This window comes from Tiliqua scincoides, chromosome 6 (genome assembly GCF_035046505.1).
Source record: "Tiliqua scincoides isolate rTilSci1 chromosome 6, rTilSci1.hap2, whole genome shotgun sequence".
Classification (NCBI taxonomy): domain Eukaryota; kingdom Metazoa; phylum Chordata; class Lepidosauria; order Squamata; family Scincidae; genus Tiliqua; species Tiliqua scincoides.
Window position 1 is genome coordinate 86,267,330 of NC_089826.1, and position 144,179 is coordinate 86,411,508.

General features: G+C 46.5%; 1 protein-coding gene across 2 annotated transcripts; it reads right to left on the reverse strand.

The window, feature by feature from the left end:
- Window positions 1-5,236: 5,236 nt before the first annotated feature.
- WNT7B (Wnt family member 7B) lies at window positions 5,237-95,446 on the reverse strand. Of its 2 annotated transcripts, none has more exons than XM_066631652.1 (4): window positions 95,376-95,446; window positions 26,327-26,553; window positions 12,996-13,267; window positions 5,237-5,716 (listed from the first exon to the last, which is right to left on the reverse strand). In XM_066631652.1, the coding sequence occupies exons 1-4, from the start codon at window positions 95,444-95,446 to the stop codon at window positions 5,237-5,239; spliced, it is 1,050 nt and encodes a 349-aa protein (XP_066487749.1). The 2 variants fall into 2 exon arrangements, with proteins under 2 accessions (XP_066487749.1, XP_066487747.1); XM_066631650.1 differs by lacking the exon at window positions 95,376-95,446 and adding an exon at window positions 83,000-83,082.
- Window positions 95,447-144,179: the final 48,733 nt, after the last annotated feature.

The following is a 144,179-nucleotide window of genomic DNA, read 5'->3' on the forward strand; positions in this document are numbered from 1 at the left end:
CATGCAGTAAAATGGTGGCTATTTAAGAGGTTGCTGTGAATGCAGACCAGGTTTTTGATGGCCAAATGTCCTCACCTAGTCTACGACCTGATCACATCTTGTTGTGATGCCCCATCATCCAGGTATTATGATACAGAACTACAGACTGGTTCACACGTGCGCCTCCATCACTTGATTCCTCAGCTCTTGGTAACAGGCAGCAGAATGTAAAGAGATGTAATTGAAAAATAGCGCATTTGAGGTAACACTGGATGATAATACAAGATTTCAAACTGTGGCTGCTAGATATGTGATTCTCACACGTACAAGTTGTACTCCTCAAGAAATGAATAAGCACACGTGAACCCAATCCCCACACATGACTTTAGTTTCAAACACATCTGAAAGGAAAGCTGGCAAGGAGCCCAGATGGCCGTGAAAATGTTGCTCACATTTACACCTTAGAGCAGTGGTTCTCACACATTTAGCACCGGGACCCACTTTTTAGAATGAGAATCTGTCAGGACCCACCAGAAGTGATGTCATGACCGGAAGTGACATCATCAGGCAGATAAAATTATCAATCCTAGGCTGCAATCCTAGCCACACTTACCCAGGAGTAAGTCCCACTTACTGTCATTGTTAAAAGAATATACATAGTAGCTTGTTCAAAGTTCAGGTCTGTAACTTTTCCCCAAATGCAGTCACATAGCATGGGAGCATCAAGTCTAATATATTAAAAATAAAATACTGAAATGAATGGGGACCCACCTGAAATTGGTTTGCGACCCACCTAGTGAGTCCCGACCCACAGTTTGAGAAACACTGCCTTAGAGATGTACTAAACACTGTTGCACACCTCTGCTGTAAGAAATCTGGATTTGCCACTGAGTGTATACTGAATGCCAGTTCCCTGTCAAGTGCTCGAGTTATAATATTAGTATTAGTATTCTAGTATCATCAGTGGCATAGTGCACTCAGTTTTGCAGGGAGCCACACCGCAGCGTGCAAAACGCCCTCCGTCTCCCCTTTGGAGCCATTCCAAGTGGACATACACCTCTGTTTTGCACCCACCACCCGGAATGGCTCTGAAGGGGAGAGGGTGCTTACACACCATGCTGAGGCTTCCTGCAAAACTTAGTGCTTTGCACCCCCCCTGGCTACGCCACTGATTATGTGTGTGTCCTAGTACATGTTTGTTGCATGTACAATTTTTTTAGATGTATACGTAAATGTGTAATGAGAGTCTTGTGGAAAAGGAGAGGATAGTTTAATGCTGTCAAGCTAATGGTGTCATTTTAAAATACTGCAAACTAATAAATCAGCTACAGTAAGCGAAAGCAATTGCACTGGTAGGGCTACCACTTAAGTTAAACCTTTCACACCCTTCGAAGTGGACTTATGACCAATGGACACTTGCACACACGTCATGTGTGAGCGCCACAATCGACAGCTTGTGTGAAGAGTCTCCACTGAAAAGCAGGGGATTTGAGGGAATCCATGACAAGAGGGCTGGCTCTTCTCACTTGCTGTCTGCAGCACTGTGGTGAATGACTTGTGAGAATAAAGGTTGCCACTCAGTGTTATATTGGCCATTGGAACTGGCACCCCTGGGGCAAATTTTTCCTCCATCTCACAGCCTTCCAGTGCAAGCCTGCGCATGTCTACTAAGAAGCTGGCCTCAATGAGCTGAAGGGTGCTTTTCCCCAAGCAAGTGTGAGTCGGATTGCAGCCTTACCACACAATCCCACCTGCAGACTCGGACCAAGTAGTAAGCCCCGTTGCGGCTTACTCCCAGGAAAGTGTGCAGAGGATTGCCGTTACGACCACCGTGATGAGCCAGGTCCATCATGTAGTGAGCCTCTCTGCACCAAATCCACATTAATGGTGATTTTGGGAGGGGATGTGAAACATCATTACATAATGGCCCCAACTCAGAGAAGGAAGGCCCAATTCGACCTGGGCCTTGTGCTGCCAGAACTTGCATTCTGGCAGTGCAAGGCCTTCATAGCTGTGTGAAAGCCAGGTCACCACTGCATGCTTCTGAGCCACTGCTACAAATGGGCTGCAGCGTGGCACCCACAGCAGCAGCTCCTGAATGCTCTGCACTCCTGGTAAGGTGGTGGTGGGGGCGTGTCATGGGTGGGGAGGAGGGAGGGTAAGGAGCATTTCAGGACAAAGATTGAGGGCAGTTCAGGGGTGGGAGGGGGTGAACCCCAATGGCAGCGACTTGCACCAGGATCCTATCCACTTGTTTTGAACCCACCCCACCCGAGACGTATGCCAGCTATACACCAGGCGTAGGTCTGAGGAGACCACAGACCACTAGGAGGCCTTTGGAGATAGGAGGGACAAATATTTTTCCTTATTCTCCCAGGCCTCCTGATTGGATGCAGTGTGCACCCCATTGGTGCAGCCACATCACCGTTAATGGTGGAGGATAGAAGGGGGGCAGTGAGTTGGTGGAAGGTCATCCACAGGGATCGGTAACATCATAGACCAGCTGCTCATCAGAAACCACAGACAGAACCTGTGATCTTCACTGCAAACAAAGTGCTTTCCATTCAGTTGAGAGTTCAAATGCTCAGCAATGGCTCAGGCAGTTACCTGGGCTGAAGATACTGTCCCCCTGGTGGTTTCATGTCCTCCAACATGCCCATAATGTAATGTGTGGTGCAGACCAGGGATTTTCAACTGGTGTGCCATGAAAGGTCTGCAGTTTTTCCATGGGAGTTTGGAGCATAGTGGTTGAAAATCACTGAAAAACCCTTCTGTGTTCTGTGGCTCTGCTTCTAGAGCAACTCTCTGTAGTAACAAATGGTCTGTCCCTCTTCCTCCACCAGCTTGTCCTCTGCTCTGCCAGTGATGGAAGAACAGACCATTTGTTACTACAGACATTTGCCCTAGAAACAGAGCTGTAGAAACCACAAGAGCCTCCCAGACACCACAAGTTACATCACAAGAGGCTAAGAGCATAGAGGTGAGTGTGCCACGAGAATAAAAACATCAAACGCCCCTGTTGTAGATGCTTTACATGACTGTCCAAATCTTCAGAGGCCTGAATTGTGTGCTTCATTCCCCTCCAAAGAGGTTTTGGCCACCTGCACATGGTTGGGCATCTGTGGGACATGCATGTGTCATAAGTTACATTATGAGGGTGGAAGATGGAGGGGGGCATGTGTCCTATTTCTCCCCTTTTGAATCAGGATTTTCAGCCCAGGTCAACACCTGAACCAAGCCTAAGAGTTGTCACGTGTTGCACGATTGAGCAAAACCTTCTAAGCATTACAGGTGTGCCATGAGAGGTGCTTTTCCACAGGTTCATCTCATAACAGGCTATAAAGTTTAAAGATTTGCAACCATGTGAACCGTACCCAATACTGTGGGTCTTTCACATATATTGGGCAACCCCTCATCCTGTTGGGAGAAGAACGCCATGGTATTGAGTAGGTCTTTTACATGAACTCATCACTTAGCTAAATTCCTGTGAGGGACCTGTCTGGTTGGCCACATGTAGATTCAGTCACATAGCCAGAGGGGAGGTGACACAGTATGTACTGTAGGTGTCACAACATGCCATGTAAGTGACTCCTCCTACTTGCCACTAGACCCGTTCCGGGCAGCAATAGTAATGTGCAGGAGATGCCATTTGGTTTGGCAAGTGCCAGCACATTGCCTTTGCTGCCTGGAATGGCTCTGATGGCAACTGGGGGACCACTTATGTGGCACATTGTGATGCCTGCAGTCCTTACTGCACACTGCGCCCCTCTGGCTATGCTACTGCCTAGACTGTGGCAGGTTTTAAGCATTACAGCCAGTTTATAAGATAAGCCCAGGGAGCGACTACAATATATAACTGGATATCCAAGGGATAAGAAATCATTAGTAATGAACATGAGTGAACCAGCCCTTCACCTGTCCATTACAGACATGAAAACAGCTAACACGCTGAACGGACTACCTAGAGCAGGGGTGCTCACACTTTTTTGGCTCGAGAGCTACTTTGAAACCCAGCAAGGCCCGGAGATCTACCAGAGTTTTTCTTACAATGTTCGCACCATCATAACATATAACATTTATACGTACAATGTATGTTGGTGTACCTTGAGCCCCACTGAGTATAACAGGACTTACTCCTGAGTAGACATGCCTAGGATTAGGCTGTGAGGCTGCAATCCTAGCCACACTTACCTGGGAGTAAGCCCCATTGAGTACCATGGGCCTTACTCCCGGCGTTTCCTCCCAGAGGCACCTGAAGGGGGGGTCAGCACTCCGCGATCTACTCATTTTGCCTCGCGATCGACCGGTAGATCGCGATCCACCTATTGAGCACCCCTGACCTAGAGCTTGCAGAAAGCCTTGCTGTTGGCATTTTTAACCACAGTTTGCTATGATCGTATGCTCGTGCCTGGGCCATGCTGGAGGGGAACAGCTACAGAACAGTGCCATGAAATCAGTAGCATTGAAACATAGGGGAGAACCAAATACAAAATAAAATAAAATCAGAAAGTCAAGAGTCCCAATAAGTTTACATTTAGTACCGAATAAAGACATAGCTACCCGTTAGTGCTTAGAAATTTTGTTTTGATGCTATTAAAAACATAAATAAAATAATTCTTTCCCCCCCCCCCCCCAAGTCTCTGTTGAAAAGGTTCCAGTGTCGCTGGCAGCCATCAGAATTTTCTGACCTTTGTTATACAAATGGATCATCAGCATTCCCCCATCCCTTTTTACATCTTTATGTCACCAGCTGCCCTTTGTACCTGCTTTCATTTTTAATGGGAAGTAACAGTTTTTTAGCAACTGCTGGGATTTTAGTTTGCGAAGTTTCCTGTCTTCCTCTCTCCCCCACGCGCACAGGCGCAATCTTTCTCTCTTTAAAGTCTGATTTCAGTGATTTTTGTGTGTGTGAAAAACATCTAAAAATAACCACCTGGAGCCAGCATCTCCGGTACGTATAACTTAACCTAAGAGCAAACACCTACAACACCCAGATTGCAGTTGGGGAAAAAAACACAAAGAGAAAGTTGTTGTTGAGGAAAGTCACCATAATCCATCCCATCGTTTCCAACACAGTTTGAAGCAGCCAGCTAGCAAGTTCTGTATCGTTCTTAGTGTGTCAGTAAGTAGCAAGGAGGAGGTTGGTCCTCTCCCGAAGGAAAGTTAAATGTGCAAAATGATGCTATGTTTATTTTGTTCCACTCTCTCTTTCTTCACATGTGGCGGCTGTGTCCTTTTTCAGTGATGACAGCAGCTATTATTTACAGGTGAACACCTCTGTCCGCTCGCTGCACGTGTTGCATTTCACAAAGCAGCACCAGTGGAATTTGCAGTTACACTGCCAAACTTTGGTGTACTGGTGGGTGTTGTAGCCCCTCCCACAGCACATCATGTCGCACCCGTCGGTGCTGGGGGAGGTGCGGTTGCAGAGCCGTCCCTGCGTGCCCACGCTCCCAGTGGAAGCATCTTCTTCGCAGTAGTTGGGTGACTTATCTATATATACCAAATCCGTTTCCATTGGTTTCTGGTAACTACGGATCTGTTTGATCTTCAGAAAGGTGGGTTGCCTCAGCCGGCTTGCCCGGACCACTTCCACCTGCACAGCAACGTTGTATTTTTCTTTCAAAATATAGCCGATCTCTCTGAATTTAGGGAGTGTGGTCCAGCAAGTCTTGGTTGTACAGGAGCCAGACACTCCATGGCATTTGCATTCCAGTTTCATTCTCTCTTCAAGTACCTGTGTATGCAAACACAAACATAATACAAGCAAATAGCAAATGTATTAGTTTCCATAGGTTTATTAAATGGAAAGAAATTCCTTAGAGCTGGTTAAAGTATTCCCTAAAGTGATTTTTCGGTGATTTTCTCGTCCCAGCACACTGACCTTTATGGTCTTATCTATGGTATTGGCCTTTTGTGATGTCACTTTTGGCTTCCAGGAGACTCTTCTGGGTCCTGCACCTTTGTTTTTAGGGCAATTGTCTATAGTAACATAGGGCTGTTGTCTACAGTTGTATGTAGGGCAATTGCCTGGCTCCGCCAGGAAAGGAAAAGGAGCAGACAATTCGTTACTCCAGACCAGGGGTGCCCAAACCCCGGCCCTGGGGCCACTTGCGGCCCTCGAGGCCTCTCAAAGCGGCCCTCAGGGAGCCCCTAGTCTCCAATGAGTCTCTGGCCCTCCAGAGATTTGTTGGAGCCCACACTGGCCTGACGCAACTGCTCTCAGTGTGAGGGCGACTGTTTGACCACTTGCGTGAGCTGTGGGACAAGGGCTCCCTCCACTGCTTATGGTTTCACAACTGTGATGCAGTAGCAACAGCAAAGGAAAGGCCAACCTTGCTTTGTACAAGGCCTTTTATAGGCCTTGAGCTATTGCAAGACCTTCATTCATTCATGTAAGTTCATCTTTAATATATTAATTTATGTAAACATATGTAAATTTATTCAAATTTTAAATGTAAATTAATTCTTTTTTTCCCTGGCCCCCGACACAGTGTCAGAGAGACGATGTGGCCCTCCTGCCAAAAACTTTGGACACCCCTGCTCCAGATAGTTCCCCATGGAACATGGAACAGTTTTTCATCAATTTTCAACTCTGTGCTCCAAACTCCCACCAGTGTGTCAGGCCACAGCGGTTAAATATTGCTGCTCTATATGGTCCAATAAAGTAACAACCCAAGATATCATTTTTACCTTCCTTCTTCCTAAGATGACTCCTAGCTCCATGAGGTCTAAACATTATTACACGCTCCTGTTTCAAGAAGGCTGAAGTACTGAGCTAGAGTACTTATTTAATGATTAAAATAATATGTAATTTAATCCTGCATGCTTGTGTTTTCTAAGATAAATAGCAGAAGTGAGGGGCAATGTAGATTGTAGGAACTTTATTCATTTTCCCCACCATGAGCTTGATCTGAATTGATCTTCCCCTTGCAGCTGCTGTTCACGTGGGAGAGTCTTTCACTGGCACTAATGGAATCTCCCTTTCTGAGGGACAAAAGCAGCCATGGAGCCTCCAGATCAAGGCAGTGACGGAGAAAGGGGTAAACATCCTCCCCCCTTGACATGGATCTGATCCTGACTGCACTTCTCCTATAGTTGCTTTTTATACTAGAAAAAGCAGAGATGCAAAGTAAATTTATGAATTTAATGTATGTATGTAATATATGTAATGTATGTATGTAATGTATGTAATGCATTTAATGAATGCATTTAATGCATTTAATGTATGACCTTTGGCCCTTGGGGCTAGTGATATAAGAACATAAGAACAGCCCCACTGGATCAGGCCATAGGCCCATCTAGTCCAGCTTCCTGTATCTCACAGCGGCCCACCAAATGCCCCAGGGAGCACACCAGATGACAAGAGACCTGCATCCTGGTGCCATCCCTTGCATCTGATTTAGCCCATTTCTAAAATCAGGAGGTTGCACATACATATCATGGCTTGTAACCCATAATGGATTTTCCCTCCAGAAACTTGTCCAATCCCCTTTTAAAGGCATCCAGGCCAGATGCCATCACCACATCCTGTGGCAAGGAGTTCCACAGACCAACCACATGCTGAGTAAAGAAATGTTTTCTTTTGTCTGTCCTAACCCTCCCAACACTCAATTTAGTGGCTGTCCCCTGGTTCTGGTGTTATGTGAGAGTGTAAAGAGCATCTCTCTATCCACTCTGTCCATCCCCTGCATAATTTTGTATGTCTCAATCATGTCCCCCTTCAGGCGCCTCTTTTCTAGGCTGAAGAGGCCCAAATGCCTTAGCCTTTCCTCATAAGGAAGGTGCCCCAGCCCAGTAATAATCTTAGTCGCTCTCTTTTGCATTTTTCCATTTCCACTATGTCCTTTTTGAAGTTTTGATTTTTTGCCCCAATGTGCATGACTTTACACTTACTGACATTGAAATGCATCTGCCATTTTCCTGCCCATTCTGCCAGACTGGAGAGATCCTTCTGGAGCTCCTCACAATCATTTATTTATTTTTTTATCTAAGTCCTATGCACACTTACCCAGGAGAAAATCCTATTGAACAGAATATGATTTACTTCTGAGTAAACCTGTGTAGGATTGGACTGCAACTTATTTAAAACATTTAGACCCCACCTTTCCCAAAGCTCAATATGGCTTGAGTATTGAGTTGCAAGCCCCACTTATCTGTCCTGTTAAGGAACTGAGGACCCAATCCTATCCAATGTTCCAGGGCTGTTGCAGCCATACCACCGGGGCTTGCACTACATCCTGTGGTGGGGAGTTAGTCACCGAGGCCTCCTCAAGGTAAAGGAACATTTGTTCCCTTACCATGGGGCTGCATTGTGGCTGCACCGGTACTGGAAAGTTGGATAGGATTGGGCCCCGAGTTCTGTGAAATATTTGATGTTGTACTGAAGCCTGTTTTACACTGACAGTGCAATCCTATGCCTGTCTACTCAGAAGTAAGTTCTTATTGAGTTCAGTGGGGCTTACTCCTAGGAAAGTGTGTATAGGCTTGCAACTTTACTTAAAAACAAACATGAAACTAGAAGGACAAAATGAAATAATGCATTTGTTTTAATGTAGTAGTCATTATGGAGTCATTATGCAGTACAGAATCAAGTGAATCTTTACTCAGCGTGTGGTTGGTCTGTGGAATTCCTTGCCACAGGATGTGGTGACGGCATCTGGCCTGGGCGCCTTTAAAAGGGAATTGGACAAGTTTCTGGAGGAAAAATCCATTACCGGTTACAAGCCATGATGTGCATGTACAACCGCCTGATTTTAGAAATGGGTTATGTCAGAATGCCAGATGCAAGGGAGGGCACCAGGATGAGGTCTCTTGTTATCTGGTGTGCTTCCTCAGGTCTCTTGTTATCTGGTGTGCTTTGGTGGGCCGCTGTGAGATACAGGAAGTTGGACTAGATGGGCCTATGGCCTGATCCAGCAGGGCTGTTCTTATGTTCTTAAGTGGAAGTTTTGGACAAATTGGAACAGAAACATATGGCAGGTTTCAGAACATCCCCCATGGATACCGAAGTCCTACCTGTATTGTAATTCCCCAGAATTGAAATAGCCTCAAGAAACAAACCCTTTGCTTGCCAGTTCCTCCAATTCAGATTTCCCTACATTGAGTAAAAGTTGATTAATTAATTGAATCAATTAAATAATCGATTAAATAATTAATTTAATCAATTTAATAATTTAATCGTGTTAATCTGATTAAATTTGCAGCGCTACTGATTAGGCCTGCAGCATCTGATGTCTGATTTTATGACTAAAAATCTAAATTAAAATTAGCTGACTTGATGTACTTCATCATATATTTGTGCCAACTGTTTACATTTAACCTTTCCCCTGGTCGCCAAAGCAAATTCCCATTATTTGACTTGCTTTCTATTTCAGAGATACGTTACAAGCATTTCTCTTTCCCTAACAGATTCTCTCCAGCTCTACAACAATTTTCCCAAGTAAAATTATATGTATGGCTACAGCTTTATAAATTGAGTGCTGAAACACAATGACATAAAACTATTTCTTCCATATTCCAAACCATTTATTTAATGCATCATTTCTTTGAAACTGCATTTGCAGGAATTTTCCCCCAGCTAGAATTTCTTAACAAGAAAAGCAATCAAAATCAACTGTTTAAAAATTTCATCGTTTTCAAACTGAGCATGGACCATCCGCTACAGTACTGGAACACAGAGGGGTACCACTGGCACATTGTGCCCCCACAGGTGGTTCCCCTTATGCTTTTGGTGGGAGTGGGGTGGGGGGCTGCAGACCTCAACATCATACTCCATGCGGTTGTGAAAGATCCTGAAAGTGACTGCTGCAAAAATATATCAGGCAAGTTCCTCTGATGAGAGGTAGTTCTTCTCCTAAGTAAACTAATTGAAAATAAATGTCCTCTTCAACCAGTTCTTTAATCAACTCCACCTTCCTTGACAAAGCTCAGTTTTGTGGCTACTGGTAGCCTAATTTGAGGCATTTTGAGGTTGTCTGCGCTGCTCATCCATGTCAACAACCCCAAACTGTTATACTGCTAAATTTGACCTCTCGCTCTACTAATCTGACGTCACTGCCCCAGGTGCAAGGGTGAGACATTATGCCTCTTCCTGAGACTCCAGTTTTGAAGAAGCAGCTGGGGTGGTGGAGGAAGAGGTGGAGGGCACGCCTGCACTAGTATACAGACTTGAAAAAGGGAGATGGAAAATGTGGGAGCCACCTCAGGCATCTACAAGATGTCCTGGACCCTTCACGCCCTTAGAGAGAGTCCTGCTCAACAATCTAGGAAAGTTTGCTGCTAATTACTCATGGTAAAGGAAGTACATTCTTGTATTCTTCCTTCGTGTGTTCCAGAACCTTGACATTTGAATTGGATGTTGGGACTGAACCCTGCCACAGCTGATGTCCGTCCCCCACATGTCATAGGTGTAAAACTGTACTGGTGTGGGACAGTGGTGCCTTGCCCTAAATTGAGCAAACACATTTAGATCCTTACTCCTGCAGGGTTGGAGAAAAAGGAGGATCACATATGTGGCCACAAACCTGCTCATTCCCCCAGGGTGCAATGCAGCAGTCTCCCTTTTCCTCTCCATGTGCCATGAGTGTTGCGCATGGCTTCCATTTCCTCTCCATGCTCCACCATATGCCAGGCCCACCATTGTTCTGCTAAGTGTACTGCATTGTGACCAGAGCATTCACTTCCTGACCTTCTCCACAGGTCGCCTTGATACATCAATGACCTGTTCTTTGCCAGGTTCCAAAGAGTCACCTGCAGGTGGGAGGAAGCCTAGGGGAGGCGTGGATCAGGTAAAGCTTCATGCAGAGATGCAGGACAGTATGCAAAGAGGATGCTCCGGTCACAACTGAGTGCATCAGGCAGCACAATGGTGTGTCAGAAGGCAGCAAGGAAAGGAGAGGAAAACCACTAGGTTCGTGGTCTTCAGTGTCTTGCATGCTGACCTCCATGGGCTTCTCTATGGTCTTCGCCTCTTGTGATGTCACTTCCAGGAGACTTTTTTTGGATTCTGTGGCTCTGTTTCTAGGACAACTGTCTGTAGTAATGAATTGTCTGTCCCTCTTCCTCCTTCAGCAGAGCTTGTGTTACTATAAACCACTACAATTTATTACTACATACTGTTGCCCAAGAAATAGAGCTGAAGAACCCGGAAGAGTCTCCCAGAAGCACTAGATTCTAGAGCTGCTGTTGTACCCCCATCGGTTCATGGTCCAAGTGAGTACAACTGGGCCCTTTACTGTCAGAGGACTCCATTATATTTATTTATATATTACTCTGCCACATTTTTCCTCACCAAGGAACTCAAGGCAGCCCACAAATTCACCATGAAACAATAAGGACCAATCAATAAGTTCTTTGATTTGCTCTGTAAACCATTTGGTAAACTTATTGTTGAAAAAAAGCTTTTTTTAAAATATTTTAAATGCTTTTCGTTTTTGAATTTTATACTGTATTTTATTTACCCATTTGGGTCTGTCAGTTTACCCATTTACCCATTGGGCCTGGGGGGCAAAGAGGGCAAATACCCCAGGCGCTGCGCCCGCCATGCCCCCACTACCACTGCCCGCCACCGCTGCCTCTACGGGCAGGCAAAGCCCTGCGTGTTGCTCTGACACCCTTGGAAAGCCTTCTGAGGCTTCTGGCGTTATCTTAAAGAGCACTTCCGGTTTCATCAGGAAACCAGAACTCTTTAAGATCATGCCAGAAGCCTCAGAAGGCTTTCAGAGTGCATCGGGAGTGTATCTGTTGGGGGGGGGGGCGGTGACATGATGCGGGCCTGGCCCCAGGGTGGCAAGGGGCCAGGTCTGTTACTGGGGTCTGAAAGCTGCCTTAGCCTTCTGGAGAGGCGAGATATAAATGCATTACTAAATAAATGAAAGCGGTATATAAGTATTCTTAATAAAAATAATAAGGCATAGTTAAAAACAGAACACAGAATACAACCTAAATAAAACAGCGGGCATATTTAATTTAAACCAAATGCCTTGTTCAACCAGGAAAGTGTTCAACGCTCCTGCAGAAAGCTGGCAAGGCCATACAGACCTGCTCCAGCCAGGATTTCCACAAGGCGGGCACCACAATTGTGTTTCAATGAATGACAGCACTTGTAGAAGCCTCTATAGAAGATCTCAGGGGACAGGCAGATTCATGTGGGGTATCTTTGATCCTTTGGGCACCTATAGATCAGGGGTGTCAAATTCTTTTCATACAGAGGGCCGAATAGCATTCATGATGCCTTCTAAAGGCCAGAGGTGATGTCATTACACCGGAAGTGATGTCATTAAACAGGTCAAAACCAGAAATAAACACTCTGTTCTAGTGTAGGAACTCATTGGCTACTAATTTAGGATGAGAAAATACCGAAATCTTGATCATATTTCAAGATATGGGAGAGCCCAATTATCATGCTGGCCACCCTTTCAGCGGTATCACCTCAGCATTGCTCAGAAGCTGAGAGTCCAAGGGCCAGATAAAAAGCTTCTGGGGGACGCATCCGGCCCCTGGGCCTTATGTTTGACACCCCTGCTATAGATGATAAAATTTGGCTGTACAATAATAATGGAGACCATGTTTAGCTGATCAGTTGACTACCATCCCATCTCAAATAAACAAATATGAGCGTTAAAGATCTCCTGATAAATATTTGGTAGGACTGAAGAAAATAACTGGTGAAGCAGAAGCAGTTGAAATGCTTATAGTCTCCTTCCTATACTATGTCCATTCCCTAAATCTCATTTAGGTGGTAACCCTGCATCTGAGCGATACGACTTCAGATTGCAGGCTGGCGCTCACATGACTGAATGCTTCTCCATACACACAGAAATCAGGTTAGAACTCTTCCCCCTGACATGTTAGTTTTCTACATGCAGGGCTGCAGTCATCTGAATGAATGCATGCCACCTGAAATGGCAGAACTCGGAGACAGATGCCCATCCTCCGTGAGAACTAGGTTGCACTGCTAACGGAAAGGAAACCCCTCCCTCTGCATTAGGCCCACCCCTCCTATTCTAGAATACCTTTCTTCCAGCCTCATTGTTGTGTAAGTTCATCAGCCTCCGAGCACTCTTTCTGATTTCTCGGGCATCAACAAACCTCCTGGAGAATTCGATGCCATATCTGATATCCGCGGAGCAGCCTCCCCATTTCCACCCTTCCTCTTGGTTGTAGTAACCTTGTTTCTCTCTGTCACAGCCACAGTTGCTCAGGTTTCCCTGGCTGCAGGCGGCGGTCACAGCATGAGCGACTCCGGCAGCGGTGATGGCGTAGGTGAACGCGGCTTCCCTGCTTCCTGTGGATAATGTTTTCAAAAAGCCACCATCAGTTGGGGGGAAGGAGAGAAGGAAGCCAAAGTTCTTTAAAATCCTTAAATAATACATTGAAAAATTGATGTCGTTGGTTGAAAAGCGGTATACAAATACTGTTGTTGTTTGCCTGCAATTTTCAGCATTTTTCTTATCACAGCACATTGACCACTACGGTCTTCTCTATGGTCTTCGCCTCTTGTAATGTCACTTCTGGTGATCAGGAGACTCTTCCAGGTTCTGTGGCTCTGTTTCTACTGCAACTGTCTGTAGTAACTAATTGCACGTCTCTCTTCCTCTGCTGGCAGAGCAAAGGAAGCAAATTCGTTACAACAGACAATTGCCCAAGAAACAGAGCTGCAGAATCTGGAAGAGTTTTTCAGCAATTTTCAACTGCTGTGTTCCAAATTCCTGTGGCACACCTGTGGGCCTTTCAAGCATACCAATGTGCTGTGGCATGCTGGTTGAAAATGGCTGTAAGCTTTCCTAAGCTTCCCAGTCTGCCAGTATTGTACTCATTTGATTGCTTAAATGGCGTATTATTACTACTGGGATACAGTAGTAGCTCACAAGGACAAAGAGCTTCTGCTGCTGACCAGTGATCGAGAAGGCAGAAACCCAATGGGCATCTTGAGATTTAAGAGGCATTGCATCATGACATTCATCCATACCCATGATATCCTGCCCTGACTATGTTCTTGATCTTCCAGGTTTAATGGTGACTTCATTCCTAAATGTTCAGAGTGATTAGAGGAGAGACCATATTTTTGTGCTACATGGCAAGATGGACCAGGACTCACTCTAAGGTGGTTTCTCATTAACGCCTGTCATGCATATGTTCACTCCCCTCAATGCCTCAGCCCAGTGGCAAAGCTGTGAGGAGGGGGTGGTGGTGTGGTAAGTACTAATATGCACAAGGTAGCTAACAATATCAGTTCAAACCTACAGCAATAAAAAACGCAGTAAAAACAGAATAAAACAGCAAGCTCCTGTCTCCCCCCTCCCTGTTTCTGCACATGGAGGGCTCTGTCACATATGAATGGAAGGTCTTGGGTCCACCTTTTCAATTCAAAGTGAATCTAAAACGGCAAGAACACTTTCAGCTCAGCTCTGTTGCTTCTCAGAGCTTAATTTCTGACTTCATTTTGTAAATCTGGAATGTAACCTGGGGTTAAATATATACGTATAGTACAATTCTGTCTCAACATGTCTGTCAACACAATGGAGATGAAATAATCTGTTTCTGTCAGGGTGTATAAATGGGAATGCCTGTGGAATCTTGCAAGAAATAAACAAGGGGTGAAATGAAGCTGCTCCCCAAAATTTTCTTCCACAAATTTTGATGCCATGGTTACCGGAAAACAGTGGTTCTGGGTTGCTGCATATTTGCCAGATCTTCATGGAGTACTTGATATTAGTGCTTGAAAACCAACAGGTCTGGGCTGCAGATCCTAATTTGTGCTGGAAGAGGCAGGCCAACCAACCTGAGCTGAATCCAGTACAAGGTTGGTACAGGCTAGGACGCAACTCAAAGTAAGGGGATTTTATTCCCCTTATCCCGGTCTCATGCGCTAGCCAGCCCTAAAGGGCTACTCAGATCTGTGCCCGTGATTTTGTGGATGCAAATCTGTGCTGCCTGTGTAATGCTAGTTGGGCTGTGTACAGTGGTTAGGGCAGAATGGGGGGGGATGAGTGGATTGGGTCTGGGATGGGACAGGGTCAGCATGTGCTGAATCCAAATCCCCTTCCCAGGTCTCATCTTCCTAAAAGGATCGACTCAGACTTGTGTCAGTGATATTGCTGTGGTAGTTGCTGGGACTTACCAGCTCACCCTTACCCCAAGGAAACCTCCAGCAGCCCAAAATTCCTTGCAGGATGCACTTTAGCCCAGGGGTGTCAAACTCATTTCATACAGAGGGCCAAATAGCATCCATCGTTCCTGCTGAGGGCCAGAAGTGATGTCATTAGGCAGGAAGTGATGTCATTCAACAGTCATAACCAAAAATAAGCACTTTTTCTCACTTAGTAACTCATTGGCTGCAAATGGTAGAAGAGAAAATATGCAAATCTTGATCATATTTCCAGATATCGGACAGCCTAATTTTCATCTGGCCTGACCTTTCAGCAGTAATATCTCAGCACTACTCAGCAGCTGAGATCCTGAGGGCCGGATAAAAAGCTTCCGTGGGCCACATCCGGCCCCTGGGCCTTATGTTTGACATCCCTGCTCTAGCCCATGCTGATGCCACTGCATCACCGAATGGTTGTTTAGGTAGGACTAGTCTGCCCGTAAACATCTGTATTAGTGATACACACCACTACGGATGACTTTTTGTTTTGCCCCAGATAGAGCACATTATAGTAGTCCAAAATAGATGTTAGTAAGGCATGTATGGCAATGGCAGGGTCCTTAACACACAGGAGGGCACATAACTGGCAAACCAGATGCTGCTGCTGCACTGAAGCGTCAGCTGAAACTTCAGTGTCCAGGAGGAGCATCAGAGCCAAATGCACACTCAAACTCTGTACAAATGCCTTACAGCCCAATCCTATGTAGCATGGGGGCAGTGGGGCCACCAGACTCGTGGGGTATCCAGCACTGCAGCTGAGCAGACAGGAGGTTTCTTCGGGGTAAGGGAACATTTGTTTCCTTACCCTGTGCATAGTTCCCCCACCTGCTGAATGGAGCTACTTGGATCTGCACCCGATATTTAGCGGGTGCAGAACTGAGTAGCCTTGTAACACTGGCAAGGGTTAGGATGTGGAGGAGGCCTGATCATCCATCCAGGAATCCTCCACTCCAGCCCCCCTCCTGGGCCTGATCTATTCCCTGTTCCATCACCCTTCCCCACCCTTCTGCTGCCTGGTGCAAACGTTACCTTTGCCAGTGGCTGTCAGGCGGGATGTGCCACTGCTTACTCACTGGGTCTCTAAAAGTGTTTTACAACATAAGAACAGCCCCACTGGATCAGGCCAGAGGCCCATCTAGTCCAGCTTCCTGTATCTCACAGCGGCCCACCAAATGCCCCAGGGAGCACACCAGATAACAAGAGACCTGCAAGGCCTCCTGGGAATTGTAGTTAAGAACATAAGAACAGCCCCACTGGATCAGGCCATAGGCCCATCTAGTCCAGCTTCCTGTATCTCACAGCGGCCCAGGGAGCACACCAGATAACAAGAGACCTGCAAGGCTTCCTGGGAATTGTAGTTAAGAACATAAGAACAGCCCCACTGGATCAGGCCATAGGCCCATCTAGTCCAGCTTCCTGTATCTCACAGCGGCCCACCAAATGCCCCAGGGAGCACACCAGATAACAAGAGACCTGCAAGGCTTCCTGGGAATTGTAGTTAAGAACATAAGAACAGCCCCACTGGATCAGGCCACAGGCCCATCTAGTCCAGCTTCCTGTATCTCACAGCGGCCCACCAAATGCCCCAGGGAGCACACCAGATAACAAGAGACCTGCAAGGCTTCCTGGGAATTGTAGTTAAGAACATAAGAACAGCCCCACTGGATCAGGCCACAGGCCCATCTAGTCCAGCTTCCTGTATCTCACAGCGGCCCACCAAATGCCCCAGGGAGCACACCAGATAACAAGAGACCTCATCCTGGTGCCCTCCCTTGCATCTGGCATTCTGACATAGCCAACTGACAGCCCAATCCTATGCACAATTTCCTGGGAGTAAGCCCCACTGACTCTAATTAGACTTACTTTGGAGGAGACATGCATAGGATTGGGCTGTGACATAGCCAACACTTTTATGACACCCAGCACCGGCGCTGCATCCACGGCACCAGAGCTCAGGGCCCATAGGATTGGGCTCTTAATTTCATAAACAAAAACCTACATTCATTGTACTAGCTAGGCTAACTCTGGAAAAGCAATCTTTAATATTTCCTTTCTCATTCCCTACTACAGTAACCCAAATAGCCACCTCAAAAATAAACAAGTGTGCCCTTAATTCTCAGCCATACTGATTAAAATTGGCCCATCTTATTAAACATAGTAATAAATGGATGTCATGCTGTTTCATTATCATGCTCAAAACAGCTTAAAAAAATGAAGTGAATGAAAAAATTACAATAAACTTGGCACAAAATTTTAAAAATGGGAGGCTGGCAATTGGCTCTGTAGGAGAGATAAACTGAGGCAGACCTCCCTCTACTACTAGTAGCTGATGTTTCTATTCTTCTCCTTTGGTACTGGATTTTGAAAATGTTGACATTGATCCCTTTCAATCATCTCTACCCAGGTATGTCTAATAACTGAAGAAGTTTTCATGATGATAGACTTTTGTGGGGGTGGGGGAGTAAGAAACCTATGTTTCATTGTGTCAGTAGAATGTGGAATACTGCCACTAAGCCCCGAAAAACAAACACAAGCGTGTTGTTGCAGAAAATCCTGTTGGGTGATAGGTCAGAAAAATCCCAGCAAACTTCCTTACTAAGAGCTTCTGTTTGAACAGTAGTTAATATTCCAGCACCCGAAGCAAAGCAATGCAATTGATCGATGGATAAGTGGAAAGCAAAACACTGGCAAGAGTGGGAGAAAGCATGATTACAGCCTTCCTGAATTGTCAAAGTAAATGGGAGTCGGCAGAGGCGAGGGAAAGAATATGTTCAGGCCTCACTGCTTATGTTTGGATGTCATGGAGCATGAAAGCCCTAGAAAAAAACAGCATGAGTTCCTCAGAGAATGTTCGAGCAGATTCAGAACAGAGACTGGGGAAGACGTAATCTATTGGGAAGGTCTCCTGTGCAAGGATTTGTGATGTCATTTTCCCAACTCTTAGAGAGTTCCTATTCTCTTTAAAAGCATGTGTCACTGGTTACTTTGTGCTTCTGATGTGGAGGAATCCAGAGTGCCCATGGTGTGTGTGCAGCAATGTTCAATGTTTTTCATCTCACAGCACTCTGGCTTCTATGTGATGTCACTTCCAGCTTCTGGAAGATTCTTCCCAGTTCTTTGGTTCTGTTTTTAGGGCAACTGTCTGTAGTTACAAATGGTTGGAGGAGAAAGAGAGACAGATAATTCGTTACTACAGACAGTTGCCCTAAAAGCTGCAGAGCCCAGAAGAGTTTTTTTTAGCATTTTTCAACTGCTGTGCTCCAAACTCCTGTGGCACAAGTGAAGACCATTTTTGGCACACCAGTGTGCAGCAGTGCACTGGTTGAACACTGCTGCTCTAGATAGTAGACCCCTTGGACAGGACCCATCCTTTCAATTTTGTGTAAAGCACCACATACACTGCTAGTGGTGAATTGGGACTTTAGATCATTACTTTCTAGAGCCTGGAGAAAGAAACTGAATATAAAATAACTTTTTAAAATAAAGTTTTCACACTATGAATTTTTAAAAAATCATTCCTAGCATCATCAAATCCCCCATGAAAAAACCAGTAACTAATTCGAGTCTGTAATTTACCATGAACACGTTAAGTAAGACAAACTTTCCATTGTGAACAGGGGCAAGGAAAGTGAATTGAGTTTACTCCAATGCTTGTCGGTTTCCTATATACTGTATTCATTTTTTTAAAGTTTTAAATTTAAATTGATATACCACATATAACTTCATCATAGTTATCCATTAATGTTATTATTTTGCAAAACCCCTAACATACGTTTAGGAACAATCTATCTGTCCATCCAACCATCCAACCATCCATCCATCTATCCATCTATTCATCCATCCAATCTCATTTTTATACTACCCTTCTGACCTGCTTGAATGCAACTAGTTGTGTAAGCTGCTCAGGCAACTGTTAAGTTCTATGCCTAATAAAGGTCGGTTGCGATTGATGGTACTACCCTTCCTCCAAGGAGCTCCAGATTATTTACATAGTTCCTTCCCTCCTTTCATTCTCACAACAATCCTTTGAGGTCGGTGAGGCAGAGAGAGTGACTAACTCAAGGTCACCTGGGAATCTTCATGGCGGAGCAGGGATCTGAACCTAGCTCTTCCAGGTCTGTCCAACTCCCAAACCACTGCATCTCAGGTGGCTCTCATATTATCAACAGTATTTCAGGCAATTACAGTTTTCAGTTCCATTTACTCTACTGAGAGCCTGCATCACTTGTGGCCTATCAGCCTATACAACCTCTCAGTAGCACTCCTGCTTTTGCAGTCCCAGTAGGTGACAGAAAACAGGTTTCTACGCTCCTGGTAAGTCACCATCAGAGGACTGCATTCTGCTTCGTGAGACAGATGCCTTGCTGGTCTGCCCAACTGGAAGCAGGATAATAATTTAACATCAGTGACCTTGTAAGACTGTCCTAGGGAATGCTCAAGATAATTGAAGCAGTAAATAGTTCCTCTAAGCTAGTTGAAGTTATGCCATGTTTGTCTCTAGTCTCCTATGGTTAATTATTTTAACTACTAATTGCATCCAAAGCCAATCCAGGCTTGTTCTGTGCATTTCCATAGATGCCCGTTCTTCTCTCCTCATCTTCCTGTTGGTTATAGGAGCAGAATTGGATTGCTTCAAAAATCTCTCTCCATTGCAAATACATCAAACAGTGCAATCCAGACTCATTGTTGCTCCAGCCCAGGAGTGTGGCAAATATGCTGTAAAGCACATTCACAGCTAATCAAGAGCTGGTGGCCCCAGGTGAAGTATGAGCACTGGCCAGAGCAGGCTGGTGGAGGGAGTGGGACAGGGTGGCAGGAGGATAGAACGGAGGTGGGTAGGGGGTGTTTTGGGGTGGGGGAGAGCGGATCAGGAGGTGGTTTGGACCGGGGGGGGGGCGAGATCAGCTGAGGCAGTGCAGGCCAAATCCCAACCCGCACTTCTGGCCCAGATGGCCCTACACAGGCTGCTAGGATTTGCATCAGCGAAATCACACCATAGGGTTGGCTGGGGTTTGACATGGGCTAAGGGGAAAAATATTCCCTTACCCTGAGTTTACCTCCAGTCAGCACCTAACCTGTGCTGGATACAGCACAGGCCACTTGGCCTGGCTGTTCTAGCACAAGTTAGGATTGCGCTCCTAATTATACTTGCCAATAATGTTACTCTCAAGTGAAATTTCAAGATGCAAAAAATCTGTGTAATTTCAGTGAAAACAACAACAACAACAAAAACAGTTTTGATAGGACTAGAGATTTCTGAGAGGGTTCTGCTCATCCCAACCAAATACATACAGAACACATTGATGACCTGCGTTGGCTCGGTCATGTCGTGAGAATGGATGATGGCCGGATCCCAAAGGATCTCCTCTATGGAGAACTCGTGCAAGGAAAGCGCCCTACAGGTAGACCACAGCTGCGATACAAGGACATCTGCAAGAGGGATCTGAAGGCCTTAGGAGTGGACCTCAACAGGTGGGAAACCCTGGCCTCTGAGCGGCCCGCTTGGAGGCAGGCTGTGCAGCATGGCCTTTCCCAGTTTGAAGAGACACTTGGCCAACAGTCTGAGGCAAAGAGGCAAAGAAGGAAGGCCCATAGCCAGGGAGACAGGCCAGGGACAGACTACACTTGCTCCCAGTGTGGAAGGGATTGTCACTCCCGAATCGGCCTTTTCAGCCACACTAGACGCTGTTCCAGAACCACCATTCAGAGCGCGATACCAGAGTCTTTCGAGACTGAAGGTTGCCAACAACATTGATGGAGATTGTTAGTTTACCATATAATTTAAAGCACTTAACTTTTAGGCCCCAATTTTTATAAACATCCATATTCAAAAATTCATTTAGGATGGGCAACTGCCGCTTAGATCCATCCCCTCCCACCCTCAAACAGCCCCCTGCCTGCCCTGCTTCCCATCCTAATGCTCTCCTGAACCACGCATGACCCACCCCCACTGCCACCCTGCCCACTGTGAAGCAGCCTGGGTGAGCCATTGGCACATTTGTGGCGACCCCAGCCATTTGAGCAGGTGCACAACAGTGGCATACCTTTCGTAGCACCACAATGGGATATAAGGCAGTGAATAGCAAGAACTGCTGTCATAAGTCCCCAGTAGGATTGGGGCAAAAGTATATTTTGGTCTGTGTAAAATAATGTTCATAGCGTATGTTTCTGTATAAGGAGATCTTTTTGTGTTACAGAATGTTGCGTGTTGCTTCCCCCCCCCCCCCAAAAAAAGTTCACATAGCATGTTACATAGTACAAGAAATGAAAACACAAATGGTTCCCTGTCTCAAAGTGGCTCACTAAAACAGAAAGATAAGATACATCAGCAAAGTGCCACTGGAATAGACTGGGAGGAACTGCATCCCCCCTGCTAAATATAAGGGAACCACCACTGAAAAGATGCTCCTTTTCTCAGTTAGCAGGACTTCAACGGAAATTGTAGGCTTCTTGTGGCAGGGACTTGTCATGTTCTTAGGTTAATCTGGAACTAACCATGCACACTTATGGTGCCATATAAACGATAGCAATAAGAATGAATGAATCAACAAGAAGGCAACCAGACCTGAACAATAGCATCCCAAACTGGCCTTGACACCAGAAATCAGTATTTTGCTTGTTTTGATTGGGTTCCTTTTGCAGCTTCAATTCAAGTCCGAACACAGTAAAGTGCTGAAGGCGAACATTCTTTGTCTCGCAGAGTTCAGAGGGTTTGTCCTAATTAGCTGCCAAAAGGGCTGAACAAGGTATTTGAGGAAATGTGCCGTCTATTTGGCATGTGAGCGACAAGACTAAAGCGACGGATTCTGTTTTCATTCTTATATTTTGTAACAAAAAGAAAAGAACAGGAAAGGAAAACCCTGTCTATGTTTTCGAGTCCAGGGATTTATTCATTCATTGATTGATTGTTTTCCTTCTGGGCTGACTGAACAAAATGGTCAGTGTTTGACAAAACTGAGGACCAAACTATATGTACAGATGAAGTCTATTTATCTGCAGATTTTACAACCACGGGTCTGACCCAATGCAAGTTCCCGGGACCCGTAATGGGCCAGATTCGGCCTCACCTGAACCCTCTGAAGGGGTTCTGCGCTCCAGTCACCTCCAGAGGCCTTTCTGAAGCCCACTGAGGCCGCATGCATCTGGCTGCTGCCTCTGCAGGCTTCAGAATAGGCTGTGGAGGCAAAAAAAAGCCACTTCTCGTTTCCTAAGGAAAACCAGAAGTGACATTTTAATGCCCTTTAAGGTATTCTGAGGCCCTAGGCTGAAGATCACAGATTCGCTTATCCGTGATTTTTTTATGTGCCGGGGGGTGGGTGGCTGAGAACGATCCTGTGTGGATACCAAGGTCCCACCTGTAATGCTAATTCTATCATTCGAGCCAACATGCTCTAAAGTTTAGAGTAAATTTTCTTTACTAAAGAGGAGTTGCAATTCAGGGTACCAATCCAGATCAGACACCAATATGAAGCAGGGAGAGGGCTTTAACCCTTTGGCGACAGTCATTACAGGCGTCCCCCTGTATCTGCAGGGGATGAGTTGTCCCCCCCGCAGATATGGAAGCCACGGATAAAAGGGGATCGATACAGGGAAGCGCAATACTCTCTGAATAAACAGCAGCATACAACACAGAGAGAAAACAGTAAAATACCAAAATAGGAACAAAAAGATGAAGTCTAAAAGTAATCATAAAAACAGACTCCAGTTTAGTAAAGAACAATTAAGTACATCTGCTCTAATATAAAAAGAGGACTTGCTTCTTGTTTGCCTGCTAACTGGGTGGAGAGACACTTTTTCAAAAGATGCTTCTCTGGCATTTAGCAAGTGGAGAGTAACTGTCCTTTTTCACCCCAGCACAGTGTCTTTTCTAGTGTTTTTTTTGCTGGTGTTCTTCTTCTACATCTTTTTAGATTACCAGCCCTTTTGGGACAGGGAGCCATTTAATTATTTGATTTTGTCTGTAAACAGCTTTCAGAACTTTTTGGTTGAAAAGTGGTATATACATATTCTCATTAAATAATAACTAATGTGCTGCTGCCGTGGAAGAGCTTTGCTTCTCCCAGTTTAGTAACTGGCATTATAGATACAGAGTCCAGAAAACGGAGCACTGGTGCATGTGCCAGCCTTGTCCTCCCTGTCCACTTTAGACAGTTTGCTTGCCTTTTTAAAAAGCGCCCACAGGAATTTTATTTTCATGTTCATCTTTCGCCTGATTTTTAAAAATGGAAACATTTTTGAAAATATTTTAAAATTGCTCTCGGGATTGGGGTGGGGTGAGTTCAAGACGTCACAGGTGCCGGGCAATCAGAGCTGACCACAGCCAGCATTCTGCTGCAACACAGGCAGGGCATTTTATTCCAGAGTTTGAGCTTGGAGAGAAAAAACGTATGTTTGAATAGAACGCATGGAGGTTACTTCCAAAATGACCCTGCTGCTCTATAATTGATGAGTTAAAATTCATATGCAGAGCTATTGCTTGGACCCCTACAAAGCAGTTCACATAGCAAAAACCAAAATCCCAAGGGACACACAGTAGGGCCTTTGGGGAATGTTACCCCTGTTTGCCCTGTTACCTCAGTAGGGCAAAGAGGCAAAGTGGTGTCCTCTATTATATTTAGCAGGGGAGAGCTACCATCTCACTGCCCCTTTATAGCATCTTTTCCAGTGGCTGTTTCTGGTGTCTCTTCTGCCATTTTTTTAGATTGCGCGACCCTTGGGGCCAGGAAACCATTTATTGATTTATTTTACTATGTAAACCACTTTGTGAACTACTCTGGTTGAAAAACAGCATATAAGTGTTCTTAATAATAATGACAAGCCCCCAGCGAGCAGTTCTGTACGCTTTCTCAATTATCAAAACATGGATGGTGTGCCTGGACAATTTTAGCACCTTCTCAGTGTGCCATGAGATGAAGATGGTTGAGAATCGCTGCTGTACGCCATCTTGAGCATATCATAATATAGAACAGCAGAGTATGCATTACATAAATAAATAAAATGATCTGGAGCTCAGATTTCTCTCTCTCTTAAATTATTTGGATAGACAAAGAATAGTTTTTCTCTGCCTCCAACCTACCTAATAATAAAACGAGAATCTACAGCCTGAATGACTTCCTGCTGATTTACTGCTTCCAGGACGATTCACAAGGAGTAGACTTGCCGTTTTCAGGCAAGTATCTCGGTGCTGCCCCAACTTGCTGGATACAGTATCTGCTTGACACAGTGTGGCTGAGATAATTCAGTGACTTTTCTTCCTTCCTCATGCACATATTTGGATAATTGGTATCTTTAGACATGGTCTCGTTCAGAAGTTGAAAAGAGCACTTTTGTTCTACCTTTACAGTATTTCCACACCAGTATTTTTAAGAATGGCCATTACGTTCTTTTGTTCGAAAAACACAGGTGACTGATTTACAATGAGTTAGAGCACAGGTCCATCTAGCTACATGATTTTCAACTGGTGTGCCGTGAAAGTCCGCAGGTGCGCCACAGGATTTTGGAGCACATGAGATTTTGCAAGATCCAAGATGAAGTTACCCAGGGGATCAGCTAGGAGGTATCCTGTGGCACTCCTGTGAGTGTACTGTGACACCCTCAGGCATTGCAACACAAACTTTAGGAACATCTGCCTTAAAGCAATTATTTGCTCTGCAGGGGAAAACATACAGATATTATACTTGTGATGGTTCATTCACACATTCACTTGACATCTCAGCCCTCAAGTGATGGACATCGTGCATGGATCAGGTCCTAATCCTCTACTAAATATGATTGCTTCTTTCTTATGATGTATGGCTTGGCACCCTGCCACACTACATCAAAACATTATCTAATTTCTTTATTCTCTTCCAAATTGTTTCCAGCTTCCTGTCTTCTTTGCTGTTACCCTCCCCCCCTCCACAATATTCTCATTGGATTAACTGCAAATGCATCAAGAGAAATTTTCTCATAATAAATACACAGATGTTTTTAATAGCAACCATACCATCCATCCAACATAACATTATTCATTAACAAACAGCTAAATGACAGTGTCAACTATAAAGAATGACAGCGTGAGAGAAAAGATCAGACGTTAAAAATAAATTAGCTGTTTTTTAAAGTAGCGTTTCACTTACATGAAAACTACATCTGAATCTGTTTAGGATCTCTCGTTCTCTAATAATTAATTAATTCTGTGGCATAGCTAGAGGGGTTGCAAAGCACAATGTTTTGTAGGGAGCCTCCCCTTTGGAGCCATTCCAGGTGGTGGGAGCACAGACTTTGGTAACTGCTTGTGGCAAAAGGAAAAATCAGCGCATGGTAAGCTTATATACACTTACCTGAAAGTAACCTTCGCTAAACTCAGTAGGACTTACTTTCAAGTAGGCATGGATAGGATTGCACGGTAAGTCATGGAAAAAGTATCTTTGATATCGGCGGTGTTTAGTCATTACTAACAGTCTTAGGGTACAAACCCATGGTTTGTGAACTGAACCTAGAACTTCCTGCAGGAAGCACATTGCTGTGCTCCTGAGTGATGGCCATTCTGTTCCACTGTCCATTTGGCAAGGCAGCCCGTTACAAAGCTACGCTCTCTTTTACTGCAGCGATTTTCAACCAGTGTGCCACATCACATAGGTGCGCCACGAAAGGTCTGCAGGTGCGCTGCAGGAGTTTGGAACACCGCGTTGAAAATTGCTGAGAGACTCTTCTGGGTTCTGTGGCTCTGTTTCTAGGGGAACTGTCTGTAGTTACAAATTGTTGTCCCTCTTCCTCTATGGGGGACCAGACAATTCATTACTATGGACAGTTGCCCTATAAACAGAGCTGCAGAACTTAGAAGTCTCCTAGAAGCCAGGAGTGACCTCACAAGAGGTGAAGACCATAGAGAAGACCATCAAGGTAAGTGTGCCATGGGAAGAAAAACAGTGAAAATTGCTTTTATTGTAATGCTGCTGTGGGTTGTTTTTTTTTAAATTTATCTGTACCTTTCTTCTGCTTGTATGCTTTTATGTATTTTAGGTTATTTTATCCTTTTCCAGCTGCATTCTTCTATTGTGTTTTTGGAATGTAATAGCCAGTGGGAAGATGATTGGAGAGCCACTGGAACTAGCTCAATGGGCAGTGGGCCAGAAGAAGCTGGTTGGTGGTGCAAAAGAAAGCCTGAAGTCTAGGATTCGGCTTTTTCATTGCAGACGTGACTTTAAGCCTTACCTACTCGAAGCTCTTGACCGAAGACGGTTTTCTCCCCCAGCGCCGAGCAGTTCCACCTGCCATGCCGGAACTGGTACTGACATTCATTGATTCCCATCTGGGCCCCTTCTCCGATTACGATGATGGCATCGGGTCGGCTCTGACAGATTGCTCGTTGCCGAGGGGCCAAGCCTGGGATTTTGTTGCAGATTATGTTTGCTCCTAAAGCCACCACAGACGACAGCGCTCTGAGAAAAGCAGAGAAGGCGCATTAGAGCTAATGGAGGCCATTAATTCCATTTCCTTGATAGCGTAACATGCTGGACATGGAAACGGGTTATGAGCACAAAGCCTGGAAGATGGCCTGTAATTACACACACTTATCCCAACCTCTTTGGTCTGGCAACGGGGCTGGAAACCTTGCATGACTTTCGGTAATGCCTGGTTTCTCTTGGACCAGAGTTACCACATGTGCAATCTGTCTTGCAGAATCTTGGCACTGCCCAACTGCCTGTGATCAAACCAGGAAGTGAGGAGATGTGAGAAACATATTAAAAATCTGATTCGGATTTTTGGACATCTTGAGCGCAAAGCGCATGTCGCGTTTAATGGGAATCGGCTCTCCTTTGCTTTCCAGCAAGGACATCCCCTTCTAATTTGGAAACCACAACATACAAAGCAGGGAATGACTTTATGCGACCAACGCTCACATTCGTTGCTATCAACCGATTAATAAGTGTGCTTGCGCACATAAATTTCAGAGTCAGAGTTGCAGACCTGGAAAATGGTTGGGACGTTTTCACACACAAAAATATTGAACAAGAGTAAAAGAAACATTTTACAATAATAGTAGGAGGCATATTTATAATTTTCATTAAGGTTTTTGTCTGTTGCAGTATTCTTTCGCAACCATTAACAGCCACTTTGGGGAATGGGAAGAAGATAGACACACAGAGCATCTCATTTGAGACCTATGACTTGAGTTGCTGGGAGTGCCCACTTCCCAGACTCCCAAAGGGAAGATTTTTGGGTTTGTGGAAGAGGAGGTGGTGGAAGAAGAGGCAGCAACAGGGACTGACGTAAGTGCACAGATGCTTCTGCTTCCCACTAGAGATTCTGGGACTTCTTTCCATCCTAGAATAGTGGGAACTCCTGCCATGGCTCCCTTGTACTTATTCCAGCTTCCCCAAGGGAGGGGGAAACTGCAAGCAGGGATATTAACAGGATCAAGGCAAGGGCCTGCTCAAGATTGGTTCACTTGAATCCAGTGGCATACCTCAGGGATTGGACACGCAGGGTGGGCCATTTGAAGCCACGAGTAGGCCTGGCCTCTGCTTTGAGATCTACCTTTTCATTCAAGTGATTGGTGGACCTGACCTCCATCAGGGAATTTTGAGGCAGTGGCCAGGTCTACCCATGAACTCACAGTCATGGGTAGACCTGGTGTCCACTTTGAGATCCCAGGGTAAGGTCAGGTCTGCTGGACACTCAGTGGCACATTTGACATTCTGGGTGTAGTTGGCACCTGAGGAAGACTGTTCCCTCTGCCCCACTCTTGGCACACTACTGCTTGAGCCCACTTCATGGAGCACCCCTGCTTCAAAGGTTTGCCTTTTCCCTAATTTCATATTTCCAAAGTGCAAAAACTGTTCAATCAGGTAATGCTAACATTGGACAGGCATCACCTCTCTGATTTGAATGGAATATCAGCCAAAGATCAGCCCCCCCCCCCAGCCTAGGGACTGGATGACTTCTTGAGTGCCTGGCACTTTGGATCTAACAGATATGGTGTGACTTTTTTAACCAGGAAAATCCCTTCAATAACTTCAATTATGGAATTGCCACATCACAACAAGTGTGCCTTCTACCATATCAGTGGTAGCTTTCTGACGCATATAACACTTCTAGTTTTCATTCTTGTGCCCAATTTCATGCTCAGCAGGATAATAAATGTTGTGCCTCTTTTACAGGCAATCAGATCATATTCCACTGCGTTCCAGCCCCTGTACAAAAGCACGATTGCGATGCCATTCTCAGTGACTAACATAATACAAAAATAATATTTGCTGATCAACTCACTTAACAACGAATGCCAAGACAGTGCACTTCATGACGGCTCATGCACAAAACCACAATGGAATGCAGAGTTTCAGGCAAGACGTAGCCTTGAAGGTGCTGCTATAGAGAATGGAGGCCGCTGCCTACTAGAGAACGAGGTATGCTTCTTATCTGGTCTGCTCCCTGGGGCATTTGGTGGGCCGCTGAGAGATACAGGAAGCTGGACTAGATGGGCCTATGGCCTGATCCAGTGGGGCTGTTCTTATGTTCTTATGAGTTTGGGTTTCCTATCATCCAGTGGTTCCATGTCTAGTTACTCAATGCAAGTGACAAGTCTCAAACACAAACTCTTCCACTCATTCTCAGGATGCAGAAGTAAAGCAACTGCTCTTAAACACCGACACCTAATTAGTTTTGAGGCACAATTTAAGGTGCTAGTTTTGACCTTTCAAGCCCTGTGGGCTTGCAGTCAGGGTGTCTTATATACTGCCTGGTATATAAGTATTCTTGCTAATGATGATGGTGGTGCTGATGTGTTCTATAAATAATGCAGTATTGCCAAGCGTCAAAATACTCATCAAGCTTCTCCACCTGGCTTGCAGACCAGCTGCGCATACAGTTTCCATTTTTTTTTTTTACCAAAGCAGTTAATTTCAACAAAATCAGGTACATAGTTTGCAATGATTTTGTCTTCACCAGCGGCACAACAATGTCTGCAGTGAAAATTTAACCTGGCGGGTTACCACGGCCTCCCAAATTATTGTAGGATGCATTCTCTTGGTTTTTGGTCTATTCCAGGGATACATGGTTTGGTTGGCAACCTTCAGTCTCGAAAGACTATGGTATAAGCCTACAGCACCCGGTATTCCCAGGTGGTCTCCCATCCAAGTACTAACCAGGCCTGACCCTGCTTAGCTTCCGAGATCATGGTATAAGCCTACAGCACCCGGTATTCCCAGGCGGTCTCCCATCCCAGTACTAACCAGGCCTGACCCTGCTTAGCTTCCGAGATCAGACGAGATCGGGCATGTGTAGTTTTTGAAAAAGCCCCTCCCATCTGCAAGGAGAGATCCTTACAACATAATAGATGTACCTTATTATGAAGAATCCCGTTTCACACAATGCTATAGGCAAAATATACAAGACTATCCAAAATGTTCTCAATAGTACCATTCTATAACGTTTACTCACTGTGTTCAGTTGGACAGACAGCCCAATCCTACCAAAATTGGTGGCATTGGAGCAGGCTACACTGCATCCCACAGCGAATTTTTGGGCAGCTGGAGGTTTCCTCAGAGTAAGGGGACATTTGTACCCTTGCCCTGCGGTAAGTCCCAGCAGCTGCTATTGGTCAACTCAGACCAATACCAATATCACTAACTCAAGTCTGCATTGATCTGTGCAAGCAGATCAGGACCAGGAACAGGGATAGGATTTGGCATCCTCTGTTGTGTGTAGGAAGCCCTGAACTTCCTGCCAACACTCCAGCTCCCTGCAATTCTGCAAAGTGCACTTTTTGCAGCAGCCTGCACCAATGGAACATGCGTTCCACTGGCGCAGGCCTTCACTAAGATTGGGCCATTGCTCTCAGATACTTCTGTATAGAACTGCAGCCTTAATTTGGAAACAGAACTTGTGGATCATCTAGTGTGGGTGTCTTATCAAGACGTTTTTGGCTTCCCTCAGAATTCTTCACCTGTTTTGCCTGAAGGGGAAAAAAATTGTATTTCTTCCAAGTTTTGCATCAGGGGAAATCCAGTAACAACCTCGAAGCATGCAAAACCTGCTGGATCATTTTTACCGGTTATAGCTAGGCAGGCTGGCTGATCTATGGACGTGTTTCTCATCCTGGGGAAGGTAAGGTAGGCTATTTTCATACTGATTTTTACTTTTTTAATGTTTTTGAAAGGGGACCCCCCTCCACATTTGCGGATAATGAAATCTGCAGTTGTCGGACCTGCAAATATGGTGGGTCCACTGTACAATTAAAACAACTAATAAAAACATATGAATAAAAACCTTATTTTTACTTTCAAAAATTCTTGTTACTATAGGATTGACATACTGTGTCATAGTATATGCCTAATGATATTTACAGTACACACAAAATGTCATGTACATTTTCATGCAGGGCTTTGAGCTCAGGCAAGCTCTTACATAGCGCTAAATAGAAAGCTCTGATCCAGATCATAAGCTGTTGATCAATTGGCAATATTAAAACAATTTAACTATAATTATCCATTAATATTTGAGGAATATTGAGGAATAATATGTGGAAGAGGGAGCAGATTTGTTCTCGGTTCCAGCAGGCACAATGAGAACAAATGGGTTTAAATTTCAACGGAGATTTTTAGTAATTGGCAGGAACATTTTCCTGATGATGCAAAATCTTTGCCAGTAGAAAAGACTGTCCATCATTGGAGGATGTTTTTACTGGACAGTCTGATACATGTTGCTAGTTTATTAAAATTAAACTTCCTTAGACTTTAACAAATTAATATTAAATGGTGCTTTAGGTACTCTTCCAGTGAACTCCAGTCTTGTAGTGCCATGATTCCCAATAGCCGGGATTTTCAACCAATGTGCCACGGGAGTTTGAAGAATAGCCGTTGAAAATAGCTGAAAAACTCTTCTATGTTTTAGGACAACTGTCGGTAGTGACAAATTGCCGGTCCTTCTATCTCTGCTGGCAGAACCCTAGAAACAGAACCACAGAACCTGGAAGAGTCTCCTGGAAGCCAGAAATGACCTCACAAAAGGCAAAGACTGTAGAGAAGACCACAGAGGTCTGTGTGCCAAGAAGAGAAAAACGTTGAAAATTGCTATCAGTTCCACAAAATTCCAGGGAAGAGATATATATATATATATATATTTATTTATTTTTTTTCTCATGAACAACCTGTTCATTTCCTCCAGCCACTCTTACAACAACAGGGTTGTGCTGAGAGTCTCCTCAGGCATGCTTTGGGGAAGCATCACCAGTGGTGGACTTCCCCCTCTCCGTTCCCAAGGCAAAGTCCGCAAAACCGCCCCCCCCCGACCTCTGCAGCACGACAGAGCCTCATGCTACCTTAGCATGGACGGGGGAAGCCTTTGGAGTCTTCCCCACAGTCTTAAAACCGCACTTCCAGAAAACCGGAAGTGCAGTTTCTGACCGCGTCAGGAGCCTCAAGGAGGCTTCCCGCCCGGTCCTTGAGGCGTGCTGGCTCAGTACGCAGGGCATTTGCCCCGTTTGCCCAGCACTAGGTCCGCTGCTGAACATGACATCACCATTGCATGCCTTTCCTGCAATGGTCCTGAAAGAACTGTTCATCGCTTCGGATTCTTCTAGAGATGAAAAACACCAACGAAATATTTTCACGTGCAAGCCATTCCATGCCTTTTCATAAGAAAGAAAACAAAACCAATTACTAATTTAAAGGGGGAGGGGAAAGAATCTTCCCCCTTTCAACACCATCTTGCCAACATATCCTTCAGCTCCGTTTTTAGCTGACTCCTAAATGGTTGCCATAATTTAATGCCAGCAGAAGTGCTGAGTCATGAGACTGAGGTTTGGATACTTCTTTATTTATATTAAATAAATGTGCCTGACAGAATTCCAGGCTTCCTCTTAAGCTGTTCCTTGTGGGCTTCCTCATGTTGTTTGTCACACTTTCTAATGGGATGTGTTGCACATTTGGGTCTTGGCAGATGGTGAGCTACATCTGTAGCTGGATTTGAGAGTCTTTTGCTTCATAATGGCTGGAAAACAGATTAACATGCTGTATTTTGGCATTGCCACCCATTTAATCTTTCCTCATGGTGCAATATCCTCCTTTTATCACAGGAAATCCTGAATGCTGTGTTTTTTCATGGTTTCTGGTGTGATGAACTGTATCCATACTACAGTGTGATGATGCACTGGCTGATCTCGACAAGGTTAAGTGTACATGGTGTTGCGTGTCCCTCAGCAGCAGAAAAGCACAATATGCACAGCAAACAACACTTTTCACTTAACATGTAGTTTGGCCCTTACTCCATACCAGTGATTTTCAATAATTTTCACAGCACACTGTCAAGGTGCTAAAATATTCAGAAAACACCATCAGTTTTTTGAAGATTGACAAGGCACACCTCATTGCCAGCAAGGGGGGGACGGCTTCACATCCCCAAAGGGGTAATGTTAATAATTACCCTCCCCCAAACTCCCATAACACACCTGTGGACCATTCGTAGCACATCAATGTGCTGCAGAACACCAGCTGAAAATCAGACTGCCTTGAGGGCCCAACTTGAGTTTGAATATTGGACTGAAAAGGGGAACAAGTACACAAATTGTGTTATATCTTACTGTAGGAACATTAGACTAATACAAAACAAAAATTCAGATTCATTAGGAGTGTTCATGGGGGGCAGCTTGAAAGAGAGAATGAGAGAGTTAGAAAAGATTCCAGGGCACTGATATAATGAATATCTTCTCCATATTCAAAGACCCACCCACTGCAAACTAGTGATGAGCATAGAGAGGTCCAAAGGGCTTGACCAGGCAGTGATGAATGGATCATATCCACCAACAAACACTACCAGCATTCTCAGAAGTCTCTTTTGTTTCCCTTACAATTTGGGGGCTGCTTCAGCTAAGAAGGACCTCCAAAACTGTAGCAATTCTAGCCCTAAAATGCAGTCACTGTGAGGGGAGGAAGTTCCCTTTTGGGACTTGAAGTTATTGGAGACATGATGATGAGTGTCAGAGAAATTAGGAAGAGACAGAAGAAGACAAACATCCCCATTTCCCCCCTCTGTTGCCACCACTGCCATCTGTCTCATCGCTACCTCGGACTTGTAAGTAGAGGGGAGAGATCCAATGAATTTCGCTGAGTGGAGAAGAAATCTGGAAGGCCTAAGAGTGTGCGAATCCTTTGAAGTGGACTTTACAAACCCCTGAGTATAGCAAAATCCACAGTGTCCCTTATACTCTCCCTGCACGCCTTTTTCATGCTGAAAATAACCTCCCTGAAGCAGCAATTTGCTCCAGAATTGTTTGATCACTGCTTTTGGAGCTGCCCCAAGGGGTAGTTTTCCACATGAAATTGGTGTGCAAGGAGAGACGCATAAGCCAGGGTTGAACAGGTTCGCCATCCCTATGGCATAGCTAGACGGGAGTTTTTCAGGGAGCATCACCGTGGGTGCAAGGGCCCCCCTTCCCTTTCAGAGCCATTCTGGGTGGGGGGAGCAAAATGGAGGTGAATGCCTGGCTCTGAAGAGAGGGGTGGAGCCCACTTGCACGCTGTGGTGAAGCTCCCTGCAAAACTTAGTGCTTTGCACCCCATCTAGCTATGCCACTGGCCATCCCTCCCCTTTTGCAACCTGTTGGCATCCTTCAGTCTCTGAAGACTATGGTATTCTCTGAATGGTGGTTCTGGAACAGAGTGTCCTCTCCAGTGCGTGAAGCCTGGGTAAAGTAGGTATGGAGGATAGACTGTTTCCCATGCAGCAAATCCCCCTTCTCCACCTTGCTGAAATGGTCCAATGGAAAGGCAGAGGCCAATACGGTTGGTTCCAGCAGCATCGCAGGAGTTGCCAGAACGTGACTGTGTTCAGCCATGAACTGCCTCAGGGACTCCGGCTCCGGATTTTGCCTCGAGGTTGACTCCTGAAGCCTTTTCCATAACTGAATGTAGCCGCAAGGCAGCAGAGCAGTTTGGGATCAGAGTTTTCCTGCTCTCAGATGAGCTGCCTTCCCAGGCTAACGAGTCCCACCTACCCAGTGGCTGTTTAGTTGCCTCTTAGGACAAGTACAGCCAAACCGAGGGCCTATTCTTATCCCCAGCCCTCAGGGGTTTTGCAACTATTTTCAAGGGAAAAGAGGGCTAGTTGAAAGCACACCTCCAGCATACAAGTATTCTGCACATGTCTAGTTTAGCCCTTGGTCACACACAAGTCCACTTAAGGGAAGGAGAGATTCTCAGCTCAAATCCCTTCACACCACATTGCAAACCTACTTTACAATGACCCATTAAAAGAAAACAAAAAAACCCTTTATAATGGAATCTTTGTCAAAAAGAACCACTGACATATTTTGCGGCGACACTGTGACACATCTGAAACAGAATCTCACTACTGGATGGTTTATTTAATTAAGAATTCCTAAGTAAATATTTTTGAGCATACATAAATTGTCAAGAGTTGGCAGAAGCATCCCTGACTCTAGATTTCATCTGCATATGTTTTTATGCTTTCAATTTTGTTTTCCATTTCAGGCTTCAAGAAATCATTGTTGGCACACGTCACGATGAAATGGAAATCAAATAAGCCTGTTTCATAATGCGCTGTGGTGGGGCGATCCCAGTTGTGGCTCTGACTCTGAGCCGAATCTCCAAGCCCATGCGCCTTCCGCAGTGAGTAGCATTGCCGAGATACCTTGGAAGGAGAAAGGCTCTTTTAGGAGAGCTTTTCCATGAGATGTAAACAAAACTGGACAGCAATAGAAGGGAATAGAAATTCAAAGTCAATTCACACAACCACTTCAACTGGCGGTTGAATTTTTAAACAGCCTGTACTGCTTTAAAGTGCTGCTGAGGCATCTGTGAGGAGTTGTGGAAGCAATCAAGTGAGCAGCAATCAAGCATTTGCATAAACTTTGGAGTCAGCGGCATTCCGATCAAAAGTCACATGCAGGTAAGGCTTCAGACTCAGAAATACACACCTCTCCTATTCTCACATCCTTCTGGTAAGAGGGAGAACAAGGAGTGAGAAGAGGGCTCTGTTAAGAAGCCTGGATTCATGGCAGTCTCAGCCCCCTTTGTCACTTCTCACCTTAGAACAGGAGTTCCCAAAGTGTGCATCAAAATGAATTACGGTATCACGGCACACAAACAAGGGCTCTGTGGGCTATCCCTGGTGGCCCCTCCTATCTTTTCCTCGGTTGCTGCTGTCTTACAAGATCCAAGATGGCAGCACCCAAATCTCATGACATCTCTGCAGTCTTGGTGCCGCAGTCTTGGATTTTGTGAGATCCACCTGCCTGGCACCCGCTGAGAAGAAGTGGCTGAGGGAGGGGGGCATCGTGACCCAGGTAAATTTGGGAACCACTGCCTTAGAAGATAGCGTCAATTATTATGACAATACATGGAACCCTTAATATGAACCGGGCCTCCACACATGCATTCCATTGGGAGAATATCTCCTTATATAACCTATCCAGCTCTGCATGCATGTTTTCACACACACACACACACACACACACACACACACTCAGCCCTCCCAAAAAAGGCCTGCTTATTTGACCCAGCTTCAGGAAAAACTTCATGCTGTGCCAAGAAGAAAACTAGGACAATGGAAAAGGTGTTCTTTCCTAATAGACCAGTTGTGAATGCATCCAGCCCTGCGAGGATGTCAAGTTGTTAAATAATTAGTCATAACATGAATAATTAGATTTCTTATTCCTCTAGTCCCTCTAGTTCCTCTAGTCCCTCAACACAATTAAGGTGTATTCTACAAATTACTATCTCCTTACACTTCTGACTCAGAGCACATTCAGACCTTAGAAACCTTTCACGGCAGGGTCAGCCTAGATATCAACCAAGAGCCTCCTGCTGGTAAACCGATGCCCGCGTAGCAGGCTGCAAAGTGGAATAAGTCAAAGCTGTATTGCTGTCTCAGGTTCCACCATGGCCAGAAACTGGACATGACGTCACAAAAGGTGAAGACCACAGAGAAGACCAGAGAGGTCAGTGAGCCATGAGAAGAAAAAGATTCAAAATCACTGCTTTGGTGCCCAGGCTCAGTATGGATACTGGGAGCCTGTTGAGTAGAGCAGAACTTGCTGTCATCTGTTATAATTTTTTAAAAAGAGTTATTAGTGAGGCCTAAGTCAGAAGGACAGAGTCAAGAGTAAGTCCAGGGGTAGAGACAAGGAGCAGAGACCAGTGGTGGGACCAGACTGTGGGAAGAGCACCATGCACAGTCAAAAGTACATAAGAACATAAGAACAGCCCCACTGGATCAGGCCATAGGCCCATCTAGTCCAGCTTCCTGTATCTCACAGCGGCCCACCAAATGCCCCAGGGAGCACACCAGATAACAAGAGACCTGCAAGGCTTCCTGGGAATTGTAGTTAAGAACATAAGAACAGCCCCCACTGGAGCAGGCCATAGGCCCATCTAGTCCAGCTTCCTGTATCTCACAGCAGCCCACCAAATGCCCCAGGGAGCACACCAGATAACAAGAGACCTGCAAGGCTTCCTGGGAATTGTAGTTAAGAACATAAGAACAGCCCCACTGGATCAGGCCAGAGGCCCATCTAGTCCAGCTTCCTGTATCTCACAGCGGCCCACCAAATGCCCCAGGGAGCACACCAGATAACAAGAAGACCTGCAAGGCCTCCTGGGAATTGTAGTTTAAGAACATAAGAAGAGCCCCACTGGATCAGGCCAGAGGCCCATCTAGTCCAGCTTCCTGTATCTCACAGCAGCCCACCAAATGCCCCAGGGAGCACACCAAATAACAAGAGACCTGCAAGGCTTCCTGGGAATTGTAGTTAAGAACATAAGAACAGCCCCACTGGATCAGGCCATAGGCCCACCTAGTCCAGCTTCCTGTATCTCACAGCGGCCCACCAAATGCCCCAGGGAGCACACCAGATAACAAGAGACCTCATCCTGGTGCCCTCCCTTGCATCTGGCCTTCTGACATAACCCATTTCTAAAATCAGGAGGTTGTGCATACACATCATGGCTTGTACCCCGTAATGGATTTTTCCTCCAGAAACTTGCCCAATCCCCTTTTAAAGGCGTCCAGGCTAGACGCCATCACCATGAAACCAGACTTGTGCTTTAATGAGCCTGAGCAACAGAAGTACTCTACAGAAGTCTTAATGCAGGATACTCTGATGAGCACATCCTGGCCAACAGTGTCGCAGCCCCAGCTGCAAAACCAAGCTTGACCATTGACCATGGTGGTTTGCTTGAAGGCAATAGGTCCACCCACATAAAGCCAGCTGCAAGGTTTGGAGCCAAAAAATGTTCTCTTGGTGAAGGCAGGCACAGGCCTTTGTCCCGACATGCACCCAAAAGGCATCCCACCACTTTGAAACTGACTTTGTACTTTGTTTCTCTGTGTGTTCGCCCACAAAAATCTTCAGAAGTCAACACTGCATGTTACACATTACCGAATGTTGCTCATCATAGCTTTGGTTTTTGAAAAGCAGTTTGGGAGTTGGGGAATCTACAGCTTGACACTTGAGAACGGGACTGCGGTCCATACGCCTGCTATCTTGGCCTGTGGGATTTGCTACATTATGTGACATTTAATTTTATTTATTTTTTAAGCAGCAACATGCCTGTAACACGCAACCTTGAGAAAAAGGCACTGCAGCAAGAAATTGACATTGATACCCATTTTAAAAATGACTCGAGGAAACCCCTTTTTGTTAAAAGCTATTTTTAATGTTTAAACATCTCACTTTGTAAAAATAATCCCCCTTTAAATATAATTCCTTTCAGGCCTTGTCATACGGCGGCTCACGGATCTAGGCTGCAATTGGCAACCTCCAGAATTTGCCTGAAGACTCTTTCAATCAGCATCAATCTCCAGGTGATTACAGAAGGCAATCCTGGAGATTTTAACAGGGCCTCCCTGGATTAATGGCATTACAGCATGCTGGGAAAAAGAAATCTCCAGGAATAGCTTCAGTTAGTGTTGATCAGCCTATAGACCAGTCATATTTCTGGGAAAGGTGTAAGGTGAAAGCATTTTGGAGAAAATAGTGGCAACCAGGTGATTCGCATTCAAAAGTGTGCTTGGATTTTGGATTTTATAGCCCATGATGTGACCATAGTTTATGGTAGCAACAAGGCAAACATTCCCATTTTAAAAATGGCTTTAAAATGCTTAAATCTTTAACACTAACAGCCAAATCCAAACTGCCACTTGAGCCGGCGAAGGTACCCTGTGCTGGCTCTCAAGTGCAGCATATGTGCCATAAGGAGTCAGCTGGGGAGTTGGCTGGGCCAGCACGGAGGCTTGTGCCACCTCAGCTGGGCAAGATCCCGATCCTGTTCCAGTTGGAGCAAATAAATTTGTGCCCACAGGGGTGGGAGAGGGTGGCAGGAGGGCGTCTGGGGGGTGGGGAGGGGTGAGGATCTGCTTCTGGGGAGGGCGGACTAGGCAGTGGACTGAGCCCGTGAAGGAGGTGGGATCACTGGCAGCAACACACACTATATCCTAATCCCCGCTCCCAGGCCTCGGAGCCGTACACGGGCTACTGGGATTTGTGCCAGCTAAATAGCTGGCACAGATCCAAGGAGCCCCATAGCGCAGGCTGAGGTGTTACATGGATTAAAGGGGAAAATATCCGCTTACCTTGAGCTGACCTCCAGCCTGTTCCTAACCTGCATCGGATATAGCACAGGCCACTGCAGCTTGGCCGGCGCAGGTTAGGATTGCGCTCAAAACTTATTTTTGTACAAAATTGCTTGGTTGATGGGCTGTCAGGACAACGCTCCTCAATCGCTGGCCGCCTTCTTGTCTTACTAGAGCATTTATTTTTCTGTGAACTTATTCCATATGAAATTTGGAAAGGGTTTTCCTACCAAATACAGTTTATCCTAAACATAAAATGTATTAAACATGAGAAACACACACACAAGTCTGCAGCTTGGAGTAGACACAATTTCTGAAACTGTACTGCTGTGCTCCGATCTGGGGTCTTTCGCTTGATGCAATTTGGTTGCCCTTTTTATAGAAAGCACTGTTGTCTTTAAAGAAATTCAGCCAGGAGCAACAACGGTTTAAGCCTATTCCAGCCTATCTGCCTTACAAATCCATAGCGGATATCAGCCATGGAATAAATTTCCCCCAAAGTAAATGCACATGAAAATAAATGTACTAAGAAGGCAAGAAAACCTCTTCTTGGACAAGAAGCCACCCCCTGCCCCAAATACACACAGATCATCACCTTCCATAGCAAATCTATGAAAAAGGGCAGCCGTTTTCCAGGATAGAAGTTACACCAGAGGATATAAACATTGTCAACCTAGAATTTTAAATTCACCATTTTTTCCCCCACTAAAGACCACTAGGCTGCCACTAATTCCAACCCCCCCCCCCCAAATGCCTTTGGTAAGTTTTCTACAGGTTTCCTAGATTTATGACTGATCTGACCCACCCCTGACCAACCACACTCCCCCCCCCCAAAAAAAAAATCCATAAAAAAGAAAAATGCAGCCACTTACCTAGCTCCTCCCTGCACGATCCTTTTTGCCAAATGGGATGTGTGGTTATGCTGGGAACATCTGCAAGAGGAAGGAAAGAGGTGAGGTGGTAGGAAAGCAGATGGCAGTGCCCAAATGTCTGTGTTTTTTTTCCAGGTGCAAGCAGCAGCCATCCGCTTCCCTAGCCACTCACCACACTTTCCTCCCAGTCCTTTTAAAGCAGTGATTTTCAACGTTTTTCTTCTCATGGCACACTGACATCTGTGGTCTTCTCTATGGTCTTTTGCCTCTTCTGATGTCACTTCCAGTTTCTGGGAGACTCTTTCAGGTTCTGTGTCTGCTTCTAGGGCAACTGTCAGTAGCAACGAATTGTCTGTCCCTCTTCCTCCACTGGCTCTGACAATTTGTTACTACACACAAGGCCCAGTCCTATCCAACTTTCCAGCACCTGTGCAACCTCAATGCAGTCCCAAGGTAAGGGAACAAATGTTCCCATATCTTGAGGAGGCCTCCGTGACTGCCTTCCCATCAGAGGAAGCAGTGTGCACCCCATTGGCATTGCAGCACCAGCACTGGAAAATTGGATAGGATTGGGCCTGCAGTCGTCCTAGAAACAAAGCCGCAGAACCTGGAAGACTTTTTCAACCACTGTGCTCCAAACCCCAGCAGCACAGCTGCGGACCTCTTGAGGAACACCAAAGTGCTGTGGCACTCCGGTTGACAACCAGTGCTTGAAAAGTAACTGGCTAGAGAAGTGGATCAAAACTCTGTCCATTGTGGGCAGGAGGGAGGTGGTGGCAGACTTAGGTGCAGGGGCATCCTGAATCTGCCACATCATTTGCATCTTGGATGGACCACCCCTGAGCGCAGGGAACATCATAAAAGGAAGACGGTCAATAGTGTGCACTTGAGAAAGCTCACTGGGAACCATACTAGTGAGATTTCTCCTTCACCGCCATTGCTATAGCTGCAGGAATCTCACCAGTTTGCTACCTGCCTCCCAGTAAGCTCCCTCCCAATTGGGAGCGCCATTTTTCAGTGATGCCATTTTTTCCATTCTTGAATAGCCAGCCCCTGATGCTGCGTTAGGACCAGGACAACCAGGAATTGTAAGAATGAACTGGGGAAGAACAGTGTGGTCCTCTATAGCTTCACTGCTCCCTTCCAACTCCCACTTAACAGAACATCATCTTCTTCCCCCAGGGCTATTTAAGAATTCCTGAGTGGCCTAAAATCTGACAAAGCATGAAAGGGTGAGGACACCCGGAAATTGTGCAGCAGTGCTGGGGAATACATGAACAGTCCATTGCTGTCACCACCATCCCCCCATCCTTACCGATTGAGTATGCCCACTGGGCCCTGCCTGATTGGATGGTGGTGAGGAGCTGTGGCACCAGTGGAACCTTTTTCCCAAAGTCCACCAACCATGCCAAGAGTTGGCATGGGTGTGTGCCCCCAGCATGTGCCCCACAAGGCATTGCCCTGGCTTCCTAACAACATCTCCTTGGTGCCCTCCCCACAGCTGATTGGTTGGCAACCTTCAGTCTCGAAAGACTATGGTAGAAGCCTACAGCACCCGGTATTCCCAGGCGGTCTCCCATCCAAGAACTAACCAGGCCTGACCCTGCTTAGCTTCCGAGATCATGGTATAAGCCTACAACACCCGGTATTCCCAGGCGGTCTCCCATCCAAGAACTAACCAGGCCTGACCCTGCTTAGCTTCCGAGATCATGGTATAAGCCTACAGCACTCGGTATTCCCAGGCGGTCTCCCATCCAAGAACTAACCAGGCCTGACCCTGCTTAGCTTCCGAGATCATGGTATAAGCCTACAGCACTCGGTATTCCCAGGCGGTCTCCCATCCAAGAACTAACCAGGCCTGACCCTGCTTAGCTTCCGAGATCATGGTATAAGCCTACAGCACCCGGTATTCCCAGGCGGTCTCCCATCCAAGAACTAACCAGGCCTGACCCTGCTTAGCTTCCGAGATCATGGTATAAGCCTACAGCACTCGGTATTCCCAGGCGGTCTCCCATCCAAGAACTAACCAGGCCTGACCCTGCTTAGCTTCCGAGATCATGGTATAAGCCTACAGCACTCGGTATTCCCAGGCGGTCTCCCATCCAAGAACTAACCAGGCCTGACCCTGCTTAGCTTCCCAGATCAGACGAGATCGGGCATGCGCAGGGTAACAGTTATTACAAGACTGAAAATGTGCAGCTGTGAGGAGGGGTGGTTCAGGTTTGTGAGTGTGGGATTGTGGAGAAGGACAAGTGGGTGAGATAAGAGTGAAACCCTTCTCCTCCCACTCACTGATTTCCGCAGTCAGTGGCATAACTACGGGGGCAGCACAGGAGGTACTGCAGGCAGCGCAACGTGGCATGTAAACGGCCCCTCCTGCCCACCATCGGAGCTATTCAGGCAATGAAATGCAAAGCTCAGGATACATCAACCAAGCAATGCTCAGGGGATACCTGCAGTACTTGCCACGCTGCCCCCCAATAGCTATGCTACTGCCCACTGTAAATGTTCCCCTCCCCACAACTGCCCTTAACCAACACACCCACGTGTATCATCCAATCCTAAATTCTGGGCTATTTGTCTTGTAGAACTTCTGAACACAATTTTATTTTTCACCCACGTGTCACGGCAATCAACGTTTTCAAACACTGTGCTGGGAATGCCAGTGGCTGGGAGGGGGCAGTGCACCCCAGTTCTGGCCCACAAGGACCCAGTTGGCCACCTGTGATTTATAGAGCAAAGAGGGCGTGATCATAGCAACCAATCCTTGCAACTGCAGCCAGTTTACTCCGCTTGCAAAAACAAATACAAATGAGAAAACTGGTTGACAAGAATAGAATCCTTGGCCTGGAGCCTCTTCTCCACCCAAGCCTGGCAGAGAGCGAGAGCTGCACAGAACAGCTGACACTTCTTCCGGCTACGACACCTGGGCACAATGCCTCTCAGGGCATCACAAAATCGGCGGGTTCAACACAAGCATCCTCTGCAAGGTCCGTTATACTCCCTAGTTCACCTTACCGTGCATTTAAAAGGAACTTCATTAGGATGGGGGGCTGCGATTGGAAATATTTTAAGTGACTTCCATTAGCAGCTTTCTCATGTTACTTTAAACCGGGGACCTCCAAACTATGGCCCACGGGCCTGATCTGGCTTGCCAAGAAAGTCCTCTTGGGCAAAGCGGGGTGGTGGCGAAACCAGGCAGCCATTCCACCCTGCTGCCTCCCCCTTTGCAGAAACACACACCAGGAAATTGGGGCACATTATTATTATTATTATTATTATTATTATTATTATTATTATTATTATTATTATTATTATTATTATTATTATTATTTTAAGGTCCATATTATATATATTATATATAATATGGAATATACTATATTACATATTATATATTATAATATAATATATTATAATATAGGTCTAGAGGGTAGAGCCTCCATTTGCCTGAAGATAACATCCACAGGTCGCCAGTTTGAGGCCACCGGCACCGTGCGGCCTTGAAGCAGCTGACAAGCTGAGCCGAGCTATTCCATCTGCTCTGAGCGTGGGAGGATGGAGGCCAGAATGTGAAACCAGATCAGAAAGAAGCATCTGAATGTTGTGGTTCTTGGAAGATAGAACCTTCTTTCAAATTGTAAAAATCCCTACGGGGATTTAAATTGCCTGCCTATGTAAACCATCTTGAATAAAGTCCGAGGAGAAATCTGAGGACCAAGAAAGGCGGTATAGAAATACCTGTATTATTGTTATTATTATTATTATTATTATTATTATATGTAATATAATATGTAAATAATATGGACCTTAAATAATAATAATAATAATAATAATAAATGATGTTAGGCAGTTCTACACAATAGGATTGTTAACACGGACTGAATCTATTCCTGGACATTTATTTCTTCCAACATGACATAATCTCTCTGTCATAATCAACATGATGTAAACCCCAGGACCACCTTCAGTGTCACACATTCATGTTCATTCTGGGAGACTTCAGGCCAAACTGAAGACATTGTAAACACTGTTCTTGGGCTGGACTACTTCAAATTTCAGGTGAGAGTTTGCAAGTTTGCATACTGCCCATGTGAAAAGTTCTTACACAAAAGAAAAAGTTTTCCAACGGTGTGCTGAACACTGGGGTGCCATGAAAGGTCCACAGGTGCGCCTGGGAATTTGGAGCACGGAAAAACTCTTCCAGATTCTGCAACTGTGTTTCGAGGGCAACTGTCTGTAGTAACAAATTATCTGACCCTCTTCCTCTGCCAGCTGGCAGAGTGTTACTGATTGCACCACTGGAATCTACATGCATAAACCACTATATGAACATGCTAACTAATGCACATGATTGGCTCCAGTGAAGAGCTGGGTCAGCCAGCACGCTCATGATCCCTCCCCACTGCCACGTGGGAAAGAGCTGCATGACGCAAGGATTGTCAACATCTTTCTTCTTATGGCACACTGACCTCTCTATGGCCATATACTTAAAGGACCCCATCACTTGAAACGGAGCTTAGATGCTACCCCCAGGACACACTGATTTTTTTTAAAAAATAACCCTGCAAGCACTTTTCTCATACCACTCCTCTTGATTCCCTCCTCACTGCCCTTTCAAAAGGGTGGCAGAATGTCAGAGGGCAAGGGAGCTGATGACTCCTCCTCTTCCCTCCAGCTTCCAGGTGTCCCCCGAGGTCACCAGTCTCAGCTTCTGGTGGGGGAGGGTGCAAGGAAGGCAGCATTAATGGTGGCCCTGGTGGCAGTGACCAGTTGACAGCAGCTGTCAGTGGGAGATGCGCAGCCCCTGTATATGGTCGCATATCTACAGGGGGGTGTTAAGTATTGCAGGTGCCGCAATGCAGTGCATTGCCATTGCTTCCCAGAATGGCTCCAACAGTAAGCCCCATTGACACTAATGGCTTACTTCTGAGTAGACATGCATAGGATTGGGCTGTTAATCACTAATGTGATCCCCCCCCCCCCCGCAGACTGAAATTGGACAGTTTTACCATGTGAACCAAAGAACCAAATCTTAGAGTCGCCACTAAATAGTGAAAAACAAATCAATAAACTGTATTCCTTGCTATGATTCATCCTTTATTTTTGCAGGGTAATTTTTGGAGGAAACTACCATTGTCTGCGTGAATGAGGAATTTCTACACAGGCAGTGTGTATTAACTAGACTCTTATACCAATTATTTTGGGTCATTCACATGTCACTCTTTGTTTCTAGGGAAATATGCACCTCACCCACCTCTGCATACCAAAGACACTACTATCATTTACAGGATTACTTATTTAAGATAAAAGAGGTTTAAGTCAAAAGTGTCCAATTTTGCCAGTAGTGTTTGATCCACCATGCCGGTTGAAAAGAGTGTAATCTCAGGAAAATTAGTCATGCAAACTCATGAAGATTATAGCCAGCTCTGTTTCTTCCCCAGTTTATGTAATACTTTTTAAAATTGGATTTAACATTTTTCCTTTTTTATGAACCACCGAGAGGGAATATAACAAAATGGTTTTTTCCCCGCAGTGTTGTCAGTCATCCACTATCAATTTGAATAGCTATGTCAAAATCACATTTTTAATGTTAAAAATTCTGCTCATCCCAAGTTTATAGCAAATTCATTGTAGGAAATCATGTTGGCAAGCATTTGAAATGATAATATACTTTTCAAAATATAGTAATTATTTCACACACATGCAACGATGAATGCTGCACGGTTAATTTCCTTAAGAAAAGTATATAATAAAATATTATCAACATAGGAACACAGCCCAGTACTTTCCCCAGCTTTCTTGTATCTGTGGGTAAGACCTACCACGGATCCCTGAAACCATGGATAGCAGTCCTATATATCAGTTGTTTTTCCTTTACATACATACATACGATAAAGTTATTTTCACAACACCACCACGATAATGCAGCAACAAATGTGGACAATGAAAATGCTTACTAACTGGACACGAGTAAAGTGGGCCAGCGTGGGACAAAGAAAGATGAACCATGACCCTGACAGGGCAGAATGTTTTCACCACATTACTCAGAATGGTGTGCAATTTGAAACTTATGAATTATTTATTTTCTAGAGCTTTCTATTGCTTTTTACTATTTTGGGGCTGTGGATAAACCATGGATAACTGAGACCATGGAAATCAAATCCACGCATAAGGGGGTTTTACTATACGAACATAAGAAGCTGATTCATGCCCTCACAACACCTGCTAGGTAGGTGAGAGTGAGAGAGAGTGACTGGCCCAAGGTCACCCAAGAAGCTTCATGGGTCAGCGGGATTTGAACCTGGATCTTCCAGGTCTAAGTCCAACTTCGAAACCATGACACCATTTTGGCTCTCATCCTAGTTTCTTCACTGTTCAGGCCAAGCCTACTTCCACACCACTTTAAAAGAAACTGTGCAGGGGAATAGCAAAAATGTTATCAGAAACAGAAGTCAAAAGGGAATAAAAGCCACAAGGTAGCAAAAAGAAACAGAGGAACCAAAAGTGAGAGTACAGGAAGGAAACGAAAATTAGAAATGAGGACCAAAGGGCAGAAGAGGATTCTGCTACTGGCTGTATTCTTTTCTGCCGCAGTGTGAAAATTACTTCCAGCTGTAGAAATGAGACTTTACAAAAGCATTTCCACTTTGCATGAGAACCCTTTCTTGCTATCTAACAAGCTTAGACAGTGTTATTTCCCAAGCAGTAAAGCTAAATTGTGCTAGTTCTGCAAGGGTTTGGAAGTTACTGGCACCGATCTCAGAACCTCCCATTATGTGCTCCACAGGGTAGCCTGGGGAACTGAAACAACCACATAGGCCTTTCCTGCTCACCCCGCCTCCATTGCCTTCCCCTTCCTCTGTGGTCTCACGTGTGTCTATCTAGAACAGCCATTTTCAACCACTGTGCTGTGGCATGCTGGCGTGCCACAGATGGTCTGCAGGTGTGTTGCGCGAGTTTAGGGGAGAGTCATTTGTTAGTAGGGTCATTGGGGGATGCAAGCCCCCTGGTGTCAGTGGGTATGCCTTGTCAATTCTTTTATCTAGATCAGCAATTTTCAAACTTTTTCATCTCATGGCACACTAAGGCACTAAAATTGTCAAAGCACACCATCAAGTTTTTGACAAAGCACACCATGCTGCCAGTAGGAGAGCTCACATCCCCCATTGGCCCTATTAATAAATGTTCTCCCAAATTCCTGCAGCACACCTGTGCACCATTTGCGGCACACTGTTGCGTCATGGCACAGTGGTTGAAAATGGCTTAGCTATCCCTTAGTGCAGCGATTTTCAACCTTTTTCATCTCACAGCACACTGGCAAGGTGCTAAAATCGTCAAGGCACACCATCGGTTTTTTGACAATTGAGAAGGCACACCATACTGCTGGTGGAGGGCTCGCATCCCCAATGGGCCAACTAATAAATGACCTCCTCCAAACTCCCACAGCACACCTGTGGATCATTCATCGCACACCAATGTGCCGGGATGAAAATTGCTGGATAGAAAGGACTCTGGGGCAGGACCTGTCCTTTCATTTTGTGTGAAGCACCATGTACACTGCCAGCCCTATATAAATTATTATTATTAATACCTTCACATCAAGATTCTCAGGGTTATGAACCTGATAAAATCACTGAGAACAACCAAGCAAAGATTCTGTGAGACCTCTCATTACAGACAGGCAAACACAATGCAACACCTATAACAGTAACTGACAAACAGCCCCATCCTAACTTGCACTGGGGCAGGCAGGGAACCAGGCCTGCACTGCATCCAGTGGGGCCAAAAGCAGCGCAGCCTGAGGCCAGGGGAAACATTTCTCCTTACCCCGTGTCATGCTGCAGCAGCCCCAATGGGTCTCCTCAGATTGCGCCACCTGATGAGGTGGCGCAAATCCGAGCAGCCCGCGACTGCCCCGGACCGCCAGGGAATAGAGTCAGGATAAGTGCCAGGTTCTGGCCCCACTGCATATCTGTGCACTGGCCCATCTTCCCAAGGAGTAGCGCAAAAGCACTTTATGGCACTTTTGTGACACTCCCGGCCCAGCACAAGCATTGGCCCAAGTACATTCTAGGATTGCACCCAAAAAGAAAAAAAACAAGTCTTGATCATCGATATTGCAATTCCAGGTGAGAATAGGATTGAAAACAAAGAACATGAGACGATCATGTGATGCTAAGACATGTGAGTAGAACTTCTCAGGGAGAAGAAGGTCAGAATAGTGCCCCTTGTCATTGGAGCCCTTGGATCAGCGCCTAGAAGTCTGAAGAAACACCTCAATATTCTTGACCTTGAGCAAATTAATGTTTTGTGGAACAGCAAGAATCCTATGAAGATATAGCGGCGATTCCCAGGATCTCGGCTAGATCCTGAACTGCAGACCATAATCAGCCTAGCCCTAGACAGAGAACTTTTCCAATTAGTTTTCCTACTTACTTCTGTTGGTTTTGCTTTGCTACAATGTATGTAATTTTGTTTATGCCTATTGGGTTGCTTTGCTTCTCTGGGAGGGTTAAATATGACAATATTAGCAGTGCTGCTTGATTCAGTATTTTGTATGGATTGTGGTTTATCTATTTGTATTTTATTATCATTTTTATTGTAATTTTATGAATTCCCTGCAAACCACCTCAGCTCCCTGATAATGAGGGGAAGTCTTTTAAATAAGTACGTTTTAAAGAAATAAGTAAAGGCTGGGCAGATTCGAGCTACTAGCGCTGAGCAGCTCCTGAAAGTAATGTGGAAATTTTAATTTGCGGTGAAATCACTTGATTGGCTCATCCTCTGTTCGGATGGGCTGCTCCGGCTCCGGGGCTTTCCTGCAAAAAACCTGCTCATTGTCACTGCACAATTTGACATGTCTCTGATGGATTCCTCCCAGTGGCTGAATGTGCTTCTTCTGTGCCCTGTGCCTGCAGTCTAACACAGCCCAGCAGTCAGGAGCAAGGGGGCATAACACTAAGTTTTTCAGAGTGCATCAATGCACCATGTGAGCTGGCCCTCCACCCCACCTGTAAGCATCTCCTCTGCATTGCTCTTGCCGTGCAGAATGGCTCCAATGGCAAGGGGTAGCTTATACAGACTGCTGAAGTGCCATGCACTGTCTCTCCCTGTGGGGGAGCACTGATAGCAGTGTGCCCACACCCCTCGGGGAATGCCATTGGTTTGCACTGAGGGCAGGTGCTCCATTGCACAAACCTAATTTCAATATGGTAAGAAACTGCTTGAAATATGCAGTTAAGAAATATGGTATAGCTGCTTGCCCAGGACTACAGACTCAGGAGCAGGTATCAGGCACCTCTCCCAGGCCACATTAAGGGTCTGGCGGTCTGCATCTTCAGAACTTACAGTTCTAATTTGGACAGGCCCTAACAAGTGCAGGTGTGAACTATGACAGCCTTCCAGTGTTCTCCATTTCAGGACTGCTGGGGAAAAAAATCAAAAATAATAAATTCTTATTAACCCAAGTGACTTATGACCCGATGCTCATAGCAGGACACTGTGCAGAGTGTGCCAACAGCAGCCATGTTTAAGCCACCACCACAAAGGAGTGGTGGGGGTGTTCCTGGAAAGGGCTGCCCCAGTGTCATTAGCAGAGCCGGGGGGGGGGCAGAGCTGTAAGTCCCGTACGGCTCTGAAACTTGCCGTGTAAACTATCCCCCCCCCTCACTCGCAGGGCCATTCCAAGGAGCAAAAGCAACATTGCTTTCCACATTGCTTTCACCCCCGGACAGGCTCTGAGCGCAAGGGGGAAGAGCACCTTATATGGTGAGTTTTGGAACCATGCAGGATGTACGGCTCCACCCCTCTTGCTCCGCTACTGACCAGCACTGCTTTGCCAGGACAGGCACGGCATATGTCCCTTGGTGCGCTAGCATCAATGCATGGGCAGCATGGGGTCTGAATAGGACTGGGTCGTTAGTTCCCCAGTAGGTAAATATCCTGTTACATTTACAGCACTAGCTCTAGACAGGAGAGACTCATAAGGTGTGATGCGGAAATATTTCCCAAACTGTGGATAGCCAAGGAATGCTTTTTGTCTGTGTTAAAATTGGAGGCACACCTTGCCCTTCTATTTGAAGAGGCTTCCGTTTAGAATGTGTATGAGTAAAAAACGGCCAGTGTTCAAAGAAAGCCACCCCTGCGTTCCTGAATGAGCTCAGAATTGAGGACGAGTTTCTGAGTATGTAGGTGTCCCTTCAAAATGGGAAACCTAGAGCAGGTGTCAAACGTAAGGCCTGAGGACTGGATATGACCTGTTAAATGTGATAATTGGGATCTCCCATATCTTGAGAACATGATCAAGAGTTGCATATTTTCTCCTCTGTCATTTGCAGCTAATGAGTTCCTAAGGAAGAACAAAGTGCTTAGTTCTGGCCAACATCTGCTTCATGATATCACTTCCTGATTCATAAGGTCACCTCCAGCCCTCAGCAGGCACCATAAACGCTTTTTGACCCACTGTATGAAATGAGTTGGACAACCCTGACCCACAGCATTAACTCCTGCTGAGGTGTAGTGGGAACTGTCTTCTGAAGGTGAGTAATTCTGCTGCTTCTGCATTCGGAGGTTAATTGAATGAGCCAATTACACAAGACAGAGACATGGCAGAGTTAGGCACACACAGAAGAAACAGATTGAAAATAGGTAAGAGCAACAGAGATACAGGAGACAGAACCAGCTGCATCCCAGGGTGGGGTGACATGGTGATGCAGCAGTGTGACACGCCCCCCCCCCATCATCACATTGCCCCACACCTGCGCATTACACCCGTTTTCCAGAAGGGCTCCATTTTGGAGCCAAATTGGGAGGGGAGGTGGGCCACTGCAAGCAATGAGTGCCTCCCTCATGGACAGGCAGGGAACCACCCCAAGTGCCATGGATGAGGACACCACCACCACTGCACGCTACCTGGGTAATTCCAGTGACTGAACACAGAGACAGGCCAGCTTAGAACACTGTTACTCAAAGTTTGTCCTCTGCTGCACCGCTTCACATGGTCCACCTATTTGAAGTACCACTGGAAGTAACTAGAGATGACATGATCACCAGTTACTTTGGGGATGGGAGGCCAGATGTGGTGTGACAAACACCAGTAAGAGGCTCAGGGTGGACATGAGGGCTTTTCTGAGCATGGAAAAACATGCTTTGGAACTCAGCCCACCAAGCCAAACCTCCTACCACTGTTTGTTGCATCACGTTCCTGGTCTCACTGCCAGGTGGCAGGGGTCCAGGGGTCCTGCGAGTACCACCAGACACAACCTCAAGTACCACTGTTGATACCCACACCACCGGTTGAGAAATACTGGTTTAGAACATTGTCGTACAAAATACAGTGCAGCTAATGAAAGCAAATGCAGCATCTCAGATTGAAACTGGGTCGCCTTGAATCCTTGATCCTTAGAATGGCTCAAATGTTCCTCCAAATTGGTCACCCAAGTCTAATGCCCATTGAACTACACATGCTCTTACACATGCAATAGGATTAGAAGGTCATGGGTTCTGTCCCTTAATGAGGCCTCTTCGTCCTCGCTGCAAAGCTACTCAGTTGACGGACAGATCTTTGTGATGAGCCGGCCACCCATTCAGAGGGTCAATAGAAATCTCCCTTATTTTGGAAATTTATTCATGAGACTGAAGATTGCCTGTGCACAGAGCACAGGGGAGAGATCTGGATGAAACTTGATATGTGCCCTGTCTGAAAACTGCAGATTAACATAATGTCTAATGTTCAGAATAAAATCACAAATACATGGAGATTTTATGAATACCTGTGTACAAAATACCCCAGTTTAAAATAAGAAGGCCGGCATTTGGAGACTCTTTTTGAGTTATAGTTTGCATCACAACAAAAGGAGAGGTGGTCATAAAGTACACTGTCATTGAGAATTCTCTCACAGCAAATTGCACTCCCTCACCATCCCTGTTCCACACTGCAGAAGACTCTTCTTTCTCGCTGGTGTTTGTGGTGTGAGGGCAAGAGATTATACCCCTCTGGAATTCTAGATTTAATGCAGTTGGTGTTGGTAGGGATGAGTTTACATTAAAAAAGAGTGATTGGCTTCAGACGATGCCTAACATTTCATAAAACATTTTGTTTTATTTTCTGTCTGTCTAGAGTTCTACGTTGTTCTATATTGTTGTTAAATGGACAAATTAAATGGACTATTTCTTACATACTAGTTCTGAAATATGATCTTCCTCCTCCTCTCACAGGCAGGGAAGCAGCAAGTAGAAGGGTTGGTAAACATCAGGTATGCAGTCCTGTGATTCAGTCCTAAGTCACACTTATATCTCATCCATCAAAGAGTTGGCTCAACTTGGAACTAAGAGCCAGTGACTTTGGGACTCAACTTGGGATGTGAAGCCATTTGGGGGCCCGAGTTCCTACATGTGTGTGTGTGTGTGTGTTCTTGCTTACTTTTTTATCATTGCCAATCAGCTAGGCAAAGAGTGAAAGCACTTCTGGGTGCCAGTCCTTGCCACCCAGCTGATCGGTGGTGATCAAAGTGCTGCAGGCAGGCTCCAAATCTGGCTCAGAGATGAGACTCGAGAGACTCAGACTCAAGACTCAACTTGAGAATTTGAGCAAGGACTCGACTTGAGGGTAGAGACTTGAGACTTGACTCAAAACTTGGGGTTAAGGACTTGAATACATCACTGGTAAACACATTGGGACAACAGCAGGCAGAGACATCTAGAACCAAACCAGAAAGCCAAACAAGCAAGGCCAAAATTGGGCTCTTACTCAGGCATCACCTGTGTAGACACAGACAGTAAAACAGCCACTAGTCACATGGCTGAGATTAGCTTGGCTGCCATTAGCTACACGGGCCTGATCTTCATCAAAGGCTTCCAGGTGGACTTGTGCCATCTTACCAGCTTTTCTGCTTCTAGAACACCTAAAAGGAAACTATTCCAAGAATGTTTTAATGATTGGTGGTGGCTGAGTTGTTTTCTCTAAAGAGATGCAGTAGGTGTTCATCGTGTTTGTTCAGGAAGTAACATTAGCAAATAAAAGCAAATGTTTGGAATGCTTTCACTGAAAGGGCATTATGAAATAATACCTTAATGCTACCTTCCACAAGTATGTTTCAGTGCTTTTGAAATGGCCTGCTTGTGTTTGTCATGCTCCACGGCTTCACCCATCCTAGAGCTGGGGCGGGCAGGGGGGGGGGTTGAATTCCATAGCAGCTCCATTGCATTGCATAAGTGCCAGATTAAGGAAATTACTCCGCATTGCTTGATTGTTCATGGGTTGGAAAACAACAGGTTCCCGGAGGATCTGATAACTAATCCATTGGGCGCTTTACTGCGCTAATACAATCTAAATATCACCAACCAATTCCCAAGAAGCGCGTGGGGGCTTCGTTTCTGGTTACGGAACAACACTAGATTCCTGTCCAAATCTGGAACTCTGGAATGTTAACATGGTATTCAGTTTATGTGACTGCAGTAGTTAGTGCAACCTGTGATGGAGGGGGGCACGGCAGCATCTCTGAGACATTAAAGTGTAGGCTTCCTTATTATTTGTGCTGTGGTTGGGGGATACCAATCATTTCCTCTACTGACTAGGTAAAAATTTACTGCAGCATCATTAACTTATGCCCTTAATGGAGACCAATAGCCAAGTTTTCACCAGTTGTTCTGAACTGATATGTGATACAAAGCATGAGAGGACACTCCAGCTGGACATCAGGAAGAAATTCTTAATGGTCGGGGGGGGGGGGGTTTCAACAGCAGTGGAGTAGCTAGAGGGGGTGCAAAGCACTAAGGCTTGTAGGAGCCTCACCACAGCATGCAAGTGGCTCCTCCCCCTCCCCTTCGGAGCCATTCCCAGGGGTGGGAGCAAAGCAGAGGAATGCCTGGATGAACTGAGTAAGTAAGAAACACTGTTAAAATCCCTTTCCTACCTTCCTGTGGTTGGCAGTGAGAACCCGGAAGTAACAGGTGCTGCCACCTATAGGCTCTGCTGGTTCTCCAACCCCTTTAAGGTGAAAGAGTTTTTCAAACTGGGGGATCATGACCCCTAGGTTGGGAACCACTTCTCTAGGAGGATTTCCTGCTACAGGCAGGGTGTTGGACTAGATGACCTCGTAAGTCCCTTCCAACTCTATGATTCTATATCTGAGCTAGCTCATCCCTGTGCTCCTGCTCCCATGAACACACGGCCTTTGTGAGACTAGGCCCAGTGCAAGATTGTTTGTACATCTCCTGGTTCTTTGATGCCCTCCCACTCTGGACTCCTCAGTTCCTGGGATCTTTTGACAGTTAACGATGCACCAGTCTAAGTTTTCTTTCCAGTGAGTTGCAAGCAATAAATAGCTGAGTGTTTAGAGGATGTAACTTCTGTGCTGCCATGTGCAAATATTCAATATCTCTTTCTGATCCCCAGCCCCATTCTGGAATGGTTCTCCTGCTTTGCCTGAGATCGTATTCTGCATTGGAGCCACAGGAGAACTGCTCTTAAATCTCAGAGGAGCCATATTTGCTGTGGTTGAACTTACAACACACAGGCAATTAGTAGAAAGAGCAGCATATATTTTGTATCAGGCGAAGACATCTCTCCCCACAGTGAGTGTTCCAAAATGTAAATTGACAAGGCATCTGGAAGAATCTTTCTGAAACCAATCTAGTAAAAAGTAGACTGCCTGACCAAAAGGCCTCTTCTAGTCAACTGAAGTGTTTCCAGTCCCTTGAATGGGTTTTGGATCAAATCCCCCCCCTCTCTCTCTCACACACACACACACACACACACACAGGAACTCAAAGTTACCATGTAATAAGCTTATCACAGCTAAACTTTCTTCCTTTTAACAGTGACTTACAGCCCAATGCTATCCTTTCCCCCTGCGAATGCAGCAGAGACATGCAGTGGGTGGGGAGGCAGGTGAGGTAGAGCCTTCCCACCGGAGTCCTTTGAAAAGCACTGCTACTATGAGAGGTGTGCAAGCATTCACAATCCATGTGCTCCTAGAAGGCGGGAGGTTCTGCATCACCTGTCTCTCTGCATCACATCCCTGCAATGCAGCAGTGTCAAAATGGCTTGTGCTACATATTGCCGGGGGTGGGGGAGTGGCAAGGGCCTCCTCTGAGTAAGGGGTAGCCCAATTACCCAAGGATAGGCCTTCATAATTTGGAAGGGTCCAGTGGCGTAGCTAACGGGGTGCAGGGGGTAGCAGTGGCACCGGGCAACAAGCTTTAGGGGGGCAAGAAGTTGAGTGTGACACTAGTGGCCAAAATTGTGAAAAAATTGGTATGTATGAATAATATCATCATGTTGTATATCATTGGGGCTAACCCTGTATAACCCTGTATAACCCTGGGGGCTGGGGATAAGAATAGGCCCTCAGTTTGGCTGTACTAGTCATAAGAGGCGACTAAACAGCCACCGGGTAGAAGGGACTCATCAGCCTGGGAAGGCAGCTCATCTGAGAGAAGGAAAACTCTGATCCAAACCTCCACTGCCTTGTGGCTACATCCAGTTATGGAAAAGGCTTCAGGAGTCAACCTCGAGGCAAAATCCGGAGCCGGAGTCCCTGAGGCAGTTCATGGCTGAACACAGTCACGTTCTGGCAACTCCTGCGACGCCGCTGGAACCAACCGTATTGGCCTCTGCCTTTCCATTGGACCATTTCAGCGACATGGAGAGGGGGGATTTGCTGCATGGGTAACAGTCTATCCTCCATATCTACTTTACCCAGGCTTCGCGCACTGGAGAGGACACTCTGTTCCAGAACACTATTCAGAGTGTGATACCATAGACTTCCAAGACTGAAGGATGCCAACAATATCATTGGAAAGGTAATTTAATGCAGAATGCAGTGAATCAAACCTCATTGGAATATCTGCATTCTATCAAAAGTTATGGCCAATTAACCAGAAAATGAAAACATAACTGCCTTACGGAACAAAAAATGGATTTCCTAAATGCAGAACTGACCTATGAGACTGATTGTTCTTACAGCCAATGAGATGTTATTATGATACAGCATGGAACAAGTCAGGTTTTAATATGAGTCAACTTCATTCCCGTGTATCATAATATAGTTACCCCTGCTAACTGGGTAAAGAGGCACTTTTTCAAGTGGTGCTCCTCTTATATTTGGCAGGGGGAGAATAACCGTCCCTCATCACCCCAGCACAGTGTCTCGAACCAATAAGGAGCACATTTATTTGCTTAATTAATTAAATTTGATTTTGTCATGGGGGGCTGGAAAATCTTCTTTGACCCCAGGTAGCAGATAGATACCTTAGCTATGCCAAGCTATGCTGTGGGAGGCAGCAGAGCAAGTGGGTGGCCAGCTTCTGGGGGGAGGAGGCAGGTTGTCCCCCAATTTTCCACTTTTTTAAAAAGCCTGGGTATGATATCACTTCCGGTTGTGACATCACTTCCGGGGCATCATTGTGAGATTGCACCGGGCTACACAATCATTAGCTATGCCACTGGAGGGGTCTACTCAGACCTGCACTAGTGAAATCAGTGCCACAGGTCCATGTGAACCTGGGCCACAGAATCAGGTCTGGAAAGGGGGGATGGGATTTGGCAGCCATCACTGCTGCCGAACTTGCCCCCTTCTAGGAGCAGAACTGCTCTTCCCCGCCCCATCACTTATTTGTTCCACCCCCATTCTATTCACCCCTCCTGTGTCTTCTGCTGAGTTACCTGTGTTAGCAGGTACATAACAACCCTCCAGTGATGGGGGAGGTCTCCAGTCTTTTAGCCAGCACTCCACCACGTACAACTCTTCTTGCTTCCAGAAGTGTTTTTAAGACTGCTGTAAGACATGCTCATTCTGCAGCGTAAGAGCCCAACAGAATTGGATTAGTCTCTTAGACACACTTTACACATGCAACAGAGTGAGATGAATGGGAAAAACCTCTGTAAATCATAGTTTTGGTGCCGGGGCAGTGCTTTCAACCATCACACTAGTTCAGTCCAGTGTCGTAGCTAGAGGGGGTGCAAAGCAATAAGTTTTGCAGGTGCCTGAATGTGCCATGCAATTGGCCCCTCCCCCTCAGAGCCATTCCAGGTGGGGGGAGCAAAACAGAGGCATTCTCCTTGACTGCCCATGTGCTCCATCCTGCATTCACCTCCGTTTTGCTCCTCCTGCCCAGAATGGCTCAGAAGGTGCACAGAACATTCAGGCTCCTGCAAAAACTTCTGGCTTTTCACCCCCTGTAGCTACACCACTGGATCACTCAGAGAGGATTTGGAGTTAAAGCTAGAGAGAGAGCCCGGCATGTTTTAGCAGGCCCAGGGGAGAGCCCAGATTAAGGCTGTCTATTCCCAGAGGGGATCCAGCAAACTGTCCATGGACTTTACCTATTACTTTTCTGGCAGTGAGCCCCGAAGCAATACACCTGGCCAAACCAGCTTTTTTCTGTTCAGATGGGAACTCTAGATAGGAATGAGCTGGTTGCATTTTGTGGTGGCAGAAGAAACTGTATTGCAGGAAGACAGCAAATGGGGAATCACATTTTTTAATGATCCTCTGTATAACATACTCCCAAACTAGCACAGCAGGTAAAAGACCAGCCTTTCTTCCGATAGGCTGGTTTGTTCTTTTCCTTGCACTGCATTTTGTTTTGTTCTGTACAGGAGAGCATGAGATTTCCCAGCCGACATTCTGAAGTGGTACAATCTATGCTGCCTCCTCAGGATTCTACCACCACATTCTGTTCCAGGTATAGAGAACAAGCCACCCTTAATTTGTTGTGTCTATGCTACAGTACAGTATAAAATATACAAGTAATCTATGAAGTACACAAATAATCAGAGACAGCTAAAATGATTGCATTATTCCAATTCCATATTTTACTATCACGTTCTATAAATGACAGCATAGTCATCATCATTAGCATTTGTCCACCATAGCAGTTCTCAAACCGTGGGTCACAACCCACAAATGGGTTGCAACCTGATTTTGGGTGGGTTGCAGGGTCAGGGCAACCTGAAAGTCGCAAGGCATTCTGGGCTGCACTGAACCCCAGGATGCCTTGCTACTTCTGGGTAGTGCCAGCGAGTAACCCACTTTGTTGTCCGTTGCACATCCCAGAATGCCTTGCAGCATGGCATTCAGGAGTGAGACCAGGAAGCCATAAGGCATTCTGGGGTAAACTACAGTCACCATAGTGTAGTGGAAATGCATAAGATCCTTCAAGGAGGCAGGGTTTGGTGTCAACAGTGGCCGCTTGCTGTGGCAGGCAAACATGGGGTTAATCCCAGGGCTCTAAGGAGCAGTGGGTATGCAGCACAGCAGGTCATTAAGGCATAAAAGCAGCACCTGATGAAGGGAGAGTTTGGTGGGTAGTAGGAGGAGGAAAGAAAGAAGGAACAGAACAGCTGGATTAATGGACTGAAGAACTAATGGCTGATGGACTACTGGAACAACTGATGGACTAACTGATTAAAGGACAGATGGGTGAACTGACTTTGGGGACTTCTAGGACAAAGACTGCAGGAGACATAAGAACATAAGAACAGCCCCACTGGATCAGGCCATAGGCCCATCTAGTCCAGCTTCCTGTATCTCACAGCGGCCCACCAAATGCCCCAGGGAGCACACCAGGTAACAAGAGACCTGCATCCTGGTGCCCTCCCTTGCATCTGGCATTCTGACTTAGCCCATTTCTAAAATCAGGAGGTTGCACATACACATCATGGCTTGTAACCAGTAATGGATTTTTCCTCCAGAAACTTGTCCAATCCCCTATTAAAGGCGTCCAGGCCAGATGCTGTCACCACATCCTGTGGCAAGGAGTTCCACAGACCAACCACACTCTGAGTAAAGAAATATTTTCTTTTGTCTGTACTAACTCTCCCAACACTCAATTTTAGCAGATGTCCCCTGGTTCTGGTGTTATGTGAGAGTGTAAAGAGCATCTCCCTATCCACTCTGTCCATCCCCTACATAATTTTGTATGTCTCAATCATGTCCCCCTCAGGCATCTCTTTTCTAGGCTAAAGAGGCCCAAACACCGTAGCCTTTCCTCATAAGGAAGGTGCCCCAGCCCAGCAATCATCTTAGTTGCTGTCTTTTGCACCTTTTCCATTTCCACTATGTCTTTTTTGAGATGCGGTGACCAGAACTGGACACAATATTCCAGGTGTGGCCTTACCATAGATTAGTACAACGGCATTATAATATTAGCCGTTTTGTTCTCAATACCTTTTCTAATGATCCCAAGCATAGAATTGGCCTTCTTCACTGCCGCCGCACATTGGGTCAACACTTTCATCGACCTGTCCACCACCACCCCAAGATCTCTCTCCCGATCCTGAGACATCGGAGATTGGTGTGTGGCTGCCGCGCCCAAGACCTGCTGAGGACCAAGGTGTTGCTATAGTGGCTGGAGAAGTTGCTGGCAGGAGAGGGGAGGAAGGAGAAACTCTGCAGGTTGAGCTACACCTGTAGTGCAATCCTATGCATGTCTCTTCAGAAGTAAGTTCCAGTTTGTTTGGTGGGACTTACTTCCAGGAAAGTGTGTACAGGATTGCAGCGTTAGTATTTCAACCCAATTAGGCAAAGCCTGAAAACATACAGAAAATCTGCTTTTCTCTGAGAGACTCATTTTAAAAAATATCATTGTGAATTACACATGAACTCTATTTGCTAACTGAGAACATGAGATTTCAATGAACAATCCAGCATAGCATCTTGGGCAGCTTAGCACCGCCATAATGAAGCGTTAGTGTTTTGGAGCGCCACGCAAAAGCAACAGAATTAGACGTGGCCAGGGTTTATTCACAGGGTGCTGACCGGGTGCCGAACATCAGCTGTGCTGATCAGTAATCTCTCAGCATTCGTGTCAGCTAATTCAATTGTTTACTCTCAGGTTGAAAGAATAAAATGCTACACTGTTGTCAGGCGGTTTGATGTGGAGGGCTAAAATAACCTGCTTAGCATGCAAAGGCCAACGGCCGGAAGTTTGTAGCAAAGCACAATATGATGCTCACAAGTACTCCTAAAGTCATTGCTTGTTCTGTTGAGAACAGCCTCATTGATTCAGAATAGACACGGAGTGACACAATCAGCCCAATCCTATGCAGGCTGGAATGCATGGTCCACTGGCATGCGCTGTCGCAAAAGTGCCACAAAGCGCTTAGTGTTAGAGCCGACATGCCAGTAGGAAGGCTCCAGCCCACATGCACCAACCAGGTTTGTCCAGCGCAGGGTCTGGAGGAGAGCAGTGGAGGGGCAGAAAGGGGTGGAATGGCTGGACTGGTCCTGGGAGGGGGTAGGATTGGCAACACTGGCACACACCATATCCTATCCCCCTCCCCCAACATGATCCACTGCATAGATCAACATAGACTTGCACCAACTGTATAACTGTCTGGTACAGATCCTAATTGACCCACTGCGGCTCCTGGGGTTTTACCCGCACCTTGGCATCTCCCATAAGATTGTCTCAGGAGCACATGTAGCTGCTGGGGAACATGCGACTGAGCTGCACTCAAGTGGATGCTCCATTTGTGGGAAGACAACTTCCACGTTTTCCAGACTCACAAAGAGAGTCTGGTCCAACAAGAAGCTGACAGAACATACCAAGATCCAGGTCTACAGAGCTTGCGTCCTGAGTACACTTCTGTACTGCAGCGAGTCATGGACTCTCCACTCACAACAGGAGAGGAAACTGAACACTTTCCACATGCGCTGCCTCCGACGCATCCTCGGCATCACCTGGCAGGACAAAGTTCCAAACAACACAGTCCTGGAACGTGCTGGAATCCCTAGCATGTATGCACTGCTGAAACAGAGACGCCTGCGTTTGCTCGGTCATGTCGTGAGAATGGATGATGGCCGGATCCCAAAAGATCTCCTCTATGGAGAACTCGTGCAAGGAAAGCGCCCTACAGGTAGACCACAGCTGCGATACAAGGACATCTGCAAGAGGGATCTGAAGGCCTTAGGGATGGACCTCAACAAGTGGGAAACCCTGGCCTCTGAGCGGCCCGCTTGGAGGCAGGCTGTGCAGCATGGCCTTTCCCAGTTTGAAGAGACACTTTGCCAACAGTCTGAGGCTAAGAGGCAAAGAAGGAAGGCCCACAGCCAGGGAGACAAACCAGGGACAGACTGCACTTGCTCCCAGTGTGGAAGGGATTGTCACTCCCAAATCAGCCTTTTCAGCCACACTAGACGCTGTTCCAGAACTACCATTCAGAGCGCGATACCAGAGTCTTTCGAGACTGAAAGTTGCCAACAACAAAAAAACTTCCATGTGGGTGCTACACATATATATGACCACTCTGGTTCCTTTATATGACACTTTATGGAGCTGCTGACCTAACGGACGTTATGACAGTCACACATCTAACATCCCATCAGATATGTGGGTTCACACCAGTGGCACCTTCTCATGAGCACAGTCTGACCACAAACCCAATGGCAGCCCAACAGTCTCACAAGGTGATGGCGTACGAACCACCACTGTAAACTGCAGCACCTCTCTTGCTGAGATGGAATGCCTGTTCCTGTGCTCTTTCGCTTTCAACTGCAGGTGTGGGCTCATACAACTGAATGCTCCTGCATATAGATAGCCATAGCCAACATTCAGAACAAAGTACTATCCCCCAACAGCTACACTGATGGAGCCTTGCCAAAAAAAGTACACGTACATCCTGTGGTGAGAGGATGACCCATGAACTTACAGGAGCTCAGTACAAATGTTTTATACTTACCTCCTGGTGAGCCCTGGAGACACCTATGCGCATCTTTGGACAAATGCCAGCACATTTGGTACCATATATCCAAGGAGAGGAAAGGAGAACATTGGAAAGGGGGGGGATAAAATCCAGCATGCACCACTGCTGACCAGACCCCTCCGATTGCTTCCCCACCACTGTTCTTCCGCACACTGCCCAGTTTTGCTTCCTGTCTTCCCAAATTGCAGTATTAACAAAACTGAAGTAACAGAGCTGGCCGAGGAAGAGGGACAGACAATTTGTTACTACAGAGTTGCCCTCGGGACAGAGTTACAGAGCCCAGACAAGTCTCACGTAAGTTGGAAGTGACATCACAAGAGGCAGAGACCATAGAGAAGACCGTAGAGGTCAGTGTGCCATAAGAAGAAAAATGTTGAAAACGGCTGCACTAGCTGGGTGAAAAATTGAATTTTGCCTGTGACAAAAGACTGCAGTCTTGGTATCAAGAGACTGCCGTATCCCACCGTGGCATCAATACTTTCAATGAGGATTCATTGGTCTATGAATGCGTTGCCTGGACTCTAGAGATTAATTACTTACCAATCAGAGCCTCCCCTCTGGAGTCCTTCGAAAAGCACCACTGCCTCGCGCACTTTGTGCATGGGTTGCGAGTGCTTGAGTGCCTCACATGGCAGCGGTGCTTTGCAAAGCTCTTGTGGGGAGGCTCTGCCTCACCTGCCTCCTCAACCACCACACTTCCCTGATGTGAAAGCGGAAAGATGGACAAAACTCTTTCCCCGCCATGGATTGAGCTCCAATGTCCTTCTTTAGAGGTGCCCATTGGAACCATGTCCTGAATCTCGTGGTTTCACAGCATCATCCCAGTTAATTCCCCTCTCCCCTAATGGAACCAGCCTGAGGCAGAGTGTTTAGATGTGAATCCAATTTGCTCTTTGAGGTTTGGTGTCCAGCCACGATGACAGTTAGCCCTACTTGGGTCTAAAGTTTCAGTGGGTATTAGAACTAATGCATGTATGTGAGGTGAACAGAGAGTACATATAAAAATAGTAATTATATGTTGCAGTTGAAGAAGTAAAATTATATTACGTAACTGTCACCAGTTGATGCGTGCCCTTCCCCCAACACCCTCCTTCCATTCTGTGACACAGTAATTTGGGACTGGTGCAGATTCTGCCTGCCGGCTGTCCCATCGTTTCAGCATTTTGATCTCTCCGTGGCTGCCTCCTACTGTTTCCCAGCCCTCTGACAGAGTTGCTGGTGACAGTTATGTAATAAAGTTTTATAAAAAATGTGGCCGTGATTCATTGGATGCCTTCTCTGGCTTGAGTGCCCAAAGTTATCAGAGTCCCTTGGTCACACTCATGCTCACAGAAGTTAAAGAGATGAACAGAAGTCACAAGAGAATAAGAAGAAGAGCCCCCTGGATCAGGCCAGAGGCCCACCTTGTTCAGCTTTCTGTATCTCACAGTGGCCCACCAGATGCCTCAAGGAGCACACAAGACAACAAGAGACCTGTATCCTGGTGCCACTCCCTTGCATTCACCTTTCAGAGGTAGACTACCTGTAAAACCCAGAGGTTGCATATAGTCATCATGACTTCACCTGGAAAAGAGACCCGGATGACTCCCTGCTCCCTGCAGCACTCCTTTCAGGAGCAATGACCAGCCTTCCAGGTCATTGGCTCAGTCTTCAAGGGCCCATTTGGCACAAGGTAGCCACACCCCAATTGTCCAATTTGGCCAGGGTTCCTCGCTGGGCTGAACCTTTCCTTCCAGGTAACCCTAACCTGCTGGTGCAGTGATGAACCCTGTAAATTGAGCCAGGCCCCTTCATAAGGCTAACTACAGAGCCAAGAGCAGGGCCCAGATGGTTTTTGTTCTGTATGCAAAATAAAACGCTTCCCATGGTACACTGAATCAGATGCTTCTGCTGAAGAGCCAAGGCCCTTTCTTGTTCTTAACACACATCCTAGTCCTGCCCAGAGCCCAAGAGCAGCTATTGTGTTGTGCTCTAGAACCCATCTCCATCTCAATCTAGCATTTTTGTTTTTACCTCGAAAAATAGCCATCAGGGCAGATCTAGACTGAGCACTGGTGATTCAATCCAGGAAAACTTTTGCTTTTGTCTGTTCTGCTGAGTATAATCAAAACAACTCAAGACCCCAGATTTTGCACTAGAAACTTGTGCCAGGATTTTGCTGCACCTCCATGTCCCTCAATTTCCCAAGAGTCCGCTTAGATCCACCTCTTCAGGGGTCTCCAAACTTTTCAGTATGAGGGCCACATCATATATTTTACATAATTTCACAGGCCAAAAAAAAAAAAAAATGAATGGGTTTTAAATGAATGAATAAGTTTTACTTGGATCTTTTTTGCAATCAGCGTAATATGATTCAGAACAAAAGAGAAATGTGTCAATTAGAAAGAAAAAAATGGCTGGTCTAATCCTTTTAAAAAGCCCCCTAAGCTAGTGGACATTACTACATCTTGCATGGATTCCTTCTAGCCATTGTGTCAGACAAAAGACAAAGGAAGGATAAATAGGGATATACCATTGGGCTTTAGATAGTGACTTATTTAAAACCACCTAGGTAACTTTATAAAACAGCAAGAATACTGATAGTGCATTGAGGCAATAATGAAACACAGTAGCTATTTTGTTGTGCAAGATTTGTTGGCTGTAGTGGCTGCATTCATGTTCCGAAACTAGAGCCTATTCAACTGAAAGAAGGAATGTAGTCAGAGCATTGACAGGGGCTGAGGTTTTTTTTTAAAGGTCTAGAAATTCCATCCAAGTACAGTTACAAGACCAAGGCAAGATTTTAATTCAGGGATGAGGAAAACAGCAGAGTGTGTACCACAATGTTGGCTCTTGAATAGGGGCCCCAGAAAAACCCATGCCCAGTTAATACCACTTCAGCATGGCAAATGTGGGCAACGTGATAGGAGCTTCTTCCATCAGACAGGTTTGACAACAGTTATTATTCAGGGGAAACTCGGTCTCAATGTCAGTTATGGCAAGGGTGCTTTCCTTGCCTTCCTATCCTGCTGGCGGGATTCTTGGGGGTCTCTGGTTCACTGCTATTGCAACAGAATGCTAGAGTAGATCAGCAATTTTCAGCAGTGTGCTGAGCCACACTGATGTGCTGCAAAAGGTCCACAGGTGTGCTGCGGGAGTTTGGAGCACAACAGTTGAAAATTGCTGAGAAACTCTTCCAGGTTCTGCAACTCTGTTTCGAGGCAACAGTCTGTAGTGAAGAGTTGTCTTGTCCACTGGCAGAGCCAGTGGAAGAAAAGGGACAGATAATTCATTACTACAGACAGTTGCCCTGCAAAAGAGCTGTAGTACCTGGAAGAGTAGCCTGGAAGCCAGAAACGACATCACAAGAGGCGAAGACCATAGAGAAGACCGTAGAGGTCAGTGTGATAAGAAAAGCACTGAAAGTTTCTGGACTAGATCGACCTTTGGATTCTCCTTATATTCTTACTTTTTCTTTTTCTTTCTTCCATTTCTCATTCTGAGCCTTTTAGTGCACCCTGGGCACCAGCCAGCCCCTCAGTGCTATTGAATGTATATAAGATTAGCACAGTGTGAAGTCACAACTGCAATAATTGTTGGCAACAAGATCCTTTCAGAGTTACTAAATTTTCTTCACCCTGTAATATGGCAGGATTAGAGGTATGACATGAAAAGAACTTCTTGTAAAAATGTATTACATGACATACTTGGTTTCTGTGTGAAGTCCTCCCAACACGAGTTCATCAGGGCAATGGATGTACAACTCACCTGTGTTTTACTGCAGGCATAACTAGAAATAGCTAATATGTCTCCACTTTTAGTTCTGAATCATTAAACTCACATCCATGGACATGATCTCAGTCTGATCTTAAAGCAATCAGCTCCTATTCTCAGCTCTCTTAACATAACCAGAGGCTGCAATCCTACACATGCTGCCTTGAGGGATACTACTCTCCACTGAACTTTTACTTACTTACTTACTTCTGAATAAATATGCATCAAATCTGGCTAAAATTTCCTGGAATGGGTGCACTAAATTAATGTACAAGGTCTTAAAATTTCAACTGTCAAAAGTCCAACATGTGATTTTGTGAAATGCACTGCATGAGGAACTTCAAGCAGTGGTGTAGCTAGATGGGATGCAAAGCACTAAATTTTGCAGGGAGCCCACACCCCCTGCACCCCCTAGTGCAGGGGTGTCCAAAGTTTTTAGCAGGAGGGCCACATCATCTCTCTGACACTGTGTCGGGGGGGCTGGGGAAAAAAGAATTAATTTATATTTAAAATTTGAATAAATTTACATAAGTTTACATAAATGAATATATTAAAGATGAACTTATATGAATGAATGAAGGTCTTGGAATAGCTCAAGGCCTATAAAAGGCCTTGCACAAAGCAAGGCTGGCCTGTCCTTTGCTGCCGCTACTGCATCACAGACGTGAAACAACAAGTAGTGGAGGGAGCCCTTAACTCACAGCTCATGCTAGAGGTCAAACAGTCTCCCTCAAGCTGAGAGCAGTTGCATCGGGCCAGTGTGGGCTCCAACAAATCTCTGGAGGGCCAGAGGCTCATTGGAGTCTGGGGGCTCCCTGAGGGCTGCATTGAGAGGCCTTGAGGGCCGCAAGTGGCCCCAGGGACCCCTGGGCACCCCTGCCCTAGTGATACCATTGCCGTCCACGATACAAAATCTTGGCAAGAAACACACATGCCTTCTTTAGACATTATGGTAATCAGAGTAATCAACAAATATTAGGGAGTGAGAAGGCCCCAGCAAGCCCTGCCCCATTCCGATATGGTGTGGAAGCCATGTCTTCTCTTGCCACAAGTACAGTGTTGATCTACACTCTACAGCAACAAACATGTACCAAGGGATAAATCCTCACCATGACCTGGAACACTGGACGCCAAATGTACCTTAACATGTAGAACAGAAGTCTTCAACATTTTTCATGCCACGACCCAAATAAATAATATGACACCAGGGATCCCACTGTCAATCTTGTCCCCCTTCCATCTGCCCACTCCAACCGCCACCCACTCCCTGCACCTATCATACCGTCCCAGCACTATTCACTGTAGCCAAATATTCTTGTAAAGAGAGAGAGAGAGAGTAGAAAGCCTGGCACTAGCGAAAGCTCTTTCAGCAGAACTGCTAGGAATCTGAGCAGGATTGGGACCCCATCTCCTGGTACTTATAGGGGGAAACCAAATGCATTCCCCTTTACCTGGTGGTGCTCTAGTCCAGGGGTCTTCAACTTTTTTTCATTCCCATAAGTTTATGTGACCCCACAAATGAGGCTTCATGACCCCATTGAGGTCCCAACCCCAAGGCTGAAGAACACTGATGTAGTAGAAGATCCCTCCTCAAGTAAATAATTTGTCACTGCAGACACATGGTGTACAGATGGGGGGCCTTTGGGAGCATGTTGTCATTGGGCTTGCTGGCATACTCTTGATCCCACCACCATGAATTTTTCACCTTGATTACCATAATATCTGGAGAGGACTAACATTTGCAGGTAATGTGATGAATATGCTATAGTGGCTGGTTGACTAGTCTGGTTGCACCCGGTGTTCTTTTTGGAGCCTCTCAGCTCAACCTGAGTCTTATGACTCAGCATGAGTTCCCAAGATAGGTTCCTTGGCTTGGTTCCTTGACTTCTGGCTGTGGTGTGGTGCGGTCTCCCATTTCCGATTCTGCCTTTTCCCATGGTTACAAAACAGTTGAGCCATGGGGAGAGACATGACCCAGGTCCTTTGCTGCCTACATATGTGGTGCAAGACCTCAACACAACCTGAAACACTTTTTTTCTTCTTGGTGGAAAATTGTCATCTTTGTGGCAGAACTCAACTGGATCAACAACATATTATACTTCCTTCTTTGGTAGTCATTCCCAACAGATGTGACCCAAGTATTTAGGTTTAGAGAACCATACACCTACAGAGCTAACTCATGCCATTAAAAATAGCACATGAAAGAGAATTCAGGACAATATAATGTGGTTTTACTCCTTCTTAGTCTTAAAAATATATATATATATATATTCTGGGAAAGAAGACTGTTTGAGGGAATGTTATTGGGATGTGGAAACTTTCATCATTTATCTAAACATGGTTCAAGTCTGTTGTGACCAGAGGGGAAAAAGCCCCAGTTACTGTTTGGCAGATGTTTTGTGGCCAAATGAATTACAAATGCGTCGATGATCTTAATCCAGTTCCCAGTGGGCAACTCGCCACATCACAAAAACCGCCACCACAATTGGCAATCTGATTGTCAGCTGGAGCATGTTGGCTGAGGTCTGAATAAGTACAGGGAGAGAAGAACAAGGTTGCCCTTGTAGGTCATGGTCAGGATGAGACACAAAGATGGGGCTGATACGGAAAATTCATACATTGCGTTGTGGGTGGAGAATAAAAGGCACTTATCCAGACTTTGAGCAAAAGCATACCTTGCCTTGCATTTTAGTTTTATGTTTGTTTGCTTGGTTTTTAACATCAGGAGGAAAAGTGAAAGCACATATTAATTGTTTGGGTTATCCAATTAATGCCTGGTTTGTGGATTAAAAACAGGGTGCTGACTTTTCCAACTACCTTTGTTTTGCTACCACAGCCAGGAGTCTGTTTGACTGCATAATGTCTATTCTCTCTTCTTGTAGACTCAGCTGTACCCACAGTTGGTTTTAAGTAAGGAGACCTGGAATATTTGCTGCGGCCCAGACCCGCAAAGTGCCCTCTGTCCCGGCAAGCACCACCATTCACACTCTACAGCGCACCAAAGAAAAGGGGAATGGAATGGAAAAGAATCCTAAGTTTGACCATTGTCCATCACCCCGTGCTGCTGAACTACAGCCCAATCCTATGCATGTCTACTCAGAAGTAAGTCCCATTAGAATCAATGGGATTTACTCCCAGGTAAGTGTGCATAGGATTGCAGCCTTAGAGCCCAATCCTGAGCTCTTAGTGTCGGTCCATTGCCGGCGCTGAGAGTCGCAAACATGCTGTAAGGCAGGTTGCATCCCTCAGCGCTGGTTCCGAGCTGGTGCTAGAGTAGCTCCAGTGGACAACCGCTGCCCCGCCACTCCACAGGTGGCAGAGAGGTAGGTGGGGGAGTGGGGGGACGCAGGGAGGAGGTGTTCCAGGGGGGGGAAGGGGCAGGGAGGAGGCTTGCCGGGGAGGGAGTGGGGTTGGAAGGAGGTGGGACCAGAGGCGCTCTGCTCCTCTATATACAGAGCCTCTGTGTCAGGCCACGGGCTAGACATGGAGGCTCTTAATCCTATGGCAGCCCAAGGGTTGCCGCGGAATCAGGTAGCCCCATTGCAGGGCTACTTGCCTTACTGAGGAGCCCACGGAAGAGTCTCCCATAAGCTGGAAGTGACATCAGAAGAGGAGAAGACCATGGTGGATAGTGTGCTGCAATAAGAAAAGCATTGAAGATCACTGAACTTGAGGGCTAATGTTTGAGCTACTTAAGCAAGTGCTGGAAAGATGGTTGGCAACCTTCAGTCTCAAAAGACTATGGTAGAAGCCTACAGCACCCGGTATTCCCAGGCGGTCTCCCATCCAAGTACTAACCAGGCCTGACCCTGCTTAGCTTCCCAGATCATGGTATAAGCCTATAGCACCCGGTATTCCCAGGCGGTCTCCCATCCAAGTACTAACCAGGCCTGACCCTGCTTAGCTTCCCAGATCATGGTATAAGCCTACAGCACCCGGCATTCCCAGGCGGTCTCCCATCCAAGTACTAACCAGGCCTGACCCTGCTTAGCTTCCGAGATCATGGTAGAAGCCTACAGCACCCGGTATTCCCAGGCGGTCTCCCATCCAAGTACTAACCAGGCCTGACCCTGCTTAGCTTCCCAGATCATGGTATAAGCCTACAGCACCCGGTATTCCCAGGCGGTCTCCCATCCAAGTACTAACCAGGCCTGACCCTGCTTAGCTTCCCAGATCATGGTATAAGCCTACAGCACCCGGCATTCCCAGGCGGTCTCCCATCCAAGTACTAACCAGGCCTGACCCTGCTTAGCTTCCAAGATCATGGTATAAGCCTACAGCACCCGGTATTCCCAGGCGGTCTCCCATCCAAGTACTAACCAGGCCTGACCCTGCTTAGCTTCCAAGATCATGGTATAAGCCTACAGCACCTGGTATTCCCAGGAGGTCTCCCATCCAAGTACTAACCAGGCCTGACCCTGCTTAGCTTCCGAGATCATGGTATAAGCCTACAGCACCCGGTATTCCCAGGCGGTCTCCCATCCAAGTACTAACCAGGCCTGACCCTGCTTAGCTTCCGAGACCAGACGAGATTGGGCATGTGTAGGGTAACAGTTGCTGTGTTGATGATGGAACAGACAAGCACAGGCTTAAAAAAACAATAACCCCACAAAATTCCTAATAGAAGAATTTTCCTTCCAGTCTGTATGACAGAGAAAAGGAAAGAGCAGCTTTTGTCTATATGCCATTCATCCCTTTATCGACTTGATGCCAGGACATTGCGCCAAACCCAAACCCAAGCATGTTAAATATTTACCATACCTTGAGCAGTGACAGGCTTTTTGGAGACAGGGAAATGGCTTGAGGAGCCTGGAGCTACCAGTTGCAGCACCCAGCATGACGTCAAGAAGACTATGAGGATACACCCCTGCCAGGGGGTCACACATTCTTTAGCTCTTAAGGGATGCACTCTGTATGAGTCACGGCCCTCTCTTATTCATTTTAGATCAATGTACTGAGCTGTTCAACAGGAACAGTGACACACAACTAAAGCAGAGATGCACGCCAGGCACCTTCCCACTTCCTCCTTCCACTCCCTGTTCCCTGCCCTCTGCCTTTTCAAAAGGCAAAATGGAAGAGGGAATGGAGAAGGAAGAATAGCAGCAGCTCTACCAGCAAGTGAGGGGGCTTAATGAGACAGCCAGTGGGCATCGAACTGAACCCAGGATAGCTGCCCAGTGCCCCTCATTAACAGGCCTCCCAGAAAGACCCAACTGCTGATGGCCCCTTAAAATTTCACAGTCACAGGTCCATGTTGGGTATGCTCTAGAGAACAGTGTTCTTCAACTTGTGGGTCATGACCCCAATGGAGTCACAAAGCCTCATTTGGGGGTTGTGGCAACTTTTCAAAGCCTGTGCAAGGGAGGGCTTGGATCCAATCCAATAATGGTACTGACTTTCCAAAACTGATTACTTGACATAATCCTGCACAGCTTCTTCTCGCTGCCTTGCCTGCAGCTCCTACAGCTGGTACAGCTCAAGCTGCTCCCCTACAAGGTTGTTGTGAAGATACAAGAGGTAGGGGAAAACGGTGGATGGCGCAAATTGTGTCCTGGGAGGGGGCAAGAGCAGGGTGGGCCCACAGACTCTTATTTATTTATTGGGGTCATGCCACAAAAAGGGTTGAAGACCACTGCTCTAGAACACACTGACCTCTATGGTCTTCTCTATGGTCTTCGCCTCTTGTGATGTCACTCCCGGCTTTGGGGAAACTTCCGGTTCTGCAGCTCTCTGAGGCAACTGCCTGTGGTAATGAATTGTCTGTCCCTCTAGCCAGCAGAGGAGGAGGGACCGACAACTACAGACAGCTGCCCAAGAAAAAGAGCCACACAACCTGGAAGAGTTTGTCAGCCATTTGCAACTGCTGTGCGACAAAGGCCCCTGGCACACTTGCAGGCACACCAGTTGAGATTGCTGCTCCAGAATGCACTCCTTTTTCATATGTTTATATTTTACTTAACTAACATAGATACATTACATAATGGATAAAATTACAACAGTTACTATAATAAGAAAAAAAAACCTTTGCACCAATCCCTGTCCAACTTATACCTGACCTTCTTAAACGTGATAAGAAGGAAATGAACCCTGGTGTTTTAATGATCTCTATCTGTTGTCTATCAACTCTTAAATGGCTGCATTGAGATTTGATGTTTCTGCAGTTTTTCACAGCTTCAGTAAGGACTTTGAAAGTTGGAGAGTTCACATTGTTTCTTTGCAATCGGCATTTTTGCAGCAGTCAGTAAATTCTATACAAGCTCGTGGATGGCCTGAATAATCTGACTGTTCAGATATCCAGCTAAGGTGTACGGCACTCTCGGTTCATGCAGAACAAACAGCCTAGCCAGCACTTTGCGCCATCTGAATGTGCACCCAGAACACTTCCCAAAACCCTCTGCAAATGTGGAGGGACTCCATGGCATGCGAGTGAATGCGGAGAGGGTTCCCTGAAGCTACAAAGTTTGAACACAAAACTGGTGTAATTAATTGACGTTAGTGGAATTATGCCAGGGGTGGATTTGGCACAAGCAACCTTTAATTGTCCCCACTACATGCTGAGAGAAATTCTTTCGCAGCCTTAAGTAGCATCAGTCAACACTTCAATTATCTCCCAAGATGTCTCCCAGCGAACACAACCTGTGCCAGGTTCTGCTGTAAAGCAAAGGCAGGTTTTCTTATTAAGTACAAGGAACAATAGTGACTGAAGAGCTATCAGGCAGCCAACGATATGATACGACTTGGAACACATTATGCAATATTAAGAGAAGTTAAACAGGGGCTTAGGTTACCAGCAATAACAGAGGCTTAGACAGAACAACTGATCGGTGGAAAAGCAGCATTCATGAGAGGTCACATTAATTGGGGTATGTGGAGACAGAAAGAGAGGAGAAAGCAGGGGGCAGAGGAATGAGAGTGCTGCAAAACAAGAATGCCTTTCAGAGCCGCGTCCTCTGGGTACACTTTGGGATGCCATATTCTGTGTGAAATAATCAGGAGACATTGACCGCGTTCTCACTGTGATGGTAAACCTGGGCTGGCTTGTGCCACTTTGGACTGGGGGTATGGGGTGGGACTGTCAGAGCCCTGCTCTGCCGTATCCTATCCTCTGTGTTGGGCTGCAAAGCCCAACACAGAGGTTCTCAAGTCTGTGCTGGTAAAACAGCACAGACTCTAGGAGCCCCATTGTTTCCATTCCCTTGGGGCTTCCCCCGAGGAAACTCCTGACTGCCCTGGCAGTGCCACTGGATGCAGTGGTAGCCATTCTGGTGCCGCTGCACCTGGCATCACTGCCAGGGATAGGATTGGGCTGTTAAACTGCTCCTTCTGTTATGACATGCTGCCCCTTAGATTTGGAACTGTTATCCAAAATTCAAACATGTCTCTCTCTTCCTTCAGATGTGTACTCAAACCCCATGTCCTCTGGAAAACTTCAGACAGACAGAAAAAAGGGTCCCCACTGTATAGGTCAGTGATTTTCAACCGGTGTGCCGCAAAAGGCCCCCAGGTGTGCCACAGGAGTTTGGAGCACAGCATTGAAAATCAATGAAAAACTCTTTCAGGTTCTGCAGCACTTTCTGGGGCAATTGTCTGTAATAACAAATTGTTCCTCTTCCTCCATTGGCAGAAACGGTAACTGACATCAAAAAAGTGAAGACCATAGATGTCAATATGCCTTGAGAAGGAAAATATTGAAAATCACTGGTATAGGCAATTTTAAAAGGTGCTAAGACTCACAGCCTACCTATCTACTATCTAAATTAACTGTAAGTGTGTGTTGGCAACCTTCAGTCTCGAAAGACTCTGGTATTGCGCTCTGAAAGGTGGTTCTGGAACAGCGTCTAGCGTGGCTGAAAAGGCCGATTCGGGAGTGACAATCCCTTCCACACTGGGAGCAAGTGCAGTCTGTCCCTGGTCTGTCTCCCTGGCTATGGGCCTTCCTTCTTTGCCTCAGACTGCTGGCAAAGTGTCTCTTCAAACTGGGAAAGGCCATGCTGCACAGCCTGCCTCCAAGCGGGCCGCTCAGAGGCCAGGGTTTCCCACCTGTTGAGGTCCACTCCTAAGGCCTTCAGATCCCTCTTGCAGATGTCCTTGTATTGCAGCTGTGGTCTACCTGTAGGGCGCTTTCCTTGCATGAGTTCTCCATGGAGGAGATCCTTTGGGATCCGGCCATCATCCATTCTCAGGACATGACCGAGCCAACGCAGGCGTCTTTGTTTCAGCAGCGCATACATGCTAGGGATTCCAGCACGTTGCAGGACTGAGTTGTTTGGAACTTAAATGGAACTACAAACTGTAGGTATGACAGAGAGGTGGGGAGATAGGCAGGGAGATTGGGGCATGACGATTCAGCAGCAGTTGCCAGGTGTCTACAAGTCCTTTCCCCTCTTACTGTGAACAGAGGTTTCTGAGTAGAAAGAAGACCTGCTGGACACTTTTGCTAAAATGAAAGAAGGAGGCTGGACACTTTTGCTAAAATGTGTTTGAGTTGAAGACTCATGGGATAAAGTGTTCAGTCCTGCTCGTGGTTCTCCTTTCCTTGTGACCTCCATCATATCCATTCTGCTGGATGGGTAAAATGACTTCAAATGAGTTAATACAGAACATTGAGAATGATTTTAGAGCTCTGGTATTTATTTCTTTAGTAAAACAAATTAAACCAATGGGCCCCATTCACTTCAGTGTTTGGTTCACTACAAAATGAGAGGAGACCATATTGAAAGGGAATGAGCAGCAGGCAGCAAAAACATTCAATTCTCTGGAAGCAACTAGTGTAGTGCCCTCCTAAATGGTTGCACTCCAGCAGTGACGTAGCTAGACGGGGTGCAAAGCGTTAAGCTTTGCAGATGCCTGAACGTGCCATCCCAGCGACCCCTGGCCCCCCCCACGGGAGCCATTCTGGGCAGTGGGGCAAAACGGAGGTGGAACACCTGACTCCAAAGGGGAGGAGGAGAGGCCACTTGCACGGCGTGTTCAAGTGCCTGCAAAACTTAGTGCTTTGCACCCCCTCTAGCTATGCCACTGCACCCTGGTTTGGCTAAGGGTTTTAAGACCCCTTTGATCTCTCAGCCGCCTTCTTTTAAAATGGCTGCTCCGCACACACAATGCTGCAGAGCATTCCCTCCGAGTCCTGCCTCTGCAGCTCAATTGCACATTTGGGGAACGTCCGCAGCCTCGCAGGTACACTAAGTCCCTGCTCCTGACTGCAATTACTTGGGACGTAACTGTACTGATAGACCCACTCACAGTCATCAAGACGCCCCAACTCATAACAATATTTCACCCCATTATACAGTTAATCAATCCAATTAAAAAGCAGATGATTAATCAACTATAATTCTTTCCTTGGTATTCCTGTATAGAGGCATTAAGAAAGAAGCAGGATGAAGAGGTAAGGTTTGTAGTTGAAGAGGCTTCAGCACTCTCATAATGTGGCAATTGTCTCTTATGACCTGTGTGGGCAATGCACAGACCCATGTGCCTGCCACCTCATCTCACAATAGCCTCATAGTTTTGACCAGTCTCACTGGCAGATAACCAAGTGCTCAACTGCATATATTTATTCATTTGTTCTATTTTTTTACCCCACCTTTCTCCCTGAAGCTCATCCAAGAAGCTTCACAGCAGATTAAAAATACATATGCCAAGGATATGCCCAAGTCACTAAGCTCGAGTCACGAGTCACCAACCCCACAAGTCACAAGTCATAGAGCATGCCTGTCATGACTTGACGTTGAAAATTTTCAAGTCCTTCAGGTTGTGAGTCTGAGTCATTTTGAATCACATGTCCTTGAGCAAAAACGCACAGAAAAAATTGAAGGTGCTTATGGGGTGTGTAAGTAAGCAAGAACACACACACGTTAAAAACAGTTGAGTCATTTCAAGTTCAGACTCTTGTTCTTTTTTCATCACTGGCCCCAAGTCATGAGTTGAGTCAGGGTCAGTGATGCCCACAACTTGAGTCAACTGAAGTCGTCGTCAACAGCCGCTTGGCGCAACTTGAGTAAAGTCAAATCCAAGTCAAGTGCTGATCCCTGACATATACTATAAAACACATTATAAAATACAAAAAAACATAATTAAAAACCAGCCAGCAGCACAAAATCATATCATAAAAGCATTGAACAGCATGCTCTACTATTGAAAAGCATAGTAGAATTTGCACGCAGCAGTCTGCAACCAGCATATATGACCATATCCTTGCTCTGTTCTTGTCTTTGGTTTACCATCACTCTACTTCAGCAGTTTTCAACCAGTGTGCTGTGGCACTTTGGTGTGCTGCAAATGGTCCACAGGTGTGCCTATTGTAAAAAAAAAAAAAAAAAAGCTGATGGTTTGCCTTGGCAATTTTAGGGCCTTCCCAGTGTGCCATGAGATCAAATAGGTTGAAGATTACGGCTCTATTTTATGTGAGAAATCAAGCCTAAGTAGGTTCTGAATCTGAGGCCCACTTATATCTATATCTATTTCAATTGTTAACTTGCATGATTATATACATATAAATTTTATATGTCATATATATTTATATATCAATTGAAAGATGTTTAAAAGAAAAAAAATTTCTTCTTGAAGAAGAAGTTTAAACATCTTAGGGCGGTCTCTTTCCCCACCCCCCAACAGCCTGGTATCTAGGGGCCCCCAGCCACCTTCTTTGCACACCACTGCCCCTGGCCCCCATCAAGGCTTCCAGGCCAGGGCTATGATGACCATCAGCATGAGCAATAAGAAGGATCTGCAGTTGGTATTCCTTACGCTAGCTGCAAATTGCATACATTCCACTTCAACAGCATGTTGCCCTGTCTTTCCCCAGCCAGACCCCCAACTTGATAGGAGCCGAGTCTGACTCTGTTCTCCGAGTTCCTGTTTCATGGCCAGATTTTTCATACAACTGCAAGCCTGCCAATCTGCGTGCTTTTACAATAGTGCTGCATTGTGTGCTGCCAGATGGTGTCAGGTTTGGCCAGTTGGCTTTTCTGGAGCTCCTTGCATCAGAAGCCCCACCATTAAGGCAAGGAATGAAATCCATATTTGTCCAGCTCATTAGAAACAGTAGGGAAGGGAGACTCAGCAACCAGAACTGGGCCAAGCCACACAGTGAGACCAAGCTTTGAAGTTAGTCTTCCGGGTTCCAAGGACAACAACGTCTCCGCTGGACCCTTCTAAAAAGGCTTCCACTTCAGCATGAGGATATACTGGGCTGACCAGATTAGACTCCAACATCATCCAAACTCTCTTTCTAGTATAAATATATCACTTCTCTTCAGTAGTCTGTCCTTCACCAAACAATGTAATCTATGGGACTTTAGATACGGATGTATACCACAGAATGATTAGTGGGGGCTATTCATTTGAATGATTAGTTATAGCCAGGGCCATGTTAACCCATGGCTGAGCGCTGGCACTTCAGTGTTTCACCCCATTACAGCTGACAGTATAGATGGCGATATATAAGATACATATGGGTAAATATAACGTATAAATGCACATGTATTGCTATGGTGCACGTGCAGGTAACAGCAAAAAAAGTACAGGCCCCTAGTCCCTGTGGGGCCCCTAGGCTTCATCCTAGTGAGCCTTATGAATGATACAGCCCTGGTTACAGCTACTATAAACCTGATGTTATTTTAAAGTCATCTAAAAATAAAGTGCACTTTCTAAGAAAGCAAATGTGCATTTTGAATCCCATAAAGGAGGGGGAGCCACCTGGTAGCATTTTGGAATGGAGAAAGAGCAGGCAGGGAAAGGGTTAAGCATCCTTTCTCTCCCCCCCCCCATTATCCCCATCCTTTGGAAGCAGGATTTTTTGGTTGTTGCAATGGGGATGAGGCACTGCTTCATGATTAACCTGAAATGAGCGGTTTGCCCGGACTATTTTTGACCCTGCGCATTTCACGAGCAAAGCAGCCTTCAGCTTGGTTACTTGGTAGTCTCAGTGGCAGACATGCTTGCTCACCATGCCAGCAGGAGCCAGCAGCCAGCAGCCAGCCTGATGGGGAACTCAAACCCCCTAAGGCCAAGACCCTCCCAAGACCCTGGCCCAGCAATGCACCAGTGCGCTGTACGGAGGAGTGCAGGTTGCATTCTAAGTCGGGCAACCCATTCCTAACAAAATTCCCTTGCGCCAATGCAGCGGCACCTTTGCAGCTTACGCTGCATCCTGTGGGGGAATTTTGCAGGCTGTAGGTCTCCTCAAGGTAAGGGGGCATTTATCCCCTTGCTCAGGGGAAAGCCCCAGCCACGGCAACTGGTCTACTCAGACCTGTGCCTGCTAAATTGCTGGTGCAGGTTTGAGTGGATCCCTGTCAGCAAACCTTTCCCAGGAAAGGGGATAGGATATGGTGCCCTGCCAATCCTTCCTCTCTCCCAGGTCCCCTCCAATGCCACCCTCCCACCCAGCCCTCTTCTGCTGGAGCAGAACTTTCCTGCACTGGCACGTGTTAAGGCTTGCACTGGCAGTGATGGGATGGCACAGGCCATCCTGCCAGCACTACTATCTTCCGCACTGGCAGAACATGCTTCACAGCGCATTTGCTACAGCGCAAGCCAGCAAAGCAACCTGTCCGGCAACATAAGATGAGTATGGGATTGCGCTGTCACTCAGAGTTCACAAAAGAGTTCACAAAAAGTCAGTCAACAGCCATGACACTGAAACTGTGTGCGTCAACATACAATGAGCTATGATGGGAAACAGCAATGCGCAATGGGTTCCTTGAAGACAGGCAACCTGAAAAGTGTGCTCTAGAAATGCTAATTGTCATTACTGTACCTTCAGTATAGCTATTCTTTGCATAGTCAGAATGTGGGTTTTCCCCTTCTCAGTGCATTTCATTTTGCCTGCGGGTAGCATGTTCCAGGACCAGGGTGCTGAATCGACAAAATGCAGACCTGGACCAAGTCAGCACTCCATCAATACGTCATGAAAGCGACTCACACCACTGGCTGTGGATAATGGTTCACTTGCTGCTGACACTGCTGTTCCAAATGAGTCTACTGTACATTCATCACAAATGTCTTTGTGCATATTGAGCTCACTCTGTGTGTCTGTGTGGGCGCACACACAGGTGTGCCACATGAGTTTATAGCATAGCAATTGAAAACCACTGAAAAGCTCTTCTGGTTTCTGCGGCTCTGGTTCTAGGGCTACTCTCTAGAGTAAAGAATTCCTCTTTCTTCCTTCGCCGGCTCTGCCACAGAACCCAGAAGAAACTCCCGGGAGCTGGAAGTGACATCACAAGAGGTGAGGACCATAGAGAAGACCATAGAGGTCTGTGCGCCATGAGAAGCAAAACATTGAAAATTGTTGTTCTAGGCAAAGAGCCTTGAACCAGCTCATTGCACTGTAAGATTTTCCAAGAGCAGAAACTTGAAGACTCCCAGGTGGCCCCAGGCATCCAATCTCATATAGTATACAAAAAGCAGGGTCATAAATACCCCTTTGCACACTTGCCCTAGTCTCTCATCCCATCATTGGATGCATCAGCTTGGTGTGGATGTAACAACCAAAATTCTGAACTAGTGTGCATCCTTAAGGTATGAAGAGTTTCATGGCACACCAGTGTGTCTCACCTCGCCAACTGAAAATCACTGCCTTCGTCTCTATTTTTGGAAAGGGGATAAGCATGTTGATGCACTGGGCAGCACAACTGGGAACGAGCAGGACAGAAATGGGTCCCCACAAGCAGGAATGCCCCTAAGAAGCAAGAAAAGATTTGTTCCTCAAAATAATCCTGCATCTTCTCCAGAAGTCTCAGAAGTGCCAGGGACTGTTGGCACAGACAGCAATGCTCAGCCAGCAGGAGCCATCAGCCAGCCTGATGGAGAACTCACACCCCTAAGGCCAAGACCCTCCCAGACCTCTCTAAGGAAGGTTCCCCTTTCATCCTCCCACAACACTCCATGAGGCTGAATGAGCAAGGAAGGGCAGAAGCTTCCTTAATTCATCCTCTGAGCCAAGGCATGCCCACACTATGTTCACACATTATGGGAGCTGAACAGGCTCCATTGTGTCCTCTCTGCTCCAGCCAGGAAGCACTCGGCAAGATGAGAGGGGCTGCAGAATTTGCCAGACCTTCTTCTCTTTCCCCTGCCAATGCGACAGGTTTCCCCACATTGCTACTATAAAGCAAGTCACTGGCTGGACTGAAATGTTTTGTCCTCTTTTATGACAACAGAACTAGGAGACCATTAAACTGCCTGGCAATTTTAGGCAAGACAAAAAGGATTCCAGCAGACAAGGGTTAAAGCAGGTGCTGACCTCTCCCATTGAAATCAGTATCATGTGCTAGCGGGGTCATAGTTATTAACGATGTCATGTCCTCGGCTAACATCAACCAACATCATGATCTTGGTTGGATGGTCGTAGCAGCAGGTTTCAGCAGATTGAAGTAGCACCAAACAATCAACCAAGGACATGATCCAGATAAACTGACAGACATTTCAAGTAATGCATCTTCACACAGTTCAGATAGCTTTTCAAAATGATTCAACAAATCCATGGAAAATAGGTCTGTCAAAGGCAGCAATCAAGACAGTTAAAGATCTTATATTTTCTTAAGTAGCATTTCTCAAACTGTGGGTCAGGACCCACTTGCAGAGCCTCCAATTAAAATAAGCATGATGGAAAGAGCAGATAACTAATTGCCTCAAACCCTGAAGCTATTCAAAAATCATATGGCTGCTAATTGCACTGTAAAGAGCTGAGCTCCTGCAGTTTTTTGAACTTGTGTAAATCTAGGCAAGTGTCTTTTTTCTGGTGTGTTTTTACCCCAAGCCATCAATTCCCCATCAATGACAGGTAGTGGGGGCAGGTAAAGGCTGGGTCACATAACTAAGCCTCCCCCCCCCCAAGTCTTGAGGTTATTCATTAGGGCTGCCTCATTGTGAGAAATGGATGGGGATTTTTTGCAAATAAAGATATAAATGAAATATTGTAAATAAATAAATGAAAATATTATTTCTTTTCAGATCACCTTTTTTTCAAATCTCATAAAGTTCCAAAGTAGGTTCTAAAAGAGTCTCAGTTTAAAAAGTGGGTTCCAGTGCTAAAGAGTTTGAGAGCCACTCTTCTAAAGTACACCTCTGAATACATCCATCACTCAAAGCTTGTGAAAGTCCAGCACCTTGGACTAGATGAACTATTGGGTCTGTTCCAATAGACTTCTGAGGGTCTTCTGAGTTGGGATCTCACTTTCTTGCCCTTCGCCTCTGACTCCCTTCCTGCTCTACTTGCTTACACGAGGGGACCAAGTCTTGCTGGCTCTCTAGACTCTTTCAGCCTGTTTCCGAACAACTGATGATGATGAGCTGGGAAGGGAGCATCGTGGGCTGTGAGGAGAGGGGTAGCAGAAGCAAGATTCATTTCCCCACCACACAGAAATCCACAGCCTGGAGCCAATCTGCACGAAGTTCCCCCTAAATAGAGCCTGCGCTTGCGTCTCCCCCTATAAGCAGAGCTGCTGCCCCAGAATTATTATTATACTTCTATAGCTTTTGCCTTTGGACCATATAATTATGTCACACTGCAAGGGGAAACCACCAGCATCTGGTGTGCGGTTGAGAAAACTTTTGTTTCAAGACTCAACACTATTTATAGAAAGGAAAACTTGGTGGGCAGAGTCATTTCCTACAGTCCTGCAAGAAAATACGGTTTGGGTTTACATTCAGAAAGGGGTCCTCTTTAAAATCATCACCAATCCCCCTTTTCACCCCTACCTTTTGGGAGAGAAGGAACCCATGTGAGCAGGCCCCGGAATCTGTTGGTGCACCCAGCAAAGTAAAGAGCTAGAAAGGGCACTGATTCGGTTGAATCACTAGGCTCCAATGCACTGTGAACCCAACAAGGTTCCATAATTCAGGCTCTGTTTAAAAGTGGTGGCTAAGGCATGTGCCTTTCATTATGAATTAAGGAGCAGGGAAACAGACTTAAAAAACTCCCCCCCCCCCCCAAATCATGATATTTCTAACTTGAGCTGGAAAAAGAGCATGCTTTGCACCAGAGAAGGAGAAACTGCAGATGCACCAATATATACAGATGACAGTTGAACTATTCAAATGGGAGGGTGGGTTGGAGCAGTGGTGTAGCTAGAGGGGGTGCAAAGCACTAAGTTTTGCATGGAGCCTCACAGGTGTGTAAGCAGAGGCATTCGCCTTTTCTTTGGGTCTTTTCTGGCATTCGCCTCTGTTTGGCCCCTCACCCAGAATGGGTCCAAAGGGGAGGAGGGCCACTTGCACTCCACAGTGAGGCTCCCCCCTCTAGCTATGCCACTGGGTTGAAGATCTAGGGCACAGTCCTATGCATGTCTACTCAGAAGTCCCATTGTGTTCAGTGGGATGTACCCCCAAGAAAGTGTGGTTAGAATTGCAGCCCTAGGTGCAGGTAGACAATGTGCAGAAGAAAAACCTGGGCATGCATGGTCCATCCAAAGTTCAGCCAATGCATGTTTACACACACATTGATCCCACTGAATTAAATGGAGCTTCCTTGCAGTTGAAGAAGGCCTTGTAGCCTGGCCACCTGTCTCTGCAAGTTCATCTCCCTGAAAATCCCAGTCCTCTGAATTGGACTGATTCAGGAAAGGGCTGAAGGCTGCAATCCTGAAGTCACAGCCAGGCACAAACACATTTTATTTATTCTAGGGATGCAACCTCATCCTTTGTTGGTCCCAGCAGTGGTGTAACTAGAGGGGCACAAACCATTAAGTTTTGCAAGAGCCTCACTGCCTCCCCCTTGGAGGAGGTTTTGCTTCCCCCCTAGAATGGCACTGAAGGGGAGGGGAGGGGCCCCTTGCACGCTGCAGTGAGGTTCCCTGAAAACTTAGTGCTTTGCACCCCCTCTAGCTACGCCACTGGAGCCAAGTCTATCTAGGCACACCACTACCCATCCCATTCCCAAAGACTAGTGTGGCCAGGCCTCTTTCTGTTTACTCCAAAGTAAACACCAAAGTGTTCAACCGTACTTACTCCCAACACCCAGCTCCAGCCTATGCATGTCTTCTCATAGGTAAATTCCATTGTATTCAATGGAGGTTTAATCTCAAGTCATTGTCCATAGGATTGCAGCCTACTGAAGTCAACTCTTTTGGAAGTGTGTGTATCTTCCCCCCCCCCCAAACTTTCTTCCTTCTGATCCATCCTACGCGTAGTTACTTGGAGTAAGCCTACCTGGGTCCAGCAGGGCTGGCCTCCCCAAATACACTGGCTCTCAGCCCTGGTCTGGTGAGATGTTCACTCTCTTTCCAGGAATTTCCCCCCCCCCTTTTTCTGTTAGGAGGGGCTGGATGTTGAAATTGAGGTTTGTCCAGCAGCCCCTTCCTCCTCCTCAGGGAACACCTGTTAGCAGCATCCCCCCCCCCAGTCCCACAGCCACAACCTATAGCCTCCTTTGGAGAAGCTATTTAGGGCACAAGCCTATGCATGTCTACTCAGAAGAAAGTCCCATTATGTTCAATAAGTCTTACTCCCAGGAAAGTGTGCATAGGATTGCAGCCTTGCAGCCCAATCCTATCCTCATTTACCTGGGAGCAAGCCCCACTGACTGGGGCTTACTTCTGAGTAGACACGCATAGGATTGGGCTCTTACTCCCGAGTTGGCCAGTAGATGCTTGGGGGGAGAGGGGGCTTTCGTTTTGAAGGTGCGTCTGCTCAGGCTAGCATCCCTAGTGGGGCATTCACCCCAGAGGACCTGTTTCCAGGGAAAATGCCTCCCCCGTGCCCACCAGCACATTCCTGCCCCCCTTCAACCTTTTCCACCTTCCCGCGCATCGCGGATGCCCAGCTCAGGTTGGGGGGGGGGGGGGTTGGCAGTGGCGTAGCTAGAGGGGGTGCGAAGCGCTAAGTCTTGCAGGGAAGAGGGTGAGGCTCCCTGCAAGACTTAAGTGCCTTGCAACCCCCTAGCTACGCCACTGAGGGGTGGCACCACTTAGACCGCAAACACACACACATTTTTCAAAGCCAGTTCTGACTCACAAGTAGCTCCCACTGGTCAGAATGAGGAAGATCTGCGGGTAGTAGACGGAGAGTAAGACGCTGCGCGACGAGAAGAGGATCATGGTCGTATCCCGGGGGTCTTGCAGGAGCTTTTCCTTGGAGGGGGGAGGGGTCTTCCTGGGGGGCACAAATGGCTAATTTCTCCCCCCTGTGGCTTTTTTCCTCTTCTTTGGGGGGGGCGATCAGAAGTGCAGGCTGTGCTTGGAATCCGGGTGGGGGAGGACTGGGGGGGGGCTCAGGGCTGTTGCGCCGGGTTAGTGCCCTGGCGGTGGCTGCAGTCCCTGCGGAGCGGCGAGGGCTGTTCCTGCTCCGCGGCTGGCATCTCGCGACGGTGGGAGGCTGGTGGTGCTCGGCTCCTCTGGGTGGACTGATGCTGCTGATGCTCCCGGGGCTGGGCGCTCGCCCCCCCCCAACTCTCCAGAGACTCCTCGCTGCCATTGGGCGAGCTGGCCCGGCAAGCCTCCTCCTCCTTTTCGTGGGGAAGGGCAGTGGCGTAGCTAGAAGGGGGGGCAAAGCGCTAAGTTTGGCAGGGAGCCTGACCGCGGCGCTAAGTTTTGCGGGGATCCACACCGCGGCGTGCAAGCGACCCCTCCCCACCCAGAATGGCTCCGAAGGGTCCCTGCAAAACTTAGCGCTTTGTGTGTCCCCCTCCAGCTACGCCACCAGGGAAGGAATGACAACGGCCCCACCCAGCTGCAGAGCCCTCCTTCCGGAGCCTGGCAACTCTCTCCGACGTAACTGGCAGGGAGGGGACGTCCTGGCCCATTTGGGGTCTCTTCCTGCAGGGAAGCGCCTACCCCACACAAACCAAAAAGGACGTTGCCCTGCCCCGAGAAGCTTACAGTGAGGACATCAGAAGAGCCCCGCTGCATCAGGCCAAAGGGGGCCCATCTAGTCCAGCTTCCTGTGTCTCATAGTGGCTCACCGGATGCCTCTAGAAGCCCCTAAGAGACTTGTACCCCGGTGCCACCCCCTTGCCCCTGGCATTCTGTGGTAGCCTACTTCAACCAGGAGGTTGCTCATACCCATCGTGGCTTGTAACCTGTGAAGGACTTTTCCTCCATCCATCCCCTTCTAAAGGCATCCAGGCCAGGCGCCATTACCACATCTTGTGGCAAGGAGTTCCACGGATCACACTGGGGAAAGCAATATGTTCTAAATATTTCCTACCATCTAGATTTCCCGCTTCGGGTGGCAATCGGGAGAGAACTGAAGCACCCTATCAACCCTTTTCCAGACGGTCATCCTTACTCACGAGGAGAGGCTGCTGGCCAAATGTCTCTGGTTTGGAGAGGGATGCCCAGCACTGCAGAGCAAGGCATTCTGGGAAACGCAGCAGCCACACTCGCGCCCGTTCACCTTCTGCAATCTGCGGCTTGGCAGTCTGGCCTCCCCCAGTGGCGTAGCTAGAGGGGGGAAAAGCACTGCAATCCTATCCGTACTTTCCTGGGAGTAGTCTCACTGAACACAATGGGGAGTAGGCATGCATAGAATTGGGCTCTAAGTCTTGCAGAAAGCCGCACCACCCACCCTTCGGAACCATTCCAGGCTGGTCCTCACCGCACGCTGCGGTGAGGCACCCTGCAAGTCTTAGTGCTTTGCCCCCCTCTGGCTACGCCACTGGCTTGGAGACCGGTTCCCACGACCGGACTGAGGGTCAAGAGGGGGGCCAGAGCTCGCCTTCCCTGGAGGCCGTTGTAGCAGTCGGCTGGGCCGAGGGTCTGCCTTCCCCCCGTGTCGCTTGGCTTTGTGGATGCTCCAACCATTAGGCGTGCCCACCCTTTGAAAAAAAAGGTCGCTCCTGGGCTCCTTTTCTCCTCTATAGATGGCACTGGTAGACTGAACTGCCGACCTCCCCTCACCCCTTCAGAGGAAGCTCTGGATCGGAAAGCACACGTGTCTTGGCCACAGCCCCGACAGGTGGCTCCTCTAAGGCCACGTCCTCTTCCCTAAGGCCGCATCCCGAGTTGCAGGCACCACTCGCCCCGCCATGGGCAAGCTGCTTTCCAAACACCCCCCCCCCCAGTTCTAATGGGCGTCTCTGCGCACTGGAGTCAGTATTGTCGACCTTTTCCTTGGCAAGGAGTCCGATGCACGCTGAGGAGGACACGAGTCCTCACCTGGATCAATTTCTGGTGGCCACATCACAGGAGGGACATCCTGGACCCGGAGAAGGTGCAGAAAAGAGCGACCAGAACGACAGAGCGGAGAGGGGCTGCTCTTTTCCCTCTCAGAATCCACTACACATCCACTACAATTGAGTGGCGGGAGAGACAGGACAGATAAAAGACCATATTTCTTTACCCAGTGTGTGATTACTCTTTGGAACTCCTTGCCACAGGATGTGGTGATGTTCGAGGTACAATCGTGCTTCTTAAAAGTGGGCTACCACTGTCAGTGTTTAAAAAAGGGTAGAGCTATCGCTTGAAATATTTCTTGCCCAGCTTGACATTAATCTGTGGAACTCCTTGCCACAGGACGTGGTGATGGCATCTGGCTTCCTGTAGATGCCTTTCAAAGGGGATTGAACAGATTTCTGGCAGAAAAGGCCATTAGAGACCACAAGCCCTGATGGATATGTGAAGCTCCTGGTGCTAGAAGTAGGCTGTCTCTCTCATGCCTGATGCCAGGGAGTAGCGACATGTCTCCTGCGCTTCCGGTGGGCCACTGTGAGCTGCAGGAAGCTGGACTAGCTGGGCCTTTGGCCTGACTCGGCAGGGCTCTTCTGATGCGCTTGTGTAGGTCTCAAACCCGACCCACTCCTGCTCATGCGCTGCTTGGGTGGGGAGGCAGGTGAGGCAGAGCGCCCCTTTCTAATGTATTGACTGCAGAGATCGCCCTCCTTCCCCGCAATAGCTCGTTCACACGTGACGGGGCTTCCATGGTGCGAGGAAGATGCCCCGTGTGAGCCAGGCCAGGATTTTGTCTTGGAGGGGACGGGACGGGACGGGTCGGGGGAGCAGAAGGCGCTCCAGCCAAGGAACAAGGACACTCTCCTGTTCTGCACCTGCCAGCTTCTGTAAGGCGCGCTTGTGTGTTACGCCACGCTGGCAACCACCCGAGACGGGAGAGGAGAGGGCTGGGGGCTTCCCTCGGGCTGAGCGGGCGTGGGCTGCCACCACTGTAGCAGACAAGGGTCCGAAAACAGGCCTCACCCCGAAAGTCCGTCCAGCCGCGGTCTGTGAGCCCCGCTTCCGAAAGCACGTCTGAATCGTCCCGCGGCCGACCCGGGCTGCAATTCCCCAGAAAGCGGGCACGGCTAGAGCAGGCAGCAGGGCGGAGATCGAGCGCGGGGGGTGGGGGGGTGTCTCTCTCCCGCGTCTGTCCTCGAGAGGGGAAAGGGCCCGATCCGGCCAGCGTAGCGAGCAGGGCGACCCTGTGCTCAGCAAGACGAGACCCTTCTAAGGCTGCAACCCGAGACGCGCTTTCGGCCGGCCAGAAGCAAGCGGAGGTGCCTTGCAGTGGCGTAGCCAGAGGGGGCGCAAAGCACGAAGTTTTGCGAGCAAGCGGCCCCCATCCTTCGGAGCCAGTGGGGGGGGGGGGCAAAACGGAGGCCAGTCTCAACCAAGCCGGTGGCAGGTGGGGAAAGAACCAGCGGGGAGTAGTCCAAGCTTTCCTTGAGGTCTACTTGTCCTCTGGCCCTGCCTGAATCAAGTAGATGACGTTTTGGCTACTAAACCGTCTGTGCCCGGATTTTACTCCCTCCCCGGAAGAATTCCGAGCACCTGCCAGTCCAAGAAGGACCGTCAATTTCGTCTTTCTCCCTCCTTCCGGGAAACTGAGTCAAAATTAGGAGAAAGCACCGAAATTCGATTTACCAAAAATCTCTCTTCCATCCACCTGTCCGCCAGAGACTCCCAGCCTAGGCATGTCTACTCGGAAGTAAGTCCTATTATAGTCAATGGGACTCATTCCCAGGAAAGTGTGGCTAGGGTTGGAACCTGAGAGCCCCATCCTATGCCTGTCTACTCAGAAGTAAGTTGCACTATAGGGCTTACTCCCAGGAAAGCGTGGATAGGATTGGAGCCGGAATCATTCCTGGTATTGCGGACTGACCCCGGATAGGCGAGGGAGGCGGACTGAAAGGTGGATTCGTGCAGGGACTTCTGTCCCGAGAGGCGAGCGAGGCTGCTGTTCAAACCCTCTTGGAGCCGGTTTAGTTAGGAACCGATCCGGATCAGACAGATCCCGTGTGAACGGCTCCAGCTCGTGCCACCCTTTGGGAACGCCTGCCCTGCTCTTTCTCTTCGGAGTGCCTGATGCGTGTATGGAAGGACACGACGAGAAAGCCAACGCGGGGTCATCAGAGCGCCTGGTCATCGATTTGATTGATTGATTGATTGATTGATTGAGAACAAAGGTTGAAAACTTGGTTTGCAGCGAGATGGGTTCGATCTTTGAACCTCCAGAAAGGCCCGTTTTCGTGGCTGCTTCGCGCGATCGCCTCCGGACCGACGTGACAACCGTTTGGGAGGCTGGACAGCCCCCGCTCGGAGAAGGTCCCTTTGAACTCGGTGGGGCTCCCTCCGGAAAAGGTGGGCAGGTGGGGGGGGGTGGGATCAAGAGGCAGGAAGCAGGTGCTTTCCTCCTACCCCCTTTGGTCTGGCTGGAGAGCAGTGCTGAATCTCAGCCGCGTTAGTTGTGGGGGGTGCGGGGGGGGGAAGGATTTGTTGCGACCCATCCCGAGGGACAATCCTGTGCTGCCACTGCTACTGCTCTTTGCCCAGCTTATAATCAGTCTGTGGAACTCCTTGCCACAAGAGGTGGTGATGGCACCGGGCCTAGATGCCTTTAAAAGGTCGAGTGGACAGGTTTATGAGGGAAAGTCCAGCACAGGTCACCAGCCATGATGGGTCTGCGCAGCCTGCTGGTTCGGAAGAGGCTCTCTCCAAGCGCCAGGCGCACGGGAGGGCACCAGGAAGCAGGCTGTGTCTGTTGCCTTGTGTGCCCCCTGAAGCATCTGGTGGGCCACCGGCTGGACTAGACTGAGCCAGCGGGGCTCTTCCGATGTGAGAAGGGAAGTGGCGACCTTCTGCTTTCCTGCAACCAAGAGACTGCCTTCGGCGGAGGGGCCACCAGGTTCCCCAGAGGCAGTGGGCCTTTGGAAGCCAACACGTCCGTGCCAGTCCAGGCGATGAAGGGGGGGGGGGTTTGTAGACCAGGGGTGTGCAGGTGGGGAGGCAGGTGAGGCAGAGCCTCCGCGCCGGAGTCCTTCGAAAAGCCCCACTGCCCAGACACCCACCACCACCACCACCACTGCAAGCACCCACCACCCAGACGCACAGTGCAAGCAGTGCGGGGAGGCGGAAGCCCCGCGCAGCCCGGCAGCGTCGTGCCTCGCCTTCCACGTGCGCACGGACTGAACGCGCGTGGAAACGTGTCACTGGGCTGCGAAGCGGGCTCCTCCCCGCGGGACGGCGCAGGCCTGGCGCAGCAGGCGGGGCGGCCCCCTGCCTCCTGCGGGGTGCGGGTCGTGCGGAGGCGCCGGACCGAGGGGGGCGCGCCCGGGGCGAGGGGCGCAGCGGAAATTTCAGGGGGAGGGGCTCAGGGAGGGGCAGCTCCTCCTCGAAAAGAGGGCGTGTACCTGCTGGTTGGTTATTAATAATAATAATTTATTCGCATCCAAATGACAACACAGCTGATAACAGTTTGGGAGAACCGCTTGGTGCAGTTTTAGTTGAAAAGCGGTATATAAATACTGTTAATAATAATAATAATAATAATAATAATAATAATAATAGCAATCATACATGTACAAACAAAAGCCACAACTTTTATCAACTGGCAAATCCTCTTCCACTCGGACATCTGCCTGCCATATCATCGTCGTCGTCATCATCATCACTAGCCTGTGCTAGGCGGGTAACAGGCTGCAGTCACGAGTCCGCAATCCATGCTGGTCTCCAGCCTGGCTCTAGCCCCGATCCTGGGAACTGCCGAGAGATCCGCGGTGCGATTCTGCGGGGCTCCTGGAGCGGCGCTGCTGTCCTTTGCTCCGGGTCAATAGTGTGCAGGGGCGCCCAGAGCCGGGCCGGACGCGATCCTCGAGCCTTGGGCTGGAAACCTCCTCCAGCTCGGTCGCTACTCCGAGGGGGAAACGGAGCTCCCGCTCGTGGCGTGTCAATGTCCTGGCTGGGGGTCCCTTTGGGGGTCCAGATCCCTCTTTTCCCGTTGATGTCTTAGACTTACAGCACCATCCTACGCATGCCTACTCAGAAGAAGTCTCACTGTATTCAGTGGGGCTTACTCCGGGGTGGGGAGGCAGGTGAGGCAGAGCCTCCCCACCGGAGTCCTTCGAAAAGCGCTGCCTCCCGTGAGGTGTGCAAGTACACACCACACACGCGCACAGGGCGTGGAGAGCGCGCGTGGGTCGTGGGTGGCCGCACACCTGACGCTGCAGCAGCGCTTTCCGAAGGACTCCGGTGGGGAGGCTCCGCCTCACCTGCCTCCTCACGCACCGCACGTCCCTGGCTTACTTCCAGGAAGGTGTGGAGAGGCTTGCAGCCCTCACCCCGGTACTGTCAGGTCTCTCTCTCTCTCTCTCTCTCTCTCTCACACACACACACACACACACACACACACACACTTCATTCCCAGTTAAGGTGGCCTCCTTTAATTCTCTATTCTGCTACCCAAATGTAGATTGCAGTCCTTTCCGGGCAGGGACCTGACCCCTTTGTAGGTGGATCACGCCCTCATTCATCAGATCAACAACTGCTCACAGGAGGGACTGCGCCCCCCTCCCAGCTTTCCTCTCCCGCTGGCCTCCCCACCAGCAGTCCGGGGCAGGATCAGATCCTGCCACCCTCGTCGCCATCCAGTCGTGCCAAACGGCCTGGCAGACCTGCCCCTCCTCGGCCCCATCCCTAAAACAACACTCGCATTCATCCTGCAAATCCAGGCTGGGGGTGGAGGAGAAAGAGCCCTCAGCAAGCAGGCGGGGGCATCCTCAGTTCATTCTCCTTTCTGTGCAGAAAAAGCTGTGGGCGGGGGGGGGGCAGAAGTATCATTACACTCAAAAGGATACGGTTTCGGGGGGGGGGGGGAATTGGTCTTTCCAAGGCTCGATGAAAGAGGCAATAATTGCCTCTCCCACCAGTGGCCCGAGTCAATTTCACCCGCTATTGTTTAAGGAAAGTGAAGGATCATCCTCTCTCTCTCCCCCCAGCCAGTGGATGATCTGATCGGCTCTCTCTCTCTCTCTCTCTCTCTCTCTCTCTCTGTTTTGTTTTGGTTTTACAGAAGATTTGCAGTTCATCAATACTCATCTGTCCGGGGTGCTCTCAGTTCCCTTTCACACGCGCCGGTGTCATCTGTGCAAGCGACACAAAACAATCTGCTATCCTCCACCTCTCTCCCAGCAACCTGATCTCCCACACCCAGACACAAAAAACCCCAAACCAGCAATATAGAACCGGATCGGGGGGGGGGGGGGAGATCGAGAGACTTTTGCCTTAACCTGCAAACTAATTTCCCATTTAGCTCGTTTATTCAGTGACCGGGTGAACCGTCTGTCCTTCCTCCTCAGTGGGAGGGGGGGGATACTTTGAAATGTACACTCTAACACGTGAAGTCTGAGTGCAAAATACTTGCGTGTCACACAGGCACCTGAGGAAGCTATACCTGACGGCAACTCTGGGTTGGTTCACACAGACCTTCACTCAAGCGATGATCATCAGCTGATGGCTTGCACGTGGGAATGATCCATCACAGAACTACGTCTAGAAAAGGACTGCTGTATCAACCCGCAGCACCGCAGATGAAATCACTTTGAATGTTCAGGTCACGCAATCAAGCATCAAGGGCTGATTCACACATACACGTATAACACGTGATATCTCCACGCTAGATCGCTGTAGATGATAGATTGCAGAAACCATTGAGTTTCAGGGCAAGTAGAACATCTATCTGTGGTGTTAAATATGGGATGTCCCATTCAGACAAGCAAGTCAGCATTCCATAAGAAAGGAATGATTCTTTGCATCACAAAGATAACTTTTATATCTCCTCAGACACAACCCTTCCGTTTCATCAAATGAGGAGGTGAAAGAAGCCTCCAGCAAGGTCTCCCCGGGAGTCACAGCACTGCTGTGGAGCTCCCTACCAGCAGAGATCAGAAATGTAGTAAATGATTTTTAAAAAATAGTTTCCCTATGTACATTCTCCTCTATTATGGACCTAATGCTTTTGTAGAATGCAACATATTATCCTTGCGTAGATAATAAATCAACCGGTAAGAAATTATTTTCCCCACCAGAAATACTCTGCCACAGTGGCTAAGTTCTGGGTTAGATGGTGGCCATTGATGGTAGCTGCCAAGGATACCAGTGATGAACTCCCTGAAATGGGAGTGTGTGGGTGAGAGAATATAAGAGCACACATTTGGCAGAACACTAAATTTGTAACACTTGGGAAATTTAGATTGTTAGGGCAGTAAGAAATGAAGCTCTGCTAGATCAGGCCACCAGCCCATCTAATCTAGTTTCCTGCATCTCACTGTGGTCCAAGAGAAGCCTCTTGGCAAGACACCGGCATCCTGGTGCCATTCCTTGCACTGGGCATTCTTGCATTTGCATTTGACACTCTGAAGTAACCTCCTAAAACCAGGTGGTTGTCCATACCCATCATGAGTTGTAACCTGTGATGGACTTTTCTTCCAGAAATCCCCTTTTCAAGGCATCTAGGCCAGATGCTATCACCACATCCTGTAGCAAGCAGTTCCACAGACTGATTCCATGCTGGGCAAAGAAATCTTTTCTCTGTCCCGCCTCTCCCACCACTCAATTTTAGTGGATGTCCGCAGGTTCTGGTGTTGTGTGAGAGGGAAAAGAACCTTCCTCTCTTTATTCTTCCCCTGCCCAATTCTGTATGTCTCAATCCTGCCCCCAGGCACCTTTTTGCCAGACTGAAGACCCCCAAATGCTGCAGCCTTTCTTCATAAGAGACGCCCCAGCCCTCTTACGCACCAGGCTGGCTACTCTCTTCTGCACCTTTCCCAGTTCCATCTTGGTATCCCATTGCAACCTATGCCAGAGTCTCATCCTCAACAACACTCCATCTACCCATTTCAGAGACTGCACCACTACAGCCTTAAATGGTGACTGGCACGTGTGAATGAATGAACCATCCCAGGTCAAACTTCCTTCATAGGTGCTGCTGGCACTTTGAAACCCACAGCCAGTCAAGACAGTCAAGGACCATCTTCTGACCATGCAGTGCCATCCATTCCTAGCAGCAGAGAGACAGTCCTCCACTTTCCCTTTTGTACTGATGGAGTGTCATTCCTACGCTGCAGCTAGGATTTTCTTGCAGTGGTGTAACTAGAGGGTGGGCAAAACGGCCCACCCCTCTCCCATTTGGAGCCATTCTAGGCAGTGGGGGGGGGGGAGCAATATCGAGGCGGGTGGTAATAGTGACAGAGTGACCAGCTGTCATCACTGCAAAAGAGGATCAGGCACCCCAAAATGTAGGACATCCAAGACAACAGGCTAAAAGCATTCACGTACAGTTGCCCGCTGCTTAACAACCTTCCGCTTAATGACGAACTGCATATATGACGGCGGTCAAAGCACAATAAAGATGCTCTTAATGAGGCAATTGTGTCTCCCATATTTATAATTTATGAACTCCAAGAAGGCTCTGCGCTACCTGCTCACAGGGAAAAGGAGGACATTTAAGTTCTTCTCCAAGACACAGGCAAAAAAAAGGAGATGTCGTGGAAAAGAGGAATGCCTGGTCACCCTGGGTGGTGATGATGCCTTCAAGGAAGGAAGTGAGGCTGGACAAGGAGGCCTTTTGCCCATCCTGCAGCTTTGGCGACTGCTGTATTTCGACCTCCTTAGCTGACCCCCAAACTGCCTAAGAGTCACCCACTTGCGATGGATTCTCCAGAGCCTCCACAAAATATCCCCCCACTTTGCACTTTCAAGGGCGCTGATTTCCAAATGGAAAGGTGAGCTGGAACCAGTGGGGCAGCTGGAGGGGGCAAAGCACGAAGTTTTGCCGGGAGCCTCACAGTGTCCTGTAAACGGACCCTCTTCAGAGCCATTCCAGGCGGGGAGGGGGGAACATAACGGACGCCTGGCTCCGAAGGGGAGGGGGAGGGGCCCCTTGCAAGCCGCGGTGAGGCTCCCTGCAAAACTTCGTGCCTTCCCCCCTCTAGCTACGCCACTGCTAGACAGACACAACCGATCCCCTGCTACTAGCAGGCGCGACTATTTTCCGTGCATTGGATGCCTCTCCGGCGGCGCGCAACGTCGGTTTCAACCAGGAGCTCTGAAGAGGGAACGTCGAACACAGACGCGTGCATTTCATAGGTGGCAGGGGGAGAGCCTGGCAGGCGCTCGGGTTCACACGTGCATGCTGGTCAAGCGGTGACGCGTGACAACCTGTATGTGTGAAAAGGGTCAACTCCAGATGCCACACGGTACAGACAGAGGCTTCAGCCGAAGCCCCCTGGGCCAGACTGGAAGCCCGCGAACGCCGCCCGCACAGACGGCAGGCCTGAGCAGAGCGCACTAGAGACGGAGCTACCGAGCGGGAACGGGGAAGTCCCCATCGCGCCTTCGCCAGGAATGTGGGCGGTGGCGCTGGGCAAGTCTCTCCGCTTCGGTTCTCCCCACCTGCAAGACGAGGATAGGAATACTGGTGGTCTACCCTGCGGGGCTGTTGTACCGGTTACCAGGTCAACCCACGCACACTAAAGACAGTGGCAGCCTCAACTTACACACACACACACACGATTCTGGGCTAGTCTCTCTTTTCGACCTCAGTTCTCCCCACCTTCAAGACGAGGATAGGAACATTGGTGGTCTACCCTACGGGGCTGTTGTACCTGTTACCAGATCACCCTGTGCACGCCCTTCCAAAAGGCTGAGTACCTGCTAAAGAGGGTGGCAGCTCCAGCTTTTCCAGTCCTGCCCCCCCATTCTCGTCCAAAGGCACTGACAGTCTCCCCTCCACCCCTCCAGCCAGAGAAAGAGGGAGAGGAGTAATCCCGCAGCTATGCGGGGGGGGGGGCGGATAAAAGGCAGAGCGAGAGAGTTGGAAGCGGCAGCTCAACAGGTAAGAACTCGGCTGGGCTGAGGAATGTGGAAATACAACTCGCGGCGGGCAGGCGGCCTCGTAGTAAGTGCGACGAGGTGCAGAACAGGGAAGGGAGCCTCGCACGCAGCCGACCCAGCCCGGGAGCCCGAACCGCAGCTGGCTTCTGGCCCCGGAGCAGTGGCGTAGCTGGGGGGGCAAAGCACTCAGTTGTGCAGGTGCCTGAACGCGCCCTGCAAGCGGCCACTCCCCCTCCCCTCCGGACCCGTTCGGGGGGGGGGGGCAAAACAGAGGCGTTCCGTAACGCTTGGGAGTCAGTGGGACTTACTTCTGAGTAGACGTGCAAGCCGATCACAACCTCACAAACCGGATCCTCACTGTCTGCACAGTCCCCTCAGAAGTAAGTCCCACTGTGCTTACTCCCGGGTAAGTGTGCGTAGCGTTGCAGCCGGTATTGGGAAGGCAGCCCCCACTATATTGCAATGCGCTTTCCTTCCCGTAAAGAAAGAAAGCGGTCTCTTGCCACGATCTTATGCGAGTAGTAAACTCGAAGTAACTCTCAGGGAGTTCAAAGAGACTTATTCCCCAGTACGGACTACTGCCTTGTAGCCACGTCCAATCCACAGTGGCTGACAGTCCGCTTCTCACCACCTTGATTCGGAAGTAAGTCCCACCGATTCCATGCGGTGGCGTAGCTAGAGGGGGTGCAAAGCGCGAAGTTTTGCAGGGAGCCTCACCTAGTGCTTTGCACCCCCTCTAGCTACGCCACTGATTGGACTCGACTTCAAGGGCTTCGGATGGCAGGCTGGGGGGCTCACTCGGCAGCCTGGGGGGGGGTCACTCCCTGCGGTTTCTCCAGGGACTGAGTTTTTCTATTCCAGTTCGCAGCACCAGAGATCCTGCAGGCTCCGAGCGTCGCCTTTCCCACCCCGTTCAGACACACACCGCAAACAAATCCCTTTCAACTCTGCGATCACATGACCAGCTCTTGCAAACCGAAAATGCGGGGGGGGGGAATCAATATCTCTTTGGGCTGATCGATGGGAAGCTGGTGCTCTCCAGCAGAAGCCTGGCAGAACCCGGTGCCTGCGCAAGCGCTGCGGAATTCCCTTTCCCCGCCTGCGGACCTTCTTCGATTGGGGAGCCCGACTCTTCCGAGTAGTTTGCAAGCAGTTTGCAGAGACGATGGGACGGGGAGGACTCGTGTGCAAGCAGGATGTGGCACTGTGGACACACCGGGCTGCACACCCTCGCTTCTCTGCCCAGCCCCCCCCTGCGTGTCCCCCCCCAGCAGTGCTGGGTCTGTACTCACCCTAGCTTGACATAGATGACCCCGAAGCAGAGAAACACGTAGAAAATCCACTTTCGGAAGTTTCTGTGCATGATCTAGGAGGGCGTGGAGGGAGCCATATAAGATAAATGGGCGCGGGGGCGCGGGGGGGGCGCGGGACACCGGGGAGCCCCGCCGATCAAATCCCACCAGGGAGCCTCCGCGAAGCCCCCGCAGGGTCCAGGGCCGACGGCCCCAGCGCGACCTCCGCTGGCCCGCGCACCATCGCAGCCGCCGGGCGCTGAAACTGACCCGGGCAGCGCCGAAACCCGCGCTGCAGCTCGGCCGCGCAGCGCCTTTCCACCGGCTCGGACTGCCACAGGTAGCAGGCACCGCGGATCTCGCAATCAGCAGCTCCAGGTAGGAGGAGGAGGAGGAGGAGGAGAATCTCTCTCTCTCTCTCTCCCTCCCTCCTCATTGGCTTTCTGCCCCTGCTTTGGCTTTTTTTCAGCGCTTATCTCTCCGATTCTGAAATGCTTAAGGGGAAGTCAAACGCACCAGGAAGGGAAGGGAAGGGGCTCCCAGGGTAATTATAGGGTCTGCGAGGAAGCATTTGTCTTCCCTGGAGCTTCGCAGCCCCCTCCCTCGTCTCTCTCTCTCTCTCTCTCTCACACACACACACACACACTTTCTCTCTCTCTCTCTCCCTACATTAAACCAGCAAACGTCGGGTTGTCATCAAATCAAAACAAAAAAACCATCCCGATATCAGCCCCACCAGCGATAAATCCACGGGAATTTCCTCCCAGGATTGAAGGCTTAAAAGGCGACCCTATACACGTTTACTCGAAGTAAGTTCCATTACATTCAACCGGGCTTACTCTCCAAGATCAGGTCGTAAAGGATGGCAGCCTTAGTCAGAATTATTGGGGTGTGAACAGATTAAGTAGCCAATGAATTTCACACAGGAATTAAAAAAATAAAATAAAAAATACTGCTTCTGAAGGGAGGGGAACAGGGATTCTTCATTTGCTTTTAGAAGCCTAAGCCATTTTTACCAGATTTTATCATCCAATTATAATAAATCTTATTGGATCAATTAGATGAGTTTTAACCAATTAAGCAAAGAAATTGCACAAATGTGCATATTAGTAATTTTGAAGGGTAAAAAAACCAGGAGGCAATCCTATCCAGCGGTTCTCAAACTGTGGGCCCGGGCCCCACCAGTGGGTTGTGACCAAATTTTTGTTGGGTTGTGAACCTGACAGGGCATATTATGTTATGTGCATCAAGGGTTAAACAAACTGCTACTTGGGGGGGGGGGGCACTACTGCCCAATCAGCATTATAGCCACAACCCTTGGCATTTATAAAATATGCAGCAGCCTTTAGGACCTCTAAAAAGTTTGAGAACCACCGTGTATATACAGTAGTGAGAAAGTCCAAGGATTGAACACAACATGACTGTGTAGACGGACATAGGATTACCTTGTAGCTGTAATTATTACCTTAACAAAATAACAGGCACACAGGGAAGCAACATGGAATTGTCATTCTCCAACTAGGATTTCAAGCTATCCACTCTAACCACATTTGTAGTCTGCAGGGTGGGGGTTGTATCAGAAGATGGCTGCCAATCTGCTGTGGCTCTCTTCAGTTGATGTAAGTCTTCTGTACCATCTCACTGAGCGACAAGCAGGGGGAGCTAATGGTGAGAAAACATTAGGGGAAGTATTTAAAAAAAATGCTACCCTGATTAATCAGGGGGCACTTTTAAATCTACAAAAAACCAATTAATCTGACTGCAAAAAAGACCCCATATTCTCAAATCATACAAGGTCCTCAAATACGATGTGTGAATCAATGTGCACAGCATCACAATTATAGCATATATCTGCATAAATGGTCAGATCTATTGTTTCCTATCTAGAAAGACACCATCTGTACTGCACATTTTGTGGGGTATAAGAATGACTATGTGAAAGCCGCACTAAAAATAAATTAATATTCTGCACCAGGCAACTCAAATTCTGTACCAACCAAAATGCCTTATTATCCCTACACTTTATGCAAATTGAGATTTTCATTATTTTTCCTAATTTATTCCCCAGTGTTTCCTGTCTTCCATAATTTATTCTGGTTTTGCTAATCATAAAGCAAGGCAGAGCTCTATGTGAAATCCTCCTCTATTTACAAGAAATTTCGTTCAGCCATCATGGAAACAATGGAGCTGATGACAGAGAGAAGTGGTGGGTAATTCTTTGTTGGAGGTCTGCTATTCATTCATGCAGACCTTTGTTGGAGGTCTGCAGAGGTATGATAACCACCTTTTGGAGATGCTCTACAGAGATTTTTCCTGCTTTAAGAAGAGGGTTGGACTAGATAGCCTCGAAGGCCCCTTCCAACTCTAGGATTCATTCTGGTTGAGAGTTCTGGACTTTCAAGCACATTTTTATGGAGTATGTGCCAACTGTGAACCAGGAATGGCCATCAGGATATTATAAACAAAGAGAACATCTGCAGATTTTAAAAAATGAGTTTGCGTTGTTAATCATCACACTTTTTCTCTCTAGCCAGTTCATAAAGTTTTATCACACTTGAATGTCACTGGGAGGAATGAAATCATGGCTATGCAATTAGATGGGCTGGACTAGACAAAGGGCAGCAGGCTCAGTTGTTAGTGTTCCCTCAGAGGTCTAGTGGATTATTTTATCCGCTTTTATTTATGAATTAATTCCAATCCCCCACATACTGGAAAGCAAAAACTTGAATGCCACCATAGGCGCTGAGATCTGCTACTGCTTTTGACAATGGATGACTCTGGCTTCATCATCAAATGCTGCAAGCTTATACTGTGCATCCATGCCATTGAATTCAGTGGGGCTTAGTAGACATGCATAGGGTTGTGCTCAAAAACACCTAGCAGGGATGCAATGTCTCTTCCCTCAGGAGTCCCAGCAATGGACCTGCATTTCAGGGTGTCTCAGATGAGGCCAGTAGTGTAGCTAGAGGGGGTGCAAAGCATTAAGTTTTGCAGGTACCTGAACGTGCCTTGCAAGCAGCCCCTCCCCTTCAGAGCCATTCCGGGCAGTGGGAGCAAAATGGAGGTGGCTACTTCCATTTTGCTCCTACCGACTGGAATGGCTCTGAATGGAAGGGAGAGGAGCCGCTTGCAAGGTGCATTCAGGCACCTGCCAAACTTAGTGCTCTGGACCCCCTCTAGCTACACCACTGTAGTGAGGCATTCATCAGGGAATGTGGGAGGCCCACCATCTGCCAGCTTGACTACGGTGCAAGACCACAAACAGTGGCAGGAGGCTCAGCGCGGCAGGCAGACCTGCTGCACTCAGTATTTTTGCACACTTGAAAAAGCCCGCCTGTCCGCCCTGAGTGTCTTATAACTGTTTTTAGGTTCACATTTGGTCTAATAATAATAATAATATATATAATATACAGTATTTATATACCGCCTTTCTTGGTCTTTATTCAAGACTTTATTCAAGGCGGTTTACATAGGCAGGCTTATTAAATCCACGCAGGGATTTTTACAAATTGAAAGAAGGTTCTTTCTTTCAAGAACCACTACATTCAAGGTGTTACACTCCGATCTGGTTTCACATTCTGGCCTCCATCCTCCCACGCTCCGAGCAGATGGAACAGCTCAGCTGCAGCTTGCCAGCTGCTTTCAAGGTCGCACGGTGCCGGTGGCCTCGAACTGGCGACCTTGTGGATGTTAATCTTCAGGCAATGGAGGCTCTACCCTCTAGACCAGACCTCCTGGGTCTAAAGCCCAAATGTGGTGATGACATCATCATGCAATCGTGTCAACGCATCATCGCCACTTTCTTCTGGGTGCTGAGGCATCACAACCAAGGTAAAGTCGGGAAGCACTGCTATAGTCCCTAATACCACTTCTGTCTTTTGACATTTCTAAGCAGGTCATATTTTTGGCTCTCTTTCAAATTGTTTATATATGTTGTGAGCTCTTTCAGGACAGGGAGCCATTTGTTCATTCATTTTCCTCTGTAAACTGCTTTGGGAACATCTTCGTTGAAAAGTGGTACTGTCTATAAGTATTCATCATCATCATCATCATAAATGAGGCTACAGAATATTTTACTGAAGAGCTCAACACCTGCACATGGACAATAAATCAGGGGATTCTTGGGGCTACCTATGGAGGGGCACATCAAAGGATAGACGTGGTACCTGTCACAATAAGGCTAGCTGGAGGATTGCATACATATGCCAGGGTTGTTAAGTGGCAATAATCAGGTTCTCCAGGACTCAAAACCTTTCTCAGTGGTCTAGTGCAGGGGTCTCCAAACTTTTTGACCAGAGGGCTGCATGAAATATCTGGCGCAGTGCTGAGGGCCGGAAAAAAATTTAAATATAAAATTTAAATAAATAAATTAGAGATGGAACTTAGATGAATGAATAAATGAATGAATGGGCTCATTCACTCAGCCTCCCCAGCCCTCAGAACACCCTCCAGGTGCAATCAGAGCACAGCTCTGGTCATGTTCAGTTGAGAGGGCCAGAGGCTTTCAGGGGACAAGAGGCTGGCTGTGGGCCGCATCTGGCCCCCGGGCCAGGATTTGGAGACCCCTGGTCTAGTGGAAGAATTTTCATACAGCCTTAACCCACCACTTTACTTAAGCAAATCACACCCAAATTTGCAAATAACGAATGGTGAATTCATAAGAATTGAGCAAGTGAATTTTCAAGCATCAACTTCAGGCTGTACAAGGTCTCTGAAAGCACAAGGACACAAATGTCAGAGGACATAAAATACAGCTTTGCTGGAGCTAAGCAGGTCTAGGTCTGTTGGGTCTCTGTCTGGCAACACCATATTAACTGCCCTGAGTTTCATGATGGGAGAGAGCCAGGGTATAAATGTCATGCAGAAAAACAGATGTCTTGGGGGGGGGGAATAATGTTTCAACAGTGAATGTTGATATCAAAGTTTATCCACTGAAGATTTTGGGTACAAGCTCCCTGAAGGTGAGGACCTGCTTATGGAACTCGGTACCATGATGATGAATTGATGTATAGAGGTCAAAATGTGTTTTGCACAGAAGGTCATGAACTCATTGCAACGTTCTTGTCCCCCCATCCCCATTGCTACTAATTTGGCCTCACATAGAACTAAAGAGCAGCGTATGCACTGGGCTGCATTTCTGTACATTGAAGACTATGAACATTAACAGCCTGACCCTGGATGTGGGAATCCAGTGGCACCAATGCAGTTCCCACTGCATCCCATGGGGAGTTTCAGCCTTCAGAGGACTCCTAGGGGTAACATTTGTTCCCTTGCCCCGGAGTAAGCCCTTGCTGGGCCAGCAAATCTACTTGAACCTGCACCAGTGATATCTCTGTCCATGTGGATCCATGAAGACAGATTGGATCTGGGAAGCAGGCTGAGGACTTTGTGGGCACTGCTGCCTCCAAACACGCCCCCTTCCTAGGTCTGATTTCCCTCCTCCCTGTCCTGTCACCATCCTTTTCCACCCAACCAACCCTCACCCACCCTCTACATGCTCTTACCTGCGGTGGTGGGCAGAGGGTTTTAGCTGGCTTGCTGAGCTGGCTAATCACTGCTCCTGGCAGTGGCCAGCCTGCGTGCTACAGCAGGTTGTATTTTGCAACTCCTAGAAAGAGCATTGTGCTGCCGGAACACTCAGCACTAGTAAGATTGCATCATAAGTGGCTGAAAAGTGTGGAGAATTGTGGGCATCACATATTGCAGCTGGCTGTCATCATCAGCTATGACCAAATGAGGGACTCTCTTCTCACCCATTTCCCTTTTTAGGTGGAAAGTTGTGTTTTTTTTCTGGAGAGCTGGAATGCTTCCTCCCAAATATTTCCCAGATCAGTTAAATGGGGGCATCCAGCAAAGCAGGCTACATGTATTGAATGTGTTGACATCACGGCACTACACAGCCAATTGGGTTTGGCCGTCTGCTGTCACTGGGGGCACCTGAAGTCATCCAGCGAGGGCAACACTTTTGTAATTGGCAAACATTTTTGAACACCTTCGAGGCAATCATTGAGACAGTGCCCAAAGGGGAATGCTGCTCTCTGATATTGCTGAATGTGTTCACAAAAAAAGCAGTGCGTGCTTTCAGCGCAGTCATGTAGCTATCTATGTTAGAGCCCAATCCTATCCTCCCTGCCCATGCTGGTGCAACCATGCTGAAAAGGAACACACTGTATCCAATGGGGGCAGGGGGGGGGGGAGATGGATCAGGAGGTTTCAGAAGAAAAAAGATTTAAATTCCCTTACACTTCCATAATGGGCTTCCTTGAACTTGAGCCTTCCTTAGCTGGCCCAAGCCCAAAGAGAGAAAGGGGGAGTAGATGCTGCTGATTGAGGGTTTAAGATTCTGATGGGCACCATCGCCACCAGATCCACCCCCCTCTCAGCCTCCCCATCCCCATTCCTCCCCCTCACCACCCCGTTTTGCCCTCTCCCTGCCCCCGCTACTGCCGTACCTGCTCTGGGGGCCGCAATAGGTCAAGCTGTCTTCTCTTGCAACACACCTCTAAAAATGGCTGCCAATGGAACACTCTGCTCCCTTGGCAGCCACTTTGGAACTGCAGACGTTGTCTCATGCTATCACACAGAGCTCCACAGTGCAGCCCAATCTGGCACAGGATTGAGTTATATTTCTATCTTACCCTTCTTGTCCAAGCAGCTCAAGGTGGCATGCAAGGTTTTCTCCCCACCATATCACAATGTATCCCTGCAACAAAGCTATGAGGTAGGGTTAGACTGAGAGATTGTGACTTCTCTAGCTTGACAGCTGAGTGGGAATTTGGATCCTAAGTGGCTCTTCCCAGAGGGGGTGCAAAGCACTCAGTTGTACAGGAAGTGCCACTGCAGTGTACAAGTGGCCCCTCCTCTGCGTAAGCCTCTGTTTCCCACCCACCCACCCCCCCGCCTGGAATGGCTCCAGAGGAGAGGGGGAGGAGCCACTTGCATGCTGTAGTGAGGCACCCTGCAAAACTTAGAGTTTTGCGCCCCCTCTAGCTATGCCACTGGCTCTTCCCATGTTCTCCGGAACAGAGCAAAGGGGCGACAGTCTGGACACAATCAATGAATGGAAACCGCCACAGGCAGTGAGGTCACCAGAAGCTAGAAACAGCTTAGTCACCACTGCTGTCTCTCTCTTGTCTACACTCTTTATTTTCTCCCATATGGGCCAGGGGGGTGTAGTAGTTTGGAAGGTGAACCTAGACCTGGAAGATCCAGGTTCAAATCCCCCCTCAGCCATGAAGCTTCCTGGGTGGCCTTAGACCAGTTGCTTATTCTCAGTCTCACCTACCCCACAGGGTTGTTGTGAGGACAAAAGGAGGGGAGCCGCTATGTATACCACCTTGAGTTCTTTGGAGGAAGGGCGATATAAAAAAAAAAGTGAAAATAAATAAGTAATAAATAAATTTCTGCCTTTCACTTCTATGGGCACACAAAAAAATATGGGCGTGTAATTCTCGGATGGGAAAATTTGCCTTTTATTTGCAACACTTCTGGTTGGTTAGAGTTTGCCTTCATTTCAAAGAGGTAACCCTCAGAGATCCCTGTAATATATAGAAATTTCCAACCATCACACACACGTTTGTGTACTAGAGAGTATTTCACTAGTTATATATAGTAGAATTCCAACAATCTGACACCTTTGGAATCTGGGTGGTGCAGGATTATTGGAAATACCAGACTCCCAGGCAGTACTGTCCCACCCTCGATTATCCCCAGATCTGGCATCCTCATCACTATAGAGAAAGGGTTGCTACAGTACTTGTTTTACTGCCAAGAAGCTTGGGTTGTCCCCAAGTGGTTTCTGTAGTCTTTCTGGGCCATGCCAAAGCTGAGCCAGGCACAAAAACAGCTGGCAAGATTGGGAGTCTACACCTGAACCAGGAGCGCTTCAGGATTGCCGGATAATTTGGCGCCAGATGACTGGAGTATTTATTTGCATACAGAAATACTGGAGTATTTAATATGCAGATGATTGCATATTTATTTTTTAAATAGATCAGCTGCATTTCAGTTTCAGGACCTTCGACAGCAACATACAATCATTATAAATATGTAACCAGCCAACATCAGAAAAAAATAATTATAATGAGGCAGTATCAACAACACAACAAACACACCAAAATGTCCAGTCAATCAATGAATAAACTCAGGGGGAAAATTAGTAAACGGCATTAAATACTTCCATAAATAGGAGAATTGATCCAGAAGATTAAAAGGGAGAAGGCTGGGTGTGCCTCTTGAGAAAGGGAGTTCCCCAGAGCAGGTGCCATGACTGAGAAGGCCCACATACCCACCCACCACCTTTCAAATGATTATAGAACACAGAGCAGAGCTTCCCCAGTAAAACTAATGGGCAAGTATCACCTAGGAGCAGAAAGTCCTTTAAATATTCCAATCAAACCATTTAGGGCTTTCAAAGCAAGGTTCAGCTCTTTGAATTGCATTTGGAAACACCTTGGAAACCTCTATAATTCAAAAAGTCAAGAAATCCTGTTCTCCTGTTGATGGGCTTCACATCAGGAATGTAGCAGCAGCAGAACACTCTTTAAAGGTTGTCCTCTGTAGGTTGTAGCTGACGGAACATACCAAGATCCAGGTCTACAGAGCTTGCGTCCTGAGTACACTTCTGTACTGCAGCGAGTCATGGACTCTTCACTCACAACAGGAGAGGAAACTGAATGCTTTCCACATGCGCTGCCTCCGACATATTCTCGGCATCACCTGGCAGGACAAAGTTCCAAACAACACAGTCCTGGAACGAGCTGGAATCCCTCGCATGTATGCACTGCTGAAACAGAGACGCCTGCGTTGGCTCGGTCATGTCGTGAGAATGGATGATGGCCGGATCCCAAAGGATCTCCTCTATGGAGAACTCGTGCAAGGAACGCGCCCTACAGGTAGACCACAGCTGCGATACAAGGACATCTGCAAGAGGGATCTGAAGGCCTTAGGAGTGGACCTCAACAGGTGGGAAACCCTGGCCTCTGAGCGGCCCGCTTGGAGGCAGGCTGTGCAACATGGCCTTTCCCAGTTTGAAGAGACACTTGGCCAACAGTCTGAGGCTAAGAGGCAAAGAAGGAAGGCCCATAGCCAGGGAGACAGGCCAGGGACAGACTGCACTTGCTCCCAGTGTGGAAGGGATTGTCACTCCCGAATTGGCCTTTTCAGCCACACTAGACGCTGTTCCAGAACCACCTTTCAGAGCGCGATACCAGAGTCTTTCGAGACTGAAGGTTGCCAACTGTAGGTTGTGTTGCAATAGTCTAAGCATGAAGTGATGAAGGTGTGCACCACAGTGACTTGATCTGCCTTCTCCTAGAGTGACCACAGCTAGCATGCCAGTCAACATATAGTTGAGGCAGGGACATGCAGTGGGTGGGGAGGCAGGTGAGGCAGTGCCTCCCCACTGGAGTCCTTCATAAAGCACCTCTGCAGTGGGAAGTGTTCAAGGACTCACAACTACCATGGCAGCGCTTTCCAAAGGACTCCAGTGGAGAGGCACTGCCTCACCTGCCTCCCCACCCACCGCACATCCCTGGTTAGAGGTGAATGAAAACTTTTTTGGGGTGCGAATTTCATTTTTTCCCGAAAGTTAGAAGTGCAGAAAGTGATGTTATGTATTTTTAATCCAAGGGCGTATTTTATATAAATTATAATTATAAATTATAATCACTTTTCAGAGGATACTAGGTAGGTGATATAGTGTCAGCAGATGCAGTCACATGCAAGAAGAGGTGTTAGAGAACGGTTTTATTTTGCAGATTTCTGGTTGTTGTTTTTTTTACAAAATTGAAAACTGCAGAAAGTGGTGTTATGTGCTTTTATCACTGAAAAACCCACCCCTATATATAGTGCTAGTTCATAGATACTATGGTAAATTGAAATGACACATTTTGTGAACATTCTCACTCTGAAACATGCTGCACTTTGTTAGCAAGATTTTGCATCCCTTTTAATGAGAGAGTAGAACAGTTCTCAAGGAGGTGGACATCAGAGAGAAAGTCCCCATTGCAGACATCTGGCTCACGCACACAGCTGTGAGATCCAATCACACATGGTTAACATAAGAACAGCCCCACTGGATCAAACCATAGGCACATCTAGTCCAGCTTTCTGTATCTCACAGCGGCCCACCAAATGCCCCAGGGAGCACACCAGACAACAAGAGACTTGCATACTGGTGCCCTCCCTTGCAGTTGACTAGATGGGGACAGAATGCATTTGGAGACCCATCTATATTCTATTCCAATTTGTCATGTGCAACTAGAACTGGACCACAGTATAACTTCTGCCACACGTGTTGAGAGCCAGAGGCCACCAGCACAGAGCAGTAAGACAGGAAGTGCAGTTGCCTCTGAATCAAGGATGCTTCCTTCTCCCCAGCCCTGTGTAGACAATGGGAGGTCTTCATTTACCCTCAGTTATATTATCACATAATATATTGGCTATATGGTGCTAAGCTATCATTGTGTTCTCTGCACATGGTTGATCAGCTTGGAAGGCCTTTCTGTTCAGAATGGGTGCCTATGTACTTGCAAATGTACAGAAGGAACATGTGCAAAACCCAAAAGAACTCCTGCAGGTTAATTTCAAGTAATTTAGTATTTTCTCTTCAACAGTGATCAGACTGGCCTGACAGTATTTGTAATAACACAGGAGGCAAGAATAGTCCGGTCCTTTTCATCTAATCTCCAAGGGAAGACTTCTATCATATCACCAGCAGTAATGCAAGAATTGCCTAGCCAGGACTACTTCCCACACTGGTGAAGTTTGTATCCAGAAGCCATGTGAACCAGTGTGGGAAGAAGCCACAGGGAAGTGGTTCTTACACTGCAGTTGGAAAGATATGAATCACCCCTTAAGAATAAACCTGCAGAATCAGGGCAATCATGTGGTGCAGCTCTTACTTGATTGGTCTACTTTCAGACTTTAGGAGGAGGATCACATGTCTGAAGGCTTCACAATATAGGGGGGAAAAAACCCTGCCCATGGAAAGCTAGCTTGCTAACAAAATGCTATTTTTCTATGTGTGGGGAGGCAGTTTTGTTTTTCAATGCAGGGCCAATTACAAACTGTACTCTATCTGCAATCTGAAGTGGTACAGTCTATCAAACTGTGCTCAATCTGCAATCTGAAGTGGTACAGTCCAACAAGATCCAATTGCATTGTATTTTGGCTCTTTCCTGTGGCTTCCCACCTGTAAGAAATACTGCTAGTCTTTTCAAATTTAAGAACATAAGAAGAGCCCGGCTAGATCAGGCCAAAGGCCCATCTAGTCCAGCTTCCTGTATTTCACAGTGGCCCACCAAATGCCCCAGGGAGCACACAAGACAACAAGCACAACCTGCGTCATGGTGCCCTCCCCTGCTTCTGGCCATCAGAGGCAGCCTGCCTCTAAAACTTCTCCTCCAGAAACTTGTCCAATCCCCTCTTGGTTTGTTTTATATTTTTCAGGTGCTTTGCCTGAGCAGGAGTCTCCAAATTTTGCTTTGAATGAAATTCAGTGGCAAATCTAACCTAGATCTCTGATTTTCCTTGCAATCAAAGGGCAGCCTTTCCAGGCAGGAAATCTCCAATGCACTGGACCTGTGAGCAATCACTGGAGCAGAGTGCATGAAAATGACTATGCCAATAAGGTGGCAGGGTTGGAACTGGGAGTCCTCTGAGCCATGCATTGCTGCTCAGGCTCCTGACCTTGAAGAACTCTAAAGGTTTCTAATTTCAGGGGGATAACAGTTATTATTTTGCAGTAACAACAACAGAGTCTTGTAGCACTTTAAGGCAGTGATTTTCAATGTTTTTCTGCTCACAGCACACTGACCTTCATGGCCGTCTCTATTGTCTTCACCTCTCGTGATGTCACTTCCAGCTTCCAGGTGACTCTTCTGGGTTCTTTGGCTCTGTTTCTAGGGCAACTGTCTACAGTAACAAATTGTCTGTCTCTCTCCTGCTGGCACAGCTGCAGAGCTTTCATGACACACCTACGTGCCATGCCTTAAGGATTAACCAGTTTATTGCTGCCTTAAGAAATAAACTGGTTAATCCTGAAAATCGCTGCCTTAAGGATTAACCAGTTTATTTCAGCATCAGCTTTCACAAACTGCATTCCACTTCCATCAGATACATGAAGTGAAATCTTTAGTACACAGACATATACATACTGGGGACACAGATCTCTAGTTGCCCACATCCCCCAGCCACATAAGAGTATGCCCTGCAACAATGGAGACTGTGATATCTGAGGAGAGGAAAGGGGAAAGCAGCTTGAGAAAGAGGGGACAAGATCTGGTGCACTACATGCTGGTGCTGCCCTAGATCCACCCCCTCCCTCGCCCTCCCCACCCATAAGAACAGCCCCACTGGATCAGGCCATAGGCCCATCTAGTCCAGCTTCCTGTATCTCACAGCGTCCCACAAAATGCCCCAGAACTCTACCAATTTACCAGCACTGACAGGCCTCTTAAGTCCATTTGCTGCTGCAGCAGCCCGGAAGTGTGCGACAGCAGCCCAACATTCATGCCCTCATAAAGCATGAGCACAAGTTCCAGCAGTGCAAGACCTTGATAGGATTGGGGCCTGGGTCACACCGAAACTTGGACTGGGGAACAGCATTCTCAGGTGGCTCCTTGTCTTCTAACTGAGATCCAGCACTCACAGTAGCATGTGTGCCCCTGCACTAGAGAACATGAGTGTTCATCACTCAACAAGTGGGGGAGAAGATCCCCTAGTTCTGATCTTCCAGTCACTTGTGAATCCGTAAAAAAGCTTTAGGGTTGTTGTTTTATGTCAAATGAAGAGAACATGTTCATACTGATTACACAGGCCTACAAAATTGAGGGTCAGAAAAGTTTTTCCCAAACTTTATGGTGGTTTGATTTGAATTTGGGGTGCCGATTCCAAAAATGGCATCCGTTTTGCCCTATCACGTTGAGTTTTGGAGACACGGCATAGCCCCATTAGTGAATGGTTCAAGCAGCTTCCTCATGAGGAAGCCATGGTGTAGGCTTTCTCCTGAGGAAGTTGCTTGAACCATTCACTAATGAGGCTATACTAGATCTCCAAAACTAGACGTGATAGGCAAAACGGATGCCATTTTTGGAATCGGCACCCCAAATATACCCAGGAATTGGTGTAACGTTTAAGGAAGCAAAATGTGTGTTGGCCTGTGTTATAGGTTACAGCACAAGTACCCATTCTTGCTAATAAGACTGCATCTTTTGCCTATTCAGACATTAAGGGTCTGATCCTATATGGATCCTTCCCCTGTAGGTGCAGCTGTGCTAAAAATGGGTGTGCTGTTTCCAGTGAGGGGGTGGGGCAGATCAGGAAGCTTAAGCAGGGTTCAGCAGGGAAAAGGGTTTAAAACCCCCTTACCACTGTGTAAGCCTCCCACTCTGCAATGGGTCTCCTCAGACCTATGCCAGCACTGTGGCTGGTGCAGGTTTGTGAAGAGAAAGGAGCAGGAAGGCTGCTGTTGAAGGGAAGAGGTGCTGCTGCCCCAAGACCCACCCCTTCCACTCCCAAAGCACACCTGTCTGGTCGTTCCATTGTGGCTGCAACAACCAGTGACTGCAAAAGCCTGGCTGAGAGCTGATTAGAACGGAGGATCCTATTCCGGCCAAGATGCCCTGTCCAGTAGTGTCGCTAGGGGGGTGACACCAACACTGGCCAACATTTTTAACATCTTGGGACTTTTGAATAATACCATCATGTTACATATCATTCAGGGCATAATTTTATGCAGAATGCAATGAAACAAATCATGTCAAAATATCTCTATTGCAGTGTTTCTCAAACTGTGGTGGGTCAAACTAGGTGGGTCACGAGCCAATTTCAGGTGGGTCCCCATTCATTTCAATATTTTATTTTTACTATATTAGACTTGATGTTCCTGCTCAAGGAAATGTTACAGATCTGTACTTTTAACAAGCTACTATGTATATTCTTTTAAGGATGTCAATGGGCAATTTTCACAATGGAGAGAGGTGAAAAGTGGTGTGCCCCAAGGATCTGTCCTGGGACCGGTGCTTTTCAACCTCTTCATAAATGACCTGGAGACAGGGTTGAGCAGTGAAGTGGCTAAGTTTGCAGACGACACCAAACTTTTCCGAGTGGTAAAGACCAGAAGTGATTGTGAGGAGCTCCAGAAGGATCTCTCCAGACTGGCAGAATGGGCAGCAAAATGGCAGATGCGCTTCAATGTCAGTAAGTGTAAAGTCATGCACATTGGGGCAAAAAATCAAAACTTTAGATATAGGCTGATGGGTTCTGAGCTGTCTGTGACAGATCAGGAGAGAGATCTTGGGGTGGTGGTGGACAGGTCGATGAAAGTGTCGACCCAATGTGCGGCGGCAGTGAAGAAGGCCAATTCTATGCTTGGGATCATTAGGAAGGGTATTGAGAACAAAACGGTTAGTATTATAATGCCGTTGTACAAATCGATGGTAAGGCCACACCTGGAGTATTGTGTCCAGTTCTGGTCGCCGCATCTCAAGAGAGACATAGTGGAAAAGGAAAAGGTGCAAAAGAGAGCGACTAAGATGATTACGGGGCTGGGGCACCTTCCTTATGAGGAAAGGCTACGGCGTTTGGGCCTCTTCAGCCTAGAAAAGAGACGCTTGAGGGGGGACATGATTGAGACATACAAAATTATGCAGGGGATGGACAGAGTGGATAGGGAGATGCTCTTTACACTCTCACATAATACCAGAACCAGGGGACATCCACTAAAATTGAGTGTTGGGCGGGTTAGGACAGACAAAAGAAAATATTTCTTTACTCAGCGCGTGGTCGGTCTGTGGAACTCCTTGCCACAGGATGTGGTGCTGGCGTCTAGCCTAGACGCCTTTAAAAGGGGATTGGACGAGTTTCTGGAGGAAAAATCCATTATGGGGTACAAGCCATGATGTGTATGCACAACCTCCTGATTTTAGGAATGGGTTAAGTCAGAATGCCAGATGTAGGGGAGAGCACCAGGATGAGGTCTCTTGTTATCTGGTGTGCTCCCTGGGGCATTTGGTGGGCCGCTGTGAGATACAGGAAGCTGGACTAGATGGGCCTATGGCCTGATCCAGTGGGGCTGTTCTTATGTTCTTATGTTCTTATGTAAGGATGATAGTCAATGGGACTTACTCCTGGGTAAGTGTGGGTAGGATTGCAACCTAGTATTACTAAAAATTTTCCTGCCTGATGATGTCACTTCTGGTCATGACATCAGTTCCACTTCGAATATTCATTCTAAAAATGGAATTGGGACCCAGTGCTAAATGTGTGAGAACCACTGCTCTGCTCTAACAAAAGGTATCACCAAAAGACCAGTGGGGCAGGGCGATGGTGCATCACCATGCCCATGGCGTTGCCCCACCCACTGCATAGGAGGAGTCCCTCATGGGGGTGACAGTCTGGCCTCCTGCACTGGGTGATGCAAACCCTAGTGAAGCCACTGGCTCTATTTCTTATGGCAGCCAGTATTACATGCGGATTTGCTTATATGTGGGGGACAGGACTGCCACCTACCTTTCAGTATTCACGGGGTGTTCATGGCCATCTGAAAGCAATCTGCAGCATCAGAAAGCAGAGACCTTCAAAATGGACCCTTGACTAACATGGAGTGCTTTAAAATGGCTGTGGGATGCTTCAGAATGCTAGCAGATCACAATTTTGAAGGTTTCCACTGCAGTCAGCAAGGCAGCAACTGTTACCCTGCGCATGCCCGATCTCGTCTGATCTTAGAAGCTAAGCAGGGTCAGGCCTGGTTAGTACTTGGATGGGAGACTGCCTGAGATTACTGGGTGCTGTAGGCTTACACCAGAGTCTTTCGAGACTGGAGGCTGCCAACCAGCAAGGCAGCAGAGACTCTCAGAAGGATAGCCATCTGCTGGCAGAGGGGAGGGCGAGGAGAAAGCGTGATGGGGGAGAGAGCAGGGTGGAAGGAGGGACCCACTCTGCCAGATCCAGAGCCCTATGTTTAGCCTCCCAGCCCAACACACGGTGCCTTTAATCTGCGCTAGCTTAAAAGCTGGCACAGAGTTGAGTAGCTCCATTGCGGGGCTACTTTCCTTATCCAGGGGAAGGGAAATGTCCCTTTCCCTAGAGGAGATGCTGGTAGCTGCCCACAGTATTCAGGATACCGTGGCAGTCATTTTTGACTTTTTGAATTTTTTTCAACATTTTTGGCATTTTGAAAATTGCAAACTTTCAAACCAGGCAGCTCAGGATTGAGCTGTTAAAGAGTTCTGAAGTTTGGCTGAGTTGTGCCTAATAACTGAAAGGCTGTCAAGCATTTAAATACCCTTCTTCTTCGTTTAAAAACAATCTTTCTGTTCACTGTCTCCTTGAACTTTATTTTAAAACCATATATAGAACAATATGTAAAATAAGCAAGCAAGCAATTTGGTAGCTACCTCTTCGTATACTTCCCCCAACACTATTCTGAAACTTTGAAATGAACATATTTTTGAATTAAGATTATAATCATTGTTTTGAATAATTGCAATTACTACAGCATTTTCAACTCTGTACAGAATTTTGGAGATCACCATGTAATATTCTAACAGAAACTGCTTTGAACATGGGACTTGGTGGCCCAGGTAAGAACAGGTATGTCATGGGAATAGATAAATAATCTGAAACAATTTCATATTTTGACCTGCAAGCACAAACTGTGTTAAAATAGCTTTGCGTAAGTAAAAAAAAAAAATCATTGAGATGTTTAAAGGATTATGACAGAATCAATGGTGATGCTCAGAGGATCTGTTTTCCTGAACAGTCCAAAATAATCCCATCATCTGTGTTGGAAGTGGGGCAGGATGGGGTTCATGGAAGGGAGGATATCGCCCTCTGGTGGTGAGAAACAGAAATACGGTCCTTAGGTTCTACTACAGTTTGTATCTGTGACCTCTTAAGAAAACACTGATATCTCAAGGGTTTATCTCAAGGGGAATAGCAATATATGTGAATGTATTTTCCCTAAAGTAAGAAATACAGCTTTGGATTAGGCTTTATTAAGCCACAACAAGTGTACAACCATAAGAACACAAGCATAAGAACAGTAATCACCTCAAACAATACTTTTCAAGCCAGGCTCGTACATTATGAAGGAAAATAACATGCCTGGTGCAGGTCTTGAACAAGGGAAAAGAGGGGAAAACAGACCCAAGCAAAGCAGCTTCTTAACAGCAATAAGCCAGGACCAGTCATGTGGTTCCTCCTGACTTCTGTAAAAGCTTCCAGGTCAGGCTTCTCCACTGGTCTAGGCATTGAGTTGCTGCCCTTGCCAACAGGAGCTGGTTTTGATTGTTGTAGCTACACACCTTCTTTCTGCACTGTTCTGATAACATTCAGATGAAGGAGCCCTGTGGTGGATGAATTATGTGCTTCTCTTCCACACTGCTGTCACCCACCTTCAGAGCACCATTGAAAGAAGTCACAAGAAAAGGTTTTCCATGGGACTGGTCTCCATTGGATGAATGTGGAGCTCAACAAATGCTCCAGAAGACAGTCCCCATCACCACCATAGTAAAAGATTAAAAATAGAGGCTTGAGTGTCTGATAAACAGAAACTTTTTTTAAAGCTAGGTGGGTCCTGACAGAGTGACATTTTAAAAGTGGGCAAAAAGTTTGGGAACTGCTGATGTTGGGATTGCTGCTCTTTAATTTTTTCATAAATGAAAATAGTTTCAATTCATAAATGAAAATAAAGGGAGAAAGGTGGAATAGAAATATGGATGATGATGATGATAAAAAACCATCAGTTATGATGAGAAAAAATGAACAGGAATACATACCAGTTTGGTTGTCACCTGGGTCAACAAGGACTACAGCAGATGCAATGGCTCATTGGTCAATGAATGGGCCACAGGGCTCAGCAGTTATTATTATTATTTTTCCTTAGTTCCTGCTGAGGAATCAGGACAGGCTGCTGCAATGCTTCTGGAACACCCCAAATTCAAAACTTGGACAACCATCGAAAATCAAAAAATCATGAAATGTTATTACAAGGCAAATCCATCAGTCTGTGGTTTTCAAAAAAGAACGATGGAAATTTGGAAAGCAAAACATCCAGACAGTGGTATAATGGAACAACGATTGATGGTTCAAAGAAGATTTATGGTCCAGAACAAAGTATTCACAAAAGAAGATCCAACACAAAGTCATGACCAAGGCATAGAAGACAATTTGATGGTGCAAACTGAAGGCAGAGTGGAAAGAAATATTATAGATGAAGCATAATATATGGAACAATTTAGACCCCATGAATTGACAGAGTAACAAAACATCCAGAAAGGGAAAATATTAAACCATACCAGTCAAGATGAACCACAGCAAAGGCTTCCTGTAATATGCTAACTATGGAGTAAACAAGTGAAAGTTCTACTTAAAGCTGCAAATGAAGCCATCAGTTCATTCCAACGAACACACTGAAGGAAACCAACCAGCTCATATACAGTACAACTGCCATAATAACCATGGAACTTGGTGACAAATGGGTTCCCCTGACACACCTAAGTGGAAAATTTGGTTAGAAAATAAAATAAATAAACTTCATGCAGATATCTGCAACTTGAAATACTTGAAAGAGCGGAAACTTAAAAATGTGTAAGTGAGAGACAGACTTTGTAAAAGATATGACCTGGAAAGGAAAACAATTGCTGAAATTATGGAAGAATTAAAACAGCGGATAACGACTCCTGCTTAGAAGGACGATAATTTAGGCAAATAAAACAGTATAGTAAAAACACGCAGTTTATAGAAATAATCAATGGTATTTCTATAAATCATTAGGAGAAAATGCAGGCAAAAAAAATAATCAGTTCATGTAAAGATGATACTCTAAAATTTTGTAGACACATGGGAAAGCCTAGCTGAACATAATAAAAATGGATTAAAGAGGAATTAGAGATGTTCGTAAAGAATTGAAAGGAAAACATATGAATGGCATTGTGATAGCAACTGATATGATTATAAAGCAAGAATGTCAAAAACTGCACTGGGACTGCACTGGGGCTGGATGACTTGCATGGGTTTTGGTTAAAGCATCTAAGACATCTCCACCAACGTTTAGCAATGCAATTCAACAACTTTCTTCAAAATTCCATCCCTGAAGACTGGATGACTACAGATCACACAGAGTGAAAGGGGAAGAAAAAAGCAATAAACCTAACAACTAACCGCCAATCTCATGCCTCCCAACAACATATAAGCTACTTACAGGTATAACTGGAAGATCAATATATGGTTATTTAATTGAAAACAACTTGTACCCAACTGAGCAGAAGGGGAACTTCAAAGAAGAGGCACAAAAGATCAGATGCTGATTGATAAAATGGTGCTCAAAAATTCAAAAAGACAATAAATAATAATAATAATAATAAAACTTTATTTTTATCCCACCCTTCTCCCTAACGGGACCCAGGGCGGCTAACAACATATTAAAAAACAATAGAATTTAAAAAACATTAATACAAACAGATAAAAACATTTAAAAACACACTACAGGGCCATAAAAACAGTAGTCAGATTAAAAGAGTAAAAGAGCAGATCACCGAGGAATCAAGCCTGTAAAACTAAAAGATGTATAAAAAGTTAAGAAGGCCAGAAATCAGAAGGCTTGTTTAAACAACAGTGTTTTCAGGCCTCGCCGAAAGCTCTCAAGAGAGGGAGCCATTCTCAAGTCAAGGGGAAGGGAGTTCCATAATGTTGGTGCCACTATCGAGAAGGCCCTATTTCTTGCAGCCACCCCCTGGACCTCCTTGGGTGGCGGCACTTGCAAAAAGGCCTTCTCTGATGACCTGAGATGGCGAGCCGGATTGTACGGGAGTAGGTGGTCTCTAAGATATCCTGGCCCAGAGCAGTATAGGGCTTTAAAGGTCAAAACCAGCACCTTGAATTGGGCCCGGAAACGAATGGGCAGCCAATGCAGCCCCCGGAGAAGCGGGCTGACAGAGTCAAACCGCCTGGCTCCGGTGACCACACGGGCCGCCGCATTCTGTACTAATTGTAGTTTCCGAACCGTCTTCAGGGGCAGCCCCACAAAAAGACAAAGGAGAAATCTAAATATGGCATGGACATATCATAAAAATGCGTTTGATTTGTTGCCACATAGCTGGATCAACAAGTGCTTAGAAATGTTTGGAATTAGCAGGAAAAAAAATTGGAGAAATTGGGTTAGTATCAAAAGAGTAATATTTCAGGGGGATACTTTGTCACCATCAGTGGTGTCACAAGGGTTTGTGTCACCTGGTGCGGGAGGTCAGTGCTTCACTCCCATGATGGATCTCCTCCCATGCAGTGGTAGGGCAACAACCCTGGTGGTGGGAGTGTTGATGTACCATCACCCCACCCCCACTGGTTTTTTTGGCCATACTATTTGATAGAACACAGATATTTCAACACAGCTGGTTCCATTGCATATTGCTGTAAATTACAGATTGAATGATATATAACATGATGGTATTATTCCTACAAACCACTATTTTAGCTATTTTGGTCACTAGTGCTGCCTTTCCTCCCCCCCCCCCATATGTCACCATATGTTTTGCCAAATTCCTGGTCCAAACATCACTTAGAAAACTTAGCCCACTTCCAGCTAATTAGCTCCCCTCATTCCCCAATAATAGTCCTAGTTCTGTCCTGCAGCACCCCACCACCAGGGTAGCTCACCTGTTCAACCTGCAGAGGTTTTCTTTCTTCTTCTCTCCTGCCAGCAGCTTCTCCAGCCACCACAGCAACACCTTGGTCCTCAGCAGGTCTTGGGTGTGGCAGCCACACACCAGTCTCCAATAGTCTCTGTTCCAGCAATCCTCAGAAGTCCATTCGCCCATCTGTCCATTAGTAAGTTAGTCCATCGGTCAGTCCATTAGTTCGTCAGTCCATTAATCCATCAATTTAGTTCTCACCTGCCTGCCTTTAAGCCTTCCTCCTACTACTACCCACATCCCTTTTCCTTCCTGCAGGTGCTGCTTTTAACCCCTTTTTGTCTCCAAGTGAGAGACACCTTTGCCAGAGCAAGGGACCACTATTGATACCACACCCTATCTCCTCAAGAGATCTCGCACATTTCCATTACACCATATTAACACCTTATTGGTTCCATATGGTCTCATAATAACATCTAATTTGCTCTTCAAATAATCCATCTCATTGGTCCATTTCGAATTAAGGAAATGTACTTTTTTGTTACAGAAGACTGTTGCATTTTTGTTTTCTGGTTTTTTGGCCATAACCTTTGACAGAATGGAGATATTTCACTCTGGTTTTTTCATTGCATTCTGCTGTAAATTACACATAGAATGATATAACATGATGGTATTAAGCCTAATAATTGCGATTTTAGCAATTTTGGTCACTGGTGGTGTCACCCCTTCCCATGCACATCACGCAGTGTGGCCCACACCCTCACACCTCCATAGTGATGCCACTGGTCACCGTTGCTGTATAAAATCCCTTTAATTCCCTTGTCAATGATTCTGAAAAAAACAAAAATGGGATACCATATTTCAGACCAAGCTGGGAAAATAAATCACCTGCTGTATGTGGATGATTTAAAACTATATGCAAAAAGTCCCACTGAACTCGAATCACTACTGAATACAGTGCAAATGTTTAGCAGCAAAATTCAAATGAAGTTCTGATTGGACAAATATGCAGTTTTATCAATGCAATGTGGAAAAATACAGAACCTAGGAACAGTAGAACTTGGAAATGCATACACTGTGAAACATCGTCAAATAACAAAAATTATAAGTATTTAGGAATCTTAGAAGCAGATAACATCCTGAATGCAAAAGTGAAAGATCTGACACAATGAGAATACATCAAAAGAGTGCAAAAAATCTTAAAATCAAAGTTAAATGGCAGAAATATAATCAAAGCCATAAATATAAATATGGGCTCTCTCAGTAATAAGATATTCAGCCAGAATAAGTGATGAGTCTCAAAGTGAATTAGAAACATTATATTGTAAAGCACGAAAATGAACGAATATGTATTGTGCATTGCATCCAAAAAGTGATGTAGACCAGTGGTTCTCAAACCTTGAGGGAGCTTTACTCCCTCAGTAAGTTCTTGCGGGGGAGGGAGTAGGGCCTCAACAGGATCCCTAAGATTGAGTCACTAAGGGGAGCGAGGGGGGTGCTTTGCACTTACCTTCAGGAGCTTGGAACATTCGCTAAAAGCGGGCGCAACACCTCCTTCAAAACAGGAGTGCTTTGCGCCCACTTTTAGTGAAAGTCCCAAACTTCAGGGAGCACTATGCAGGGCTGCCTGCACCTCCTGTAGCCTGCTGCAAGCCACCAGTTTGAGAACCGCTGATGTAGACAGATTATATCTACCATGCAAAATTGGAGGCTGTGGGCTTCTACAAGTACAACAGGTAGTGGAAGACGAAAAGAGAAGTCTGAGTGATTCTGTAAACAAAAGCATGGAAAAACTATTGAAGGCTCTAAAAATGGAGAATATTTTAAAAACTACAGAAACTAAGGGGGCAAGCCTAACCAGGTCTACTCAGAAGTAAGTCCTATTTTGTTCAATGGGGCTTACTCTCAGGAAAGTGTGCTTAGGATTGCAGCCTAAGCCTGTATATAAAGAGCAGCAATTTGAAAAGAGGATGAGTAGCTGGAAAAACAAACCATTGCATGAACAACACCTGAAAAATATTGAATGAAAAAGTGATAGCAACTTGGGCATGGCTGAAATTTTACCATCAAGAAGGAAACTGAAGGCCTGATTTTTGCCACCCAAGAACAGGCACTGCAAACAAATGTTATGAAGGTTAAAATCCTGAAAAAAGGTGAAAATGGTAAGTGCAGACTGTGTCAGGAAAAAGATGAGACTGTGTCTCATCTGATATGTGAATGTAGTAAAGTCAGACACAATAGAGTTGCAAAATTAATCCCCTGGTCATTATGCAGAAAGTATCATTTGCCAGCATCAAAAAAATGTTTGGGAACATCAGGTTGTGAACGAAGAAGTCAGGATCCTGTGGGATTTTAAAATTCAAATGCACCAACACCTCGAACATAGTACACTTGATTGAAATGGCTGGTTAGTTGATATTGCAATTCCTGGAGATGCCAGAGTTGATGAAAAAGAACTAGAAAAAAATGATAAAGTACTGAGACTTGGCCATTGAAATCACACAACTATGGTCAAAATATACCAAAGTGGTCCCCTTTGTCATCAGGGCACTTGAAAATAATCTCAAAAAGTTTTACTTTAAACAACTGCAGCTTACTGAAATAACTCCATCAGATCTGCAAAAAGCAGCACTTTTAGGAGCACGATACATACTGCATGATACCTAGATACTTGGGTCACACACTGAGACTTGTATAAATTGCTCAACACCAGTTAACAACTGTGTTTCATGTAGTTTGGAATAATAATGCTTACACTATGCTTTACATCCACATAGTGATACAGACAGATTGTATTTGCCTCATAAATTTGGTGGCAGAAGGCTTTTGCAAGTAAGACAAAAAGTGGAGGAAGAGAAGCATGCAATGGCTGATGATGTAAAAGAGAGTCAGGAACAAGCACTTGTTGAAGTCAGGAATAGGAACTTATTAAAAGTTAAGCAAACTAACAGGAGTATATTTAAAATGCTGTAAAAACAAGAACTGAAAGCTGGCACAATAAAGCACAGCATGGCCAATATATGGAAAAGATCAAAGACAAAATAGATAATGAAAAAACCTGGCTCTGGTTAACATCAGGAACCCTAAAGAAAAAAACAGAATCATTAATAGTAGCAGCCCAAGAGCAGGTTATTCAAACAAATGCAATAAAGGCCAGAATAGAAAAATAATCAGATGAGGCAAAATGCAGATTGTGCAAAGAAACAGTTGACCATATATTTAGTTACTGCAAGAAGATTGCAGGCTGATTATAAATCCTGACATAATACAGTGGTTCAAATGATCCATTGGGATTTATGCAGAAATTACAACACTGAGGCCCAAATCCTACCCAACTTTCCAGCACTGGCATAGCGGTGCCAATGGGACGTGTGCTGCATCCTGCAGTTGGGGGGCACTCGCGGAGGCCTCCTCAATGTAAGGGAATGTTTGTGCCCTGACCTCAGAGCTGCATTGCCCTTTTGTCGTTGCTGGAAAGTGGGTTAGGGTTGCGCCCTGAATCAGTTAAGAATTGGTGGGAGCATGAACCAGATCAAGTGACAGAAAATGAGAAAGTCAAAATCTTGCAGGATTTTCAAATACAAACTGATAATGGTTTGGCGTAAAATACACCAGATGTTACAGTAACAAAAAAAAATTAAGTGACCGTTATTGACACAGCAATATCTGGCAATAGTAGGACTGATGAAAAAGAACACGAAAAAATCAGTAACTATCAGGATTTAAAAATTGAAATCCAAAGATTATGGCGCAAACCAGCCGTGGTCATCCCACTTGTGACTGGTACACTGGGCGCAGTCCCAAAAACGCTTGAACTGCGTTTAAAACATCTGAACATTGACAAAATTACTATTGGTCAAATTCAAAAAGCTACCCTGCTTGGTTCAACACACATTATTCGTAAATACAGTACATTACGATGTCCTAGCTGCCAGACGTGGAGGCTCTGCATTCTATGCCAACCTCCAGGTCAATGTAGAATCGAGCAGCCCCATTGTGGGGCTACTGGCTTTCCCCAGTGGAAGAGGACAAAAGCCCCCCTCTCCTGAGGAGGTGGCAGTGGCTACCTGGAGCATGCTGGATGACAGCCATTTTTGGGATGGCAGCCATTTTTGATGCCGCTGCAGCCCAATGCACCAAGCAGCTCAGGATTGTAAGGGCTGTAAGTCTTGCAGGGAGCATCACCACACAGTGGCGTCGCTAGGAGGGTGCGGGGGGGGGTGCGGGCCGCACCAGGTGACGCGCCCTGGGGGGTGATGAGCCCTGGGAGGTGACGCGCAAAAATCGCAGCATTAGGAGCTACCCAGTCATGCCATGCTGTTGGACGCGGAATGTCCAATGGAATGCAATGCAAAAAACAGAACTGAAATCGTTCCTTTCCTTCAAAAGTTATGGCCAAAAAACAGGAAGGAAAAAATGAATGGATCCCTATGGAAAGTGAAAGTGAGCCGTATTGTGCGTTTACTTGCAAATAGGTGTACTTGCCATATTTTGTAGGAAAGGGCAGGCTGAGAGGACTCCAAGGATGTCAGAATGGTCCTGATCCAATGAATGCAGCCCCAAAAACACCCGAGAAGGTGGTCCTTCCCTCCCTCCCAGCTGCAGTCTATTGAGCCCTATGGAAAGTGAAGCAGCCTCACGGTGGTGTTTACTCGCAAGTAGGCAGATGTGCCTTGGCTGGTGGTCAGGCCAGGCAAAGGGGAATGTGAGGACACCAGAAGGGTCCTGATCCAATGGAGCTGGAGTGCAACAAATGCTCCAGAAGGCAGCCCCCCCCCCCCACTAAAAAGGACAAAAAAGAGACTTGAACTGGGAAGGGAAAAGTTTTCTATTTTGCACTCGCAGAGCCAGGAGGGTCTTTATCTTGATATGCCTGAAATAGAAGAACTTTAAACTGGGCACTGGAAGGGCTCGAAATCTCCCTGATTCTTTTGTGGGGGGGGGGTGTTATTGCAGGGAGACTACAGAGTAAGCTCCATTGACCACTATGGGACTTACTTCTGAGTAGACATGCATAGGCTTGAGCTCACAGGCTGCAATCCTAATCACACTTTCCTGAGAGTAAGCCCCATTGACCACTATGGGACTTACTTCTGAGTAGACATGCATAGGCTTGAGCTCACAGGCTGCAATCCTAACCACACTTTCCTGAGAGTAAGCCCCATTGACCACAATAGGATTTACTTCAGAGTAGATTCACTTGGTGGAAAAGGACTGGCTCCCCCTTATTTAATTATTTCTTTTATTTTAATTTAATTAATTTTAATTATTTATTTTAATTTGCTTGATGATGTCACTTCTGGCCATGACATCACTTCTGATGGGTCCTGGACAGATTGTCATTCTAAAAAGTGGGTCCCAGTGCTAAAAGTTTGACAACTGCTGCAATAAGGTGTTAGTAAGTTGACACGGGCTGTGTGTGTGTGAGACTCTACAAGTTTTCAAAATCACTAAAATCAGAGTTTGGAGGAATAATCCCATCATGTTATATATCAATCAATGCGTAATGTCATGCAGAATGAAATGAAACAAACCACATTGAACTATCTGTGTTCTAACAAAAGGTACAGCCAAAAAACCAGTGGGGGTGGGGCAATGGTACATCACCACGCCCACCACCTGGAGCATTGCCCCGCCCACTGCATGGGGTGATGCGCAGGCCTCCCGCACCGGGTGACGTGAATCCTAGTGACGCCACTGTCACTGCAGCATAAAAGGGGCCTCTTCCCCTTCAGAGCCATTCCTGGAGGGGAGGAGCAAAAGGTAGGTGTACACCTGGCTCTGAAGGAGAGGGGCTGCAGTGAGGCTCCCTGCAAAACTTAGTGCTCTGCACCCTCTCTAGCTACACCACTGCTGCTGGGTTGTCAGTATTTTTTCAGTAGCTGGTTCGGTTTCAAAGCCTACCTGCATCGAAGGCCATAGCATAGCAGGGAGCCCAAGGCCCCCTGACACCTGGAACTGACCTCTACTGAAGTGTTCTATTACGATACTCCTGTTCAAGCAAGCTAAAGTTAGGGCCCTTTTCCCCTGGTCCAGTGGTTCCCAAATTTCTTCAATTGGTCTTTCCCTTGACCTACGCCATGGCTCCCCATTAGGCCTACAGTCCTATATATTGTATAGGGTGGCAGGTTTTTCATGGGGATTATGTGGCTCCCCTGGCTGGTTTCTGCAGCTCCCTGGGATGCCACTGCTCAGTTTGGGAGCCACTGCCCTATAGGAACCACAGTTTGGGAACCACAGTTTGGGTACCAATGTCCTTTATGAACTCTGTTGAACTATATACAACGTAAGCAGAGCAAAAAGCTTTTCTGTCATGACACTACAAACAGAATGTTCAATCAAGCAGGTAATATGTAGTGATTCTATTATTGGAGGAACATCTCAGCTGGTGGCCAGAGAGGAAAGCTTTTACCCAGCCCCCTTGGGAAGCCTCAGGAAAAGGAACAAAATGAACTCAAATGAAAACATCAACAGCTGTGAAAAGTGTTCATTATCACATGAAAATTCTCAGAATCTTTCATGAGCAAGCTAAAGTTACCAGATTAATCTTCACAATCAGAGGGCAGAGAGCAGATGAAGGTGAGACAGGTGAGTGGAACATGCACCTTATGAGACAGGTGAGTGGAACATGTACCTCTTGCATCTCATGTGAGCTGCCAGACATTTCATCGGAACCAGTTCATTGTCTATTTGGAACCCTCCTTTCATCCAAGTTCATTTATAAAGGGGATTTTCACTTGCAATGCTTTCCCCACTAGGTGGCGCTGTGCCCTTAGAATGAGGAGAACATACAGTATATCTTCTTTTGGTATTACTCATTGTTGGAGCAAACTGTAGATACTGGAACACTTTCTAATTCTTTTCTTGTGAAAAGTAAATCCATCCAATTAATTCAAGTTACTTTCTTTTTCAGACATACGAACTGGAGGCATTGCTTGCTAAAAAGATTTTGCTCTTTCCTAACAGAATAATCATTGCCATACCACAGCAGAACTCTTGGAGATTTCTGTATCCTGCCAGTTTGATCAAACTATTGGAAACATGCTGAAAAATTAGGCTTTTGGGACTGGAAATTCTGCTACCCAAGCCTGGAAGCAGGTGAGCTGCTTGTCTCTACACCATGATAAGGTTAACAGCACTCTTCACATACCCAGAAGCACTCTTGTACTTCTTGCTGCTTCTTAGGTGATCAATATAGTCCTAGCAGCAAATATTTGTTCCAAAATGAAAGTTATCAGATTTATCCTGCAACCTGTAAGGTGCCAGTTGTTAAAAACAAACTTGATTAGTGGTTTTCAACTGGTTTGCTGTGGCACATTGGTGTGCTGTGAAAGGTTGCTGTGGGAGTGTGAAGCACAACAGTTGAAAATGGCTGAATGTCTCTTCTGGGTCCTGCAGCTCTGTTTTAGGGCAGCTATCACAAATTGTCTGTTTGTCCCTTGTCCTCCACTGGCAGAGCCAGCAGAGGAAGAGGAACAATTTGTTACTAGAGATAGTTGCCCTAGAAAGAGCACAGAACCTGGATGAATCTTCCAGAAGCCAGGAGTGACATCACAAGAGGCGAAGACCATAGAGAAGACCATAGAAGTCAGTGTGCCACGAGAAGAAAAATAGCTGAAGTAGACAGAATGGGAGTTTCAATGCATGAGAAGATACTGGTGGGAGACAAGCTCAGTCCCTTTAAAAATGGGTGACCTGTTTTCTAACCACACATCCAGGTTCATAAAAGGATACTCTCTGGAGTATCTTGTGGTCTCTAGAAATGGTCTTGTTGTCAGGGAAAGTGATGGCTATGCTTGTGCTTCTCACAAAACAAAGCGAAATCCTTGGGTTTTACACCAGAGAAGGTATTTTTAAAATCTCTATCTTTGCCATGCACAGAGCTCTTGCCATCACACTGAGGGATATACACCAGCAAGGTCAGTCCACTCAATGTCAAGGTTGGATTTTGCTCTCACTGCAAGTGACTCCAAGTGCACTGCTTTCCTTGTCAATGTGGGAATGAGAAATAGCAACAATTATATGACCCCCAGACATTGAAAGTCAATCCAGCACCTCTCTACACACCCCTGCCTACCTTCTTTTTGAGAAGTGGTTTTCTAGAAAAGGAAGAACAGGTTCCCCTCTGAGCTTGATCCTGGGGAGGACATTATTGATGCAATTAAAATGCGGTGAGTTTACATTTAAAATTATGCCTGGATACGGTGGCATAGCTGGAGGGGGGCAGAGCACTCAGACTGGCAGCGGGGCGGGCAAGTGGCCCCTCCTTTCGGAGCCATTCCCAGCGGGGGGAGCAAAACGGAGCCGGATGGCTCCGTTTTGCTCCCCCCGCCAGGAATGGCTCCGAAGGGAGGGGCTGCTTGCCCGCCCCACTGACCCTCCCTGCCAACCTGACTGCTCCACCCCCCTCCAGCTACGCCACCTCCTGAATGCACCCTAAACTGACGTTTCAGTAAAAGCTTTAGTGTTGCTTATTTATATGCTTTATTCTCAGGAAATAAAGTCTAACTAACCAAAGGCCGAAGGCTAGTTTGGGTGAAAAAGGGGGAGAACAAGGGAAATGCAGTAGGCTGTGTTTTGGTCCCTTTGGACTCATCGCATGATTAATCTAGTCAAATGTCCGTGACCTTAAGTTAGTGATTTTCAATGTTTTTCTTCTCTTGGCACACTATGATCTTCTCTATGGTCTTCACTTCTTGTGATGTCACTTCCAGTGTCCAAGAGATTCTTCTGGGTTCTGTGCCTCTGTTTCTAGGGCAACAATAGTAGTAATGTAGTAATGAGCCGGCGGAGGAAGTGGGACAGACAATTTGCTACTACAGTCTGTGTGTTGCTGTCACTGCCTGGGATGGCTCCAACAGTGAGTGGGAAGGGCTACTTACACAGCGTGTTGTGGCACCTGCAGTACTTACAGCACTGCCCCCCCCTCTGGCTACCCTACTGGGGACCGATCAATTTGGTTCAAGTGGTACCAGGAGGTTTTTTTGGACCTGACATCATCAGGTATATAAATGGACCTGGAGATTTGAGTTGGCCTGAGACATTTAGGCCCCTTTGGGACAATTATGAAGCCTGGACATTTCCCCCAGGCACTATGTTGGATTTCAAAAACCCTCACCAACCCAACCCATTCCTGTAGACCCTTGCTTCAAAACTATGTGCCAGGCATCTCAGGGCCCTGCAGAGAACTCAGGTACACCATCGGATGTCCCCAGCAGCCCTTCTTCCTGACTTTAATGGGTGGGTGTCAATGGGCAATTTTCACAATGGGGGGAGGTGAAAAGCGGTGTGCCCCAAGGATCTGTCCTGGGACCGGTGCTCTTCCACCTCTTCATAAATGACCTGGAGACAAGGCTGAGCAGTGAGGTGGCTAAGTTTACAACACCAAGCAGACAACAGACAACAGACAACACCAAGCTTTTCCAAGTGGTGAAGACCAGAAGTGGTTGTGAGGAGCTCCAGAAGGATCTCTCCAAACTGGCAGAATGGGCAGCAAAATGGCACATGCGTTTCAATGTCAGTAAGTGTAAGGTCATGCACATTGGGGCAAAAAATCAAAACTTCACATATAGGCTGATGGGTTCTGAGCTGTCTGTGACTGATCAGGAGAGAGACAAGTCAATGAAACTTGACTTGTCAATTTTGGTGGACAAGTCAATGAAAGTGACAAGTCAATGGTGGTGTCGACCATTGTGGACAAGTCAATGAAAGTGTCAACCCAGTGTGTGGCGGCAGTAAAGAAGGCCAATTCTGGGGGGGGGGGGGTGTGGAGTTAACGCTCAGTGCAGTAGCAGGGAACCTTGGAGGACTCTGGGGGGAACCACTAAATAGATGTGTTTCCAGAGGACCTCAGCAATGAGGGACTCTTCATTGTATAAGAAGACATGAAGGCTGAGAGCTTGAACTTGGGGGATCTCTAGGGACGGTGGTCACAGAGGAAACCCCAGAAATTGCACTATGCTGGATCACATTGTATACCAGACGCCATCTTCGGAGAAGATTCGGAGAAGACAGATTCGGATAGCTGGGTACCCCCGCCACCACCGCCTAGATACAACAACATGACAGCGAAAAAAGCTTTAAACTGTAAGTAACCAGTTCATTAAAAGGCTATAAAAAGAACTGTAATCAAGAGGTTGGAAGGAGGGAAAGATAACTTTAAGATTATTTACGTTGGCTGGTAGCCACACAGAGGGGAAAAGAGCAAACCTGGATTTAAAGAAACCCTTGCTGGAGTATTTTTTTCCCTTTTTTGTAATAAGGGTGACTGCAAGAAAAAGATATAAGAAGATTAAAGATCACCCTGCTGAAATGGTATGCATGAAAAAGAAATAAATAACTTTCAACGGCTGAAATAGCGTTTACTTTCGCTTTCCTAGCAAGAAGGCTCGATTCAGGCCTGGTCATTTAAAGGCATACTAACTTAATTTGACAGTGTTATTGACCTGTAGTACTGATCCACCCCTTTTGGATATTAAAAATTAAGGATTACCTTGGACAAGAAGGGATGCAAGATAATAAGACTTGGATGACTCTTTAATTGTTTGACTTATTTGACATTAATGGCAGGGATGGCCTCTTCAAGATTCTCCCCAAGATTGGATGTCCACCCAGGCTCCTCAGCATCATCAGATCCTTCCACAAGGACATGAAGGGCACTGTTGTCTTTGATGGCTCCACATCAGACCCCTTTGACATCCGAAGCGGCGTGAAGCAGGGCTGTGTTCTTGCACCAACCTTGTTTGGGATCTTCTTCGCTGTCCTGCTGAAGCAGGCCTTTGGAACTACAACAGAAGGCATCTATCTCTGGACCAGATCAGATGGAAAGCTCTTCAACCTCTCCAGACTGAGAGCAAAGTCCAAAGTCCAGCTGAAATGTCTGCGTGACTTCCTCTTTGCCGACGACGCAGCTATCACTACCCACTCTGCCAAAGATCTCCAGCAGCTCATGGATTGTTTTAGCAAGGCCTGCCAAGATTTGGGCTGACAATCAGCCTGAAGAAAACACAGGCCATGGTTCAGGATGTGGACTCACCTCCCTGCATTACAAACTTTGCACATGAACTGGAGGTTGTCCATGACTTTGTGTACCTTGGCTCAATGATCTCCGACACTCTTTCTCTCGATATCGAGCTAAACAAACACATCGGTAAAGCAGCTACCACGTTTTCCAGACACACAAAGAGAGTCTGGTCCAACAAGAAGCTGACGGAACATACCAAGATCCAGGTCTACAGAGCATGCGTCCTGAGTACACTTCTGTACTGCAGCGAGTCATGGACTCTTCACTCACAACAGGAGAGGAAACTGAATGCTTTCCACATGCGCTGCCTCTGACGTATTCTCGGCATCACCTGGCAGGACAAAGTTCCAAACAACACAGTCCTGGAACGTGCTGGAATCCCTAGCATGTATGCTCTACTGAAACAGAGATGCCTGCGTTGGCTCGGTCATGTCATGAGAATGGATGATGGCCGGATCCCAAAGGATCTCCTCTATGGAGAACTCGTGCAAGGAAAGCGCCCTATAGGTAGACCACAGCTGCGTTACAAGGACATCTGCAAGACGGATCTGAAGGCCTTAGGAGTGGACCTCAACAAGTGGGAAACCCTGGCCTCTGAGCGGCCCGCTTGGAGGCAGGCTGTGCAACATGGCCTTTCCCAGTTTGAAGAGACACTTGGTCAACAGTCTGAGGCAAAGAGGCAAAGAAGGAAGGTCCATAGCCAGGGAGACAGGCCAGGGACAGACTGCACTTGCTCCCAGTGTGGAAGGGATTGTCACTCCCGAATTGGCCTTTTCAGCCACACTAGACGCTGTTCCAGAACCACCTTTCAGAGCGCGATACCATAGTCTTTCGAGACTGAAGGTTGCCAACTACTATTTGACATTGTTATTGACTGGAAGTGGAATATTGACTTACCCCTTTTGGATATAAAAATTGGAAATTAGCCTTACAAGGTGAAGTAAGATAATGAGAGTTGGTTGATTTTTTTTAATTGTTGGACCATTTTATCTGTTTTTTACAGCCAGAGGTATATTGGCTTGATTTGATATTGATAAGAATGGCATTCAAAAATTTAAAGGATGTTAGTAAAAGCCAGTCCTTATTAATGGATTTGTTGTGGGATTTCAGAAATGAAATGAAGCAACAGGTCAGAAAATTATCTGAACAAATGGAGCAAATAAACTCCTCCCTGACAAGCATTCAGGAACAGATTACAAATAACAGACGAGGGGGGAAAAAGGGATCAAATGTTGGATGAAACTAAAGAAGTGGAGATTTTAGAAATGAGACAGGAGATGGAAAAAGCAACCATTATTATCAGAATTAAGAATTTTAAGGAAGAAAAAAGAGGGAACTTTCAGAGAGCACTTTGTTTCAAGAAGAGGAAGAATTTTTGGATTAAATCCAAAAAGAACAGAATGAAGAAAAAGAAAGAAGAAAAGAGAGTGATTAAGAAATTTAAGGGGGTCAAGAAGAAAAAGAAGAAGTGGAAGGAGCAGTGGGAGGAACAAGAAGGAAAACATCAATAAGACAGAGAACAAAGAAAGTACTAAGAAAGTGAAAATGGCTGAACAAGTAGAATTTTTTTTTGTAGATATTAATGGACCGAATTCTCTTTAGAAGTGAAGAATATTCCATTAATTATATCAAATCAAAGTAGATGTAAATGAAAACAAACTTGGAACACAAATATTGCAAAAATTAAAGTGGTATTAAGATAACTAAAAGGGTTATTTTTTTAAAAAAGAGAAATTATATAAAATGTTTTAAAGATGGTATTTAATTCCAGAGAAAATAGTAAAAATGTACCCTGGGTCATCAAACAAATGTTGGATAAGTAAAGAATTGAGGGAACTTTTTATTATATGTGGTGGATATGAGAAAAAGCAAAGAAATATTGGAAAATGATATACAAACTGTTATAAGAGATACTGAAGTATGTATTACCATTCAAACTGGAATCATTCCTCTTAAATGCGACATCAGAAATTAAGAATCAGATAAGAAATATTTTATTTTAAATATTAGTTTAGTGGCAAGAATAATTTATAAGTAAAATTTGAAGCCTTTTTATGATTGGATAATTTTAGATTTAAAATATTGATTGTTCAGTTAAATTATTAGTCAGTAGATTAATATGATAATTATTAATACAATAATTTTTGCATTGATGAATAATTTTGTTTTTTAGACATTATCAATTTTCTTTTTTTTGGACTAATGTACGTTGTAATTGCTGGCCAATGTGTAACCTCTGTAGTCCCAGCCCTAAGTCTAACCTATTTTCCTTACCTGTACCTGTAATAAATAAATAAACTTCATTGCAAAAAAAGAAGAAGAAGAAGAAAAAAGAAGGCCAATTCTATGCTTGGGATCATTAGAAAAGGTATTAAGAACAAAACAGCTAATATTATAATGCTGTTGTACAAATCAATGGTAAGGACACACCTGGAGTATTGTGTCCAGTTCTGGTCGCCACATCTCAAAAAGGATATAGTGGAAATGGAAAAGGTGCAAAAGAGGGCAACTAAGATGATTGCTGGGCTGGGGCACCTTCCTTATGAGGAAAGGCTATGGTGTTTGGGCCTCTTCAGCCTAGAAAAGAGATGCCTGAGACATGATTGAGACATACAAAATTATGCATGGGAAGGATAAAGTGAACATAATAACAGCCTGACTGGATCAGGCCATAGGCCCATCTAGTCCAGCTTCCTGTATCTCACAGCAGCCCACCAAATACCCCAGGGAGCACACCAGATATCAAGAGACCTGCATCCTGGTGCCCTCCCTTGCATCTGGCATTCTGACATAGCCCATTTCTAAAATCAGGAGGTTGCGCATACACATCATGGCTTGTACCCCGTATTGGATTTTTCCTCCAGAAACTTGTCCAATCCCCTTTTAAAGGCGTCCAGGCCTGTTGCCATCACCACATCCTGTGGCAAAGAGTTCCACAGACCAACCACACGCTAAGTAAAGAAATATTTTCTTTTGTCTGTTCTAACTCTCCCAACACTCAATTTTAGTGGATGTCCCCTGGTTCTGGTGTTATGTGAGAGTGTAAAGAGCATCTCCCTATTCACTCTGTCCATCCCCTGCATCCCCTGCATATGCCTCCATTTTGCTTCCCCTGCCTAAAATGGCTCTGAGGGGAGGGGCTCCTTGTGCACTGCGGTGAGGCTCTCTGCAAAACTTGCACCCCCTCTAGCTATGCCACTGGGATGATATAGAAAAAAAGTCTAAATAGTAGAATATAAAACACGTTTGGCTTAATATTTCAGTTTTAACCAGATGAGATTGAATTTTAACAAGCCTAAAACTATATATATATATATATATATATATATATATATATATATATATATATATATATATATATATATATATACACAGAGAGAGAGAGAGAGAGAGAGAGAGAGAGAGAAAAGTTGGTAATAAATAACTTTCTAGATAGCCCCATAAAATCTGAATGAGCCGTTGGAGGGGTAGCCAATTGTACATGTTCGAGGATGGAGCTGGAGGTGATTCTCACATGAAAATGGTTTTGGTTGGCCTTTGAGATGCTGCCAAAGGCACCCTTCAAAGACAGCGCCCACACGTCAATGTGTGGAGGGCATTGGCTTGGTCTTCAAAGGGAGTCTCTTCTCCTGCTAGCTTTTCCGTTAAAGCGAAGGCCGCAGTCGCAGCTGTGCGGAGAGGGGGGAGGGAGCAGATTCAGACGGAGAACGACTAAAATATACATCAAGATCGAATGTTATTTCTGTCTGAATGCCTCCTCTGGTCAACCCAATGCCAACTGTCACCTTGGAGTAAGTCAAGTGAAGGACTGGATTTTTCTTTTCTTTCTTAATCTTGTAAAACCTTATATTTTCCATTTTTAAAATGATAACATGCATCCACTGAAGGCATATCGTTGGCATCTCCAGCCATCCAAAATAAAGACCATTTTCTTTGTAGAAGTGTCACTTTCCTTTCTCTCAAGTGAATGTGCTTTTAAAATTCTATCCCTGAAATATGGTTCCCAGCCTCAACATGCCTCAAGCATGTGCTTTGAGCACTCCCTGTAAACTCCCGACTGTAATTGTCATTGCTCTGCTATAATTGCAACCCTCTTAATCTCACCTTTGCAGCACCAGCAATGAATGGTCTGGGAGTGGCTGATTCTCAGCTTGATGCTGAGTGAGTATGGAGCTGGATGGGACCCTCTTATAAGCTCCTCTAAGCTTCCAAAGACTTTGAGCTGGTTCAGATGATGCTCTGTCCTCTTTATGTGGTTGCATGTATTCTTATCCGAAACACCCTGCAATGCACACTGCTAAAACTGTTCTCAAAGTTGTTTTTAAAAAGTACCTTTAGCTCCCCTCCTTTGTCCCCCTAAGTGAAAGAAGTACCAGGATGTGGGCAGGGTGCACATGCTCATGGCACTCTCACTGCACAAACAAGGGAAGAGGGGCCAGTGGATGAAGTAGTAATCAAATCAGCCCAAACATGATAGAAACAGGGCCAGTAGTATAGTAGGGGAGCGGGGATTCAAGGCCTGATGATGTGATCACATTCCTCTCACGTCATTGTGTCACCCCTACGCCTGCACAGACACTCCCTCCTCTGTGCATACATGGACATGGCCCTAAAAAGGCTCAATTTGGGGTCATACAAGACCCAGGATGGGTTGGAAGGCCCATTTTGCAGCACTTCTGAGTGCTGAAAGCTAGGATCTGTCACCCCCTCCAGTGGAGACAGTGGAAAACCAGAATGGGGGTAATGAACTCCCTGGCCTAGCTACACTACTGAACAGGGCATAAATTAATAAACACTGTAAATGAGCATTACCTTCTTCGTGCAAGTCTGCCAATTACTAAAGCAGACTACTGCTGCATTATGGGAAGCTGCGGCACTGGCTACCAAATATTCTTGCCCCCCAAAACTAGCCATTTTCACAGGGTTGTGCTATTTAAGAATACTGAATGTGTGGAAGAGGATCAGATCCATGATCCCAGTTCCATACCTACACGTGTCCCGTCTGTGTCCCTTTGCGTATAGAGGCCATGTCTAGGCACCATGTGATTAGTCACCATGCACGGGAAATGCCTGCATAGCCGCAAGTTGCAAAGCATGTTGGCTTTGTCCAGAAAGGGATACTGACTGTGTGATGGTGGGCAAAATCTGAATCCCCACCTGTTTGTATCCCTAAATGCTGACTCTGCAAAAGGGACACCTGTGACATTTGGTTTTCCCCAAACGGCAGCCGGGGCCATGTGTCACAATGAACTGGCCCACCTCACCCCAGCGCAGTCTGTTCTAGTGGCTGTCTGCTGGTATTCCTTGGCATCTTTTTAGATTGTGAGCCCTTTTGGGATAGGGAGCCATTAGATATTTGTTTTTCTCTGTAAACCGCTTTGTGAACTTTGTTGAAAAGCGGTATATAAATACTGTTGTTGTTGTTGTTGTTGTTGAATGTCCCTCTGCGGTATCCCTCAAATATGCAGGCCACTCACCCACATTTCCTTGCCATCATAATGACGGGTATTTTGCTTGCAAAATACTAAATAAGCTCCGTCTCTCCCCCATCCAGTGCCATCCCCCCCTCGTTCCCCTTGTCTCTGGGTCTTGCCTCTCTCAGAAAACAAGTGTGCACTTCAACATCAGTCCACTTCTGAATGCCCCCCCCCCATTAAAACCAGGAGGGGGCTTGTCTCCTTCTGGATTCTGTTTTCCCTTCCATCTCAAGTTGTGGAGATGTGGGGTGAATAGCTGCCGAAGCAGCCCGTTAATGCTGCTCCCCGAGCACACAGACGTGGCTGTCCAAGTCCCTTACCCATCTGTTCAGATGGCACGATGCCCAGTCAGAGGCTGGTGAGACCTTTGTTCCGAGGGCACACAAAGAAGGCCATAATGGGTTTAGACGGTGCACATGTAGAACAATGCCAGTGCCATCTCTTCAGCAGGAAGTCTTTTTCACTCCAATGATTAATGGGGCATCCTGCCGAGTTCCTCCGCAAGCTTGTTTGGTAGGAGTAGACAGGCTGAACTGTCGTGGTCTGCAAGCTGTGAGTGTTTTGTGTTTGTTTATCGGCTTCAGCCCAGACCAGTGGTAGCAAATAATGAGGGACAGCCAGATTCCGCTTTTAACGGATCTTGGAATACAAATGTTACCTCAGGCCATGATTATCAGTCAATGGTTGTCACAAAACAGTGGCATAGCTAGAGGGGGTGCAAAGCACTACGTTTTGCAGGGAGCCTCACCAAAGCATGCAAGTGCCCCTTCCCCTTCGGAGCCATTCCGGGTGGTGAGTGCAAAACGGAGGCGAATGCCTCCGTTTTGCACCCATCACCCGGAATGGCTCTGAAAGGGAGGGACCGCTTGCATGTCACGGTGAGGCTCCCTACAAAACTAGCTACGCTGCATTGGTGTGCCACCAAAGGTCTGCAGGTGTGCCGCAGGAGTTTAGATCACCGCAGATGAAAATTGCTGAAAAACTCTTCCAGGTTCTGCAGGTCTGTTTTTAGGGCATCTGCCCGTAGTAACAAATTGTTCCTCTTCCTGTGCCGGTGGATTCGTTACTACAGACAGTTGTCCTAGAAACAGAGCCACAGAACCCGGACGAGTCTCCCAGAAGCTATAAGTGACATCACAAGAAATAAAGACCATAGAGAGGGCAACAGAGCTCAGTGTGCTGTGAGAAGGAAAATACTGAAAATTTCCAGCTTTGCCTCTTAGCCACTCTGCTGCACCCGCTTGCTGGAGAGAAGGCTACATTTAGAAGCCTTCTGTCCAACATGCTAATTTTCTACATGCAGTGACTTGATGTGGCTTTTAATCCTTGAGCTTTGCCCTGCAATCTGAGAAGGTACAACCTGCAGAGACTTATCACTGGGTCTTCCCTTGGGGATGGCAACTGAGACAGCCACCAGAGCCCCCATACTTGGAAGGGCCACAAGCTAGAGTTGTGGCAAGAAACTGTTTCCGAAGTGGTGAGAGAAGCACAGGTGAAGGCTGGTCTGTGCTCACTTCTGTAGCAGAGTGCTGGAGACTGGGTGGAGTCAGAGAGAAGGGGGGACAATCCTATGCACATCTGCTCAGAAATAAGTCCCATTTATCTTGCGGGGACTTACTCCCATGTAAGTGTGTACATTAAGCCTTTAGGCAAGGAAGGCAGCAGGCAGTGTTTTGCCCTATGTTAAAAATACTGATCTCATAATCAGCCACCCTACCCTTTATACTTCAGTCCACATCAAGGACTCCAACAGACTGTGGTCCTGATGAATCCAGCCTCCTCTGAGCTTATATTGACCAAATGAGAGAGAAGTCTCTCCTAAGAGATGAAGCACAAAGTTCTGCAAGGGTGAGAGGATGCAAAGTATTTTGGTTTTCTGGCTGTTGCAGAGATGTATGAAAATTGCTGCTTTAAAATAGCATTTTATATACTGGTATAACCTAATTATCCACTGATTTTTCACCCCTGGTTTTATCTCAACATGATGAGAAATGCCCTTTAAATCAAAGGAAAAAAGTCATTTAACAATAGCCTCATTAATGTGAAGGAGGGCAGCCAGTTGACAATCCATCAATCATTCTTTCTCCAGGCACTTAGGACAGTTTCACTCCAAGGCAAGCACCCCCCTCCCTTCCCCCAGCATGGGAAATCACTTTGCTTTCTTTCCCAGCACTGCTCTGAAGTGGGTGAAGGGAAGGGTCTCTGGCTCTGAGTGAAGCCTTTCTAAAGGCTTGGAGAGAGACTGATTGATGGATTGTGTGCCTAATGACTCTGTCTTACATCACAAAAGTCAGCAAGGCTGCTTTTAAATCAAAGCAAAGGGGCATTGTTTACCAAATGGATTTGCTTTAATGCAATTTTTGCCATCCACAGGAGATTTGGGAATTACAAGACTCAACCTGTATATCATGAGATATGGGAGCCTCCGAAAACTTCCCATATTAAAAGCCTCCCTGCCTCCATTTCCCCCTCATTTTGCTTACTAGTCACGTGTGAGTGTAAAATAAGGTAGAAAAATAAGGCATAAAAAGTAAATGCTTAAAATAAGATATACCATGAGGGCCCTCCCTCATTATTTGAGTCACCTCAGGCTCCACACCCATAGGTGAGATTTTTTCCCTAAATTTAAATTTTTCCCCCTAAATTTAAAAAGACCAAAACACATTTGTCTCTCCTCACAAGGAAATACAGGTGGGACTTTGGTATCCGCAAGGTTACGTTTTGGAATCCCTGGCAAATACTAGAATCTGAGGATCTTGGGGGTATGGATTTAAAGAAAAATAAAAAAGTATGCCAAAATAGAATTTGCAAAGCCAAACGATGCCGTTTCCCAGCCTCTAGAGCTCTTTCTAGAACTAAAAGACCCACTTCCAAGTCATGCAGAGATTCCTCTCTCTTCCCAGGTTTGTGATGCATTCTAGGGCGGTGCTGGGGGGAAGAAAATGAACCTGGAAATGTTTTTTAGTCCTAAAAAGAGCTCCAGAGATGTGAAATGGTGCCGTTTGGCCACCCAAAGGTAGGAAACACAATTCTGATGTGCTTTTTAAAAGCCCTTTAAATTTGGACCCTGGTATCAGCTGGCATCAGAAGTGATCCAAATCCACAGATGCCGGTTCTGCGGATACTGGAATCTGACTGTAGTTTCACTGCATTTCACCTTTTCCTGTGTCCTTTTCAAGTTGTATGACTTTGTTTTCAGAGATGTGACCAGAACAGTACGTAGTATTCCGAACGCGGTGCTAGAGAGCTCTGACCGCATCTCCTGATGCTCCCTGCTTTACATACAACAAACCTTTATTAGGCATATAGTTTTACTCTCCCTGCTTTACTTTCAGTTCCTTTACTGCCCATCTATATAGACAGCTGAGCTGAAAGATTTTTTCTTCTGAGGAACAGTGTGTCCGTTTTGGGTTTCGCTGTCACCTTCCATGCCAAGTTTGCCCGAAGCCACTATTTTCATTCACGCAAAACAAAGGACCATCTGAATGACACATTCATCAGTAAGTGAATTGCTTCACTTTTCCCCACAAAGTAAACAAGGTAATGTGCAGACTTTGCTCCTGTGATGAAGGAGAAGACAGATTCTCACAAAACCTACCAGAGCAGGCCTGAACGACAGGCAACTCGCCAAGCTGAGCACACAGTTAAATGCTCACATATGGCGACAAGTTGACAAACACCCTTTGTCTTGGCTGTAAGTAGGCCTATAAAATTTAAGAGGGTTGTCAACCTGTATGGTGTTGGGCAGCCTTTCCCAAACATTTTACCACTGTGACCCACTTTATTGGTTGTGGCAGGTGTGTCACACCCCAAAATGCCTTGCAGCTTCTAGATCACACCCCAGAATGCAACGCCACCAAGCATTCTGGGGCACAACGTGACCAACAAAGTGGGTTGTGCGCTGATGCTACCTGTAAACAGCAAGGCATTCTGAAGTGTGACGTGGCACAGAATGCCTTGTGGCTCCAGGTCATGCAGGCCTCACAATCTGCCAAAAATTGGGTCCTGACCTAGGTCCCAACCCACAGTTTGAGGACCAAAGATGTAGTGGTTGATGTCCCGCCAGAATCTTTCTTTGGAGATCTTATGCCCACTTTAGACTAGTCTTCCTTCTTCTCCAACAATAGCCCCAGTTCTGCAGAAAGCACCAGAGTAGCTTGCCTGTTCAACCTGCAGATGTCCTCCTTCTTCCCCTCTCCTGTCAGCAGCTTCTCTGGCCAAAGCAGCAACACCTCGGTTCGCAGCAGCTCCTGGGAAGGGCAGCCACACACCAGTCTACAACAGTCTCTGTTCTAGCAGTCTTTGTTGGATCTGTCTGTCAGTCAGTCAGTCCTCCTTCCTTCCTTCTACACCCACATGGTAATGATCCTTTCTGGGTCTGGGTAATGGGTAATGATCCTTCCATCTTTATCCTCAAGACCCTTATTATCCCTACTAGGTTGCAGACGTGGGCCACACTCATTGCAAGCCAAGGTCTTGTTTTTAACCCTATACTGTCAGCACAAGGGGCCACTGCTGACACCATACACAATCTCCTCAGGGGGGTGGGAATCTTCTGCAGTTCCACTACAGTTGGCGCGTTGGGCTACGAAAAGAGAATCCCAGACCCCCTTAGCCATGAAGCCTAGTGGGTGACTTTAGTCCAGCCACCCTCTCTCAGCCTAACTCACAGCACTGCTGTGAAGAGAAAATGGAGAAAGGCCCGTCTGTGCCACTCTTCGTTACTTGATGGGAAGGTGGGATGATGACGACGATGCACATCAAATGCCACAGTTAAGTTTGTCAGAAGTTGTGTGGGTCAGTTCTGATGGAAATGGAAATTTTGTACAATAGAGTAGTTTAATAAAGTAAATAAAAATATTTTGCAGTGTGGTTGTTCTTGGGTTTTTCGGCAGCTGTCTTTTGGTGCTGTGCCTGTTTGGTTGTTTTCCTATTTTTATTATGTCTTATTATTGTTCGTTTTCGTGGGTTGCCTGTGGCAAGAAAGGTGGGATATAACTGTTTACAAATGGTGACATAAAACAGGTAGCATTTATATAGTGCTTCCTGAAGTGTATTATGACATCATCGCTTTAAAAATAGTTATCTAGAGCCAGTGGTTGGCAACCTTCAGTCTCAAAAGACTATGGTATAAGCCTACAGCACCCGGTATTCCTGGGCAGTCTCCCATCCAAGTACTAACCAGACCTGACCCTGCTTAGCTTCCAAGATCAGACAAGATCAGGCAGAGAGTGCTGTCTTCCCGTTAGTGAGGAGTTCTCTGTGTTTTGAACCTAGTAGCATAGCTGGGGGCCCTAGCTTACTGTGGCACAGTAAGCATTGCAGGTGCTGCAACAGCGGTGCAATCAGCCCCTCCATCTTGCTATCAAAGACATTCTGGGCAGCAACAGCAGTTGCAATACTTACCACCCCCTTCTGTTTTGCTACTGATTGAACCCCAATAAGTAGGGCTGTTCGAAAATACTTTTTGTTTGTTTGTTTTGCACTTCATGATTTGAAAAAATGAAAAAGGTAGAAAGCAGTGTCGTGTTTTATTCCAAGTTCTCATTCTGAGTTGTTATTTTTATTAATTTTAAGCACTTAAAAAGAGTACCAAGTACAGGGTGATCCCCCCAAAAAACAGAACCCACAAATCATTGAATAAAACTGTTAATTTTAATTTTTCTTCTTTTTTCTTTCAGGGTATACAAGTCGACTTTGTGCATGAAATATTGGAACAATAATCTTCCCCAATATGTCTTGGTCAACCAAGGAAAAGTTTATTGAAATTTACTGGACCTTTGTAGGATTTAATAAAAATTTTATGGGTTCTGTTTTTTTTTTTTGGGGGGGGGGGGGAGGGAGGTCACCCTGTAGGTGATATAGATGATATAATGTCAGCAGATGCAGCCACAGTATTATTTCTAACTGGAAAAGTAATATATTTTGATTTCTGGCAAGTATCTTAAACACCAAAATGCAGCATGTTGCGTTTTTGGGTATTTTAAACACAAAATGCAGTGCTTTGTGTTTTTATGTGCTTTTAACAAAACACACACACACACGCACGCACGCACGCACGCACGCACGCCTCTACCATTAAGGATAAAGCCAGTAACCACACTTCATGGCTTAGCAGATATTTGAATGCAGTTCGTTTCCGATCAAGCCAAATTCTTGTAGGTCTCTGGGTCAAATCCTGGTTCCTGAAAGGTGCCCATTGCCCATCAATTGCTTACCAAGAGGTATGGAGAAAATGTCTATGGCAACAGCACCTGGTAGGGTTTCGTCTTTTGGGAGCTCCAACTCCCTGAAAGTAGACCTGTGAGTGACCAATTTGCAAGACAGTTTGCAAATACCAGGCTCCAATGTGGCAGTTTCAGTGGAGGTGCCATCAACAGCTGGATATCCTAAACCTTCAGATTCTCTTCAGCTTGGGTAGCCTGAGGATGTACACAGGTTCCTTGGAATTGCAAGACTGACGACCTGCATTACTGACCCTTGCCTGATGTGGTTTATAAAACAGGGCCCAAGTGAGCTGAGAGAGTAATAAATTCATCACTTGAGGAGGGCATGTTGCCATCTTGTCTCCACATGGCAGTGGTGTGCTTTCTGTTGAAGAAACCGTCCCTAAATCCCACTGGGATGGATAATTTCTGGCCAGTCTCCCATCTTCCATTTTTATGCTCAAACATGTGGTAGTGACTCAGCTCCAGAGATCCCTGGAAGAAACTGATTATTTTGACTCATTTCAGTTCAGTTTTCAACCTGGTTTCAGGGCTGAGATAGCTTTGGATCCTCTAGCACAGCAATTTTCAACCATTGTGCTGCGGCATACTGGTGTGCCACAAATGGTCCGCAGGTGTGCCCTGGGAGTTTGGGGGAGGGTCGTTTATTAGTAGGGTCATTTATTAGTAGACATAGTGGAAATGGAAAAGGTGCAAAAGAGAGCGACTAAGATGATTACGGGGCTGGGGCACCTTCCTTATGAGGAAAGGCTACGGCATTTGGGCCTCTTCAGCCTAGAAAAGAGATGCCTGAGGGGGGACATGATTGAGACATACAAAATTATGCAGGGGATGGACAGAGCGGATAGGGAGATGCTCTTTACACTCTCACATAACACCAGAACCAGGGGACATCCACTAAAATTGAGTGTTGGGAGAGTTAGAACAGACAAAAGAAAATATTTCTTTACTCAGCGTATGGTTGGTCTGTGGAACTCCTTGCCACAGGATGTGGTGCTGGCATCTAGCCTAGACACCTTTAAAAGGGGATTGGACAAGTTTCTGGAGGAAAAATCCATTATGGGGTATAAGCCATGATGTGTATGCGCAACCTCCTGATTTTAGAAATGGGTTATGTCAGAATGCCAGATGCAAGGGAGGGCACCAGGATGAGGTCTCTTGTTATCTGGTGTGCTCCCTGGGGCATTTGGTGGGCCGCTGTGAGAGCCAGGAAGCTGGACTAGATGGGCCTATGGCCTGATCCAGTGGGGCTCTTCTTATGTTCTTAACTACAATTCCCAGGAGGCCTTGCAGGTCTCTTGCTGTCTTGTGTGCTCCCTGGGGCATTTGGTGGGCCGCTGTGAGATACAGGAAGCTGGACTAGGTGGGCCTATGGCCTGATCCAGTGGGGCTGCTCTTATGTTCTTAGGGTCAATAAAGGATTGTGAGGCCCCAGTTGGCAGTGCAATGAGCCTTGTTAATTGTAAAAAAAAAACTGGTGGTGTGCCTGGACAATTTTAGCAACTTTTCAGTGTGCCAGGAGACGAAAAAAGTTTGAAAATCACTGCCCTAGTGGATGGGCTATGCTGGGAATTAGACAGGGGGAGCATATACCTGTTCAGTATCATCACTCATGGTATCTTTCTGGACCGCCAGGGCAGAATGGGCATTGGAAGCGCTCATTTGCAGTAGCTTTGGTCCTTCTTAGAGGGTAGGTTCCAGAAAGTCCTACTGAGAGACTCCTGCTGTATACGATGGCCTTTGGCATATGGTGTCCTGCCGTCTTCCATTCGATGCTGCTTAACATACATGCTTCTACATGCTTCTCTCTCTCTCTCTCTCTCTCTCTCTCTCTCATGCAATTTTTTGTGAGGTTGTTTTGCTGGTTTCCCTTTTATTATTTTTATTACACTCTGTCGTGTTTCAAATACATTGTTGCCAACCACCTTGACTCATGGAGGCAGACAGGATATAATATTCTTTTTTTCAAAAATAGATAAAAATAAGTAAACCTCCTGACAGACTACTTTAGCCGGTGAGCTAAGAAGGATTGAGATGTTGGCTTGCTCTCCTCCTAAAGTGAAGAACCAAAGAAACTGACCTGAGTTCTATTCACTATATATGAGTGAATACTAGTATATAGTATTCATTATATGCACTAGTACACTAGCCCTCATTGTACTAGTATATAGTATAGAATAGCATATAGAATAGAATAGAATAGTATATAGTATAGTATAGAATACTAGTATATAGTATTCACTATATACACTAGTACACTAGCCCTCATTGCTGAGACCAAATATTGCTCTTGCCTTCCTTAGTTCTGTCTTGTTCTCCAGTAAATATGGCACATTTCAAATTCTCTTGCCATAGTTGGGGGAGACAACGACAATACAAGCATAGACCAGGATGGAGAATGGAACTGCCGTTCCAGTTTGGGCTTTCTGCAGTTGAAAGGAGAACATCAAGATGTTTGTTTCACAACAACATTAACTTTCTTTTTGGGGAGGGGGATCCCAGACTCCTTGGAAAGTGACTAGAAGCAAGAATGTAAAGTGTTAGCCTAAGCGATTTGTTGCTTGTTGTTTTTGTTTATCCACCTCTTTTCTGACTCCTTGAATAAAACTCTCTCTCTCTCACTCTGTCTCTCTCTCTCTGAAAGAAAGGCCTGCTGTTACTGAAACAAGTCCGCACTGTCGAGCTTCTGAGTCCCCCTCTTTGTCTGGCCGCTTGTGCGTTAGGTGGGTTTGCAGGCCAGATGCACTGAAGTTTGCAACAGACAATCCTGGGACCATCTGTGCATTGTTGGGGAGGGCGAGTGGATGAGTGGGGGGCGTGAAAGAAAGGCTGTTTGTGCGAGTCGTGGGAAACCTCGTGGCTGGGCTTGCCAGCAAGTGCTCTCTGAATTGAACTAATTGAAGATTAGACTGGAGAGCTCACCATAGGATAATCCTTCATCGGAGGCCAGTAATTGGAGCTTATTACAGGGTGGAGTTCCCCAACAGTGCTGGCGAAACTGAGATGCTTTTACTGTTTAATTACAAATTCTCCACCAAACTGGGGTGGGTGGGTTCTGGGCATGTGTTAAGAGTCTGGAGTAAGAAAAGAAGTCCAGCAAGAGGGGAGAAGTGGGAGGGAAATCCTGCAATTTCAAGAAACCAGACTCGCCTTTTTTGTTTTTTTTTTTAAACAAATGAAGGCCCCTTTTGTTGCTAGAACCAACATTTTAGCATGCATAATGAACCTTTGCATTGCAATTAACCCATAAACCCATCCAAAGGAATTTCATTTCAAAAAGCCAGCATTGTCTTAAAATAGAAAGTGTTGTTCACATGGCCAGTACAGGTGTGGAGATTTTAAAAGGCCTGCAAATCTGCTGTTACTTTCCTCAGTACAATTTCTCTTCATGCGTTTTTAGATTCATGCCACAGATGATGATCTGACTTACAGAATCTGTATTCACCCTGGTGGCTCTTTGAATTTAGAAAGGAAGAGGTCCTTGGTCTGAATTACATTCAACTGACCTGAAAGCATCCCTCATCTTTGACAGAATCAAACTCCTTTGCATCACAAAGTTTAGTCACAGTTATAGAACACAGTAATTTTGAGAGGCTTGTCTATATATAACAAATAGGAATTTAAAATACAGGTAGGTTACCCTTTATTGGTCGTCCAAAATCCAGACATTTTTATCCAAGAATTTAAAAAAAAACACACAACTTTTTGCCGTGTGAACACTAGAAGGTCATGTGCTCATTCCCACATACAGGGCAGGTACAGGCTGTAAGTTCTGTTCTCTGCTCTGTGGTGTGTACCTGTATGGACATTGTTGAAAAATGGCAGAGGCCAGCAGGTGGGTCACAGTGAAAAGAGCAAAAGGGAGCATTTCTCATTATATTTATGCAATTATTCCAAAATCCAGACAAATCTGAAATCCAGATATATTCCCATTCCAAGCAGTCTGGATAAGGAATACTCAACCTGTATCTAAAAGAAATTTTCAGACATTAGTGGAATAATGTAATGGAGCAGAATGAACATAAGAACGTAAGGAGAGTCCGGCTAGATTAGGTCAAAGGCCCATCTAGTCCAGCTTCCTGTATCTCACAGTGGCCCATTAGATGCCTCAGGGAGCATGACAAGACAACAGGTACTTGCATCCTGTTGCCACTCACTTGATCTGGCATTCTAAGGCAGTCTACCAGGAGATTGCATATACCCATCATTGCTTGTAACCAATTGTCCTGCCAAATCGTCAAATCCTGCTGACTACGCCAATTTGTCCCATCCAAATATCTCAACTCCCTTCTAATGCCTGCTTTTTGGCTAATTAACACCCTCTTTATCTCTAGAACAACCGCTGTGGTGTGCAAAGGAATGAACACAGAGCTCCTTATCTATAGCAACTGCCCAAATTTATTGCTATGAACACAGACACTCCCTGCAAGTCCTCTTGTCCAGAGGCTTTCCCTCCCCAGAACACCTCTTAACTCAGTGGGTAAAGGTCTGAAGCCTCCAATTCAAGTCCAATCCGGTCTCCAAAGCACAGTCCAGTCTTCCCAGTCTTCTGTGTCCTCCAGCAGAGTCCTGGCAGTCCCCTTCTCCTGTAGGTCTGGGTCAGGTAGCCCTCTTGGTCTGGTTCCCTCCGGGTCAGGTAGCGTCTCCCTCTGGGTCAGGGTCTGGGTTTCCCTCTGGGTCAGTGCCTGGCTTCTGGCCCCTTTGGTCCTTCTGAAGCTGCCTTTTATCCTTTGTGTCCCATTAAGTGCAAATGCAGCTCAGCTGTGAGCTACCTCGTTAGCTCATTCAAAGTCTCATCAAGGTAAAATGAAGCTCAGGTGTCCAACCAGGTCTCCATTGGCCTTGATTGATTCCAGCTGTGGAGCCAGCCCTGCCTTTCCCCGAGCTGTCAAACAGCTGTCAAAACATGGAATCGCTGTCAACACCACATCATCCACCTGATGATCTTCTGATCTTCCATTACACCAGTGATGGACTTTTCCTCCATAAATCTCTCCAACCCCCTTTTAAAGGCATTTAGAACAGATACCATCACCATATCCAGTGGCATAGCTAGGCCATTTGACACTCAGGGCCCATAAATTTTTGTCACCCCACGCAACATAATTAATTAATTTTTTTAAGTGATGTCATGGTCCGAAGTGACATCATCAAGCAAATTAAAATAAATAATTATAAATAAATTAGAGAAAAATAAATAATGAAATAAGGGGAAACCAGCCCTGATCCACCAAGTGAATTTCCTCTGTAGCCTGCCTACAATAATACCCCCCCATAAAAAAATCAGTGAGATTTTCATCCCTATCCAATGCTCAGTTCAATTTAACTTCTTATATTTCAAGCATATCACTACCAGGGCCCACCTGGCTTTACAAGTCTAAAATTCACCTTACCCTCTCTTATTCTTTTTCGGGGGGGGGGGGCAGCCTTCTGGAGCATTTATT

Bases quoted from the DNA above. Each gene is read 5' to 3' on its own strand.
- WNT7B (XM_066631650.1), bottom strand. From the start codon at position 83,082: ATGATCCTCTTCTCGTCGCGCAGCGTCTTACTCTCCGTCTACTACCCG. The intron at 13,268-26,326 runs GTAAGGCTTAAA...CATTATCCACAG, and splicing joins CGGTCAAGAGCTTCGAGTAG to GAAGCAGGGAAGCCGCGTTC. The intron at 5,717-12,995 runs GTATTCTAGAAT...TTGCATACACAG, and splicing joins ACAATGAGGCTGGAAGAAAG to GTACTTGAAGAGAGAATGAA.